At 35.0% G+C, this 144179-nt stretch overlaps 1 protein-coding gene across 1 annotated transcript; it reads left to right on the top strand.

The window, feature by feature from the left end:
* Positions 1–75838: 75838 nt before the first annotated feature.
* Positions 75839–133308, top strand: LOC131169366 (uncharacterized). Its single transcript, XM_058128585.1, has 4 exons — positions 75839–76047; positions 129977–130667; positions 132642–132773; positions 133249–133308. Exons 1-4 carry the CDS (start codon positions 75839–75841, stop codon positions 133306–133308), a joined length of 1092 nt encoding a protein of 363 aa, XP_057984568.1.
* The last annotated feature ends 10871 nt before the right edge of the window (positions 133309–144179 follow it).

Below are 144179 nucleotides of genomic sequence, written 5' to 3'. Positions count from 1 at the left end.
GAACAGCTGTAGATGTTTCATCAATGGGTATAGGTTAACTAGATGGATCTATATCCATCTGATCTGTTGGTTGGTCATAATTCTCCAATTCTAACTCTATTTGCCTTCCTTTGCCTCCTTCTTGAACAAACTGTTGTTCAAGAAATGTCACATCTCTACTTATCACAACCTTTTGTGAAGTAGGCAAATAAAAATAATATCCAAAACTATCTTTTGGATATCCAACAAATCGACCTTTTTCTGATCTGGTCTCCAATTTATCAGTGTTCAACTTTTTAATATAAGCTGGATAACCCCAAATTTTAAAATGCTTAAGACTTGGTTTTCTTCCATGCCATATCTCATAAGGTGTGGAAGAAACTGATTTTGATGGAATCCTATTCAGAATATACAAAGCTGATTCTAATGCAAATCCCCAAAAGAAGATTGGCATATCAGTATAGCTCATCATACTACGTACCATATCCAATTGGGTATGATTTCTCCTTTCAGATACACCATTCAGCTGTGGCGTTCCTGGAGGAGTCAGCTGAGAAACAATGCTATGCTCTCTCAAGTATTCATCAAATTCAGTACTCAAATATTCACCTCCACGATCTGATCAAAGAGCTTTAATACTCTTTCCTGTTTAATTTTCTACTTCAGATTTAAATTCTTTAAACTTTTCAAAGGATTCATGTTTGTATTTCATCAAATACAAATACCCAAATCTTGATTTATCATCAGTAAAGGTAATAAAATAATGAAAGCCCCCTCTAGCCATTTCTTTAAATGGACCACATACATCACTATGTATTAGCTCCAAAATATTTTCAGCTCTTTGCCCTTGTCCAACAAAGGGTGATCTAGTCATTTTGCCCTGAAGGCAAGATTCACAAGTTGGAGTAGGCACAGAGCCCAATGAGGATAGAATCCCCATTTTCTCCAGTTTTGCAATCCTATCTTCTGCAACATGACATAACCTTAAGTACCAAATATATTTTGAACTTGAGTTGGTTTTCACCATGGCATTGCATTCTTTTAGATCACTTGCATTCAATTTGTGCTTGTCATTATTATCCAAATAATAGAGACCATCATTCATATAACCTGAACCAACATATTTATTTCCAAAATAAATATTGCAAACATCATATGTGAACTAAAATTCATAGCCATTTCTAGTCAAACTAGATATAGAAATGATGTTCTTAAAAGCATCAGGTACATATAAAATATTATGCAAACACAAACATGTCCAAACATGTAAAAAGATTTAGATCCTATGGCTAAAGCTTCAACAGTTGAGCCATTGCCAATCCGGACTCTAATATCTTGAGAACGCAAGCTGCTACTATTTGCTAGTTCCTGCATATCATTAGAAATGTGAGAACTGGCACTAGTATCTAAAACCCAAGCTGTAGATGAACTATGAGTATCATCAAAATCTAAATAACAAGATATGGACATACCTTCCAAAGGTATATCCTTCTTGTCCTTCAGAGAAGCAAGATACTCTGGGCAGTTCCTTTTCCAGTACCCATCCTTTTGGATCCTTTTGGCAGTGGAAACACTTTCCTTTGCCTCCATCAGCTTTAGTCTTCCTTTTCCATTTAGCTATTTTCTTGGAAGGACCAGGAATCTGAGGTTTCTTTTTCTTATTGCCCTTTTTCTTGTTGGACTTTCCAGCAAAAGAAGATGCAATCAAAGCTACCTCTTTTCCTTTATTGCCCGGCATATTCTTTTGGGCAATAACCAGCATGTTGAGTAAACCAGCTAAGGTGCATTCCTATTTATTCATATGGAAATTTGTCACAAAATTCCCAAAAGACTCAGGAAGGGACTGAAGGATCAAATCCGTCTGTAGTGGGAAATCCATGTTGAAGTTAAGATGTTCCAACTGCTCAATCAGCCGAATCATCTTATGGACATGATCCCCAACATTCTGTCCCTCAGACATCCTCATACAGAATAGCTGTCTAGATATCTCATACCTAGCATTCCTGCTGTGCTCACCATACAACTCTTGTAGGTGAAGGAGGATCTCACTCGCACTCAACTTGTTCTCATGCTGCCTTTGTAACTCATTACTCATGGAAGCAAGCATGTAACACTTAGCTCTCATATCATGCTCCTTCCACTTATCCAAAGTTTCATGTTCCTCTTGTGTGGCCTCTGGAGGTAAGGGACCAGGAACATTTGAATCTAGAACATATCCTATATGTTCAAGGTTCAGGACAAGTTTCAAATTTCTTAGCCAATCAGACAGATTTGGTCTTGTCAACCTATTGCGATCAAGTATGCTTACAAGGATATTAGATGGTGGTGGTTGATCTGTGCTCATTTTTATCAGAAAATTAACTGCAAAAAATAACCAGATTAATTAGTAAATGTATCATGTAATTAACTAAAATGATTATGGTCTTTTAATCAAATTGGTCCTCCCACTAACTTAGCGAATCCTACACTTCCAAAGTCTAGTTGGATGGATTTTCTAGTGGGTGATTGAATTCTTATAATTCTATTGATCATCCTCAGGTACATCCATTATTGGAATTACAATAAACTATAAGTGAGCAACTCCTTGCCCATTACATCTCATGTGAGGTTCAATCCTTTACCTAGCCCCTAATACTCAAAATCTCAGGTACATCCATTATTGACTTATCTTGCATTAGTTAAGTTGATCCCATTGAGCCAGTAATTATTCAAATAATTTTAATGTCCTCAGGTACATCCAATATTGACCACCAAACTGTTTACATATTTACAACATCTCATACTTAACAATTATTCTTAAGAAAATCTCTTAAATTAATTGCATCTTATGCAACTATTTAAAATTTCTTAAAATAATTGCCCCAATGGAGGGCCTATGTTATAATTACTCTAATTATAGCATTTCCAACTTAATCATTTGTTTGGAAGATTTTACGGTCATTCTAATTACTATTAAAGTCTCACTTTGCACATTATCCATTTAGCATGCATATATCATATAATTGCATACATTCCCATACAACTCATGCATTCATGGATAAGCAGTAAATATGGTATGATCATGGACTTTCTAAGGGATTCAATTCTGAGCCACCAAGAATTGAATCAGGGCATTCCTAGGTGCATTTCATTCATTCATTTTACAAGAGTTGCTGAAGGAGTACATAATCAACACTTGATCTTGAATTCCTCCCACTGGTCCCACCAATGCTCTTAACCTCCTTGAACTTCTTGCAATCCAATATTACATAGTAATCCTTGGCATACCAAGGCGAATTTACAAGAACTTAAATAAATGAAATTACAACCCAAAAATTATTACAAACTTAATAATACATGCCCAAAATAAATTAAAATTAATTAATTAATTTACAATCCCAAAGAAACATAAAAGAAATAAATCCAATCACATTGGTCTTTTATAGTCCATGATCATCCATCATGCATATCACTATTTAACAAGTAAATAAAACATACATACTTAAATTAAATTGAATATCTCATATTCAACTTAAAAATCCAGATTTGAATATGATTCAAATAAATTTAAAAATTCAGATTTGAATCTCATTCAAACAAATTTAAAAATTCAGATTTGAATCACATTCAAACAACTTTAAAATTTCAGATTTGAATCACATTCAAACATTTTTTAAAAAATCAGATTTGAATCACATTCAAACATTTTTTAAAAAATCAGATCTGAATTTTATTCAATCAATTTTAAAAAATAAGATTTAAATATGATTCAAACAACTTTAAAAATTCATATTTGAATCACATTCAAACAACTTTTAAAATTCAGATTTGAATCACATTCAAACAATTTTTAAAATTCTGATTTGAATCATAATTTTATTGTGTGATAAAAATTCTAATTAAACAATTTAATTAGACATAAAATGGATCTTAGATCATACAACAATTGCACTTTCACCATCCCTTTACCTTTGCACACCATTGTGGTGCATCAACCATGCGCACCATGGTATTCATCATTTTTGCCGCCACCTTGGCTTTGCAACCAGCAATGAACTTTTGATCTCATGATCAAACACACAATTAAATCATATAAACATCAATCTAAATGGCAAATATAGTGGCTCTGATACCAATTGAAGGAACGGAAGCGTGAAAAACACAAGTTTATATCATTGAATTCAAAAATTTTCACATAGGGTCACATGCATCATGCAAGATTTATTTTTATCTATTTGATTTCAATGATAAACAACATATTAAAACTCTTTTAATATGTTTTTGGTTCTGTATTTGCCATTTAAGATTTTAAAATTAATCAGATTAATTTTAGAACCCTAGATTAAATAAAAAACGATTACACTAACCTCTTGATGCACTGTAGCGTATCTGCACCTTTGAGATTTGTCTTCAGGATACCAGATGTTGTCCCTCTGGTTTGTCCACACCAAGAACACCTATGGCAGCCCTTGAACAGCTTCTAAAGCTTTTTCTATTAATTAGAAATTCAAGTTTTGCCTTTTAAGAGATTAAAGATGTAAACAAGACACTAGAAACAATTTCTAGTGTTCTTAATTCAAGAGATTGATGGCTAATCTCTTTGAATTGATGATAAATGAAGAAGAATATATAGAGAGCCTCAAAATGGCGTGACAAAGGAGAGGAGTGGCTGCTGGTTGTTTTTCTTTTTCATAACAACACTTATATAGCTAGGTTAACACATTAAACCCTTGCCACATGTCACCCTTTGATTAGCTCTAGGTTTAAGTGACCCAATCACTTTGTGTCAAGTGTCAAACCTATATTTAATCTTGATTTCAATCATCTTACATGATTAAAAAACATTTGGCAAGCTTATATGTAATCCCATGTGTCACCATCTCATGGTGCCACGTGTCACACTGTGAAATGACCAAAATGCCCCTGTGTCTTAATTTTGAGTTCTTAACCCAAAATAATTATTTTTCTTCTTCTAATTTATATCAAATATAAATTAATTAATTAATCTCTATTAATTAATTTCTCATTAATTAAATTCATATTTAAACACTTTAAATATAAATTTAACTTATACTATACATCCAATAATCTAGATTTGGTTTCAAGTAATGCTAGGGACTTTGCAATTTAATTACAAACCAAACCTATTTAATTAATCAATTAAACTCTTTAATTAATTAATTAAATCATATTTAAATAGGTGATAACTTGTTTATGTGTGTGACTTACTAGGCTCATCACTAATTGCAATGAGTCATGATATCAACTCTTAATATCATCAGAACTCTTTCTTACTATAAATGATTTCTCTAAATCATTTTATGAACCTCATAGACCATGGTTAACACCTAGCATAGCATGCCATGGCCACCCAATTAATAATAAGGTTTACCTTAAATAAACCTATAATCATATGTTACCATGCACTAGAATCTCTCTGTTACAAAATCCCAACTCAAGCTGGAGTCATGGTTTATGTCAAACTCCATTTGCTATGAATATTATGTTCTCTTTTAATTCCAGTTCTTGATTAAAAGAATTTTCTCATCAGAAACTCTTTTTTGAATAAATCTATCTGTCCTAGCCAGGAACTTAAAACATCAAGAACAATTAAATGAACATAGGATTTTATCTCTATTTACTTAGAGGAACGGATTCCATCTTGATCAACACCTACCTCCATATATAACTAGTAGGAGCCAACAGATGCCCATATACCCATACACAGTACAAGTATGAAAGCAGTATCAAACTCAAACTACCTATATACAAGATAACTGTGCTATCTCAGGTCTAAAGATTATATGCACTGATATGATTTATAACAAAACATTGACAAGAGTAAACTCCATGTGCTTGTCATAAGTGTCACTGGTTCGGCCTACTTATCATTTATAAGTGCCTATCATGTTTGTCATATGGCATGGGACTCACCATTCCATCTTATTTATATCTCATATAAATAACTTGGTAACAAACATGAATACAATCTTTCTGGATAAGTCATGTCCTTATTATGAAGTATCCTTGATTGTGAACCTATTTATGATACTTTGTGCTAGAAATATTGTCACTCATATTCTTAACAACTTAAGAATAATATTTCTAACAAAATATCAATGGACCTTTTCTATTACACATAAATATACTATGTAAACGGAATAGTGAAAATGCCTTTTATTAATAAAAATATGTACAAGATACATACTAAATGATATGCTCTAGGGCATACTACTAACAGTATCATGTCATTCGAAACATATTCATCTCAATAGCCGAAGGCTTATGAGAAATCACAAGGCTAGCTAGCTCAAACTATGGGTACCCATTCAATTTCTTCCTTTACTGGCACACACCTCAACACTTCAGCCAGAGAGGGAATCAAAATTCGAAACTATTTCTTCCCACTAGTCATGCTAGTAAGGTATTCAAATATATGGTTATGCACTGTGATTTCAAAACTATCTTAACAATTTACTAAATATTTATTGCCATTTCAAATACATACAAGTAAACTTTCAACAATTTAAGTCAAAACTATAATACACATTTTGCAATATAAGTAATTCATTTCATGCACTTTGCAAATGAATTTTAAAGAATATTAATGTTGTGCACAAACCTTAAGCGAGTCGCCTCTTGGCCTTTACTCAATGCTTCGGGTTCTTTTTCAGTATTCTTTTCAACTAAAACACACAATTTTATAGTGTTTCAGTACCATAAATTATCATAAGTCCAAAAATAATTTCAAATTTATTTATATCTAACTTTAATATGCTTAACTTGATGTTCTTTAAAATTTGTATTTCGGGGTTACTATTCATGATGCTATTTAAGTCAATTTGTTGACTTTCTAATGCTTAATAGGTGTGGGAATTATAATTTCACCCACATACTATATTTTGGTTACCTAATTTGTTGGTTTTGGTTATTTTCTCAAACTTCAAGTCTCTTAGGCACAAATTTCAAATTTTCAGTTTTGGGGTTCAGTTTTGCACTGTTCCATTGGTCATGTTCCTGTCGAAATTTGACTATGTTTCCTTCATAGAAGTTGTTCCTTATTGTTTTAAATTTATTTCCCTTTTTGAATCACTCCATTTGGAGTTTTTTAGCCCTAGTTATGGCCATTTGAACATGGCTGGCCAGATTTGGTGTTACCCAGAATTCTGGGCATTTACTGGTTAATGGCAGTTTTTGTAAGTTGATTGCAGGTGAGCTTTTGGATAGATTATGGTCAAATTTTGGGATTTTTGTCTTCATGAAAGTTATAGGGATATGTCTCAGCTTTCTACTGGTAAAAATTTAGGTCATTTGGACCTTCCTAGACCAAGTTATGGTCATTTACGTAACTACTATTTATTTAGTCATTTTTGTACAGGTCAGTTTGCCAATTTCGGATTTGGCCTAATTGTTCACTAAGTTATGGTCACTTTCTGGGCATGATTCCTAAATGAAAAATGTGTCATTTTGTGTCTAGTTTCATTCTCAATTAGCCTCACACCAATTGGGTTGGTAAATTTTCAGTTTTGATCCCTGAAAGGGACCTAGGTCAAGCTGCCTGCAGATTGACCCTCACCAATCCGAATTGGAACTTGGTTCCAACAATTCATACACACTACAAATGGTCACAATTGACCATTTATCAACTCAAATAAGGTCAATAACATCATTTGGCCAATTCTTATATTTTTCTTTAATTTTTTACATGTTCAAAACCCTAGCTACATCTAAAGTTCCATCTAATGCATTTCAAAGTGTACATGCATGATCTACACACCTAATTCACCTCAAATAGCCATTCAACACCATCAAAATCATTCACATCAAACCCTAACCCTAGCTGGATGAATTTCATGTTTGGTCCTCCAACAAATATTTTCTTTTGATTTTAAGTTAAACACTAAGTTACTTAAACTAGAACATAAACATTTAACCACAATTTCCAAGTTTAGATGACTAACCTCAACTTTGATGTTCAATCTTCAATTTTTTTTCTTCTTTTCTTCTTTCTTTCTTGATCAATCTTCTTCTCAAGTCACCAAAGTAAGGTTTAGTAGCTAATTTGAGGGAAAATTGATAGAAATTTGGGGGTTTAAAAGCTTAGACTTAAGTTTTAATGGAGGTTTTTTTCACAGAGTGGGAGAGAGAGATGGTGGCTCTTGGGAAGATGAGGTCTAATTTCTTTTTTTTTTCCTTAATTTTTATGTCTTTTAGGTCTTATCTTGTGTATTTGAATTGGTCAAAAAATGTGGAAAATTAAAAATAAATTTTAACATCATAATTGATGTCATTAACATGATGTAATAAAACTTTTTCTTTTCTCTTTTTTTTTATTTATTTTTCCATTAGTTCTTTAATTTAATTCCCAATTCCAAAATTTTCTTTTCTCCAATTTTATTGGACAGTTAGGTCAGGTGTCAGGTCTAGGGGCGAATTGACCAAATTGCCCCTCGCTGGTTCAATCAGGTTTGCAAGTTATTCAATATTTCTTCCAATTTCCTGACCTAATTATTTGACCTGCTTAACAATTATTGTCTATGTTTTTCTCTTTTCCACTGCATTCGCAATTGTCCTAAGGACCGCAGCGTCACATTTTATGATTTGAAATTTGAGTTTAGATTGACCTCGCAGGAATTCCCGAGAAGGTCACCCATCGCTGTGACTCCCGGCTCATTTAATTTCTTGTATTCTGTTTTTATTATTTATATTTAACTATTTGGCAATTTCTAATTATTTGTATTCATGGCTTAACTAGGTGTCTTAGATGTGGTTCTACTTCTCTTACTTGTCCGGACTGACACCGATCACCAGAATAGTAAAATGTACCAGGCTATGCAAATAGGGGTGTTACAATTCTCCCCCCCTTAAAATAAATTTCATCTCGAAATTTTACCTAGTATCAATCTCTAAACAGCTATAGGTACTGTCTCCTCATGTCCTTCTCTCGTTGCCAAGTAGCCTCCTCGCCTGAATGATGGTTTCACAGCACTTTCACTAACGGTATCTGCTTGTTCCGTAGCTACTTCACCTCATAAGCCAAAATCTCTATGGGTTCTTCCTTATATGTGAGGTTTGGATTCACTTTAATCTCTTCTACTGGTAGTACATGAGATGGGTCTGATCTGTATGTCCTCAACATAGACACATGGAAGACGTTATGTATCTTCTCCAACTCTGGAGGTAGTGCCAAACAATATGCCAAAGGACCCACTCTCTCCAGTACCTCATATGGCCCAATGAAACGAGGACTCAGTTTCCCCTTTCTGCCGAATCTCATAATTCTCTTCCAAGGGGAAACCTTGAGGAATACATTCTCACCCACTGCATACTCAATATCCCTTCTCTTCATATCAATATAGGACTTCTGACGGTCCGATGCAGTCTTAAGTCGATCTCTTATCAATTTGATTTTCTCTTCAGTTTGCTGAACAATTTATGGCCCAATCATCTTTCTTTTGCCTACCTCATCCCAACATAATAGGGTTCTGCACTTCCTGCCATACAAAGCTTCATATGGAGGCATTCCAATGCTTAATTGGTAGCTGTTGTTATAAGCAAACTCAATCAAAGGTAAGTGTGTATCCCAAATGCCCTCAAACTCAATCACACAAGCCCGTAGCATGTCTTCCAAGATCTGAATTACTCTCTTAGACTGGCCATCTGTCTGTGGGTGGAATGTCGTGCTAAAGTTCAATCTAGTTCCTAGGGCTCCCTGAAGACTACCTCAGAATCTAGAAGTGAACCTAGGATCTCTGTCAGATACGATGGACGCTGGCACTCCATGCAGTCTTACTATCTCATCAAAGTACAACTTGGCCAATCTTTCTAAACTGTAGTCCATCTGGACTGGCAAAAAATGAGCAGACTTGGTTAGTTTGTCAACTATGACCCATACTGCATCATGGCTCTTTTGTATTCTCAAAAGTCCCATCACAAAATCCATAGTTATTCTCTCCCATTTCCATTTCGGAACTAGTAGTGGATGTAATAAACCAGTTGGTACTTGATGCTTTGCCTTCACTTGTTGACAAGTTAGGCATTTGAAAACAAATTCTGCTATATTTCTTTTCATACCCATCCACTAGTAATGTTCTTTCAACGCTCTATACATTTTTGTGCCACCAGGGTGCATAGTAAAAGGAGACTCATGTGCTTCCTTCAAAATGATCTGCCTCAAATCAACGTCATTAGGAACACACATTCTACCCTGGTGTAGCAATAGGCAGTCATCTCTCACTGAGAACTTAGGTTTCTTGCCCTGTCTGACTTCTTCTAACAGCTTCTGATACTTCTAATCATTCTGAGCATCCATTCTGATATGATCAATTAACATTAGCTGTACATGCCATGCAACTGATGTCTGCCCCTCATCATTAATCTCTAAGCTGGCATGCAATACTCTCAACTCATGTACCATAAACAAAGGAGAAACCCATAGACTTGCCATAGTTTTGTGACTTAAGGCGTCAGCCACCATATTAGCTTTTCCTGGCTGGTAGTCTATTAGACAATCATAGTCTTTTATCAACTCTAACCATCTCCTTTGTCTCAAATTCAACTCCTTCTGAGTACCCAGATACTTCAAACTCTTATGATCTGTGTAAATGTAGCATTTCTCCCCATACAAATAGTGTCTCCAGATCTTAAGAGCGAACACAATAGCTACTAGCTCCAAGTCATGTGTCGGATAATTCCTCTCATGCATTTTCAGCTGGAGTGATGCATAGGCAATGACATTCCGTTCTTGCATTAGTACATAGCCTAACCCATTGTGAGAAGCATCGCTATAAACTGTGTATTCTTTACCTGGTGTAGGTAAAGTCAGGATTGGCCTCAGTCAAACACCTCTTCAATTCATCAAAATTCTATTGGCATTTATCCGTCTATTGAAATTTCACATCTTTTTGGAGTAGCTTAGTTAATGGAGATGCCAACATGGAAAGCCCTTTCACAAATCGACGGTAGTATAAAGCTAAACCCAGAAAACTACGAATTTCAATGATATTTCTGGGTGGTCTCCAATTAAGGACAACTTCTATCTTACTTGGATCTACCTTGATGCTCTATGCAGATACTATGTGCCCCAAGAAGGATATTTCCTTCAGCTAAAATTCACACTTTGACAATTTAGCATATAGTTGTTTCTCCCTCAAAGTCTGCAGTACAATCTGCAGATGTCTATCATGCTCTTCTACACTCTTCGAATAGACTAATATATCATCTATGAATACCACAACAAACTGATCGAGGTATGATCTGAAGATAGTGTTCATCAGATCCATAAAAGCAGTCGAAGCATTAGTTAACCCGAATGGCATGACCAAGAACTCATAATGGCCATAGCGGGTTCTAAAGGCAGTTTTAGGAATACTCTGCTCTTGTACTTTCAGCTGATAATAACCTGATCCCAGGTCAATTTTGGAGAACACAGCTGCACCCCTCAACTGATCAAACAAATCATCAATGCGGGGCAATGGGTATCTATTCTTTATTGTCACCTTATTCAACTGCCGGTAATCAATACATAAGTGGAGAGTGCCATCCTTCTTCTTAACAAACAACACTGACACTCCCCAAGGTGACACACTAGGGCAGATAAAGCCTTTATCAAGCAGCTATTGCAATTGCACTTTCAACTCTTTCAATTCTACTAGTGCCATTCTATATGGTGTTATGAAGATTGGGTCCACACCAGGCATAACATCAATTTCAAACTGCACTTCTCTTTCTGGAGGTAATCCTAGAAATTCATCAGGAAACACATCTGGAAAGTCACATACAGTAGGGATGTCCCTCAGTGTTGGACTCCCCACTTGGGTGTCTATCACACGTGCCAAGTGTGCTTTACATCGCTTTCTGATCATCCTTCTAGCTAGTGCAGCCGAAATGATGTTTGATGATAGTAACTACCTCTCCCCATGTATTACCACATCACCGTACAGAGGGAGACCAAAAGTGACTGTCTTTAGTCTACAGTCAATCATGGCGTGATGCCTGGTTATCCAATCCATGCCCAAGATGATATCATAATCTCTGAAGGGCATTTCAATCAAATCTGACAGAAAAGTGTGTCTTTGGATTACCAAAGGACAATCTCTATAGATTCTATTGACCCGGACCTCTTGTCCTAATGAACTAGTTACTAGCACTTCAAAATCCATTTTGGCACACGGAATCGCAAGGGAACTAACTATGCTAGCACTAACATATGAGTAGGTAAAACTTGGATCAAGCAGTACAAATACATCTTGATCAGAGATAGAGAATATACCAGCTACAACATCGAAAGTCTCAGCCTCTTCCCGCTGTCTCATCGTGTAAACCCTAGCTAGAGCACTCCCTTGTGCTGACTGGCCAATAGTACCCTAACTGCCATAAGCATTACCTCTACCTCTGCCTTTTCCTTTGCTAACCGGTTGTGAACCTTTAATAGCAGGACTCTGAATGTATCCTTCTGTAGTAGTAGGAGCTGGCCCAAATCTAGGGGCACTGGTGCAGTCCTTAGCAAGATGGCCCTTGCTTCCATAGTTAAAGCAAGCTCCTATTGCCTAATATCATTCTCCTCTATGAATCTTGCCACATGTCTCATAGGGGCGGGGAGGATATGAACCCCTGGTCGACTGCTGACCAGATCTAGGGGGTCTCTGTCCAGAGAATCTGCCCCTTCCAAACCTTCCACCTCTACCTCTGCTTGGTCCCCCAAATTTCTTCTTCTTTCCAGATGTACCACTGGGACTTTGCTCTACTAATTTTTCCCCTTTATCTTTCTCTAATTTTTCAATCTTCTCAGATTTTTCTTTCGCTGGGGTTGCTTCTAATTCAATCCTTTCGAACTCAAGTGCCTAAGAGATGAGCTCAGAGAAGTTACTATGTCTGAATCCCACTACTTGCATCCTCAAACTGGGCTTCAAATAGGTCTTAAATCTCTTGCACCTTTCTTTGCTGATAGACAGGAGACTCCTAGCATAGTGGCTTAAGCGGAAGAACTCCCTCTCATACTCTGCCACTGATTTATTCCCTTACTTCAAACTCAGAAATTCTTGCAGTTTTTTATCAACATATGCATCTGGGACATATTTCTGTTTGAACTCTCTAATGAAGTCGTCCCAGGTCAATACTGGCAGTTCAGCCAAGCTATGGGGGAAGGCCTTCCACCAATCATACGCATCCCCTTGCAACAAGGTCACTAAGTATTCAAATTTTATTTCATCTGGGCAGTGCAGCTTCTTAAACATTTTATCCATTCTCTCCAACCACTGCTCTACCTCTAAAGGGTCCACTGTATCCTTAAACTCTGTAGCCCCATACTTAAGTAGCTTGTCATACTGCTTATTCCATTAGTCATGTTGATGTGGAAATTTGACTAAGTTTTCTTCATAGAAGTTGTTCCTTATTGTCTTAACTTTATTTCCCTTTTTGAATCACTCCATTTGGAGTTTTGTAGCCCTACTTATGGCCATTTGAACATGGCTGGCCGGATTTGGTGTTACCCAAAATTCTGGGCATTTACTGGTTAATGGCAGTTTTTGTAGGTTGACTACAGGTGAGTTTTTGGATAGCTTATGGTCAAATTTTGAGTTTGTTGTCTTCATGAAAGTTGTAGGGCTATGTCTCAGATTTCTACTGGTAAAAATTTAGGTAATTTGGACCTTCCTATGCCAAGTTATGGTCATTTATGTAACTATTGTTCATTTGGTCATTTTTATACAGGTCAGTTTGCCAATTCCAGATTTGGCCTGATTGTTTACTAAGTTATGGTCACTTTCTGGGCATGGATCCTGAATGAAAAATGTGCCATTTTGTGTCTAGTTTCATTCCCAATTAGCCTCACACCAATTGGGTTGGTAAATTTTCAATTTTGGTCCCTGAAAGGGACCTAGGTCAAGCTACCTACAGATTGACCCTCACCAATCCGAATTGGAACTTGGTTCCAACAATTCATACACACTACAAATGGTCACAATTGACCATCTCTCAACTCAAATAATTCTCAAATTATTCTTCAATTTTTCACATGTTCAAAACCCTAGCTACATCTAAAGTTCCATCTAATGCATTTCAAAGTGTACATGCGTGATCTACACACCTAATTCACCTCAAATAACCATTCAACACCATCAAACTCATTCATATCAAACCCTAACCCTAGCTGGACGAATTTAATGTTTGGTCCTCCAACAAATATTTTCTTTTGATTTTAAGTTAAACTCTAAGTTAATTAAACTAGAATATAAACATTTAACCACAATTTCCAAGTTTAGATGACTAACCTCAACTTTGATGTTCAATCTTCAATTTTTTTTTTCTTCTTTTCTTCTTTCTTTCTTGATGAATCTTCTTCTCAAGTCACCAAAGTAAGGTTTAGTAGCTAATTTGATGGAAAATTGATAGAAATTTGGGGGTTTAAAAGCTTAGACTTAAGCTTTAATGGAGGTTTTTTTCATGGAGTGGGATAGAGAGATGGTGGCTGAACCACTTGGGAAGATGAGGTCTAATTTCTTTTTTTTTTTCTTAATTTTTATGTATTTTAGGTCTTATCTTGTGTATTTGAATTGGTCAAAAATTGTGGGAAATTAAAAATAAATTTTGACATCATAATTGATGTCATCAACATGATGTAATAAAACTTTTTCTTTTCTCTTTTTTTTTCATTTATTTTTTCATTATTTCTTTAATTTAATTCCCGATTCCAAAATTTTCTTTTCTCCAATTTTATTAGACAGTTAGGTCAGGTGTCAGCTCTAGGGGTGAATTGACCAGATTGCCCCTCGTTGGTTCAATTCGGTTTGTAAGTTATTCGATATTTCTTCTGGATCCCTGACCTAATTATTTGACCTGCTTAACAATTCTTTTTGGTGTTTTTCTCTTGTTCACTGTATTAGCAATATTCCTAAGGACCGCAGTGTCACATTTTATAGTTTGAAATTTGAGTTTAGACTGACCTCACAGTCATTCCCGAGAATGTCACCCATCGCTGTGACTCCCGGCTCATTTAACTTCTTGTGTTCTGTTTTTCTTATTTATACTTAACTATTTGGCAATTACTAATTATTTGAGTTTAGGGCTTAACTAGGTGTCTTAGACGTGGTTCTACTTCTCTTACTTGTCCGGACAGACACCGATCACCGGAATAGTAAAATGTTCCAGGCTATGCAAATAGGGGTGTTAGAGTGACCATATGGCAGCCAAAAATATGAAACCCATATTTTGTTCATGTGAACAGTAATGTGAACAGTAAATCACAATCTCAAGCATCAAGATTGTCAAGTATGCCTAATTCTCTCTTAATGAAATTAAACCTATCTTCACACAAAGGTTTTGTAAAGATATCAGCTAATTCGTGATGTGTATCAATAAACTCAAGAACAACATCACCGTTCAATACATGATCACGTATAAAATGATATCCAATGTCTATATGATTGGTTCTAGAATGATGTATAGGGTTCTTAGTCAAATTGATTACACTTGTGTTGTCACATTTAATAGGAATGTGATCAAGAGATACTTTGAAGTCTCTCAATTGTTGCTTAATCCAAAGTATTTGGCTACAACAAAAACTCGCAGCCACATATTCGGCTTCGTCCGTAGAAAATGCAATTGTGTTTTGTTTCTTGCTACGCCAAGAAACTAAAGAATGTCCTAGGAGTTGACAAGTAACTAATGTACTCTTCCTATCAAGGATGCTTCTAGCAAAGTCGGCATCCGTGTAGGAACATAAATCAAAGGATACATTTCTAAGATACCATAAACCTAAATGCAATGTACCATTCAAGTATTTGAGAATACGTTTAACAACATGCAAATGAGACTCTTTAGGACATGATTGAAAATGTGCACATAAACATACGAAAAACACAATATCTAGTCTACTAGCTGTGAGATACAAAAGACTACCAATCATACCTCTATAGAGCTTTTTATCAACCGATTTTCCTTTTTCATCCTTGTCAAGTTTGGTATTTATGCTCATTGGAGTTCTACTTGGCTTGTTATTCAGCATTCCAAACCTCTTGATCAATTCTTTGGCGTACTTGGCTTGGTTGATGAAGATGCCATCCTTAGCTTGTTTGATTTGAAGCCCAAGAAAGAACTTGAGTTCTCCCACCATGCTCATCTCAAACTCATTCTTCATTGTATTAGCAAACTCTTCACATAAACACTCATTAGTAGCACCAAATATAATATCATCAACATATATTTGTACTATAAGGATGTCATTTACATGATTTTTAACAAAAAGAGTTGTATCAACTTTTCCTTTTGAAAAACCATTTTGCAAAAGAAAGTTACTAAGCCTTTCATACCAAGCTCTAAGAGCTTGTTTCAAACCATATAAGGCTTAAGTCAATTTAAAAACATGGTTTGGAAACTCATGATTTTCAAAACCAAGATGTTTCTCAACATATACCTCCTCATCAATAAAATCATTTAGAAAAGCACTTTTGACATCAATTTGGAAAAGCTTAAAATTCATGTATGATGCATATGCAAGCAAGATTCTAATGGCTTCAAATCTAGCTACAGGTGCAAAGGTTTCATCATAGTCAATGCCCTCCTCTTGGTTATAGCCTTTGACTAACCTAGTTTATTCCTAGTTACGTTTCCATCCTCATCTAATTTTTTTCTAAACTCCCATTTGGTTCCTATGGATGGATGGTCCTTTGGCCTAGGAACTAAGGTCCAAACCATATTCCTTTCAAACTGATTGAGCTCCTCTTGCATTGCCATTACCTAACTCTCATCATTAATGGCCTCATCTATGCTTCTAGGTTCTATTTGAGAAATGAATGCAAGGTTATTACATATATTTCTAAGAGAGGATCTAGTTGTTACCCCTCTTGATGTATCACCAATGATTAGGTCTTTAGGATGATCCTTCTTGAATGTCCAATTTTTAGGTAGATCTTGTTGAACTTCTTGATATGGAACTGGTTGACCTTGTTGCTCTTGAGGCTCAACTTGATCATTTCCCAAGTCCTTTAAGGGATCTTCCATGTGTTTGTAACATCCTCACTGTAGCTACTCCATACATTCTACTGTTCCGGTGACCAGTGTCGGTCTGGACTGCTAGAACATCCGGAAAAATATTAAAACTAAAGTGAGAAACCATAATTAACTCAAATATTAATAAAAAAAATTTAGAAAAAATTTTAGAAATAAAATACAACCAAGTTAAATGAGCCGATGCCTTAGCAATGGGTAACCTAGTGAGAAGTTGCTGTTCTCGCAACTAGGAGCCTTAGACCCAGGGAAAAAATTATAAAATAATTATTGAGACTCCAGAGAGGGGTCATTGAGGTTCCTATGGCATTAGAATTTCAAGAAAATGCTTATAAAAATTTTTCAATTAGTATAGATAATTTTAGTCTGTTAAGCCAAACGGAGGGCATTTTGGTCATTTCGCCTTTAGAGGTGATTTTTGGCCGACTTGTCTAGTTAATTAAATAATTATTATGACACAAAATATGAATAAATATTGCTAAAAATTAAATTGAAATTTGATAGAAAAGAAAAGAAAGAAAAAGGAGTTAAATTGGGAATTATAATGTCATGCTTATGTAATTAGGAGTTTCCACCCAATCACCACTTAACAAAATGACTAAAGAGATAAAAGGGACACAAAATAAGATAAAAACAAAGAAGAAAATTCCAGCAGCCATTTTCTTTCCAAAACCAATGGGAATATTAGAGAAAGAGAAAGAGAAGAGAAACTCCATGGAAGCTTAGAAAAGCTTGAAATCACCCACTAAATTATCTTGAAACTCAACTTCGTCTTCACAAAAAATTGTTCATACATCTTAGGCAAGCTAAAGACAGAAAAAAAAATAGAAAAGAGGAGCTTTGATAAGCTTGGAATTTACTTCATTAAAGGTTAGTGACTAAACTCACTCATTCTCTTTTGATTCATGTTAAAGGAGTGGAGTGGAATGTAAATTTGCATGAAAATTAAAAATATACCATGTGTAAACTTTTCTTAAAATTCCAGCAGCCTTGGGCTTGGTAGGGTTTTGAAGATTTTCTTGAACAAAAATGGTACCCTAGCTACCCTTAACGCTAACCTAGTGTTTAGGATGATGAAATGCAAGTTAAATGCATGATTTGAGATGTTAGGGTTAGGGTTTGGGTATTAAATGGAGACTTTGATCATGTAATGATGAAATTAAGTTTTAATGGTCAATTAGTGACCATTTGGTTATGTGTAAACAAAAAATGAGGTGGTTTGATTAGTGGGAATTGCAGTTAGTGTTGCTGCCTTGGCTGACCTACAGAATTGGACATGAGTCCAGCAGGTTTGGGCAGCCATAACTTAAATTGTAGAGGCTCAATTGGTGCAAGGTCAATTAGACCTGAAACTAGACACATAATGGCACAACTTTGATGAAGAAACTATGCCCATAAAACCAAACCAAGTGGACCAAAAGCTTGCCCTAATCCGGGTGACCTGCAGTCTGCCTGGGCAAAATGACCAAATGAACAGTGTTTGGTCATTTGGCCATAAATTAGTGTAGAAAGGTCCAATTGACCTGAAAGTTTATCAGCAATAAGCTGAGATATATACCAACAACTTTCATGAAGAAACCTAACCCAATTTATGACCAGAACATATTCAACAAGTAAGTTGGAATCACTATTCATTACACTGTAGATATGGTCAGTCCAGAAATTCTGGACAAAATTTCAATTCGGCCAGTTGTGATTTTTGGACCATAACTTGAGCTACAAAACTCCAAATGGAGTGATTCGAAAAAGGAAATGCAACTAGACAAAAGAAGGAACAACTTTCATGTTGATCAATTTGCCAAACACCCACTGCAAAATTGACCAATGAAACAGTAAAAACAAAGCATAAAAACTGAAAATTCTGCCCAACTAACATTATGTTTAGAAATGGTATTGGCAACCAATACCAACAAATTTTGAATGTAAAATGTGGTATGTTGATGATATTAGAACCAATGTACCTATTGCCTATGCAAAATTCAACATTTTTGTTGACTTGGGAATGGAATAATAACACTAAAACTTGAATTGCAAAAATTGTGAAATTTAAAAGTGTAATATGCCCTAGTATACCTAACAAGATTGGTTTGGATAGCTTGGCATGCCAATAGGGTTCTGCTAGCGGTACTGCATATGGCTTCATGCCATTCTGTGTTTCGTGGCTTCTCATGCCATTCTGTGACATAATAGCCTTTGGCTATGTTATTTGAGTTGTTATACTCGGGTTGTAACCTTGATGATTATCACAGCTTATTAGCTGTTCTGTTGCACACCGGGAGACACAATGTGACCGATAGTGTGATGGTCCGAGGTACTTAGTACCCAGTGCCATTTTACCCATTTATCTAATCCAGTTAACTAGTATGGTTTACCTGGGCAATGATAATAAATTTTTACCAAATTTTAATCGAATAATACTACAATAAATACCAGAAATTAAGTCTACCCAAAAATGAAATCATACATTTTGCATAATTATTTTATTCTATTTTATTTTATTTTATATTGTCACCACTAAGTAGAATTGCTTAGCGCGTCACTTTTGCCACGCTTAGGTACTGGAGACCTAGCTGGGGAGCCCAGCAGACATCAGACGGGGTGAGCCTTCAGAGCTGCATCCGGGGTCCAGAGTCACCTCACATCTGCACTGCATAAGGTAGGACATTAGGACTATGGGTGGCCCTTTTGTGTTTGGCATTTTGTATTAGTTTGGATTGTAACTATAAACTCCTGTAATTATGTATTAATATAAATATATGAAATTTCATATTATTGAAATTTTCTGCATAATGTATGTTGATAACTGAAATGTTGAGAATTATTTATGAATATGCTTCAAGTGATGAAGTGAACAGAAATGTTTTGAAAATAGTATTGTGATTTGAGATTGAGATTTTGAGTTTGACTTGAAATGTGTATAATGGAGTTTGGATCTATAAATTATATTGGAAGTGTTTTTAAACAGGTTCTGAAGAACTGTTTTTCTAATTTGCAGCCGGCACTCTACTAGATTTTCTATAAAATTTGTGGAAAAATTCAGATTTATCAAAATTGAAAATAAATGAATAAAAAGAGATAAATTATAATAGAAACATAAATTGGTGCTCTGGCACACTGAGTGGCATAACTTGCTCAGCTACACTGTAGACGGGTAAGGGGTGTCACATTTAGTGGTATCAGAGCATCGGTTTAGGCGTTTCTGGGCCTAGATAGAGTGCATACCATTGCATTGCATTTGTAAGCGTTGAGGTGACACTGATGTAGATCTGTTTGTTTTCCTATTTTGAATAGGATATGGATCCTGCTTCACAAAGAGCAGTTGTAGAAGAGGTGGAGAGTCATGCTGCACCTAGGGCTGAATCTGGGGGCAAGGGGGAAACTGCTCCACCAGCAGCTGAGGCACCTGCCCAACCTCAGTTTGCTCTGTTTTAGCAAATGACTGAATTCTACCGCCAAATGATGGGGACAATTCCACCACCACAACCACAACCACAACCTCCACCAGTACCACAGAAATCTCATTTGGAGAAATTGAGGAAGCATAGGGTTGTGGACTTCTTTGGGAAGAGGGAGGATGATCCCATGGCCGCAGAAAATTGGTTGGATAGAACCATCAGAGTGCTGAAATAGCTAAATTGCACCCCTGAGCAGAACCTGGTGGGTGCTGTGTCCCTACTTCAGGATGATGCATATCAGTGGTGGGACACAGTAACCAGTGAGGTGCAACCTGAACGGATCACATGGGAATTCTTCCTCACAGAGTTCAGGAAGAAATATGTTAGCAAAGTGTATTTAGAAGAGCGAAGAAGGAAATTTATCAGTTTGAGACAGAGATAGTTATCAGTGGCTGAGTATGAGCGTGAGTTTGTCACACTAAGCCGATATGGGAGGGAGATAGTCCCTACAGAGGCAGAGAGGTGCAGACGGTTTGAAGAAGGGCTCAATGACAACATAAAAGTCATGATCACAGCACTGGAGATCACAGATTTTTCTAAACTGGTAGATGCAGCATCAAAAGTGGAAAGGGTCAGAATCAATGAACAAAATAGAAGGCAAAGACAGTAGAAGAGGGGTCCGAGTTAGTCCAGTACATTTTCTGCTCCTAGCAAGAAGAGTAAGGGTCCTCCTGCTCAGAGTTCAGGACCACCATAGGTCGTGGCCGGGCCTCGTGGGGCTCGCACCACGTTCACACCTAGGAGAGGCCAGTCCACACCATCAATGGGCAGCTCTCCAGGGACGGTGTTTAGGGGACCAGCCCCTGCATCTTCTGCTAGTCAGTACTGTCAGAAGTGGCATAAGGGGGAATGTTGGCGAGTGATCGGTGCATGCTTACGGTGTGGATCGACAGAAAATCAGATCAAGAATTGTCCGAAGAGGATTACTACTGTTGCTCCAACACAAACTGACAGACCTACTCCTGCACCACAAAGGGGTAGGAAGCCTGGTAAACCTGAGGCAGCTGGTCCATCACTGAGGCCTGCATCCGAGTTAGCTGAGAGGCCAGACACTAGAATACCTGCTAGGGCCTATACCATCAGAGCTCAGGAGGAGCAAGATGCCTCGGATGTCATCAAGGGTACGTTTTCCCTTTACAACACTTCTGTACATGCATTGGTGGATCCAAGATCCACTTATTCCTACATTTGCATCAAACTACCCATAGAGAGGGGAGTTCCAGTAGAGGAGAGTGATCAAGATATTCTGGTCACAAATCCACTAGGCCACAGTGTGGTAGTGAATAAAGTGTATAAAGGTTGCCCGTTGAGGATTCAGGGGTATGAATTGTCGGCAGACCTAATTGAATTGCCCTTCCACGAGTTTGATGTGATTTTGGGTATGGACTGGTTGTCACCTCATCAAGCAATAGTTGATTGCAAATTGAAGAGGATTTCTCTGAAAACTTCTGAGGGTAATGAGATTACTATTGTGGGTGAAAGGACAGATTTCTTGTCCAATGTTATCTCAGCCACGGTTGCAAAAAGATTGATGAGAAAAGGCTGTGAAGCTTACCTAGCACACGTGGTTGATACTAATCAAGCTAAGCCAAACCTGAGTGATATACCCACAGTGAGAGACTTCCCAGATGTATTTCCTGAAGAGTTGCCTGATTTACCACCAGAAAGGGAAGTCGAGTTTGCTATTGAGGTAATGCTGGGTACAACACCTATTTTTATTGCTCCTTATAGGATGGCACCCACTGAATTGAGGGAGTTGAAAACTCAGTTGCAAGAGTTGCTTGATAAGGGTTTCATCGCCCCAGTGTGTCAACATGGGCAGCTCCAGTGCTGTTTGTGAAGAAGAAGGATGGAACCTTGAGATTGTGTATTGATTACCGGCAGTTGAACAAAGTAACTGTGAAGAATAAATATCCATTGCCCAGAATTGACGATCTGTTTGATCAGTTGAAGGGAGCTGGTGTATTTTCAAAAATTGATCTCAGATCAGGGTATCATCAGTTGAGGGTAAAGGATGCAGATGTGTCAAAAACTGCATTCAGAACCCGGTATGGGCACTATGAGTTTCAAGTGATGCCGTTTGGGTTAACAAATGCACCAGCAGTATTTATGAACCTTATGAACTGTATCTTCCATCCATACTTAGATCGGTTTGTAGTGGTCTTTATTGATGATATTCTGGTGTATTCCAAGACCAGGGAAGAACATGATGAACATTTGAGGATTGTTCTGCAAACCCTGTGAGAAAAGAAGCTGTATACTAAGTTGTCCAAGTGTAACTTCTGGATGAGTGAGATCTCTTTTCTTGGACACATAGTATCAACTGAGGGGATTAGAGTGGATCCCAAAAAGATAGAAGCAGTGATGGAATGGAAGCCTCCCAGAAATACAACTGAGGTCAGAATTTTCTTAGGGCTAGCTGGGTATTACAGAAGATTTGTGAAGGGGTTCTCTCTTATAGCTGCTCCAATGACCAAGTTGTTGCACAAAAATGTGAAATTTGGCTGGAACGACAAGTGCCAAGCCAGTTTTGAGAGGCTGAAGGCTATGTTGTGAAGCACCAGCAGTTAACATAGCTGTGGTCGAAAAGACTTTGTGGTCTACAGTGATGCCTCACATAATTGGCTTGGGTGTGTATTGATGCAAGAGGCGAAAGTGGTCGCCTATGCTTCTAGGCAGTTAAGGCCACATGAATAGAACTACCCTACTCATGACCAGGAGTTAGCAGCAATTATCTTTGCACTGAAGATAAGGAGGCATTATTTATACAGTGAAAAATGCTACATCTATACAGACCACAAGAGTATAAAATATTTGCCAACCCAGAAGGAGCTCAATCTTAGACAGAGGTGATGGATTGAGTTCCTAAAGGACTATGATTGTGTGATAGATTATCATCCTGGGAAGGCAAATGTAGTTATTGATGCCTTGAGCAAAAAATCCATCACAGCTTTAAGATCACTCAATGCCTGTCTGTCCTTAGCTCAAGATGGAGCTATTTTGGCTGAGTTGCAAGTGAGGCCAACCCTGCTACAGCAGATACAAGATGGGCAGAGGGCAGATGAAAAATTAATGGCCATTGTGGGCAAAATTCTAGAGGGAAAGGAAATGATTATGAGGTGAAAGCAAATGGGTGTCTGTACTATAGAGGAAGAGTGTGTGTACCAGATGATGGGGAACTGAAGACTAGTATTCTGAAAGAAGCACACACTAGTGTTTATGCTATGCACTCGGGAAGCACGAAAATGTATAATGATTTGAAGCCTCATTATTAGTGGCCTGGTATGAAGAGGGATATAGCTGACCATGTGACTAAGTGTTTGACATGTCAGCAAGTTAAAGCAGAACATCAAGTTCCATCAGGATTGCTACAGCCTATAAGCATACCTGAATGGAAATGGGACTGGGTCACTATGGATTTTGTTAGTGGTCTACCTCTCACCCAAAGGAAGCATGATGCAGTATGGGTGATAGTGGATAGATTGACGAAGTCAGCACATTTTCTGCCAGTTAGGACTGACTACTCACTGGAGAAGCTAGCAGAATTGTATATCAGTGAGATAGTTAGACTGCATGGAATCCCACTTTCTATCATATCTGATCGAGACCCAAGGTTTACATCGAGATTCTAGAAAAAGTTACAAGAAGCCTTGGGCACACAACTCTGTTTTAGCATGGCTTTTCATCCCCAGATGGATGGACAGTCAGAACGAGTAATCCAGGTAAACCTAAGAATAAATTGAATTTTTGCAATTAATAAATTGAAATGATAGTAACAATGTGAATTATGTGATAGATCCTGGAGGATATGCTAAATAGTTGTGTTATTGAGTTTGAGGAGAGTTGGGATAGATACCTCCCACTGGTAGAATTTGCATATAATAATAGCTACCAAGCTAGCATTCAAATGGCCCCGTATGAAGCACTGTATGGGAGGAAATGTAGAACCCCAGTGTGTTGGACTGAATTGGGTGAAGATAAGCTGGTAGGACCAGACATGGCGAAACAGATTGAGGAGAAAGTGAAGATAATCAAAGCTAATTTGAAGGTTGCCTCAGATAGACAGAAATCTTATGTCGACTTGAAGAGAAAAGAGATAGAGTATGCAGTTGGCGATAAAGTGTTTCTCAAAGTCTCACCGTGGAAGAAAGTACTGCGGTTTGGGAGAAAGGTTAAGTTAAGCTCTAGGTTCATTGGCCCATATGAAGTCATTGAACGTGTGGGACCAGTGGCCTATCGGCTAGCTTTACCACCAGAACTGGATAAAATTCACAATGTGTTTGATGTTTCTATGCTGAGAAGATATCACTCAGACCCTTCACATGTCATTTCCATCGAAGAGATTGAAATCCAACCGGACTTGACATATACAGAAGAACCTGTACAGATCCTAGCTCAGGAAGTGAAGGAACTAAGAAATAAACAAATTCCACTGGTGAAAGTGCTTTGGAGGCACTACAACACTGAAGAGGTAACTTGGGAAAGTGAAGAGATAATGAGGTAACAGTTCCCTCAACTGTTTGCATCAGGTAAATTTCGAGGACGAAATTTTTATTAAAGCGGAAGAGTTGTAACATCCTCACTTTAGCTACTCCGTACATTCTACTGTTCCGGTAACCAGTGTCGGTCCGGACAGCTAGAACATCCGAAAAAATATTTAAGCTAAAGTGAGGAACCATAATTAACTGAAATATTAATAAGAAAAATTTAGGAAAAATTTTAGAAATAAAATACAACCAAGTTAAATGAGCCAGTGCCCTAGCGATGGGTAACCTAGTGAGAAGTTACTGTTCTCGTAACTAGGAGCCCTAGACCCGGGGAAAAATTATAAAATAATTATTGAGACTCCAGAGAAGGGTCATTGAGGTTCCTATGGCATTTGAATGCCAAGAAATGCTTATAAAAATTTTTCAATTGGTACAGACAATTTTAGTCTGTTAAGCCAAACGGAGGGCATTTTGATCATTTTGCCTTCAGAGGTGATTTTTGACCGACTTGTCCAGTTAAGTAAACGATTATTATGACACAAAATATGAATAAATATTGCTAAAAATTAAATTGAAATTTGGTAGAAAAGAAAAGAAAGAAAAAGGAGTTAAATTGGAAATTATGATGTCATGCTTATGTAATTAGGAGTTTCCACCCAATCACCACTTAACAAAATGACTAAAGAGATAAAAGGGACACAAAATAAGATAAAAACAAAGAAGAAAATTCCAGCAGCCATTTTCTTTCCAAAACCAATGGGAATATTAGAGAAAGAGAAAGAGAAGAGAAACTCCATGGAAGCTTAGGAAAGCTTGAAATCACCCACTAAATTACCTTGAAACTCAACTTTGTCTTCACAAAAAATTATTCATACATCTTGGGCAAGCTAAAGACAACAAAAAGAAATAGAAAGGAGGAGCTTTGACAAGCTTGGAATTTACTTCGTTAAAGGTTAGTGACTAAACTCACTCATTCTCTTTTGATTCATGTTAAAGGAGTGGAGTGGAATGTAAATTTGCATGAAAATTAAAAATATACCATGTGTAAACTTTTCTTAAAATTCCACCAGCCTTGGGCTTGGTAGGGTTTTGAAGATTTTCTTGAATTAAAATGGTACCCTAGCTACCCTTAACACTAACCTATTGTTTAGGATGATGAAATGCAAGTTAAATGCATGATTTGAGATGTTAGGGTTAGGGTTAGGGTTTGGGTATAAAATGGAGACTTTGATCATGTAATGATGAAATTAAGTTTTAATGGTCAATTAGTGACCATTTGGTTATGTGTAAACAAAAACTGAGGTGGTTTGATTAGTGGGAATTGCAGTTAGTGTTGCTGCCTTGGCTAACCTGCAGAATTAGACATGAGTCCAGCAGGTTTGGGCAGCCATAACTTAAATTGTAGAGGTTTAATTGGTGCAAGGTCAATTTTACATGAAACTAGATACATAATGGCACAACTTTGGTGAAGAAACCATGCCCATAAAACCAAACCAAGTGTACCAAAAGCTTGCCCTAATCCCGGTGACCTGCAGTCTGCCTGGGCAAAATGACCAAATGAGCAGTGTTTGGTCATTTGGCCATAAATCAGTGTAGAAAGGTCCAATTGACCTGAAATTTTACAAGCAACAAGCTGAGATATAGACCAACATCTTTCATGAAGAAACCTAACCCAAATTATGAACATAACATATTCAACAAGTGAGTTGCAATCACTATTTATTACACTGTAGATATGGTCAGTCCAGAAATTCTGGACAAAATTTCAATCCAGCCAGTTGTGGTTTTTGGACCATAACTTGAGTTACAAAACTCCAAATAGAGTAATTCAAAAAAAGAAATGCAACTAGACAAAATAAGGAACAACTTTCATGTTGGTCAGTTTGCCAAATTCCCACTGTAAAATTGATTAATGGAACAGTAAAAACAAAGCATAAAAACTGAAAATTCTGCCCAACTAACATTAAGCTTAGAAATGGTATTGGTAACCAATACCAATAAATTTTGAAAGTAAAATATAGTATGTTGATGAAATTAGAACCAATGTACCTATTGCCTATGCAAAAGTCAATATTTTTGTTGACTTGGGAATGGAATAGTAACACTAAAACTTGAATTGCAAAAATTGTGAAATTTAAAATTGCAATATGCCCTAGTATACCTAACAAGATTGGTTTGGATAGCTTGGCATGCTAATAGGGTTCTGTTAGCAGTATTGTATATGGCTTCATGTCATTCTATGTTTCGTGGCTTCCCATGCCATTCTGTGATATAATAGCCTTTGGCTATGTTATTTGAGTTGTTATAATCGAGTTGCAACCCTGATGATTATCACAGCTTATTAGCTGTTCTGTTGCATACCGGGAGACACAATGTGACCGATGGTGTGATGGTCCGAGGTACTTAGTACCTAGTGCCAGTTTACCTATTTATCCAATCCAGTCAACTAGTATGGTTTACTCGGGCAATGATAATAAATTTTTATCAAATTTTAATCGAATAATACTGCCATAAATACCAAAAATTAAGTCTACCCAAAAATGAAATCATACATTCTACATAATTATTTTATTCTATTTTATTTTATTTTATATTGTCACCACTAAGCAGAATTGCTTAGCGCATCGCTTTTGCCACTTGCAGGTACTAGAGACCTAGCTGGGGAGCCCAGCAGACATCAGACGGGGTGAGCCTTCAGAGCTGCATCCGGGGTCCAGAGTCACCTCACTTCTGCACTGCATATGGTAGGATATTAGGACTATGGGTGGCCCTTTTGTATTTTGCATTTTGTATTAGTTTGGATTGTAACTGTAAACTCCTGTAATTATGTATTAATGTAAATATATGAAATTTCATATTATTGAAATTTTTTGCATAATGTATGTTGATAACTGAAATGTTGAGAATTATTTATGAATATACTTCAAGTGATAAAGTGAACAGAAAAGTTTTGAAAATAGTATTATGATTTGATATTGAGATTTTTAGTTTGACTTGAAATGTGTATAGTGGAGTTTGGATCTAGAAATTATATTGGAAGTGTTTTTAAACAGGTTCAGAAGAACTGTTTTTCCAATTTACAGTCGGCACTCTGCCGGATTTTCTATAAAACTTGCGGAAAAATTCAGATTTATCAAAATTGAAAATAAATGAATAAAAAGAGATAAATTATAATAGAAACATAAATTGGTGCTCCGGCAGACTGAGTGGCATAACTTGCTCGGCTACACTGTAGACGGGTAAGGGGTGTCACAGTGTTGTTCTTGAATTCCACTAGATTGAGGATCTTTAAGAGTCAACTCATCAAAATTACCTACAACATCATCATCACAAGAAATATCATTTCCAGGACCAAAGGGGTTAGCTTCATCAAATATAACATGCATTGACTCCTCAACAACTAAGATTCTCTTATTAAAGACTCTATATGCTTTACTAGATGTAGAGTACCCCAAGAAGATACCTTCATCAGTTTTAGAGCTAAATTTATCTAAATTATCTTTGGTATTCAAAATGAAGCATTTACAACCAAAAACTCTAAAATAACCTATTTTAGGTTTCTTGCTATTCCATAGCTCATAAGGGGTTTTCTTTAAAATAGGTCTAATCAAAACTCTATTTGAAACATAACAAGCCGTATTAATGGCTTCCGCCCAGAAATAAGTAGGCAAATTATATTCGTTTAACATGGTCCTCTCCATGTCTAAAAGAGTTTTATTTTTTCTTTCAACAACACCATTTTGTTGGGGAGTCCTAGGAGAAGAAAAATTATGAGTGATCCCTAGTGAGTTACAAAACTTATCAAATTTCTCATTTTCAAATTCTCTATCATGATCACTCCTTATAGAAGATATTTGAAAACCCTTTTCATTTTGAACCCTTTTTGAAAATCTCTCAAAAATATCAAAACATTCATCCTTATGAGCAAAGAATGCAACCCAAGTATACCTAGAGTAGTCATCAACAATTGCCAAGGCATAATATGCACCACCCAAGCTAGCTACTCTAGTAGGACCAAAAAAATCCATATGCAACAATTGAAGGAGTCTAGAAGTAGATAGCTTATGAATAGATTTAAAAGAGCTCTTGACTTGCTTACCCATTTGGCATGCATAACACACCTTATCCTTTTGAAACTTGATCTTTGGTAGCCCATCAACTAGCTCATCCTTGTTCAAGTTTGCAAGAAGGTCCATGCTAGCATGTGCAAGCCTTCTATGCCAAGTCCAAGAGTCATTACTAATAAAAATAAAACACTTGACATCTTTGTTAGACAAAGCATGCAAATCATTAACATAAATATTTTCAATTCTTTCACCAATAAACAATATTTTGTTATCACTCATCCTAGACACAAAACAAGATTTAGACCAAAAAATAACTCTATAGCCCTTATCACATAATTGACTAACACTAAGCAAATTATGTTTTAAACCATCAACCAAAAGCACTTTGTCAAGAATAGGGGAGTTTTCCTTACCAACCTTACCTATTCTCACAATTTTACCTTTACCATTATCACCAAAAGTCACTTGCCCACCTCCATCTTTCTTTTCAAGTGAAAGGAAGAGATTAGCATTTCCAGTCATGTGTCTTGAACATCCACTATCCAAGTACCACTTGCTTTCAAGCTTTAAGGATTTCAAGCACACCTACACAAGATAATTCAATTTACTTTAGTTACCCAAATGTACTTGGGTCCTTGGGGGTTAGTAGTTCCATCATTAAAATCAAATATTCTACCATATCCAAGATGGATTTTCCTAAGGGGTTAGTAGTTCCATCATTAAAATCAAATATTCTACCATATCCAAGATGGATTTTCCTAAGGGCACACCTATGGTTGGTGTGACCAATCTTACCACAATAGTGACAATGTCCATTGAACCTTCTATGTGTATGAGGATGAGCAAATAGTCTCATATGACCAATCTTTTTATGTTCATTATGTGAATGTGAGCATGAGGCATGGTGAGTGTGATAATAGTTATGAGGCCTAGTAGCATGTCCTCTATAAAGGTTTGGCCTAGATGCAACTCTCTTAGATGTATATGTCCTATTTACATTTTGTTTAGGAGCATGTTGATGAAATGAAGTCTTTCTAGTTTCATTACCACAAGATTTCTTTGGCTTTTGTCCTTTAGGATTGGACACCTTTGGACTAGGCACTTGGGGACTAGGGTTATTAGAATTGGATGTTTTAACAAAGATGGTCTTGGAAGGAGGTGCTTGGGTAAATTTACTATATCTAAGTCCATACTTTATGTTAGGAGACCTTTGAGAGTCCAAAATTCCATCAAGTTTGTCCTTTCCTTTAGCAAATTTGGAAAGAGAAGTTTTTAGCTCAACAATTTCATTTTTCAACTTCTCATTTTCTAATGAAAGCTCATCTAAGGATTTTTGCACATTACTATCCAAAGGTTTATCAACCTTAAATGAGGTCTCATTCTCCTTCCTAGCAAGCTCACTTTTCAAAAGTTTATTTCCTTATGAATTAATTCTAGTTCATCATTCATAACTTTAAGAGCGTTAACTAGTTCATCATAAGAAAATTCAACAACATCATCATTTAAAGTTACCTCAATGGAGCTTTCCTCCATTGCCATGAAGCATATTTGGGCAACTTGATCACCAATCTCCTCATCTTTGGGGTCACTTGATTCATCCTATGTTGCTTTAAGTGCCTTCTTCTTGAACTTCTTGAAAGGCTTCTTCAATTTGGGACAATCCATTCTAATGTGACCTGGCTTGTTGCATTCAAAGCATATGGGAGGATCCCTCTTGCTACTTTCTCCCTTGTCCTTCTTGAAGTTTCTCTTTGAGATGAACTTCTCGTTTTGGAAGAGCATCTTCCTTATTCTCCTTGTCATTAGAGCCAATTCTTCCTCATCAAACTCATCATCTTCATCACTTGATTTTTCGGAAGATACTTTGAAGGCAATGGTCTTTTTGGCTTTGTTAGGTTTCTCCACTTGCTCTCTTTTGAGGGTCATCTAATAGTCAATGAGATTTCCTATGAGCTCATCAAGTTGTACCTTGCTTAAGTCCTTGGAATCCTTGAGTAAAGTTACTTTAGGTAGCCACTCCTTAGGAAGACTTCTTAAAATCTTCTTTACTAGCTCCTCATTTGTGAATGTCTTCCCAAGAGATTTAATTCCTTCTATAATCTCCACAAATCTATCATACATTTCACTTATGGTTTCATCTGACTTCATCTTGAACGATTCATATTGGTAAATAAGGGAATCCATCTTATTCTCCTTTACTTGACTAGTACCCTCATGATTAACTACTAAAGCATCCCAAATTTCTTTTGCAGTAGACTTCATACACACTTTATTATATTCACTTCTACTCAATGCACAAAATAGAACATGAAAAGCCTTATCATTTAAACCCACTCTTCTTTTCTCTTGCTCACTCCATTCACCCTTAGGCTTAGTTACATGCACACCATCAACAATTTTATTTAAGGTGAATGGCCCATTTTCTACTGAAGGAGCGGAAGCATGGTAATTGGTGCATTGGAGAATTGAATTTCAAAATTTTTCTTCTAAGGATTCATGCATCATGCATCATGCCACATCTCTTATGCACCTAATTAATTTCAATGATCAATTGCATAATAAAACACTTTTAATATGTATTTGGATCTTCATTTGCCATTTAAGATTGTGAATTAACAAATTAGTTTAATTAAACCCCAATTTGAAAAAGGAATTTGGACACTAACCTCTTTGATGCACTATGGATACAATTGACACCTTTAGGAAGCTCCTAGAACCCCAAGTGTTCTCCCTCTAGCTTGTCCACACCAAGATCATTAATGGTAGCCCTCAATTTTGCTTCTCAAGCCTTTGCCAACCAATTATAATTTGGGATTTTTCTTTTAGAGACGTTATATGTGTGTATAGGACATTAGAAACAATTTCTAGCAATTTTAATTCAAAGGGAATGAATGATTTCTCTTTGAATTGTTGAAGAAAGCAAGAAGAGGGAGAGGGAGAGTGGCTGCCGCACCTTTTAGAGAATGAAGAATAATAATCTTATGTTTCTTCTTTCTTTCCCTTTTATAATTAGGTCATTAAGTCACTTAATCCCTTTGCCACATGTCACCACCACATTGCATCTTATTTTTAATTGACTTAATCTCATTAAGCCAAGTGTCAAAGCTAGACTTAATCTTGACTTTCATCATCTTACATGGTAGGAAGACAAATGGAAAAATTAAATGGTGCCATGTGTCACCATCTCATGCTGCCACATGTCACCATGTGAAATGACCAAATTATCCTTCTGTTTTAATTTTGAGTTCTCAACTCAAAATCATTATTTCTCCTCTTCTAATCAATTTATATCAAATATAAATTAATTAATTAATCTCCATTAATTAATTTTTCACAATTAAATTCACTTTTAAACACTTTAAATATAACTTTAACTTATACTATACATCCAATAACCTAGATTTGGTTTCAAGCTATGCTAGGGACTTTGCAATCTCATTGCAAACCAAACCTATTTAATTAATCAATTAAACTCTTTAATTAATCAATTAAATCACATTTTACTTAGTGGTTAACTTGTGTATGTGTTTGACTCACTAAGCGCATCACTAATTGGCAATGAAATATGATATTGACTCTTAATATCATCAGAACTCTTTCTTACCATAAATGATTTCTCTAAATCATTTTAGGCATCTCATAGACCATGGTTGACACCTAGAATAGCCATGGCCACCCAATCAGTAACAAGGAATACCTTAAATGAACCTTTAATCATATGTTACCATGCACTAGAATCTGTCCGTTATAAAATCCCAATTCAAGCTGGAGTTATGGTTAATGTCAAACCGCATTTGCTATGAACATTATGTTTTTTTTTTAATTCCAGTTCTTGATTAATTAGATTTTCTTATCAGAAACTCTTTTCTGACTAAACCTGTCTGTCCTGGCTAGGAACTTGAAACATTAAGAACAATTAAATGAACATAGGATTTTGTCCCTATTTACTTAGGGTAACAGATTCCATCTTGATCAACACCTATCTCCATATATAACTAGTAGGAGCCAACACATGCCCATATACCCATACACAGTATCAGTATGAAAGTAGTATCAAACTCAAACCACCTATATACAAGATAACTATGTTATCTCAGGTCTAAAGATTATATGCACTAATATGATATATGAAAATGCATTGACAAGAGTAAACTCCATGTGCCTGTCATATGCATCACTGGTTCGGCCTACTTATCATGTATAAGTACCTATCATGTTTGTTATGTGGCATGAGACTCACCACTCCATCTTATTTATATCTCATATAAATACCTTGGGAACAAACATGATTACAATCTTTCTGGATAAGTCATATCCTTTGTGAAGTATCCACGATTGTGAACCAATTTATGATACTTTGTGCTAAAAATATTGTCACTCATATTCTTAACAACTTAAGAATAGAATTTCTAACAAAATATCATTGGACCTTTTCTATTACACATAAATATATTATGTAAATGAAAAAGTGAAATTGCCTTTTAATAATAAAATATGTACAAGATACTTACAAAATGATATGCTCTAGGGCATACTACTAACATCTACAACATCTCACAAGTCAACCCCTTCTAATTTAAGGAAATAATACATCCTATTTTTCCAATACAAGAAGTCATTACCATCAAAGAAAAGAGGTCTTACCACCGATTGACCTTCTTGTTCATTGAGGGTTGCCATTGATCTTTACTCCAAGATGATTAAATCTTATAGATTGGAGACTTGCTCTGATACCACTTATTGTCTCTTCTAACAAAATATTAATGGACCTTTTCTATTACACATAAATATATTATGTAAACGGAAAAGTAAAATTGCCTTTTAATAATAAAATATGTACAAGATACATATAAAATGATATGCTCTAGGGCATACTACTAACAATCTCCTCTAGCACTAGAGCCATTCATTATAATATCTTAGACCCATCTTCTCAAGATGTCAGTCTAACTGAGTTTGTGACATAGGCTTTGTGAATGGATTAGCTGAATTTTCAGCTGATGCTATTTTCTACATGGCTACATCGCCTGGCCCAACTATCTCTCTAATAATGTGGTAGCACCTTTCTATATGTTTGGATTTTTGGTGACACCGGGGTTCCTTAGCCTGTATGACCATCCATTGTTGTCACAGTAGAGAGGCACTACTGACTCAATGGAAGGAACTATTGCAAGTTCTATCAAAAACTTCTTTATCCAAACAGCTTCTTTTACATCATCTGATGCAACAATGTACTTGGCCTCTGTAGTGGAATCAACAGTCGTACTCTGTTTGAAACTCTTCCAACTGACTGCACCTCCATTATAAATGAACACAAACCCAGAGGTAGACTTTCTATCATCGATATCTGATTAAAAATCAGAATCAGTATAACCATCCAATTGCAAGTCATCACTTCCATAAATTAAGAATAAATACTTAGTTCTTCTCAAGTACTTAAGGATATTCTTGACAGCTATCCAGTGTTCCAAACCTGGATTGGATTGAAACCTGCTAGTCAAACTAACAGCATTTACGATATCCAGCCTAGTACACAACATTGCATACATCAAACTTCCAATATCCGAAGCATATGGAATCCTAGCCATTTTATCTCTTTCTTCAGGTGTCTTTGGAGACATCTCTTTAGAAAGGCGGATATCATGTCTCACTGGTAACAATCCTTTCTTGGAATCAAGCATGTTAAACCTCTTTAACACCTTTTCCAAGTATAGACTTTGGGATAAACCAATTATTCTTTTCGCTTTATCTCTATAGATGCGAATTCTAAGAATATAGGTTGCCTCCCCAAAGTCTTTCATGGAGAATGTATTTGACAATCATATCTTAACAGTTGTCAACATACATATGTCATTACCCATCAACAGAATGTCATCCACATATAAGATAAGGAAAGTGATAGCACTATCACTAACTTTCTTATATACACATGGTTCATCCACATTTTTTATAAACCAAATGACTTAATGGCTTCATCAAAATGAATGTTCCAACTCCTCGAAGCTTATTTTAACCCATAAATGGATCGCTTTAGCTTGCATACCTTGGAACCGTCTTGGGATTCAAAACCCCTAGGCTATTCTATGAAAATTTTTTCATCAATGTATCCATTGAGAAAAGCTGTTTTGACATCCATCTGCCAAATCTCATAATCATAGTATGCAGCTATTGCTAATAGAATCCTAATTGACTTAAGCATGGCAACAAGCAAGAAAGTCTCCTCATAGTCGATTCCTTGCCTTTGGCGAAACCCTTTCGCTACTAGCCTTGCTTTATAGGTCTCTACCTTTCTATCAGAACCAATTTTTTTCTTGAAAACCCATTTATTCCCTATAGGTACAATACCTTCAGGTGGGTCAACAAGGTCCCAAACTTGATTCTTATGCATGGAATCAATTTCAGATTTCATAGCTTAAATCCATTTTGAAGAATCTATATCTGATATAGCTTCTTCATAGGTAAGAGGATCATCTCTATGATCTACTTCTTCATGAGCAAACAACTCTTGTTCATCTTTATGAAGAAAATCATATCTCATTGATGGGTGAGATATCTTAGTTGATCTGTGAGGAATTACTGTCGATGTTTCATCAATAGTGTAGGTTAACTAGATGGATCTATAGCCATTTGATATGTTGGTTAGTCAAAATTCTCTATTTCTAACTCTATTTGCCTTCCTTTGCCTCCTTCTTAAATAAACTATTGTTTAAGAAATTTGGCATCTCTGCTTACCATAACCTTTTGTGATGTAGGCAAATAAAAATAATATTCAAAAGAAAAAGGTCGATTTGTTGGATATTCAAAACTTTCTTTTGAATATCCAACAAATCGACCTTTTTCTGATATGGTTTCCAATTTATTAGTGTTCAGCTTTTTAATGTAACCTGGACAACCCCAAATCTTAACATACTTAAGACTCAGTTTTCTTCCATGCCATATCTCATAAGGTGTGGAAGAAACTGATTTTGAGGGAATCCTATTCATAATATGCAAAGGTGATTCTAATGCAAATCCCCAAAAGGAGATTAGCATATCAGTATAGCTCATCATACTGTGTACCATATCTAATAGGGTACGATTTCTCCTTTCAGATACACCATTTAGTTATGGTATTCCTGGAGGAGTCAGTTGGGAGACAATGCCATGCTCTTTCAAGTATTTGTCAAATTCAGTACTTAAGTATTCACCTCCACGATCTGATCGAAGAGTTTTAATACTTTTTCCTATTTGATTTTCTACTTCACATTTAAATTCTTTGAACTTTTCAAAGGTGTCACACCTTACCCCTCTCCAAGGCATAACATGATCCCGTAGAATACCTAATGAACTTCCGAACTTCACCTACCGATAACTCATTAAGTACCCTACAAGGGATTTTAAAATAATTTTCTTACTTTTATAAGTGGTGAGCATTTTCTAATAGGTATTAAAACATTTAATTAGAGTTGAAAACTAGTTAAGATTTTTGTCCCATTTTATTTTTTCGTAAATTTTATAAAAATTTCGGTAGAGTGCTGTATGTATTCTAAGAAAAAAGTTCTTCAAATACCTGTAAAAAGCACTTCTAAAGATTTATCTCAATAACTTCATCAATTTCACAACCATCCCAACCAATTTCAATATCATTTCTCCATTTCCAAAATTCAACAATCATCAAAATATTACCAATTAATTTCATTCAAATTAAAACAAAATATTTCCATTCATATTTCATTTAAGATAAAACAGTTTATATATATCACTCTAAATATTTACATTAGGAAAAATCCAAACCAAAATTTATTACAAGATTTATACAACTGCTCATAACTAATTTTACATGTCCATACAATTACATACATTTACATACATCAAAATAGCTTTTACAATCAGGGTATAAAATATACCTGATAGAAGTTCAGGTAGGTCACTCCACAATCCTCAGCAGCTTACTCTGCTGCTCCTCTAGTCTTTATATCTGCGACAGCAATAACAGCCATCGCTAAATACTAAGACTTAGTGGTGCACAACATACTAAAATAATCTTTATGCAGAATTAAAACATAATTATTCAAAAATTTAACTAAACATGAGATATAAAATTCAAAACATGATTTTAATCCAAACAATTTCATTTCAAAAGTCTCAAAATAAATTTCATAAAAACACACAGTTATATCATGCCATTCGAAACAAATATCATCTCAATAGCCAGAGGCTAAGGAGAAGTCACAACGCAAGGCTAGCTAGCTCAAATATATGGGAACCCATTCTTTTTCTTCTTCTACTGGCACACACCTCAACACTTCAGCCAGAGAAGGAATCAAAATTCGAAACTGATTTCCCCCACTAGTCATGCTAGTGAGATATTCAAATATATGGTCATGACACTGTGGTTTCAAAACTATCTTAACAATTTACTAAACATTTGATGCCATTTCAAATATATGCAATTAAACTTTCAATAATTTAAATTAAAAGCATAATAAACATTTCAAGACAATGATATCACAATTTAATATTTCAATTCATTCAAAACGATATGCAAGAGAAAATTTACAGAAATTATGTGTTGTACACAAACCTTATACGAGTCGCCTCTTGGCCTTGACTCGATCCCTCGGGTTCTTTCCCGGTATTCTTTTTCACTGAAACACATAGTTTCACAGTGTTTTAATATTATAACTTATCATAAATCCAAAAATAAATTCAAATTCACTTTTATCTAGCTTTCATATGCTAAACTTGACATTCTTTAAAATTTGTATTTCGGGATTACTATTCATGACACTATTCAAGTCAATTTGCTGACTTTCTAAGGCTTAATAGGTATTGGAATTCCAATTTCACCCACATACCACATTTTGGTTGCTTAATTTGTTGGTTTCGGTTGTTTACTCAAAACTTAAGTCTTTTAGGCAAAATTTCACATTTTCAGTTTTGGTGTCTTATGTTGCACTGTTCCATTGGTCATGTTGCTGTTAGAATTTGGCTAAGTTTTCTTCATAGAAATTGTTTCCTATTGTTTTAACTTTATTCTACTTTTTGAATCACTCTAATTGGTGTTTTGTAGTTCAAGTTATATCCATTTGAATCATGGCTGCCGGATTAGACTTACCCAGATTTCTGGGCAAATTTCTGGGTTCTGGCAGTTTTAGGTCACCAAATTTGGGTGGCTAAATGACTTGGTTAAAGGCATAATTTGGGTTTGTGTTCTTCATGAAAGTTTTAGGTCTATATCTCAGCTTTATATTGGTAAAATTTCAAGTCATTTAGACCTGCCTAGCTCAAGTTATGGCTAAATGAACAAACACTATTCATTTGGTCATTTTTGTACAGGTTAGATTGCCTAATTCGGATTTGGTCAATTTGTTCACTAGGTTTTAATCACTTTTTGGGCATGATTCCTAAATGAAAAATGTGTCATTTTGTGTCTAATTTCATTCCCAATTGGCCTCACACCAATTGGGTTGGTAAATTTTTAGTTTTGGTCCCTGAAAGGGACCTTGGTCATGCTGCCTGCTTACTGCCCACATTCAATCCGAATCTAAACCTAATTCTAACACTTCCAACATACCTCAATTGGTCACAAATGACCATTTCTCAACTCCAACAAGGTCAAACACATTATTTAACAAAATTTCACATTTTTGTCTTCCAAACCCTAGGTGCCAAAGCCCTAACTACACTAATTGTTACATTTAATTAATTCTAAGTATACTAACATCACTCCATCACTTAATTAAGCTTCCTAACATAATTAATTCAATCAAAATACAAGCATTTCCATCACAAACCCTAGTTGGCCAAATTTATTTCTAGTCCTCCAAGGATGTTTTCATTTCATTTTAAGCATATTTATAAGTTCTTTATTTTATAAATACATTGATTAAACTAAAAATGTCAAGTTTGCTTACTAAACTTATGCATAATTTTCTTTCTCTTCCAATCTCTTCCTTTCTTTTTTTTTTTCTTCTTCAAGCTCCTCTTCTAGTTGCCAAAATAAGTTTTAACTATGGTGAGTAATTTTTCTATGATGGAATTTTGTAATATTCAAGCTCACAAAAGAGCTCTAAAGGAGGTTTTATGGAGAGGGAGAGGTGAGAGAGATGGGAGACGGCTTGGAGAAGATGAAGTCTTTTTTTTTTTCTTTCTTTTCTTTTTCTTTTATGAATTTATCCTTTAGGAAGACCATAAATTAAATTAATTAAATTTTAATTATAATATTTATTGCATCATGCATGATGTCATGCATGATGTCATCACTTTTCACTTTTCCTTTTTCTTTTTTTATTTATTTTTTCATTAGTTCTTTAATTTAATTTCTAATTTTAAAATTTTCTTTTCTCTGATTTTATTTGACAGTTAGGTCAGGAGTCAGCTCTCTGGGTCAATTGACCAAATTGCCCCTCGCCAGTTCGACCCGGTTTGCAGATAATTTAATATTTATTTTGGATCCCTGACCTAATTATTTGACTGGCTTAACAATTCTTTTTTGTGATTTTCTCTTTTCCACTATGTTCACAATAGTCCTAAGGATCGCAGCGTCACATTTTACAGTTCGAAATTTGAGTTTAAATTGACCTCGCAGTCCTTCCCGAGAAGGTCACCCATCGCTGTGACTCTCAGCTCATTTAACTTCTTGTGTTCTATTTTTCTTATTTATACTTAACTAATTGACAATTACTAAGTATTTGTGTTTAGGGCTTATCTAGTTGTCTTAAGTGTGGTTCTAATCCCCTTAATTGTCAGGACCGACACCGGTCACCGGAACAGTAAAATATACCAGGCTATGCAAATAGGGGCGTTACAAAAGGATTCATGTTTGTATTTCATCAAATACAAATACCCAAACCTTGATTTATCATGAGTAAAGGTAATAAAGTAATGAAAACCGCCTCTAGCCATTTCCTTAAATGGACCACATACATCACTATGTATCAATTCCAAAATATTTTCAGCTCTTAGCCCTTGTCCAATAAAAGGTGATCTAGTCATTTTGCCTTGAAGGTATAATTCATAAGTAGGAGTAGGTTCAGAACCCAATGAGGATAAAATCCCCATTTTCTCCAGCTTTGCAATCCTATCTTCTGCAACATGACCTAATCTTAAGTGCCAAATATATTTTAAACTTGAGTTGATTTTCATCATGGCATTACATTCATTTAGATTGCTTGCATTCAATTTGTGTTTATCATTATTATCCAAATAATAAAGACCATCATGCATATAACTTGAGCCAACATATTTATTTCGAAAATAAATATTGCAAACATCATTTGTGAACTGAAATTCATAACCGTTTCTAGTCAAACTAGATATAGAAATGATGTTCTTAAAAGCATCAGGTACATACAAAATATTATTTAAACACAAAACATGTCCACACATGTAAAAGGATTTAGATCCTATGGCTAAAGCTTCAACAGTTGAGCCATCGCCAATCCAAAGTCTAATATCTCGAGCATGCAAGCTGTTACTGTTTGCTAGTTCCTGCATATCATAAGAAATGTGAAAACTGGCACCAGTATCTAAAACCCAAGCTGTAAATGAATTATGAGCATCATCAGTATCTAAATAATAAGATATAGACATACCTTCTGAAGGTGTATCCTTCTTGTCCTTCAGAGAAGCAAGATACTCTGGGTAGTTCCTTTTCCAGTGCCTATCCTTCTGGCAGGAAAAACACTTTCCTTTGCCTCCAGCAACTTGGGTCTTCACTTTCTATTTGGCTATCTTCTTGGAAGGTCCAAGAACCTTTTCCTTTTCTTATTGCCCTTCTTATTGTTGGACTTTCCAGCAGAAGAAGATGCAATCAAAGTTACCTCTTTTCCTTTATTGCTCAGCATATTCTTTTGGGCAATAACCAGCATGTTAAGTAAACTAGCCAAGGTATATTCCTGCTTAGTCATATAGAAATTTGTCACAAAATTCCCAAATGACTCAGGTAGGGACTGAAGGATCTAATCTATCTGCAGTTGGAAATCCATGTTAAAGTTAAGATGTTTCAGCTGCTCTATAAGTTGAATCATCTTATGGACATGATCCCCAACATTCTGTCCCTTAGACATCCTCATTCGAAATAGCTACCTAGATATCTCATACTTAGCATTCCTGCTATGCTCACCATATAACTCTTGTAGGTGAAGGAGGATCTCACTTGCACTCTGCATGTTTTCATGTTGCTTCTGTAACTCATTACTCATAGAAGCAAGCATGTAACATTTGGCTCTCATATCATGCTCCTTCCACTTGTCCAAAGTGTTATGTTCCTCTTGAGTGGCCTCTAGAGGTAAGGGACCAGGAACCTTTGAGTCTAAAACATATCCAATACATTTTAGGTTCAGGATAAGTTTTAAATTTCTTAGCTAATTAGAAAGATTAAGTCCCGTCAACCTATATGATCAAGTATGCTTACAAGGATATTAGATGGTGGTAGTTGTTGTGTGCTCAGTATTATTAGAAAATTAACTACAAAAAATAACTAGATTAATTAGTAAATGTATCAAGTAATTAAACAAAATGATTATGGTCTTTTAATCAAATTGGTCCTCCCACTAACTTGGCGAATCCTACACTTCCAAAGTAGGAAATAGAAATCCTAGTTGGATGGATTTCTAGTTTGTGATTGAATTCTTATAGTCTTATTAATCATCCTCAAGCACATTCATTATTGGAATTACAATAAACTATAAATGAGTAACTCCTTGCCCATCACATCTCATGTGAGGTTCAATCATTTACTTAACCCTTAATGCTCAAAATCTTAGGCACATCCATGTTAGTAGTATGCCCTAGAGCATATCATTTAGTATGTATCTTGTACATGTTTTATTAATAAAATGCACTTTCACTTTTTCGTTTACATAATATATTTATGTGTAACAGAAAAGGTCCATTGATATTTTGTTAGAAATATTATTCTTAAGTTGTTAAGAATATGAGTGACAGTATTTCTAACACAAAGTATCATAAATTGGTTCACAATCGAGGATACTTCATAATAAGGACGTGACTTTTCCAGAAAGATAGTAATAATGTTTGTTCCCAAGTTATTTATATGAGATGTAAATAAGATGGAATGGTGAGTCTCATGCCATATAACAAACATGATAGGCACTTATACATGATAAGTAGGCCGAACCAGTGACATTTATGACAAGCACATGGAGTTTACTCTTGTCAATGTATTGTCATAAATCATATCAATGCATATAATCTTTAGACCTGAGATAGCATAGTTATCTTATATATAGGTGGTTTGAGTTTGATACTGCTTTCATACTTGTACTGTGTATGGGTACATGGGCATGTGTTGGCTCCTACTAGTTATATATGGAGGTAGATGTTGATCAAGATGGAATCTGTTACCCTAAGTAAATAGGGATAAAATCCTATGTTCATTTAATTGTTCATGATGTTTCAAGTTCCTGGCCAAGACAAATAGATTTAATCAGAAAAAAGTTTTTAATGAGAAAATCTTTTTAATCAAGAACTGGAATTAAAAGAGAACATAAAATTCATAGCAAATGGGGTTTGACATAAACCATGACTCCAGCTCGAATTGGGATTTTGTAACAAAGAGATTCTAGTGCATGGTAACATATGATTATAGGTTCATTTAAGGTAAACCTTATTACTAATTGGGTGGCTATGGCATGCTATGCTAGGTGTTAACCATGGTCTATGAGGTGCATAAAATGATTTAGAGAAATTATCTATGGTAAGAAAGAGTTCTGATGATATTAAGAGTTGATATCATGTCTCATTGCCAATTAGTGATGAGCCTAGTAAGTCACACACATATACAAGTAATCACCAAATTAAATATGATTTAATTAATTAATTAAAGAGTTTAATTGATTAATTAAATAGGTTTGGTTTGTAATTAGATTGCAAAGTCCCTAGCATGGCTTGAAACCAAATCTAGGTTATTGGATGTATAGTATAAGTTAAATTTATATGTAACGTGTTTAAATATGAATTTAATTAATGAGAAATTAATTAATAGAGATTAATTAATTAATTTATATTTGATATAAATTGATTAGAAGAAGAGAAATAATTATTTTGGGTTGAGAACTCAAAATTAAGACACAAGGGTATTTTGGTCATTTCACAGGGTGACATGTGGCACTACACATAAGCTTGCCATATGTCTTTTAATCATGTAAGATGACCAAAGTCAAGATTAAATATAGGTTTGACACTTGGCACAATGTGATTGGGTTAATGAAACCTAGAGCCAATTAGAAGGTGACATGTGGCAAGGGTTTTAAGTGGTGACCTAGCTATATAAGGGAAAGGATGAAATAACAAAACACAATCTGCTCATTCATCCAAAGGTGCCACCACCCTAGCCTTGCTCTCCCTCTCATCTTCTTCATCTCTCATCAATTCAAAGAGATTTGCCAACAATCTCTTGAATTAAAAATACTAGAAATTGTTTCTAGTGTCCTGTTTACATCTGTAATCTCTTAAAAGGAAAAACCTGATTTTCTAATTGATTAGAAACGCTTTAGAAGCTGTTCAAGGGGCTGCCATAAGTGATCTTGGTGTGGACAAGCTAGAGGGACAACATCTAGTGTCCTAGGCGCATCCCAAAGTTGCCAAACACACTGTAGTGCATCAAAAAGGTTAGTGCACTTGTTCTTGATCTAATCTAGGGTTCTAATGAATTAATCTGTTAATTCTAAAATCTTAAATGGCAAATGTAGATCCAAAAATATATTAAAAGAGTTTTAATATGTTGTTTATCATTGAAATCAAATAGATAAAAATGAATCTTGCATGATGCATGTGACCCTAGATGAAAAATTTTTCAATTCAACGATCTAAACTTATGTTCTTCATGCTTTCACTCCTTCAATTGGTATTAGGGCCATTATATTTGCCATTTAGATTGTTGATTATATGATTTAATTGTGTGATTTGATCATGAGATGATTGTTTCATTACTGGTTGGACCAACAAAGGTGGCGGCTTGAGGAAGAACACCATGGTGCGCATGGTTTGATCCATTCAACCATGCGCATGGCTGTTTAGGTTTGTTTGTGGGCTTGGTTCTAAGGCCCATAATGAGGCCCATGACTAATTAAAGTGTTTAATTAGGATTTTAATCACATAATTAAATTTTGATTCAAATCTAAATTTTTAAATTTGTTTGAATGTGATTCAAATATGAATTTTTAAATTTGTTTGAATGTGATTCAAATATGAATTTTTTAAATTTATTTGAATTATATTCAAGTCTAGATTTTTAAGTTGAATATAAGATATTCAATTTAGTTTTAGTATGTATGTTTTATTTAATTGTTAAATAGTGATATGCATGATGGATGATCATGGACTATAAAAGACCAATGTGATTGGATTTATTTCTTTTATGTCTCTTTGGGTTGTAAATTAATTAATTTATTTTCATTTATTTTGGGCATGTATTATAAAGGTTGTAATACTTTTGGGTTGTAATTTCATTTATTTATTTCTTGTAAATTCGCTTTGGTATGCCAAGGATTACTATGTAATTGCATTGCAAAAAGATCAAGGAGGTCAAGAGCATTGGTGGGACCAGTGGAAGGAATTCTAGATCAAGTGTTGATTATATACTCCTTCAGCAACTCTTGTAATATGAATGAATGAAATGCACCTAGGAATGCCCTGATTCAATTCTTGGTGGCCCAGAACTGAATCCCTTAGAAAGTCCATGATCATACCATATTTATTATCCGTGAATGCATGAAATGCATGGGAATGTATGCAAGTATATGATATATACATGCTAATTGGATAATGTGCAAAGTGAGACCTTAATAGTAATTAGGACGACCACAAAATCTTCCAAACAAATGATTAAGTTGGAAATGGTATAATTAAAGTAATTATAACATGGGCCCTCCATTAGGGAAATTGTTTTAAGAAATTTTAAATAGTTGCATATGATGCAATTAATTTCAGAGATTTTCTTAAGAATAATTGTTAAGCATGAGATGTTGTAAATATGTAAATGGTTTGGTGGCCAATAATGGACGTGCCTGAGGACATTAAAATTATTTGCATGTTTACTAGCTCAATGGGATCAACTTAACTAATGCAAGATAAGTCAATAATGGATGTGCTTGAGATTTTGAGCATTAGGGGCTAGGTAAAAGATTGAACCTCACATGAGATGTGATGGGCAAGGAGTTGCTCAATTATAGTTTATTGTAATTCTAATAATGGATGTGCCTGAGGATGATCAATAGGATTATAAGAATTCAATTACCCACTAGAAATCCATCCAACTAGGATTTCCATTTTCTACTTTGGAAGTGTAAGATTGGCTAAGTTAGTGGGAGGACCAATTTGATTAAAAGACCATAATCATTTTGGTTAATTACATGATACATTTACTAATTAATCTAGTTATTTTCTACATTTAATTTTCTGATGATAATGAGCACAGAACAACCACCACCATCTAATATCCTTGCAAGCATACTTGATCGCAATAGGTTGACAGGACCTAATCTATCTGATTGGCTAAGAAATTTGAAACTTGTCCTGAACCTTGAACATATAGGATATGTTCTAAACTCAAATGTTCCTGGTCCCTTACCTCCAGAGGCCACTCAAGAGGAATATGAAACTTTGGATAAGTGGAAGAAACATGATATGAAAGCCAAGTGTTACATGCTTGCTTCAATGAGTAATGAATTGTATGGTGAGCACAGCAAGAATGCTAGGTATGAAATATCTAGACAGCTATTCCACATGAGGATGTCTAAGGGACAGAATATTGGGGATCATGTCCACAAGATGATTTGGCTGATTGAGCAGCTGGAATATCTTGACTTTAACATGGATTTCCAACTGCAAATGGATTTGATGTTTTAGTCCCTTCCTGAGTCATTTGGGAATTTTATGACAAATTTCCATATGACTAAGCAGGAATGCACCTTGGCTGGTTTACTCAACATGCTGGTTATTGCCCAAAAGAATATGCCGGGCAATAAAGGAAAAGAGGTAGCTTTGATTGCATCTTCTTCTGCTGGAAAGTCCAACAAGAAGAAGGGTAATAAGAAAAAGAAATCTCAGATTCCTGGTCCTTCCAAGAAAATAGCTAAATAGAAAGGGAAGACTAAAGCTGGTGGAGGCAAAGGAAAGTGTTTCTACTGCTAGCAGGATGGGCGCTAAAAAAGGAACTGCCCAGGGTATCTTGCTTCTCTGAAGGACATGAAGGATACACCTTCGGAAGGTATGTCCATATCTTGTTATTTAGATTCTGATGATACTCATAGTTCATCTACAGCTTGGGTTTTAGATACTGGTGCCGGTTCTCACATTTCTTATGATATGCAGGAACTAGCAAATAGTAGCAGCTTGCATTCTCGAGATGTTAGACTTTGGATTGGCATGGCTCAACTGTTGAAGCTTTAGCCATAGAATCTAAATCTTTTTACATGTCAGGACATGTTTTGTGTTTGGATAATATTTTATATGTACCTGATGCTTTTAAGAACATCATTTCTATATCTAGTTTGACTAGAAATGGCTATGAATTTTAGTTCACAGATGATGTTTGCAATATTTATTTTGGAAATAAATATGTTGGTTCGGGTTATATGAATAATGGTCTTTATTATTGGATAATAATGATAAACACAAAATGAATGCAAGTGATCTAAATGAATGCAATGCCATTGTGAAAATCAACTCAAGTTCAAAATATATTTGGCACTTAAGGTTAAGTCATATTGCAGGAGATAGGATTGCAAAACTGGAGAAAATGGGGATTCTATCCTCATTGGGTTTTGAACCTACTCCAACCTGTGAATTCTGCCTTCAAAGGCAAAATGACTAGATCACCCTTTATAGGACAAGGGCTAAAAGCTGAAAATATTTTGGAGCTAATACATAGTGATGTATGTGGTCCATTTAAAGAAATGGCTAGAGGTGGTTTTCATTACTTTATTACCTTTACTGATGATAAATCAAAGTTTGGATATTTGTATTTGATGAGATACAAACATGAATCCTTTGAAAAGTTCAAAGAATTTAAATCTAAAGTAGAAAATCAAACAGGAAAGAGTATTAAAGCTCTTCTATCAGATCATGGAGGTGAATACTTGAGTACTGAATTTGATGAATACTTGAGAGAGCATGGCATTTTTTCCCAACTGAATCCTCCAGGAACACCATAGCTGAATGGTGTATCTGAAAGGAAAAATCATACACTATTGGATATGGTACGTAGTATTATGAGCTATATTGATATGCCAATCTCCTTTTGGGGATTTGCATTAGAATCGGCTTTGCATATTCTGAATAGGATTCCATCAAAATTAGTATCTTCCACACCTTATGAGATATGGCATGGAAGAAGACCATGTCTTAAGCATGTTAAGATTTGGAGTTGTCCAGCTAATATCAAAAAAGCTGAACACTGATAAATTAGAAACCAGATCAGAAAAGGATCGATTTGTTAGATATCCAAAAGATAGTTTTGGATATTATTTTTATTTGCCTACATCACAAAGGTTGTGGTAAGTAGAGATGCCATATTTCTTGAACAACAGTTTGTTCAAGAAGGAGGCAAAGGAAGGCAAATAGAGTTAGAATTGGAGAATTCTGATCAACCAACAGATCAGATGGATATAGATCCATCTAGTCAACCTACACCTATTGATGAAACATCTACAACTATTCCTCATAGAACAACCAGGGTATCTCACCCACCAGTGAGATATGGTTTCCTTCATGAAGAAGAACAAGAGTTGTCTACTCATGAAGAAGTAGATCATGGAGATGATCCACTTACTTATGAAGAAGCTATATCAGATATAAACTCTTCAAAATGGATTGATGCTATGAAATCCAAAATTGATTCCATGTATAAGAATCAAGTTTGGGATCTTGTTGTCCCACCTGAAGGTATTGTACCTATAGGGAACAAATGCATTTTCAAGAAGAAAATTGATTCTGATGGAAAGGTAGAGACCTATAAAGCAAGGCTAGTAGCGAAAGGGTTCACCAAAGGCAAGGAATCGACTATGAGGAGACTTTCTCACCTGTTGCCATGCTTAAATCAATTAGAATTCTATTAGCAATAGCTGCATACTATGATTATGAGATTTGGCAGATGGATGTCAAAACAGCTTTTCTCAATGGATATATTGAAGAAAACATTTTCATGGAACAACCAAGGGGTTTCGAATCCCAAAATGGTTCCAAAGTATGCAAGCTAAAGCGATCCATTTATGGGTTGAGGCAAGCATCGAGGAGTTGGAACATCCGTTTTGATGAAGCCATTAAGTCATTTGGTTTTATCAAAAATGAAGATGAGCCATGTGTATATAAGAAGGTTAGTGACAGTGCTATCACTTTCCTTGTCTTATATGTGGATGATATTCTGTTGATGGGTAATGACACAGGTATGTTAACAACTGTAAAGGTATGGTTGTCAAATACATTCTCCATGAAAGACTTAGGGGAAGCAACCTATATTCTTGGGATTCGCATCTATAGAGATGGAGCGAAAAGAATAATTGGTGTCACACCTTACCCTTCCGTAAGATGTAACATGATCCCGTAGTACACCTAATGAATTACTGTACTTCGCCTACTGGTAAGCCATTAAATATACTACAAGGGATTTTAAAACTTGTCTTATTTCTTTTTACAGTAGTGAGCACTTTTGACAGGTGTTAAAACTTTTTAATCGAAGTTAAATTACATATTAGGTCTGAAGTATTAATAATTTCTGTATAAATTTCGGTAGAGTGCCGTCTGTATTTGGAGCAAAACAATTCTACAAAAACCTACAAAAAGCACTTCCAATATATTTGTTTAATTCCAAACTCCAATATGGCTCAACACAATTCAATGTCCTCAACACAATTCAAACTCAGTTTAATATCATTTTTAGCAATTTCAAAGATAAAGGGCAAAATAAATGAGTATTTCAAAAGCTAAAATAAGAGAATTGTAATACAACATTTTGATAGGCTAAAATAATTTACAACTTTATTTTACAACTGCTCAAGACCAAGTACAATATATACATACAGTGTACATACATTACAATAAAATTTCAAAAATATGGTATACTCAATATACCCAGCGAATTCTCAAAATGTAGCACAAGCAGCCTACTCTGCTGCTCTGTCTGTTTATCTACCTGCGACAGCAATGAAAAAGCTATCGCTGAATAAAATTTACTTAGTGGTGCACAATAACAATTTCAAATGCGGTATATAAAACTTTTATTGACAATTTACAATTCAAACAATTCACAATTTTTCAAAGCTCACATAACACAAATTTGATCAAATAATTGAATAACACAGTGTTGCCAATCAATAACACAACTTAGGTCATGACATAAACTTTTTCGAACATACCGTGTTGTACACCACGACAAGACATATTCACCCCAATAATCAAAATCAATGAGGGAGGTGGCTAGCTAGTTAACGAGAACTCATCCATACTCACCTTAGATTGACAAGTCAAAGAGGGAGGAATATACTCATACTTACCCCATAAATGGAGGAGGAGCATAGTAATATTGTCATGCCAAGTGTGAATCAAAACAATTTCAAATCATAATATTTAATATTTCATACAAACCACAAATCACATTTTATATCAAAATTTCCATTTGCAAAGTAGGCAACACAATAATTTCCAAATAATATTCCCAAAGCCAAAACAATAAAAAAAACTATTCATAACTCATTTCTCCAAATAAATTTTTTAGTAAAAGCAGTGAATATAAAAAGTGTTGTGCACAGACCTGATTTGAGTCGCCCCTAGGCCGTGACTCAATGTTCCTTATGCTTTTCAATATCATTTTCAACTAAAACACACAATTTAAAGTGTTTCAGTACTCAGTTAAATTGTTTCTAATAATAAAATCTAATATCTAAATTTTTCTTAGTACTATTCCTTCAATTCATTTCATTAGTCAACCTATAATGTTGACCATTAATACACACTAGGTGAGTAAATTTTAATGTTACCAATATGTCACATTTAGCATTTCAATAAGCTACCAATGTAGCGCAATTTATCATTTTTATAAGTTGGCATTCATTGCCAAATTATTTCAAGCATCATTGTATGTAAATGTCAAGTTCTCAATTTTTGTGTGCTAAATTGGTCTAGCTCAAAGTCTTATTTCTCTTGGTTTTTAGCTTTGGGTCAAAGAAGCAAAATTGTAACTCTATGTCTTATTGTACTTGGAGCAAAATTTTAGGTCATTCTGAGTTGTATATACCAAGAAATGGTCAATTTACTAAAGCTGGACAGATTGCACCTTTAGTGCAAAATTTGGTCAATTTTAGGTCACATTTAGTTCTGGCAGTTTTGGTACCCGAACTTGTGCAAGTTATTTGACTTGGTTCTGGCCATTTCTGGCTTTGGTGTCCATAAGAATTGTAGCTCTATGTCTAAGCTATCCATGGTAAAAATTTCAGGTCAATTGGACCTGTTTTGAGTGAGTTATGGTCATCCTAATAACTACTGTTCATATGGTCAAAAATCTGGGTTTGCAAGTTTGTCATTCCAGATTTGGTCATTTTTAAGGTTAGTTTCTAGGTAGAATTTTAGCAATATTTCTGCATAAAAGTTGGCCTATTTGGTGTCTAGTTTCACCTCCCATTGGCCTCATACCAATTGGGTTCACAGTTTTGCACTTATGACCAAATTTAGGTGCTGCCAACGTACACAACCTGCATTTGAACATCACACTTCTAATTTTGACAATCCTCCTCCTTCCAATACTTTAATATTCAATCAATGGCACTTCTATATATATTGTACACAATTCCAACAAACATTTTGGGCAAAACACTCAAGTGCTCAATGCTCATAATACACCATTCAAGTTCAACATTCACTTCCACCAAAATTCAACATATCTCAATATCAATATTACACATACACTTCCATATACTCATACCTCACTATCAATTACACATGCTGCCTACAATTTAACACTATCATATTTTATTAATAAACTTCATATTCACACACACAAATTCATGATGTTATGGGCTGCCAAACATAGCAGTTTGCCAAAGCATCAAGGTCCCATTTCAAACCCTTAATTCAAGTACTAACATGCACATACTTGAACATTAACCTACTACAACTTCCATTTGAGTTAATCAACCTTAATTCTCATCCATTAAATATAGAATAAGTCACTAACTATGCATTTTCATGGCTACCAAAACTAAGGTTCACCAATACTCAATCATTTCCTCAATTTTTCTTAGCAATTCAACTTACCCAAAGCTCAACACGAGGATTAGCGAAGGAAATTGGAAAGATTAAGCACTAACCTCAACTTGAGCTTCAAAAATCCATGGAATTCCCTCTCTTTTTTGCTATCTATATGTTGCCCATGGTGTGTAGACTAACTTTAGTGAAGAGAGTTTGAAGAAACATGGCTTGAACTAAGGTGCATGGAGGTTTGTTCAAGCTTTGGCTATGGAGTTTCAATGGTGAAGTGGTACGGCTGGCTTGAGAGGAGGTTGAAGATGAGTTTATTTTCTATCCTAATGGCTTTATATAGGTCCCTTAATACTTAGTTAGTGGAGCACTAAGATAGTTTAATGAATTAACTAATTAAAGTTCCTAATTTGCACTTATGCCACAATTCTTCCATTATTTATATTATGTACTCATTTCTTATTTTTCATGACATTTTCAAAGTATAATACCACTTATTTTTAATGGAAATTTAGGTCAATAGACAACTCGGGGTGTCAATTTACTAAAATGCCCCTATTCAGGTTGTATTCCCGATTTTTTTGTAACACCGTTTTTTGTCAGTTTCTCGATCTCTTGTTTTTCTTTGTACTAATTACTTAATTTGTCTTTCATATTTCTAATGTCATTTATACTTCAATAGATATTTATTTAAGTCTTAAAAATATTTTTCAGGGTTTCCTGCGGTCCAGGGCTAGTCAACTGTGACACCCCTTACCCGTCTACAGTGTAGTCGAGCAAGTTATACCACTCAGTGTGCTGGAGCATCAATTTATATTTATATTACAATTTATCCCTTTTAATTCATTTATTTTCAATTTTGATAAATCTGAATTTATGTACAAATTTTATAGAAAATCCGGAAAAGTGCCGGCTATAAATTGGAAAAACAGTTCTTCTGAACCTGTTTAAAAACACTTCCAAAATAATTTCCAAATCCAAACTCGATTATACACATTCAAGTCAATCTCAAAATCTCAATCTCAAATCAAAATACTAATTTCAAAAACCTTTCTGTTGACTTCATCACTTAAAGCATATTCACAAATAATTCTCAACATTTCATTTATCAACATACATTATGCAGAAAATCTCAATAATATGAAATTTCATATATTTACATTAATACATAATTACAGGAGTTTATAGTTATAATCCAAACTAATACAAAATACAAAAATACAAAAGGACCACCTATAGTCCTAATGTCCTACCATATGCAGTGCAGATGTGAGGTGACTCTGGACCCCGGATGCAGCTCTGAAGGCTCACCCCGTCTGATGTCTGCTAGGCTCCCCAGCTAAGTCTCCAGTACCTGCGCGTGGCAAAAGCGACGCGCTAAGCAATTGTGCTTAGTGGTGACAATATAAAATAAAATAAAATAGAATAAAATAATTATGCAGAATGTATGATTTTATTTTTGGATAGACTTAATTTCTGGTATTATTTGCAGTATTATTCACTTAAAATTTGGTAAGGTTTATTATCATTGCCCGAGTAACCCGTACTAGTTGACTGGACTGGATAAACGGGTAAACTGGCACTAGGTACTAAGTACCTCGGACCATCACACCATCGGTCACATTGTGTCTCCCGGTGTGCTACAAAATAGCTAATAAGCTGTAACAATTATCAGGGTTAAAACCCAAGTATATTAACTCAAATAACATAGCCAAAGGCTATTATGTCACAGAATGGCATGGGAGCCATGAAACACAGAATAGCATGAAGCCATATGTAGTACTGCTAACAGAACCCTATTGGCATGCCAAGCTATCCAAACCAATCTTGTTAGGTATACTAGGGCATTTCACACTTTTAAGTTTCATAATTTTTGGAATTTAAGTTTTAGTGTTACTATTCCATTCATTGGTCAACAAAAATATTGACTTTTGCATAGGCAATAGGTACATTGGTTTTAATATCATCAACATACCACATTTTGCATTCAAAATTTGTTGGTATTGATTGCTAATACCATTTCTAAGCTTAATGTTAGTTGGGCAGAATTTTCACTTTTTATGCCTTGAATTTACTGTTCCATTGGTTAATTTTATGGTGGGAATTTGGCAAACTAATCAACATGAAAGTTGTTCCTTATTTTGTCTAGTTGCATTTTCTTTTTTGAATCACTCCATTTGGAGTTTTGTAGCTCAAGTTATGGTCCAAAAACCACAACTGGCCGGATTGAAATTCTGTCCAGAATTTCTGGACTGACCATATCTATAGTGCAATGAATAGTGATTGCAACTCACCTTTTGAATATGTTCTGATCATAATTTGGGTAAGCTTTCTTCATGAAAGTTGTTGGTCTATATCTCAGTTTGTTGCTGGTAAAATTTCAGGTCAATTGGACCTTTCTACACTGAGTTATGGCCAAATGACCAAATACTGTTCATTTGGTCATTTTGCCCAGGCAGACTGCAGATCACCCGGATTAGGGCAAGCTTTTGGTCCACATGGTTTGGTTTTATGGGCATAGTTTCTTCACCAAAGTTGTGCCATTATGTGTCTAGTTTCATGTCCAATTGGCTTTGCACCAATTGAACCTTTACAATTCAAGTTATGGCTGCCCAAACCTGCTAGACTCAAGTCCAATTCTGCAGGTCACTCCAATTCTGCAGGTCACTCTAATGACAGCCACACCAAACCCAAATCCCATCACTCAACACACTTCATTTTTTATTTAAACAGAACTAAATGGTCACTAATTGACCATTAAAACCTATTTTCATCATCACATGGTCAAAATCCCATTTTTTCACCCCAAACCCTAACTCACACATTACCATTCATGCATTTTCATTGCATTTCTTCAATCCACTTACAAGATGCACATTAAGGGCAGCCAAATAACCTTTTAACTTCATTAAACTCATCACAAACAAACCCTAACCATGGCTGCTGAAAATCTAGGGTTTACATACAAATGGCATTCAGCAATTTTTCTTTGTAATTTACACTCATTCAAAGTCCTTAACATGAATTTAAAGTAAAATTCATGATTAGGTCACTAACCTCTATGGAGTGAGATTTTCCCACTTGCTAAAGCTCTTGTTTTCCTCTTCTTTTTGCTCCCAAAAGAATCACCAAGGTGTAGGAGCAAGTTTTTATGTTGACAATTAGGGTTTTTGGTGGAAGAAAGCTAGGGAAAATCAAGCTTGAAAAAGCTTGTTCATGGTGGCCATGGAGGAGGGGTTGATGTCAAGAAGAAGAAGAGAAGAAGGTGTTCTGATTTTTTTTTTTCATTTTCAGCCCATTTAGTCTCTTTTATATAAAGTTATGCCATGTGTCAAGATTGGATTGGTTGGGAGATTTTTAATGACATCATTATGATGTCAGAAGTCCATTTTCCTTCATTTACTTTTCATTTCTTGTCTATTTAATTGCAATTAAATTTTTAACAACATTTAATAATATTTTATTTTATATAAATTATTTATTTAACTGGACAAGTTAGCCAAAAATCATTTTTGAAGACGAAATGATCAAAATACCCTCCGTTTGGCTTAACGCGCCAAAATTGTCTGTGCTGATTGAAAATTTTTTTTTAAGTATTTTCTTGGCATTCTAATGGCATAAGAACCTCTATGACCCTTCTCTGGAGTCCCAAAAATTATTTTATAATTTTTCTCCCTGTTCTAGGGCTCCTGGTTGCGAGAACCGCAACTTCTCAGTAGGTTACCCATCGCTAGGGCACCGGCTCATTTACCTTGGTTGTATTTTATTTCTAAAATTTTTTTCTAAATTTTTCTTATTAATATTTGAGTTAATTATGGTTCCTCACTTTAGTTTAAATATTTTTCCGAACGTTCTAGCTGTCCGAACTGACACTGGTCACCGGAACAGTAGACTGTATGGACTAGCTAAAGTGAGGATGTTACATCAACGGTCTATGCCGCAACTTCCCAGTGCGGTCACCAATCGCTACGGTTTTCTGCTCGTTTAACTTGGTTACATTTCCTTGCTATTATTTTTCCTTTGTTTTTCTTGTATTTTCATTTTTTCTATTTCATTATTTTATGTCTCCTCACTAACATTTAAATGTGGTTCTAGGCATCCTAGCTGTCCGGACAGACACTGGTCACCGGAACAGTAGAACATACTACCAAACATAGGGGTGTTACAATTCTCCCCCCCTTAAAATAAATCTCGTCCGCAAAATTTTACCCAATAGCTGTCTTACAATAGTCATACGTTTATTTTCTCCTTTCTATATGATCGTATTATCTTCTTTCCTTTGAATTTGTATAAGACTTTTACCAATCTAATACAACATTTAATTTGTTTGTATAACATCAATCTTCTCTTATTATTGTTCTGTCTAATATTTCAGTTCGTATTTCCTCATTAAATGACCATTGAGGTCATGTTAAAATTATTTATCTAATCATTGGTCCTCTGACCATTCTAGTTACCAATCTTACTTATATTCGTAACATTTCTTTGTTATATCTGAACCAACTGTTCAAATTTTTACTTTCACAACTCTTTTTATCTATTAATATTTTATAACTTACTTTTTTTTGTACTAAACTATAACCTTTCGATATTCTAACTTTTGACTTTTAAATCCCAAAGTAGGATTTTCAAACTTATTTCCAACAATAAAATTCTATCCTAGCATAACTATACCAAAACATATGCAGTTGGCAACTATTCTCATCTTGGTGTACTATCGAGTAGTACGTAGCTCTACACAATAATCTCAAGTCGATCTTTGTGTCTGACTACGGTACAAACATTAAGAACATTGCATAGTTACTACGATACATTCCAAGAGATCAAACTTTCTTATATTTTATCCTTCTCGAATTCACTAATATCCAAAACTTATTCTGATTACAATATCCATTGACAATTACTAACTATAACATCTTTGCCCTCATCTAGAGTAATTCCATTACTGTAACTTACTTTTAGGTAACTGACAAAAATTTTTTTAAAAAATTAATGTCAATCATACTTATTATCGTAATTTTGATCCTAAAGGACTAGTCACTAACTTATCAAAATTTATTTATTTATTTATTTATTTATTTATACGAGGGACAGCAGGAAGGCAAACAATGCTGGCACTAACGTAAAAGTATGTAGACCCTAGGTCAAACAATACATATATATATCTTAGTTAAAAATTGAAAAAGTACCAGTAAAAATGTCAGAAGTTTCAGCCTCTTCCCTCTGCTGTATAGTGTATATCCTAGCTGAAGCATCACCCTGTTCTGGCTGATTCACAGTACTCTGACTTCTAGGTGTACTACCCCTACCTCTACCTCTGCCTCTACTAACTGGTGGTGAACTCTTTGGGGTAGAAACTTGGGCTGATCCCTTTAGTGTAGTAAATAATCTAGAATGGCGTGCATTTAAACAATCCTTAGCAAAATGACCAGTCTCTCCACAATTAAAACATGCTCCTATGGCTCTATAACATATCCCACTATGTGGTTTACAACAAGTTTCACAAAGTCGATCCAACAGCGCATTTCTGGGTTTTTGCTAAGTTTGCTGATCGGATTGGGGTGGTTTCTGTCCAAAAAATCTATCTCTACCTGATTCGCGTGAGCTAGATCCTCCAAAGTGCTTTTATTTTTCCTGACCCACTATCAGGAACTTGATCAGTAGTCTTTCTAATTTTCTCTTTTTCTTTTGTACCCTTTTTAACTGTTTCTTCATTCTCAATTCTTTCCAGTTCCAGGGCTTGCAATATTAGCTCTGAGAAATTCTGGTGTCGGAACCCCACAACTTGCATTCTTAGACTAGGCCTTAACCCGGCCTCAAAATGTTTACATCTGTCTTTAGAAGTGGTAAGCAAGCTTCCTGCATAATGACTCAATCGAGAGAAGTTTCTCTCATATTCTGCCACTGTTCTGTTCCTTTGCTTGAGGCTTAAGAACTCCTGTAGCTTCTGGTCCACATAGGCTTCTGGGACATATTTTTGTCTGAACTCTCTGAGAAAGTTGTCCCATGTCAGCACTGGGGGTTCCACCAAACTATGGGGAATGGTTTTCCACTAGTCATATGCATCTCCCTGTAGAAGTGAGACTGAGTATTCAAACTTCAGCTCATAAGTGCAGTGCAGCTTCCTAAAAACCCTTTCCATCCTTTCCAACCATTGTTCTGCCTCTAGCGGATCCACTGTCCCTTTGAACTTAGTGGTCCCATACTTAATCAGCTTATCGTACTGCCTAGCTGAAGGCTATGGTTAGCTGTGGTTGTACTACTGGTGTCTGCAATGGGGCTTGAGTAGGCATGTTACCAGCCATCTGTTGGAACATCGCACCCATCTGTTGAGCAAATTAAGTAGGGAACTGTGGTATTGAGGGGATTGGTGCAGCTGATCCACTTACATTTTGAAGGGCTGGGGCTTCCCCTTGTACCTCAACCTCTACTGATTGATCGACAGAATGGTCCCCTTGTTCCATAGTCAATTAGAGGATATTATACCTCCTGAACAAATAACACAAGGAGATTTCCTCCTGTTAGTGCATATTTATAATGTAATGTACTGTACGTATAAAACAATGACATTGAGCAGTTGTACTATGAAGAAAGAATATTCAAATTATAGGTCAAAGCAGAATTTAAAAACTAGCTCTGATACCACTTAAACATGTCACACCTTACCCTTCCGTAAGATGTAACATGATCCCGTAGTACATCTAATGAATTACCGTACTTTGCCTACCGATAAGCCATTAAATATACTACAAAGGATTTTAAAACTTTTCTTATTTCTTTTTACAGTGGTGAGCACTTTTGACAGGTGTTAAAACTTTTTAATCGAAGTTAAATCACATATTAAGTCTGAAATATTAATAATTTATGTATAAATTTTGACAGAGTGCCGTCTGTATTTGGAGCAAAACAGTTCTTCAAAAACCTGTAAAAGGCACTTCCAATATATTTGTTCATTTCCAAACTCCAATATGGCTCAACACAATTTAATGTCCTCAACACAATTCAAACTCAGTTTAATATCATTTTCAGCAATTTCAAAGATAAAGGGCAAAATAAATGAATATTTCAAAAGCTAAAATAAGAGAATTGTAATACAACATTTTGATAGGCCAAAATAATTTACAACTTTATTTTATAACTGCTCAAGACCAAGTACAATATATACATATAATGCACATACATTACAACAAAATTTCAAAAATATGGTATACCCAATATACCCGGCGAATTCTCAAAATGTAGCACAAGCAGCCTACTCTACTGCTCTGTCTGTCTGTTTACCTGCGACAGCAATGAAAAAGCTATCGTTGAGTAAAATTTACTTAGTGGTGCACAATAACAATTTAAAATGCGGTATATAAAACTTTTATTGACAATTTACAATTCAAACAATTCACAATTTTTCAAAGCTCACATAACACAAATTTGATCAAACAATTGAATAACACAGTGTTGCCAATCAATAACACAACTTAGGTCATGACACAAACTTTTTCGAACATGCCGTGTTGTACACCACGACAAGACATACTCACCCCAATAATCGAAATCAATGAGGGAGGTGGCTAGCTAGCTAACGAGAACTCATCCATACTCACCTCAGACTGACAAGCCAAAGAGGGAGGAATATAGTCATACTCACCCCATAAATAAAGGAGGAATATAGTAATATTGTCATGCCAAGTGTGAATCAAAACAATTCCAAATCACAATATTTAATATTTCATACAAACTAGAAATCACATTTTATCTCAAAATTTTCATTTGCAAAGTAGGCAACACAATAATTTCCAAATAATATTCCCAAAGCCAAAACAATAAAAAAAATTATTCATAACTCATTTCTCCAAATAAATTTTCTAGTAAAAGCAGTGAATATAAAAAATATTATGCACAGACCTGATTTGAGTCGCCCCTAGGCCTTGACTCAATGTTCCTTATGCTATTTAATATCCTTTTCAACTAAAACACACAATTTAAAGTGTTTCAGTACTCAGTTAAATTGTTTCTAACAATAAAATCCAATATCTAAATTTTTCTTAGTACTTTCCTTCAATTCATTTTATTAGTCAACCTATAATGTTGACCATTAATACATACTAGGTGAATAAATTTTAATGTTACCAATATGTCACATTTTTCATTTCAATATGCTACCAATATAGTGCAATTTACCATTTTTATAAGTTGGCATTCATTGCCAAATTATTTCAAGCATCATTGTATATAAATGTCAAGTTCTCAATTTTTGTGTTCTAAATTGGTCTAGCTTAAAGTCTTATTTCTCTTGGTTTTTAGCTTCGGGTCAAAGAAGCAAAATTGCAGCTCTATGTCTTATTGCACTCGGAGCAAAATTTCAGGTCATTCTGAGTTGTATAGACCAAGAAATGGTCAATTTACTAAAGCTGGACAGATTGCACCTTTAGTGCAAAATTTGGTCAATTTTAGGTCACATTTAGTTCTGGCAGTTTTGGTACCTGAACTTGTGCAAGCTATTTGACTTGGTTCTGGCCATTTCTGGGCTTTAGTGTCTTCATAAGAATTGTAGCTCTATGTCCAAGCTATCCATGGTAAAAATTTCAGGTCAATTGGACCTATTTTGATTGAGTTATGGTCATCCTAATGACTACTATTCATATGGTCAAAAATCTGGGTTTGCAAGGTTGCCATTCCGGATTTGGTCATTTTTAAGGTTAGTTTCTAGGCAGAATTTTAGCAACATTTCGGCATGAAAGTTGGCCTATTTGGTGTCTAGTTTCACCCCTCATTGGCCTCATACCAATTGGGTTCACAGTTTTGCACTTATGACCAAATTTAGGTGCTACCAACATACACAACCTGCATTTGAACATCACACTTCCAATTTTGACAATCCTCCTCCTTCCAATATTTCAATATTCAATCAATGGCACTTCTATATATATTGTACATAATTCCAGAAAATATTTTGGGCAAAACAATCAAGTGCTCAATGCACACAATACACCATTTAAGTTCAACATTCACTTCCACCAAAATTCAACATATTTCAATATCAATATTACACATACACTTCCATATACTCATACCTCAATATCAATTACACATGCTACCCACAATTTAACACTATCATATTTCATTAATAAACTTTATATTCACACACACAAATTCATGATATTATGGGCTGCTAAACATAGCAGTTTGCCAAAGCATTAAAGTCCCATTTCAAACCCTTAATTCAAGCACTAACATGCACATACTTGAACATTAACCTACTACAACTTCCATTTGAGTTAATCAACCTTAATTCCCATCCATTAAATATAGAATAAGTCACTAACCATGCAGTTTCATGGCTGCCAAAACTAAGGTTCACCAATACTCAATCATTTCCTCAATTTTTCTTAGCAATTCAACTTACCCAAAGCTCAACATAAGGATTAGTGAAGGAAATTGGAAAGATTAAGCACTAACCTCAACTTGAGCTTCACAAATCCATGGAATTCCCTCTCTTTTTTGCTGTCTATATGTTGCCTATGGTGTATAGACCAACTTTAGTGAAGAGAGTTTGAAGAAACATGGCTTGAACTAAGGTGCATGGAGGTTTGTTCAAGCTTTGGCTATAGAGTTTCAATGGCGGAGTGGTACGGCTGGCTTGAGAGGAGGTTGAAGATGAGTTTATTTTCTGTCCTAATGTCTTTATATAGTTCCCTTAATACTTAGTTAGTGGAGCACTAAGATAGTTTAATGAAATAATTAATTAAAGTTCCTAATTTGCACTTATGCCACAATTCTTCCACTATTTATATTATGTACTCATTTCTTATTTTTCATGACATTTTCAAAGTATAATACCACTTATTTTTCATAGACATTTAGGTTAAAAGACAACTTGGGTATCAATTTACCAAAATGACCCTATTCGGGTTGTATTCCCGATTTTTCGGTAACACCGTTTTTTGTCAGTTTCTCGATTTCTCCATTTTCTTTGTACTAATTACTTAATTTTTCTTTGACATTTCTAATGTCATTTATACTTCAATAGATGTTTATTTAAGTCTTAAAAATATTTTCTTGCATTCCCCGCGGTCCAGGGCTAGTCAACTGTCCATGCCGCAACTTCCCGGTGCAGTCACCCATCGCTATAATTTTCAGCTCGTTTGACTTGGTTACATTTCTTTGCTATTATTTTTCCTTTATTTTTCTTGTATTTTCCTTTCTTGTATTTCATTATTTTAGGTCTCCTCACTAACATTTAAATGTAGTTCTAGGCATCCTAGCTGTCCGGACAGACACTAGTTGCCAGAACAATAGAACGCACTACCGAACATAGGGGTGTTACAATTGGTTTATCCCAAAGTTTATATTTGGAAAAAGTGTTAAAGAGGTTTAACATGCTTGATTCCAAGAGAGGATTGTTACCAGTGAGATATGGTATCCACCTTTCTAAAGAGATGTCTCCAAAGACATCTGAAGAAAGAGATAAAATGGCCAGGATTCCATATGCTTCGGTTATTGGAAGTTTGATGTATGCAATATTGTGTACTAGGCCGGATATCGCATATGCTGTTAGTTTGACTAGTAGGTATCAATCCAATCCAGGTTTAAAATACTAGATAGCTATCAAGAATATCCTTAAGTACTTGGGAAGAACTAAGGATTTATTCTTGATATATGGAGGTGGAGACTTGCAATTGGATGGTTATACTGATTCTGATTTCCAATCAGATATCGATGATAGAAAGTCTACCTCTGGGTATGTGTTCATTTGTAATAGAGGTACAGTCAGTGGAAGAGTTCCAAACAGAGTACAACTGTAGACTCCACTACCGAAGCTGAGTATATTGCTGCATCAGATGCTGCAAAGGAAGCTATTTGGATAAAGAAGTTCATGACAGAACTTGTAGTAGTTCCTTCCATTGAGTCAGCAGTTCCACTTCACTGTGACAACAATGGAGCAGTCGTACAGGCTAAGCAACCCCGGTCTCACCAAAAATCCAAACACATAAAAAGGCACTACCACATTATCAGAGAAATAGTTGAGTGAGGCAATATAGCCATGCAGAAAATAGCATCAGCTAAAAATCCAGCTAATCCATTCACTAAGCCTATGTCACAAACTCAGCTAAACCAACATCTTGAGAAGATGGGTCTAAGATATTATAATGAATGGCTCTAGTGCTAGTGGGAGATTGTTAATAGTATGCCCTAAAGCATATCATTTAGTATGTATCTTGTACATGTTTTATTAATAAAAGGTATTTTCACTTTTCTGTTTACATAATATATTTATGTGTAATAGAAAAGGTCCATTGATATTTTGTTAGAAATATTATTTTTAAGTTGTTAAGAATATGAGTGACAGTATTTCTAGCACAAAGTATCATAAATTGGTTCGCAATCGAGGATACTTCACAATAAGGACATGACTTATCCAGAAAGATTGTAATCATGTTTGTTCCCAAGTTATTTATATGAGATGTAAATAAGATGGAATGGTGAGTCTCATGCCATATAGCAAACATAATAGGCACTTATACATGATAAGTAGGTCGAACCAGAGACATTTATGACAAGCACATGGAGTTTACTCTTGTCAATGTATTGTCATAAATCATATCAATGCATATAATCTTTAGACCATAGATAGCACAGTTATCTTGTGTATAGGTGGTTTGAGTTTGATACTACTTTCATACTTGTACTGTGTATGGGTATATGAGCATGTGTTGGCTCCTACTAGTTATATATGGAGGTAGGTGTTGATCAAGATAGAATCTGTTACTCTAAGTAAATAGGAATAAAATCCTATGTTCATTTAATTGTTCTTGATGTTTCAAGTTCCTGGCCAGGATAGATAGATTTAATCAGAAAAGAGTTTCTGATGAGAAAATCTTTTTAATCAAGAACTAGAATTAAAAGAGAACATAATATTCATAGCAAATGGAGTTTGACATAAACCATGACTCCAGCTCAAATTGGGATTTTGTAACAGAGAGATTCTAGTGCATGGTAACATATGATTATAAGTTCATTTAAGGTAATCCTTATTACTAATTAGGTGGCCATGGCATGCTATGCTAGGTGTTAACCATGGTCTATGAGGTGTATAAAATGATTTAGAGAAATCATTTATGGTAAGAAAGAGTTCTGATGATATTAAGAGTTGATATCATGTCTCATTGCCAATTAGTGATGAGCCTAGTAAGTCACACACATATACAAGTAATCACCAAATTAAATATGATTTAATTAATTTAAAGAGTTTAATTGATTAATTAAATAGGTTTGGTTTGCAATTAGATTGCAAAGTCCCTAGCATGGCTTGAAACCAAATCTAGGTTATTGGATGTATAGTATAAGTTAAATTTATATTTAAAGTATTTAAATATGAATTTAATTAATGAGAAATTAATTAAAAGAGATTAATTAATTAATTTATATTTGATATAAATTGATTAGAAGAAGAGAAATAATTATTTTGGGTTGAGAACTCACTTGTTCACTACAGTGCATCAAAAAGGTTAATGCACTTGTTTTTGATATAATATAGGTTCTAATGAATTAATCTGATTAATTCTAAAATCTTAAGTGGCAAATGTAGATCCAAAAATATATTAAAAGAGTTTTACTATGCTGTTTATCATTGAAATCAAATAGATAAAAATGAATCTTGCATGATGCATGTGACCCTAGATGAAAAATTTTTGAATTCAATGTTCTAAACTTATGTTTTTCATGCTTCCGCTCCTTCAATCCATTATTGATTTATCTTGCATTATTTAAGTTGATCACATTGAGCCAGTAAACATGCAAATAATTTTAACGTCCTCAGGCACATCCATTATTGGCCATAAACTATTTACATATTTACAACATCTCATGCTTAACAATTATTCTTAAGAAAATCTCTTAAATAAATGCATCACATGCAAATATTTAAAATTTTTTAAAATAATTACCTCAATGGAGGGCCCATGAAATAATTACTTTAATTATATCATTTCCAACTTAATCATTTGTTTGGAAGATTTAGTGGTCGGCTTAATTACTAGTATGGTCTCACTTTGTACATTATCCAATTGGCATGCATATATCATATACTTGCATACATTCCCATACATCTCATACATACATGGATAAACAAATAATATGGTATGATTATGAACTTTCTAAGGGATTCAATTCTGAGCCACTAAGAATTGAATCAGGGCATTCCTTAGTGTATTTCATTCAATCATTTTATAAGAGTTATTGAAGGAGTACACATCAACACTTGATCTTGATTTCCTCCCACTGGTCCCACCAATGCTCTTGATCTCCTTGATCTTCTTGCAATACAATTACATTGTAATCTTTGGCATACCAAGGTGAATTTACAAGAATATGGACTTTAAAGTCCTCAAATAAATGAAATTACAACCCAAATTATTACAATATTTATAATACATGCCACTAAAATAAAATTAATTATTTTACAATCCAAAGAAAAATAAAAGAAATAAATCCAATCACATTGGTCTTTTATTATCCATGATCATCCATCATGCATATTAAAATTTAACAAATAAATAAAATATACATACTAAAAAAAAAATTAAATTGAATATCACATATTCAACCAAAAAATTCAGATTTGAATCTCATTCAAACAAATTTAAATTTAGAAATCCTTTCCAAATTTAATACCTTGAAAACATTTTTCAATAATTAATTGTGTGATTAAAATTCCTAATTAAACAATTTAATTAGGTTTGGGCCTAATTATGGGCCTTAAGATATACAACAATTGCATAAAGAAGCCCAAAACCCAAGCCTAAACATCAAACACACCCTTAGGGTGTTAATCACATTCAAGCCACCACACATATGACACCATCGCATCTATGCTGCCACACATGAGCACCCAAACAGCTTTAGATCTATCTAAATTTGATCTAATCACACAATTAAACATCATATACAATCTTAAAATCAAATATAGTGGCTCTGATACCAATTGAAGGAGTAGAAGCATGGTAATTAGTGTATTGGAGCATTGAATTTCAAAATTTTTCTTCTAGGGTTTCATGTATCATGCCACATCTCTTATGTGTCTAATTAATTTCAATGCTCAATTGCATATTAAAACACTTTTAATATGTATTTGGATATTCATTTGCCATTTAAGATTGTGAATTAACAAATTAATTCAATTAAACCCTAATTTGAAAGAGGAATTTGGGCACTAACACCTTTGGTGCACTATGGATGCAATTGACACCTTTAGAAAGCTCCTAGGACCCCAAGTGTTGTCCCTCTAGCTTATCCACACCAAGATCACCAATGGCAGCCCCCAATTTTGCTTCTCAAGCCTTTACCAACCAATTATAATTTGGGGTTTTACTTTTAGAGAGGTTATATGTGTGTATAGGACACTAGAAACAATTCCTAGCAATTTTAATTCAAAGGGAATGAATGATTTCTCTTTGAATTGTTGAAGAAAGCAAGGCTACCACACTTTTAAGAGAATAAAGAATAATAATCTTATGTTTCTTCTTTTTTTCCCTTTTATAATTAGGTTATTAAGTCACTTAATCCCTTTGCCACATGTCACCACCACATTGCATCTTATTTTTAATTGACTTAATCTCATTAAGCCAAGTGTCAAAGCTTGACTTGTAACACTCTCACTATAGCAATTCTGTTCATTCTACTGTTTCGGTGATTGGTGTCGGTCCGAACAGCTAGAACATTTGGAAAAATATTTAGACTAGAGTGAGGAGTCATAAATAACTCAAATAATAATAAGAAAAATTAAGGAAAAATTTTAGAAATAAAATACAATCAAGTTAAATGAGCTGGTGCCCTAGCAATGGGTAACCTAGTGGGAAGTTGCGGTCTTCACAGCTATGAGGCCTAAACCCAGGGGAAAAGCATGAAATAATTTTGGGGACTCCAATGAATAGTCATTGAGGTTTCTATGGCATTATAATGCCAAGAAAAGTGTCACGACCCAACCTATGGGCCAAACCGGCACTAGGACCTGGGCCAGCCTAAAGCCCCCGAGGCCCGTAGTAAGCCTAACTATTCCTCAACCCAAATCTAAGGCCCATTTGGGCCCAATTTCAAGAATTCAACCGGACAGAGTCCGGCCATAAAATGAACCTTTTAACGGGGAGTTTTTAACTCACTCGACCTATAAACACAATATATAATCAATTGGGGAGCTCAGCTTATCCTCCACATACTCATAATAACATAAAGTCAAATGGGAGCTCAGCTCCCTCATCCAGTCCAACATACATGCATATAATAAGTTTACAGGTCCAACATGGCAAATTATATTACAGACCCAAATCAAATAAATATTTCTAACACATGCCAAAATTCTAGGAGTTAATAGAATTACACAAATATAAATGAATGACCTGTGAAGAAGAAAAGCAGTTTAACCACAATAATAATCCTCCTGTAGCCTGGAAAAATAATGAACAGGAGTGAGCATTCGACTCAGAGAGTAAAATATCAATTTTAACCATAATCTCTATAACTATCTAAAGCTAATGCACCATGTAGAGTGAAATGCAACATCGTCAATATTTTCACATTATAACAGCAAAAATTTAATTTGGAGCACTCACACACCCGATAAGATCAAACAATACATATATGGGAGCTGATCCCCTATACAGCTCTCTTAATCCAACCTGTGCCAGCAAAGAACTAAAGCTGGACTTTCGATTAATAAACCAAATCGGGGTCCCAACGAATAACTCAAGCCGTGTCTACCCCGAAGGACCGGGTCACAGCGAAGATCTCAAGCTGTGTCTACCCGTCCTGTCCATAGCCAACACCATACCACACGCACGCCAACTCACACACACTGCTCCAAATTACCACAATAACATCCATGGCACTTTAATAGTTGTGAATGCAACATAAAATGTGCCTAGAGTTTAACTACATAGATACATATTTATAAGTGATGCATGGGCAAGCTTGAACATATAATAATATCGAAATTACAATTAAAATTAATATTTTATTCACAGACTAAACCGAAGTCACTGTAGCGGCTGGGCGGAGGAGGAAGGCTGTCCCGGCTCACCTGACAATTTTTATTATAATCATTTAATAAATTTGACTTAATACAAACTAAGAAAAAGACCAAATATATCCTAAGTCATGCCGAAAATTTGACAGAGTCTCCCCTATACCTAGGACCTACCCAACCTGCAAAAGGGCTTAAAACGCACTTCTATATTCACAAGCCATACACCCACAACTCAATCACATCACACAGCCCCTCATGGGTCCATCCAAACAGTCATCAATCACAACATGTAAAATTACAGTTTAGTCCTCATAATTTAACCCTCTTACAAAAACTACCCAAATGAGTTCTAAAAATTCTAAAATTTTGCCCCACGGTCCTTAGCAATATTACTAAGCTAATGCAAAAAGAATCATAATTTTCTGAGCTACCACGAATATTTGATGGATTTTTAATCCCATTCAAGCACTAGAAAATTAAAAAAAAGTAAGTTTCGGGTTTACCTATGCTGATTTCGATCTGGGAACGCGTTTGGAAAGTCTGACAATGGTGGGGTGGCCAAAATCTCGACCCAATTCCGAGACTTTTTCGGTAGCCTGTCTGTCTGGCCGGAAATTCACAGATCGAGGCAATTGTCAAATTTTCGCAAATTGAATGTACCTACATGAAGCCCACAACACGGGGGTTAGTATATAATTTTTATGAAATTTTCTAAGCTCATTTAATGCTTGAAAAAACACTACGAAGTTTCACGGGATCCACTGAAAAACAGTGTCGAAAAATTTTGAAATTTATATTGCTGCGAAGCTCTCGACGAGTGAAGCTCTCTGGTACTCTCAGTTTTCTCGTGAGTTTCACGGTTTGCGAGAAATCTAGCCTAAAAGTAAAAATGGGCTAAAACTTTCCAAACAAAAATTGGACAAACCGCTTGATGGATTTTAGTGTTCTTGGTGTCTATGAAAAGCTCTCTAGGTGTAGATAGTGTTTGACACAAGACCCGGCCCAATCAGTGGCCGGATTGACCGGATTTCAGCTGGGAAGGTGAGGCATCACGCTGCACGTCGCATGGCTTTGCGCGCGTTTTCCCGGCATTTCAAGAGGCGGCCGGCGAGGAAGGAAGGGCAAGGCGGTGCGCTGGCGAGCTAAGGAGGCTGGGGCAGTGGCTGGCCGGCGTGGGGAGGAGGGAGGAGAGAGAAAATGAGAGAGAGAGGAAGAAGGGTTGGGACGTGCAGGGAAGAGAAGAAAAGAAGGAAGGAGGCCGATCCAATTCAACTGGTCCGATCTGGTCCGATTCGATTCGATCGGTTCGATTCAAGATACAAAATTTTAAATTTTTACTCTCCCTTAGGACCGAAAACGAGGCCCAAAAATTCTGAAAAAATTGTAGAAAACTCAAAAAAATTCGTAGAATCCAAATATATTTTTAGTTTTGCCACGTGGTCTTTAAATTAATTTTTAAAAATCATCAAAGTTTTATATTTCTAGGGTATCAAACCCGATTTTTAAAATTCAAAAAATTTTAAATAATTTCCTAAAATTCAAATAAAATATTAATATTTACTCAAAATAATAAATTTAAAATTAGGGGTGTTACATTCTTCTCCCCTCACAAAAAATTTGTCCTCGAATTTTTTACACAAGGCAGAATAAAGTACAGAATTACACATTGAATAGATAAGGATACTTGCTACACATGTCCTGCTCTGACTCCCAGGTGCACTCTTCCACTGATTGACTCCTCAACAAAACCTTAACCATAGGGATCTGTTTTGATCTTAGCTGCCTCACTTGGTAGTCCACTATAGCTACAGGTTGCTCCTCAAACGTCAGGTTTTCTTTCAGCTCTACTACATCCAGCTATAACACATGAGAAGGATTAGGTATATATTTCCTAAGCATGGAAATGTGAAATACAGGATGAACGTGAGAAAGGTTGGGTGGTAACTCCAATTGGTAGGCAACTGCTCCAAACCTATCAGTAATCTCAAAAGGTCTAATATACCGAGGTGCCAACTTGCCCTTTCTTTTCAAATCCCATGACTCCCTTCATCGGAGAAACCTTCAGGAATATGTAGTCGCCTACTGCAAACTCCACATCCCTCTGTCTGGGGTCTGCATAACTCTTCTGCCTACTAAAAGCTATTTTCAATTGTTCCCTGATTAAAGGAACTATCTCTAAAGTGTACTGCATTAGGTCTACATCATGTACCTTTGCTTCTCCCATCTCCGTCTAACATAAAAGAGACCTACACTTTCTGCCATATAGTGCCTCATAGGGTGACATCCCTATGCTGGAATGATAACTACTGTTGTAGGCAAACTCCACTAAAGGTAGCTGATCATCCCATTGACCTCCAAAATCTGAAACACACATGCGGAGCATATCTTCTAGTGTTTGGATTATCCTTTTGGACTGTCTGTCTGTCTGAGGGTGGAAAGCGGTACAAAAGTTCAACTGCGTGCTAAGTGCCTCCTGCAACTTTCTCCAAAATCGAGAATTGAACTGGGGACCTCTGTCAGATATTATGGAAGCAGGAACTCTATGCAATCTGACGATTTCTTGAATATAGAGTCAGGTGTACTGTGCCACAGAATATGTAGTCCTCACAGGTAAGAAATGAGCTAATTTAGTTAGGCAGTCTATAATTACCCATATCGAATCATACCTCCGTGTGGTACAAGGCAACCCAGTCACAAAATCCATAGTAATCATTTCCCACTTCCATTCTGGGATAGGGAGCTCTTGCAACTTCCCTGACGGCCTCTGATGTTCAAATTTCACCTTCTGACAAGTCAAGCACTTGGACACAAAGTCTGCTATGTCTCTGTTCATGCCATTCCACCAATAGTTATCTTTCATATCATGGTATATCTTGGGGGAGCCTGGGTGGACATTGTACAGTGTATAGTGTGCCTCTCGCATGATTTCATTTCTGAGATTGTTCACGTCAGGCACAGATATCCTGGAACCTTGCATAAGGGCGCCATCACTGGCAAATCTCACCACCTTCACCTTGCTGTACTCTTTCTAATGATCTTCATCAATTACTAGTCTCTGTGCTGGGAAACTCTAACTCTGTCTCGTAGGTCTGGTCTCACTAAAAAATGATCCAACAAGATCCCCTTATCTGAAATATCTAAGATCAGACCTTGATCCATCAACTCATGTACTTCCTGAATCAACGGTCTCTTCTTCGCTGATATGTGCACCAAGCTACCAGAAGATTTTTTGCTCAAAGCATCTGCTACTACATTGGCCTTTCCAGGGTGGTACTAGATGGTACAATCATAGTCCTTCAGAAGCTCCATCCATCTCCTTTGTCTCAAGTTTAAATCCCTCCGTTGGAAGATGTACTTCAAACTCTTGTGGTCGGTGTATATCTTGCACACTTCATCATACAGGTAGTGTCTCCAAATATTTAGTGCAAATACTACAACTGCCGTTTCCAAATCATGGGTGGGGTAGTTCTGCTCATGCCTCTTTAGCTGACTTGGAGCATAAGCCACTACTTTTCCATTCTGCATCAAAACACACCCTAAGCCAACTCTGGAGGCGTCATAGTACGCGGTATATCCTTCACCACTCGTCGATAGTGTCAACACAGGGGCAGTGTTTAGACACTCCTTAAGCTTCTAGAAACTTTCTTTACAGTCATCTGTCCAAATGAATGGAACATTCTTCCAAGTTAACTTAGTTAGGGGAGCTGCTATCCTGGAAAAATCTTGCACAAAACGCCTATAATAGCCAGCTACGCCCAGAAAACTTCACACCTCAGTGACTGTTGTAGACTTAAGCCAATCAGTTGCAGCCTCAATTTTCTTGGGATCCACTTGAATGCCTTCATTAGAAACCACGAGTCCCAAGAATGAGATGCTTTCTAGCCAAAATTCACATTTTAAAATTTTGGCATATAGCTGGTGCTCCCTTAAAGTCTGCAACACCATCCTCAAGTGCCACACGTGTTCTTCCTCGGTCTGCGAGTATACCAAAATGTCATCTATGAATACGATGACAAAACGGTCTAAGAATGGCCTAAACACCCTGTTCATCAAGTCCATAAAGGCTGCTGGTGCATTAGTGAGTCCAAAAGACATCACCAAGAACTCATAATGACCATATCTTGTCCTGAATGTTGTTTTGGACACATCCTGATTCCTGATTCTCAATTGATGGTAGCCTGATCGCAGGTCTATCTTGGAAAAGAATCTAGCTCCTTGGAGCTGATCAAACAGATCATCGATCCGAGGAAGTAGATACTTGTTCTACACAGTCACCCTGTTCAGCTGTCTATAATCAATACACAACCTCAAGGATTCATCTTTCTTTCTCACGAATAGAATAGGAGCACCCTAGGGTGAAGTGCTCGGACGTATGAAACCCTTTTCCAAAAGCTACTGTAGTTGCTCCTTTAACTTTTTTAATTCTGATGGTGCCATCCTATAAGGCGGCATTGATATGGGGTTTGTACCCGGCACAACATCAATGCAAAACTCTATTTCCCTTCCTGGTGGCAACCCTGGAAGCTCCTCAGGGAAGACATCCATGAATTCTCTGATAACAGGAACATTTCCCATGTTGACACCTTCTACAAATGTATCTCTCACCAATGCCAAATACCCATGACATCCACACCTCAACATTTTTCTAGCACTAATTACTGATACCAAATTATATGGAGCCACGCTCCTGTCACCATCAAAGCTAAACTCTTCCGCACCAGGTATGTGGAAATACACCTTTTTGTTCCTGCAGTCTAAAGTGGCATAATGAGTTGCCAACCAATCCATTCCCAAGATTACATCAAAATCCATTACTGGTAGAGGAATCAAGTCTGCTGGGAGGATCTTTCCATCCACTACTACTGGGCTACCCGGAAAAACTATATCTACATCTATGTTGTAGCTAAGCGGGCTAGCTATAGACAAAGGACATTCTAAAGTTGTAAGGTTCTTACCCAATCTCATGGCAAACACTAGGGAGACAAAGGAGTGCGTAGCACCTGGATCTATCAAAACACGAGCCTCATAGGAACAGACTAGAAGAATACTTACCACAACTGCATTAGAAGCCTGAGCATCCTGGTGGGTCAGGGTGAAAACCCGAGCTTGACCCCTACCCTGGGTTGCAAAACCTTGATACTGACTTTTACCTCCTGATCTGCTTCCAAATCCACGTCCTCCTTGTCCTCGGCCCTGTTGGCCACTAAACTGACAGCCTGCCATACTGGAAGCACCAGGATAAAACTGACGAGGAACATTTACAATAGAACCCTGTGACCCCATCTGTGGCTCGCTGAACACGGGGCATTCCCTAGCAAAGTGACCTGGTTGGCCACACTTGAAACATACTCCTGAACCCATCAAACAAGGTCCTAAATATCCTTTTCCACACTGTGTGCAAGGTGGCAAGGAGGATCCTGAACTAGACCCAGAACTGCTGTATCCCGAACTGTGACCACTGCTGGATCCGTACCCTAGTCTGAATCCTCGAGATTTCTATCTAAAACCACTCGTATTGTTCATACTTTTTCCTCTGTAATTACTTTGGCCTCTGCTATCCGGAGCACCCATGTGGGGAACACCCCTCTGCTCTATTTTTCTTTGCTCTTCCATTGTCATCTCTGGTATAGCTAATCTTAATCTGTCAGGCTCGATCAACTACCACATCAAAAGACTGATCAGACATTATGGCCAAGTTTGCATACCTTCTGTCCAGCCCCTTTAGGAACTTTTTCACCTTCATACTTTCAGTAGCCACTGCTGTAGGGGCATATATGCTCAATTCTAGAAATTTCCGGCCGAGTTTCAAGGATGCGTAGGACTTATCATTGATTCACGTCTTTGCGAGGAGAGGTCGGAAATGTGACCGCCTACCAAAGAGGGATCGGAAACGTGATTAGCTACTCCGAGGAAACTTAGCACCGGGGATCGGTTTCAAAGTATTTTGGGGATCGGCCAAAATATGGTGTCGACAGGCCCCATAACATGCTGCACACACTATATAAGTCTCCTATCAGTCAACTATAACTCCATCCCTGCCTGTTTGTAAGAATCCAAAAACCGATAGGTATCATCTGACACATCATAAGTACCAAGCACCAATTTCTTGAAATTAATTATTTATTTATAAGGTTCCCCTCTTGGTGTGGTGGACTGCTGCTGTTGGGGAGGGTGGACCATATACTGTGCCATCATATCGATGGTTCTCTACAAACCAGCTAGAGCAGCTGCCATTGGGTCCATGGGACCCGAGGCCACAAAAGACTATTCCTGAAATGGTGGTGGCTACTCCTCTACTTGAGCAGCTCTAGGCCTCCTACCCTACCTCCTTGGGGCAAGCGCCTCATCCTGTGCTGACACCTCGTTAGGCACATCTAGTTCTGGTGCAGTGGCAGCTCTCCTGCTTTTATGCATTTTCTTGAAATTCAACAATATTAGCCCACAAAATTTCAAAACTGCATATTAGACAGCTCTATAGACTCATATTTACACACAATATATGAAGCAGAAACTAGAAGCAAAGATGATAATGCAAGACGAATTTGGACCCTATTTTCTGCATGTGACTCCTATTAGACTCTTCCCAACACTTTAGACAAATATTCCCTATGAATCTGGAGCCTAGGCTCTGATACCACATTTGTCATGACCCAACCTATGGGCCGGACCGGCACTAGGACCTGGGCCATCCTAAAGCCCCCGAGGCCCGTAGTAAGCCTAACTATTCCTCAACCCAAATCTAAGGCCCATTTGGGCCTAATTTCAAGAATTCAACCAGACGGAGTCCGGACATAAAATGGACCTTTTAACGGGGAGTTTTTGACTCACCCGACCTATAAACACAATATATAATCAATTGGGGAGCTTAGCTCAACCTTCACATACTCATAATAACATAAGTCAAATGGGAGCTTAGCTCCCTCATCCAGTCCAACATACATGCATATAATAAGTTTACAGGTCTAACATAGCAAATTATATTACAAACACAAATCAAATAAAAATTTCTAACACATGCAGAAATTCTAGGAGTTATCAGAATTACACAAATATAAATGAACAACCTGTGAAGAAGAAAAGCAGGTTAACCACAACAATAATCCTCCTGTAGCCTGGAAAAATAATGAACAGGAGTGAGCGTTCGACTCAGAGAGTAAAATATCAATTTTAACTATAATCTCTATAACTATCTAAAGCTAATGCACCATGTAGAGTGAAATGCAACATCGTTAATATTTTCACATCATAACAGCAAAAAGGTAATTTGGAGCACTCACACACCCGATAAGGTCAAACAATACATATATGGGAGCTGATCCCTTATATAGCCCTTTTAATCCAACCTGTGCCAGCGAAGAACTCAAGCCGGACTTTTGCTTAATAAACCAAATCGGGGTCCCAGCGAAGATCTCAAGCTGTGTCTACCCATCCTGTCCATAGCCAACACCATACCACACGCACGCTAACTCACATACACTGCTCCAAATTACCACAATAACATCCATGGCACCTTAACAGTTGTGAATGCAACATAAAACATGCCTAGAGTTTAACTACATAGATACATATTTATAAGTGATGCATGGGCATGCTTGAACATATAATAATATCGAAATTACAATTAAAATTAATATTTTACTGAGACTCAACCGAAGTCACTATGGCAGTTGGGCGGAGGAGGAAGGCTGTCCCGGCTCACCTGACAATTTTTATTATAATCATTTAATAAATTTGACTTAATACAAACTAAAAAAAAAGACCAAATATATCCTAAGTCGTACTGAAAATCCGACAGAGTCTCCCCTATACCTAGGACCTACCCAACCTGTAAAAGGGCTTAAAACGCACTTCTATATTCACAAGCCATATACCCACAACTCAATCACATCACACAGCCCCTCCTGGGCCCATCCAAACAGTTATCATTCACAATATGTAAAATTACTGTTTAGTCCTCATAATTTAACCCTCTTGCAAAAACTACCCAAATGAGTTCTAAAAATTCTAAAATTTTGCCCTGCAGTCCTTAGCAATATTACTAAGCTAATGTAAAAAGAACCATAATTTTCTGAGCTACCACGAATATTTGATGGATTTTTAATCCCATTTAAGCACTAGAAAATTAAGAAAAAGTAAGGTTCGGGTTTACCTATGCCGATTCTAATCTGAGGAATGCGTTCGGAAAGTCTGACAACGGTGGGGTAGACAAAATTTTGACCCAATTCTGAGATTTTTTGGTTGCCTGTCTGTCTGGCAGGAAATTCACAGACCGGGGCAACTGTCGAATTTCCGCAAATTGAAGGTACCTACACGAAGCCCACAACACGGGGGTTAGTATATAATTTTTATGAAATTTTCTAAGCTCATTTAATGCTTGAAAAAACACTACGAAGTTTCGTGAGACCCACTGAAAAACGGTGTCAAAAAATTTTGAAATTTATATTGCCGTGAAGCTCTCGATGAGTAAAGTGCTCTGGTACTCTCGGTTTTCTCGTGGGGTTAACGGTTTGCGAGAAATCTAGCCCAAAATTGGAAATGGGCTAAAACTTCCCGGACAAAAATTGGACAAACCGCTCGATGGATTTTGGTGTTCTTGGTGTTTATGGAAAGCTCTCGAGGTGTAGATGGTGTTTGACACAAGACCAGACCCAATCAATGGCTGAATTGGCTGGATTTCGGCCGGGAAAGCGAGGCATCGCTCTACGCATCGCGTGGCTTCGGGTGCGTTTTCTCGGAGTTCCAGGCAGCGGCCGGCGAGGAGGGAAGGGCGAGGCGGCACGCCGGCGAGCTAGGGAGGCTGAGGCGGTGGCTGGCCAGCGTGGGGAGGAGGGAGGAGAGAGAAAATGGGAGAGAGAGGAAGAAGGGTCGGGACGCGCAGGGAAGAGAAGAAAAGAAGGAGGGAGGTCGGTCCGATCCGGTCCGATTCAGAATACAAAATTTTGATTTTTTACTCTTCCTTGGGACCGAAAATGAGACCTAAAAATTTCGAAAAAATTATAGAAAACTTAGAAAAATTCGTAGAATCCAAATATATTTTTAGTTTTACCATGTGATCTTTAAATTAATTTTTAAAAATTATCAAAGTTTTATATTTTCGGGGAATCAAACCCGATTTCTAAAACCCGAAAAATTTCAAATAATTTCCTAAAATTCAAATAAAATAAAATATTGATATTTACTCATAAAATAATAAATTTAAAATTACGGGTGTTACAAAAAGGCTTAGAAAAATTTTTCAATCGGTACAAACGATTTTGGCTCAATAAGCCAAATGGAGGGCATTTTGGTCATTTCGTTTTCAGAGATGATTTTTGACCAACTTGTCTATTTAAGTAAATAAATTATATGACATAAAATATAAATAAATATTGAAGAAAAATTAATTAAAAATGAATAAAAAGGAAAGAAAATAAAATGATATTAAATAACATTTATGGCATCATGCACATGTAAAGATGATGCAAAAAAAGCTTCCTAACCAATTACCATAAGACACACACATTTAAAGAGATAAAAACAAAGCAAATAAAGGAAGAAAAATGGTCATCTTCTTCATTTGATCTTCTTGGCTGAACCATGAGTTTCCCTCTTCCTCCATTTTCTTCTTTAATTCAAGCTTGAATTTCCTTCAATTTCCACCATAAAAACCTTAACCCCCAAAATAAAAACTTAATTTTAGATCTTGTCTAAGAGATTAGGAGCAAAAGGGAGTGGAGAAAGTGATGTTAGCAAGCTTGGGAATTTCATCAATTGAGGTTACTGCTATATCTCTCCATTTTTCTCTTTAAATTTGAAGTTAGGTGTATGGATTTAGTTAGAAATTCATGAAATTAAAAGAACATATCCATATATGGACCAATTAAAATTTTTGGCAGCCTTAGTGATGGAAGTGTTGATGACGTTTGAATGAATTTAAGTTGTATATAGGTGGTCTTGAACATGAGTATGAGACTTAAACATTATTAAGTATGTTGAATTGATGTATGTGCATGAATGGATATTTGAGAATTAGGGTTTGAGGCATGAAGTTAGGGTTTTGCTCATATGTTGGTGAATAGAAGTCATAATGGTCAATTAGTGACCATGTGGCTATGTTTGATGAGGAATTGAAGTGAATTATGGCTTTGGATTTGAGGTTGGGTAAGCGGCCTTAGGTGACCTGTAGGACTGGATGTGAGTCCAGTAAGTTTGGGCAGGTTTAACTTGAGTTGTTTAGGTTCAATTGGTGCAAGGCCAATTGAAAATGAAACTAGACACATAATGGCACAACTTTGATGAAGAAACCTGCCCAAAAAAAAAAACTTAGGATGACTTAAAAATTGGCCAAATCTGAGTAACCAATTCTAGACCTGGTAAAAGTGACCAAATGAACAGTGTTTGTTCATTTGGCCATAACTTAGATTAGAAATATCTAATTGACCTAAATTTTATATCAATATAAAGCTTAGATAATTTAGAACAACTTTCATGAGGAATATAAACTCAAATTCTGAACCTAACCAATTCAAATTGCTAGTCTAATTTAGGACACCAAATATAGCAAAACCAAATTGCCCAGAAATTCTAGGTACAGGTTAATTCGGCCAGTTATGGTAAAATGGCCTTAACTTGAGCTACAAAACTCCAAATGGAGTGATTCAAAAAGGAAATTAAAGAAGACACATAAAGGAACAACTTTGATGAAGAAAAGTTTGCCAAATTCTCACTGTAGCTTAGACCAATGGAACATTAAACTTAAGGTATGAAATCTGAAAATTTTGAATAACATAAAATAAGCTTTGAAATGGTATTGGAAATCAATGCCAACAAAAGTAAAATGTAAAATGTGGTATATTGGTGAACTTAGGCTTAACAAATCTATTATAAATCAAAAGGTCAACCTTTGAATGGAAATGGTCAAATGAATATATAAATAAGACTTTAGTTTCCATTATTGGAGAAAGGAAAAGAAAAAAAAGTATTTTGAGTACAATGGTGCATGAGAACCATTGTTTTGAATTATGATCATTATGGATAACATAATGAATATATAAATTACGATGAGTGCATAAATTATGTAAATATTAGACTTAGAGATTTATGTTTCTATTATGAAAAAGATTAAAATGCTAGAAATTATAATTAGAACCTATAATGAAATAATGAAACTTATGAACATTTAATGGTATTATGTGCCCTTGTGTTGCCTATACATGTGTGTCAGATAGGATAGATTGGTATGCCAATAGGGTATTGTTTTAGCAGTACTGCGAAAGGCTTTATGCCTGCACTCATGGCTTTATGCCCGTACTCATGGCTTTTATACCCGATTATGTGTTATCATAGCTTTTTAGCCATTTTGACTGCATAAGTGATTGACGTTCCGCGTCCCATGGTATGACGGCTCGAGGCACAGCGGTGTCCAGTGCCAACGACCTGTTATCCAGTTTAGTCAGCCTGTTATAGGTTACTTAGGCAGTGAAATTTGTTAAGAATAATGTGAATTAAATGAATGAATAAGAAAGAAACTAGAATTAGTTTTAAGATTTTATTTACTATGAAATGATCCAAACACCTAGGAAATATTGAGTGAAATGATAAAAAGATTAGCAAAATAGATATCATTTAAATAAATAATTACAACTGCATCTTCTGAAATAACATGAATAGAAATGTAATATACTAATATATTTCATATTTTGTATATCACTACAGTAAATTTAGGAAACAAGCGATTCCAAAGAACAATATAATATGACAAAAGATAATTAATATTAGGAATTCCATATGGAATGAAAATAATTCTTGATTACGCAAATTAGGTTTTATTTCCATCTGTATTTTGTATATATTATTTTCTTATTATATTATTGCACTACTAAGCAGTAATGCTTAGCGCGATGGATTTGTTTCCTGGCGCAGGTACTGAAGGTAAAGCCCAGCGAATATTAAACAGAGATTTTGAAGTCCAAATCTGCAGAAGTGTCAGAAGGCATCAAGGTTGTCACCTCTTCAGCAATGCATGTAGATAGGGCCCATATAGATCATCTTTTGTATTTTGTATAAAATGCTTAGTTATTGTATTGTAATGTAGATAATGAAAAGGTAATTAATAGGAATGTGATGTAAACTAATAAATTAGCTTTTTCATATGTAATTAATTTATATATCATGTAAATTACGAAATTATGTAATTTGAGCATGAATGAGATTGCATGGGTTTGAAGATAGAATTGAAACATATATGTATATATATATATATATGATGCATGAAATGATGAGATAATTATGAGAATTATAAATGAAATTTTTATTGTAAAATATTATTGAAAATTTTTTAAGCAAATGAATAGTGAAATACGCCAAAATACTAATAAAACAGGGAAAACTCCACTGATTTCTCAATAGAAAAATAATTGATATTAAAATATAATGAGTTTAAAATTATTAAAGCAGCAAAGTAAGATAAGTTAGAGTGCTCCGGCACCGAGTGTGATATGCCTTGCTCAGCTACACTATAGACGGGTAAGGGGTGTCACAAGACTTAATATCATCTTACATGATAGGAAGACAAATGGCAAACTTATATGGTGCCATGTGTCACCATCTCATGGAGCCACATGTCACCATGTGAAATGACCAAATTACCCTTATGTTTTAATTTTGAGTTCTCAACCCAAAATCATTATTTCTCCTCTTCTAATGAATTTATATCAAATATAAATTAATTAATTAATCTCCATTAATTAATTTTTCATAATTAAATTCATATTTAAACACTTTAAATATAAATTTAACTTACACTGTACATCTAATAACCTAGATTTGGTTTCAAGCCATGCTAGGGACTCTGCAATCTCATTGCAAACCAAACTTATTTAATTAATCAATTAAATCACATTTTACTTAGTAATTAACTTGTGTATGTATGTGACTCACTAGGCTCATCACTAATTGGCAATGAGATATGATATTAACTCTTAATATCATCAGAACTCTTTCTTACCATAAATGATTTCTTTAAATCATTTTAGGCATCTCATAGACCATGGTTGACACCTTGTAACACCCTCATTGTAGCGATTCTGTATATTTTACTATTCTAGTGACCGGTGTCAGTCTGGATAGCTAGAATGTCTGAAAAAAATATTTAAACTAAAGTGAAAAACCATAATTAACTCAAATATTAATAAAAAAAATTTAGGAAAAATTTTAGAAATAAAATACAACCAAGTTAAATGAGCCCGTGCCCTAGCGATGGGTAACCTAGTGGGAAGTTGCTGTTCTCACAACTAGGAGCCTTAGACCCTAGAGAAAATTCATAAAATAATTTTTGGGACTCCAGAGAAGAGTCATTGATGTTTCTATGGCATTAGAATGCCAAGAAAATGCTTAGAAAAAATTTTCAATTGGTACAGACAATTTTAGTCTGTTAAGCTAAACGGAGGGCATTTTGGTCATTTCATCTTCAGAGATGATTTTTGGCCGACTTGTCCAGTTAAGTAAATAATTATTATGATTTAAAATATGAATAAATATTGCTGAAAATTGAATTGAAAATGGGTAGTAAAGAAAAGAAAAGAAAATGAAAGAAAATAGGAAATATGACATCACATGATGTCATTAGTTAGGTCTTCACAAATCACAACTCAACATGCCAATTAAAAGGAGATAAATTAGACAAAAATTGACAAACAATCTGCATCTTCTCACCTTGCGTAGCCGAACCAAAGAGAAAAAAGAGAGGAAGACCACCATTAAAACTCCAAATGAGATTGATTCCCTATCCAACTACACCATAAAATCTCACCCTCTCTTCACAAAAAATTTCCCTTACCACTAGAGCAAGACTTGGGCAGCAATTAGAAGAAGAGAAAGTGGAAGAAACTGAGGTGTGAACAGGCTTAGAAAATCACCAAAGAGGTTAGTGCCATATTCTTTGCTTTTACATCTTTCTAACATGAATTTGAGCTAAGTTAAGTTGAAAATTTGATAAAAATTAAATTAATGAGGCATGATTATGTTCCATGAAATTTTGGCAGCCTTGACATGAGTTAGGGTTAGGAGAATTCTTTGATTTAAAGTGATATATTAGCTGCCCCTAGTATAAATTATATGATTAGTATAGCAAATTAGGAGTAAGATGCATGAATTGGAGGCTTGGTCAATTAGTGTTAGGGTTTTAAAATTTAATTTTGGTGGTGGATGAAAATGGACATAAACTAAAGTTGTAATGGTCAATTAGTGACCATTTGGCTATGTTTGATTAGGAAATGAAGTGATTTGTGCCATGGGAATTGAGGTTATGCATGCTATCCAGTGTGCATTGCAGGTTTGGATGTGAGTCCAGCATGTTTGGGCAGCTGTAATTTGAGTTGTGTAGGTTTAATTGGTGCAAGGCCAATTGGACATGAAATTAGACACATAATGGTACAACTTTGATGAAGGAAACCTGTCCAGAAAATAAACTTAAGATGCCCTAAAAATTGACCAAATCTGGGTGACTTACATTCTACCTGGGCAAAATGACAAAATGAATAGTGTTTATTCATTTGGTCATAACTCAGTGTAGAAAGGTCCAATTGACCTGAAATTTTACTAGCAGAAAGCTGAGACATAGACCTACAATTTCATGAAGAACAAAAATCCAAATTCTGACCATAACCTAGTCAAATTGCTAACCAAACTTAGGTCACCAAATCTAGCAGAACCAAATTGCCCAGAAATTCTGGGTGCAGGTCAATCCGGCCAGTTATGGTAAAATGACCATAACTTGAGCTACAAAACTCTAAATGGAGTGATTCAAAAAAACAAATGTAACTAGACACAATAAGGAATATGTAACTTCCCCACTATACATATTCTGTATGTTCTGTTGCTCCAGTTGCCTAATATCAGTCCAGGCAAGTCAGGATGTCTGGAACTACACTTCGGTGATAGTGAACAGACATATAATGATGAAATAAATAAATAAAAAATACAAAAAAAAGAAGATTTTGTGAAGTTTAAGGGAAGCTCTCAAGTGGTAAGTGTCCAAATCCTCTCCCTTGCTTTAGTAAACTTTATGTTTAGGTTGAGGTGAGTAATTTGGTGAAGAGAAAGGAAGAAAATATTGAGATATGTGTTAGTAGTATGCCCTAGAGCATATCATTTAGTATGTGTCTTGTACATGTTTTTATTAATAAAAGGCATTTCCACTTTTCCGTTTACATAAGATATTTATGTGTAATAGAAAAGGTCCATTGATATTTTGTTAGAAATTCTACTCTTAAGTTGTTAAGAATATAAGTGACAATATTTCTAGTACAAAGTATCATAAATAGGTTTACAATCGAGGATACTTCATAATAAGAACATGACTTATCCAGAAAGATTGTATTCATGTTTGTTCTCAAGTTATTTATATGAGATATAAATAAGATGGAATGGTGAGTCTCATGCCATATGAAAAACATGATAGGCAATTATAAAAGATAAGTAGGCCAAACCAGTGACACTTATGACAAGCACATGAAGTTTACTCTTGTCAATGTTTTGTCATAAATCATATCAGTGCATGTAATCTTTAGATCTGAGATAGCACAGTTATCTTGTATATAGGTAGTTTGAGTTTGATATTGCTTTCATACTTGTACTGTTTATGGGTATATGGGCATGTGTTGGCCCCTACTAGTTATATATGGAGGTGGGTGTTGAACAAGATGGAATCTGTTCCTCTAAGTAAATAGAGATAAAATCCTATGTTCATTTAATTATTCTTGATGTTTCAAGTTTCTGGCCAGGACAGATAGATTTAATCAGAAAAGTGTTTCTGATGAGAAAATCTTTTTAATCAAGAACTGGAATTAAAAGAGAACATAATATTCATTGCAAATGGAGTTTGACATAAACCATGACTCCAGCTTTAGTTGGGATTTTATAACAGAGAGATTCTAGTGCATGATAACATATGATTATAGGTTCATTTAAGGTAAACCTTATTACTAATTGGGTGGCCATGGCATGCTATGCTAGGTGTTAACCATGGTCTATGAGATGCATAAAATGATTTAGAAAAATCATTTACAGTAAGAAAGAGTTCTGATGATATTAAGAGTTGATATCATATCTCATCGCCAATTAGTGATGAGCCTAGTAAGTCACACACATACACAAGTTATCACCTAATTAAATATGATTTAATTAATTAATTAAAGAGTTTAATTGATTAATTAAATAGGTTTGGTTTGCAATTAGATTGCAAAGTCCCTAGCATGACTTGAAACCAAATCTAGATTATTGGATGTAAAGTATAAGTTAAATTTATATTTAAAGTGCTTAAATATGAATTTAATTAGTGAGAAATTAATTAAAAAAGATTAATTAATTAATTTATATTTGATATAAATTGATTATAAAAAGAGAAATAATTATTTTGGGTTAAGAACTCAAAATTAAGACACAGGGGCGTTTTGGTCATTTCACAGGGTGACATGTGGCACCATGAGATGGCGACACATGGCATTACACATAAGCTTGCCAAATGTCTTTTAATCATGAAAGATGATTAAAATTAAGATTAAATATAGGTTTGACACTTGGCACAATGTAATTGGGTCAATTAAACCTAGAACCAACCAAAGGGTGACATGTGGCAAGGGTTTAAGTGGTGACCTAGCTATATAATTGTTGTTATGAAAAAAAAAAAACACAAAAGCTACTACTTCCAAAGGTGCCGCCACCCCCTTGGCTGCCTCTTCCTTCTTTTCTTCTTCATCTCTCATTCGTTCCAAGAGATTAGCAAACAATCTCTTGAATTAAAAATCCTAGAAATTGTTTCTAGTGTCCTGTTTACATCTTTAATCTCTTAAAAGGCAGAACTAGATTTTCTAAGTAATAGAAAAAGCTTTAGAAGCTGTTCAAGGGCTTCCATAGGTGTTCTTAGTGTGGACAAGCTAGAGGAACAATATCTGGTGTCCTGAAGACGCATCTCAAAGGCGCAAATACACTGCTGTGCATCAAGTGGTTAGTGTGTTTATTCTTGATTTAATCTAAGGTTCTAAGATTAATCTGATTAATTTTAAAATCTTAAATGACAAATACAGATCCAAAAACATATTAAAAGTGTTTTAATATGTTGTTTATCATTGAAATCAAATAGATAAAAATAAATCTTGCATGATGCATGTGACCCTAGGTGAAAATTTTTGAATTCAATGGTATAAACATGTGTTTTTCACGCTTCCGTTCATTCAATTGGTATCAGAGCCACTATATTTGTCATTTAGATTGTTGATTATATGATTTAATTGTGTGTTTTGATCATGAGATGATTTATCCATTGCTAGCTGCAATGGATGTGTGGCGGCATGCAAGAGAACACCTAATGGTGCGCAAGGTTTGTGGCTTCATGGGTGGATCAAGGTTTGGCTTTTTAATTTGCAATTGTTGTATGATCTAAAAGCTCATCCTATGTCTAATTAAATTTTTTAATTAGAATTTCAATCACACAATTAAATTTTATTTCAAATTAGAATTTTAAAAATTGTTTGAAAGTGATTCAAATCTGAATTTTAAAAGTTATTTGAATGTAATTCAAATCTGAATTTTTAAAATTGTTTGAATCATATTTAAATCTGATTTTTTAAAGTTGTTTGAATAATATTTAGATCTGAATTTTTAAAATTGTTTGAATATGATTCAAATATGATTTTTTTTAAAATTGTTTGAATGTGATTCAAATCTGAATTTTTAAATTTGTTTGAATAAGATTCAAATCTGAATTTTAAATTTATTTGAATCATATTCAAATCTGGATTTTTAAGTTGAATATGAGATATTCAATTTAATTTAAGTATGTATGTTTTATTTAATTGTTAAATAGTGATATGCATGATGGATGATCATGGACTATAAAAGACCAATGTGATTGGATTTATTTCTTTTATGTGTCTTTGGGATTGTAAATTAATTAATTAATTTTATTTTAATTTATTTTGGGCTTGTATTATTAAGTTTGTAATAATTTTTGGGTTGTAATTTCATTTATTTAAGTTCTTGTAAATTCGCCTTGGTATGCCAAGGATTACTATGTAATATTGGATTGCAAGAATTTTAAGGAGGTCAAGAGCATTGGTGGGATCAGTGGGAGGAATTCAAGATCAAGTGTTGATTATGTACTCCTTCAGCAACTCTTATAAAATGAATGAATAAAATACACCTAGGAATGCCCTGATTCAATTCTTGGTGGCTCAGAATTGAATCCCTTAGAAAGTCCATGATCATACCATATTTACTGCTTGTCCATGAATGCATGAGATGTATGGCAATGTATGCAATTATATGATATATGCATGCTAAATGGATAATGTGCAAAGTGAGACCTTAATAGTAATTAGGATGACCATAAAATCTTCCAAACAAATGATTAAGTTGGAAATGTTATAATTAAAGTAATTATATAACATGGGCCCTCCATTGGGGCAATTATTTTAAGAAATTTTAAATAGTTGCATAAGATGCAATTAATTTAAGACATTTTTTTAAGAATAATTGTTAAGCATGAGATGTTGTAAATATGTAAATGGTTTGGTGGCCAAATTGGATGTACCTAAGGACATTAAAATTATTTGCATAATTACTGGCTCAATGGGATCAACTTAACTAATGCAAGATAAGTTAATAATGGATGTACTTGAGATTTTGAGCATTAGGGGCTAGGTAAAGGATTAAACCTCACATGAGATGTGATGGGTAAGGAGTTGCTCACTTATAGTTTATTTTAATTCCAATAACGGATGTACCTAAGGATGATCAATAGAATTATAAGAATTCAATCACCCACTAGAAATCCATCCAACAAGGATTTCCGTTTTCTACTTTGGAAGTGTAGGATTCACTAAGTTAGTGGGAGGACCAATTTGATTAAAAGACCATAATCATTTTGGTTAATTACTTGATACATTTACTAATTAATCTGGTTATTTTCTGTAGTTAATTTTCTGATAATAATGAGCACAGAACAACCACCACCATCCAATATTCTTGCAAGCATACTTGATCGCAATAGGTTGACAGGACCTAATCTCTCTGATTGGCTAAGAAATTTGAAACTTGTCCTGAACCTTGAACATATAGGATATGTTCTAGATTCAAATGTTTCTGGTCCCTTACCTCCAGAGGCCACTCAAGAGGAACATGAAACTTTGGACAAGTGGAAGGAGCATAATATGAGAGCTAAGTGTTACATGCTTGCTTCCATGAGTAATGAGTTACAGAAGTAGCATGAGAACATGCAGAGTTCGAGTGAGATCCTCCTTCACCTACAAGAGTTGTATGGTGAGCACAGCAGAAATGCTAGGTATGAGATATCCAGGCAGCTATTCCACATGAGGATGTCTGAGGGACAGAATGTTGGGGATCATGTCCACAAGATGATTCGGCTGATTGAGCAGTTGGAACATCTTGACTTCAACATGGATTTCCAACTATAGATGGATTTGATCCTTCAGTCCCTTCCTGAGTCTTTTGGGAATTTTATGATAAATTTCCATATGACTAAACAGGAATGCACCTTAGCTGGTGTAACACCCCTAAGTTCGGTAGTGCGTTCTGCTGTTCCGGTGACCAGTGCTGTCCGGACAGCTAGGATGCCTAGAACTACACTTCAATATGAGTGAGGAGACATAAAATAATGAAATACAAGAAAAGAAAATACAAGAAAAACAAAGGAAAAATAATAGCAAAGAAATGTGATCAAGTTAAGCGAGCCGGGAAACCTAGCGATGGGTGACCGCACCGGGAAGTCACGGCGTGGACCGTTGACTAGCCCTGGACTGCGGAGAACCCTGGAAAACATTTTTAGGACTTAAATAGACCCTTATTGAAGAATAAATATCATTAGAAAGATCAAAGAAAAATTAAATAATTAGTACAAAGAAAAGTGAGAAATCGAAAAACAGACAAAATCCGGTGTTACCGAAAAATCGGGGATGCAACCCGAACAGGGGCATTATGGTCATTTGACATCCCGAATTTTCTTTTGACCTAAATGTCCACTAAAAATAAATAATATTACACTTAGAAAATAAAAAGAAAAATTAAATTGGGGGTACCTAATACAAATAGCCAAGAATGGAGTGAGAAATGTGTAAATAACACATTTAAGCTTATTATATGATTTATTTGGAGTTAGTGGACCATTAAGGGATTAATTAAACACTAAATGGGACTGATGTAAGTCCACTAACCAGCTGAACTTCATCTTCCTCAAGGTTCTCTCAACATTGCCAAAATGGAAGATTTGGGAAGCCACCATTGACGTTTCATGCAAGCTCTCTTAACTCTCCATTTTCAACTCCAATCTCTTAGGTTCCTTCATGAAAGTTTGTCTACTCATCACAAGGAAGAGTTTGATACTAAATTTGAGAAGTTTAAGCAAGGTTTAACAAGCTAACATAAGGTAAGTTCATATTTTTGAAGATAGCTTTGTTAAGTTTTGTGTGCATGTTATGGGTATTGGATTTGTGAAGAAAATTTTTGAGTTTGAAGAGTTATTGTTGTGTTCATTTTGGACAGCCATGTAGTCATGTATTTGATGAGATAATTGTGCATATATTTGATGGGAAATGATGTTGGTTATGATGATTTAATAACCTAGTGAATTACTTCATATTTATATGGTGATTTTTGACACTTGGATGGGAATTGATGAATTGTAGGACAATTTGGTGTTGAAGAAGATTTTCGGCAGCTTGGGGACACTTGAATAAATGTATGTATTCATGGAAATGTTGGCAGAATGTTGACATACAAGGAGTGATGGATATGTGTATGAAATTAATTTGTAAAGTGTATGTGAGAATTAGTGATGTTTAGGTGTGTATGTGATTGTATTTAGACTTTGTAAATGTGAACTTTAATTGGTGTATTGAAGATAATTGTAATCTGCCCAAAGTGAGGATAATGTAAAGTGGGATGTGGTTTTGGTAATGTACCAAAACAGATTTGGTAGGGAAGTAAACATATTGCAAGGTAAATGTGTGTAATTGATGTATGTTAAGCAAAGTAACCAAGGGCAGTGTACATTTTAGCCAATAAGTTTAAATGTGTAACCTCAATTGGTATGAGACCAATTGGAGGTGGAACTAGGCACAAAATGTGCCAACTTTCATTGAGAAAACATACCAAAATTCTGCTTGCAAGGTGACCTAAGAAAATGACCAATTCGGATTAGGTACAATTAGGACCTGAAAAATGACCAATTGGGCAGCAGTGAGTGTTTAGGTCATAACTCACTCAAAACAGGTCTAATTGACCTGAAATTTTAACCATGAATAGTTAAGACCCATACCTACAAGTCTTATGAAGACACCAAAACCCAGAAATGACCAGAAGCAAGTCAAAAAGCTTTCACAAGTTCGGGTCCAAAAACTGGCCGAACCAAAGTTGACCAAATTGACCTAAAATTGACCTAATTTGATGCCATTTGACCAGCAATAGTGTAATGACCATAACTTGGTCTGCTTAACTCGGATTGACCTGAAATTTTGCCCCGCGTGCAATAAGACATAGATCTACAAGTTTGTAGTTTTGACCGAAACTCGAAAACAGAGGGAACTAGGTCGTCCGGTTAGGTCAAACTAGTATCCCGAAATCCAGCAATTTGCAATGAAATGCAAGAAAACGCAATATACATAGAATTGAGTTTGGTAACACGTACCAACCCTAAAATCCTATCAAATGTGACATGTAAAGGACACTAAAACCTAATTTACCTAGAAAACATCGAGGGTCGGTATATTAGGTGATTAAGCAAATAAAGGTATTCAGTGAATTGTTTATCGAACATTATCGTTAGAGGCAAATTAATTTAGCACTGAAACACTTCAAATTGTGTTTCTCAGTTAACAAGGACTCAGCAAAAGGGAAAGAAATACTGAGTCAAGACCAGGAGACAAATATCAGAGGTTTGTGCACAACGGCTATTTCTTTTGAATTTTTCAATTGCAATGAATTATGACTATTGTACATTATTGTTTTAAATTGTGTTTGTGCACAACTAGTTTTCAACTGATTTTGTTCTGAATAATATTTCATATGATAAATTGTATGTTATTATTTTAAATTGTGTTTGTGCACAATATTTATTTCTTTTGAATTATTTTCAATTGAAATAAATTATGACTACTTGTATGTTATTGTTTTAAATTGTGGAAATGTACTTGAATGAATATTTATTGCTTGAAAAGCATTATAAATGATTTGAAACTGTGAGAAACTGTTTGAATGGTATCTAATGGATACTTATTGATTGAAAAGCACTGTAAATGGTTTTTGTGGAATTTGAAGTGAATTACGAATTGTGTTGCCATTTTGTGAATGAAATTATAACTTTGGAAATTTATTGGATTCTTCGGATCATTTGAATAAAATGTTTGGAATTGTTTTGATTCACAATTGGCATGAAACTGTTACTATGTTCCTCCTCCATTAATGGGTGAGTGTGATTATTCCTCCCTCTTTGACTTATCAGTCTGGGGTGAGTATGATTATGTTCCTCCCTCTTTGACTTCCCAGTCTGAGGTGAGTATGGATGAGTACTCATTATATAGCTAGCTCCCTCCCTCATTGATTTCGATTATTGGGGTGAGTATGTCTTGTCGTGGTGTACAACACGGCATGTGTTAAAAGAAAATTGTGTCATGGCCTAAATTGTGTTATCGATTGGCAACATTGCATTATTCAGTTATTTGATCGAATTGTGTTATTGATTTACAAAATGATATTATTCAGTTATTTGATCGAATTGCGTTATTGATTTACAAAACGATATTATTCAGTTATTTGATCGAATTGTGTTATTGAATTGCAAAACGATATTATTCAGTTATTTGATCAAATTGTGATATTGATCGGCAACACTGTGTTATTCAGTAATTTGATCAAATTGTGTATGAATTGGCAATACGGTATTCTTAAACTATTTGACTAAATTGTGTTATTATGAATTTTGATAAGTTGTGAATTGGAGTTTAAATTCCTTATGACATCCATTGTCTTGAATTTAACTATGGTTTTACGTATCCACTATTTATATGGTTTATGAGTTGTGATTTAAAGTTGTATTTGGTTAATGTTGTGCACCACTGAGACATTGTCTCAGCGATAGCTTTTTATTGTTGTCGCAGGTAGACAGACAGATAGGGACAATGAGACTAGGCTAGTACAGTCATCGAGAGATTTTTGGGTATAGTGAGTATACCGCATTTTGTATTTTGTAATGTAATGTATATTCACTGTATGTATATTTTGTTTTTGGTTTTGAGCAGTTGCAAATTCAAATTGTACCTTGAAGTTGTAAATTAATTATGAACTATTTGACTTGTAAAAACTGTATTATATTTCCTTATCTCAGACTTTGAAAAATTTCTATGGAATTGAGTTGATAAATTGTTGTGTTGAGAAATGTATTGGAGTTGAGATTTGGAAAATTATTGAAGTGTCTTTTTACAGGTTTTCTGAAGAACTGTTTTATTCAAAATACAGATGGCACTCTGCCAAAATTTTTACAGAAATTCCAAATAAATCAAATGAGTTAATTGTTTCACTTCAGTTCACAAAAGTTTTTAACACCTGTAAATAGTGCTCACCACTGTAAAAGAAGTAAGAAAAGTTTTTAAAATCCCTTGTAGTGTACTTAATGGGTTATCAGTAGACGGAGTTGGTAATTCATTAGGTATACTACGGGATCATGTTATGCCTTACAGAGGGGTAGGGTGTGACAGCTGGTTTACTCAACATGCTAGTTATTGTCCAAAAGAATATGTCGGGTAATAAAGGAAAAGAGGTAGCTTTGATTGCATCTTCTTCTGCTGGAAAGTCTAATAAGAAGAAGGGTAATAAGAAAAAGAAACCTCAGATTCCTGGTCCTTCCAAGAAAATAGCTAAACAAAAAGGGAAAACTAAAGCTGATGGAGGCAAAGGAAAGTGTTTCCACTGCCAGAAGGATGAGCACTGGAAAAGGAACTGCCCAGAGTATCTTGCTTCTTTGAAGGACAAGAAGGATAAACCTTCGGAAGGTATGTCCATATCTTGTTATTTAGATTCTGATGATACTCATAGTTCATCTACAGCTTGGATTTTAGATACTGGTGCCAGTTCTCACATTTCTAATGATATGCAGGAACTACCAAATTGTAGCAGCTTGCGTTCTCAAGATGTTAGAGTTCAGATTGGCAATGGTTCAACTGTTGAAGCTTTTGCCATAGGATCTAAATCTTTTTACATGTTTGGACATGTTTTGTATTTGGATAATATTTTATATGTACCTGATGCTTTTAAGAACATCATTTCTATATCTAGTTTGACTAGAAATGGCTATGAATTTCAATTCGCAGATGATGTTTGCAATATTTATTTTGGAAATAAATATGTTGGTTCGGGTTATATGAATAAAGGTCTTTATTATTTAGATAATAATGACAAACACAAAATGAATGCAAGTGATCTAAATGAATGCAATGCCATGGTGAAAACCAACTCAAGTTCAAAACATATTTGGCACTTAAGGTTATGTCATGCTGCAGAAGATAGGATTGCAAAACTGGAGAAAATGGGGATTCTATCCTCATTGGCCTCTCAACCAACTCCAACTTATGAATCTTGCCTTCATGGTAAAATGACTAGATCACTCTTTGTTGGACAAGGACTAAGGGCTAAAAATATTTTGGAGCTAATACATAGTGATGTATGTGGTCTATTTAAGGAAATGGCTAGAGGCGGTTTTCATTACTTTATTACCTTTACTGATGATAAATCAAGGTTTGGGTATTTGTATTTGATGAAATACAAACATGAATCTTTTGAAAAGTTCAAAGAATTTAAATCTGAAGTAGAAAATCAAGCAGAAAAGAGTATTAAAGCTCTTCGATCAGATCGTGGAGGTGAATATTTGAGTACTAAATTTGATGAATACTTGAAAGAGCATGGCATTATTTTCCAGCTGACTTCTCTAGGAATGCCACAACTGAATGGTGTATTTGAAAGGAGAAATCGTACCCTATTGGATATGTTACGTAGTATGATGAGCTATACGGATATGCCAATCTCCTTTTGGGGATTTGCATTAGACTCAGCTTTGTATATTCTGAATATGATTCCATCAAAATCAGTTTCTTCCACACCTTATGAGATATAGCATGGAAGAAAACCAAGTCTTAAGCATGTTAAGATTTGGGGTTGTCCAGCTTATATCAAAAAGTTGAACACTGATAAATTGGAAACCAGATTAGAAAAGGGTCGATTTGTTGGATATCCAAAAGATAGTTTTGGATATTATTTTTATTTGCCTATATCACAAAAGGTTGTGGTGAGTAGAGATGCCACATTTCTTGAACAATAGTTTGTTCAAGAAGGAGGCAAAGGAAGGCAAATAGAGTTGGAATTAGAGAATTCTGACCAACCAACAGATCAGATGGATATAGATCCATCTAGTCAACCTACACCCGTTGATGAAACATCTACAGCTGTTCCTCGTAGAACAATTAGGGTATCTCACCACCAGTGAGATATGGTTTCCTTCATGAAGAAGAACAAGAGTTGTCTACTCATGAAGAAGTAGATCATGGAGATGATCCACTTACCTATGAAGAAGCTATATCATATATAGATTCTTTAAAATGGATTGATGCTATAAAATTTGAAATTGATTCCATTTATAAGAATCAAGTTTGGGATCTTGTTGACCCACCTGAAGGTAGTATACCTATAGGGAGCAAATGGGTTTTCAAGAAGAAAATTAGTTATAATAGAAAGGTAGAGACCTATAAGGCAAGGCTAGTAGCGAAAGGGTTTCGCCAAAGGCAAGGAATCGACTATGAGGAGACTTTCTCGCCTGTTGCCATGCTTAAATCAATTAGGATTCTATTAGCAATAGCTGCATACTATGATTATGAGATTTGGCAGATGGATGTCAAAACAGCTTTTCTCAATGTATACATTAAAGAAAACATTTTCATGGAACAACCTAGGGGTTTTGAATCCCAAGATGGTTCCAAGGTATGTAAGCTAAAGCGATCCATTTATGGGTTAAAGCAAGCTTCGAGGAGTTGGAACATCCATTTTGATGAAGCCATTAAATCCTTTGGTTTTATCAAAAATGAGGATGAGCCATGTGTATATAAGAAGGTTAGTGACAGTGCTATCACTTTCCTTGTCTTATATGTGGATGACATACTGTTGATGGGTAATGACACAGGTATGTTGACAATTGTAAAGGTATGGCTATCAAATACATTCTCCATGAAAGATTTAGGGGAGGCAAACTATATTCTTGGGATTCGCATCTATAGAGATAGAGTGAAAAGAATAATTGGTTTATCCCAAAGTCTATACTTGGAAAAGGTGTTAAAGAGGTTTAACATGCTTGATTCCAAGAGGAGATTGTTACCGGTGAGACATGGTATCCACCTTTCTAAAGAGATGTCTCCAAAGACACCTGAAGAAAGAGATAAGATGGCCAGGATTCCATATGCTTCGGCTATTGGAAGTTTAATATATGCAATGTTGTGTACTAGGTCGGATATCATATATGCTTTTAGTTTGACTAGCAGGTATCAATCCAATCCAGGATTGGAACACTGGATAGCTGTCAAAAATATCCTTAAGTACTTGAAAAGAACTAAGGATTTATTTTTAATTTATGGAGGTGGAGACTTGCAATTGGATGGTTATACTGATTCTGATTTCCAATCAGATATCGATGATAGAAAGTCTACCTCTGGATATGTGTTCATTTGTAATGGAGGTGCAGTTAGTTGGAAGAGTTCCAAACAGAGCACGACTGCAGATTCCACTACCGAGGCTGCGTATATTGCTGCATTAGATGCTGCAAAGGAAGCTGTTTGGATAAAGAAGTTTGTGACAGAACTTACAGTAGTTACTTCCATTGAGTCTGCAGTTCCAGTACATTGTGATAACAATGGAGCAGTCATACAGGCTAAGGAACCAAGGTCTCACCAGAAATCCAAACACATAGAAAGGCGCTACCACATTATCAGAGAAATAGTTGGACGAGGCGATGTAGCCATGCAGAAAATAGCATCAGCTGAAAATCCAGCTGATCCATTCACTAAGCCTATGTCACAGACTCAGCTAGACTGACATCTTGAGAAGACGGGTCTAAGATATTGTAATGAATGGCTCTAGTACTAGTGGGAGATTGTTAGTAGTACGCCCTAGAGCATATCATTTAGTATGTATCTTGCACATGTTTTTATTAATAAAAGGCATTTCCACTTTTCCATTTACATAAGATATTTATGTGTAATAGAAAAGGTCCATTGATATTTTGTTAGAAATTCTATTCTTTTGTTGTTAAGAATATGAGTGACAGTATTTCTAGTACAAAGTATCATAAATAGGTTCACAATCGAGGATACTTCATAATAAGGACATGACTTATCCAGAAAGATTGTATTCATGTTTGTTCCCAAGTTATTTATATGAGATATAAATAAGATGGAATAGTGAGTCTCATGCCATATGACAAACATGATAGGCACTTATAAAAGATAAGTAGGCCGAACCAGTGACACTTATGACAAGCACATGGAGTTTACTTTTATCAATGTTTTATCATAAATCATATCAGTGCATATAATCTTTAGACCTGAGATAGCACAATCGTCTTGTACATAGGTAGTTTGAGTTTGATACTGCTTTCATACTTGTACTGTGTATGGGTATATGGGCATGTGTTGGCTCCTACTAGTTGTATATAGAGGTAGGTGTTGATCAAGATGGAATCTGTTCTTCTAAGTAAATAGAGATAAAATCCTATGTTCATTTAATTATTTTTGATGTTTCAAGTTTCTGGCCAGGACAAATAGATTTAATTAGAAAAGTGTTTCTGATGAGAAGATCTTTTTAATCAAGAACTGGAATTAAAAGAGAACATAATATTCATAGCAAATGGAGTTTGACATAAACCATGACTCCAGCTTGAGTTGGGATTTTATAACAGAGAGATTCTAGTGCATGCTAACATATGATTATAGGTTCATTTAAGGTAAACCTTATTACTAATTGGGTGGCCATGGCATGCTATGCTAGGTGTTAACCATGGTCTATGAGGTGCATAAAATGATTTAGAGAAATCATTTATGGTAAGAAAGAGTTCTGATGATATTAAGAGTTGATATCATATCTCATTGCCAATTAGTGATGAGCCTAGTAAGTCACACACATACACAAGTTATCACCTAATTAAATATGATTTAATTAATTAATTAAAGAGTTTAATTGATTAATTAAATAGGTTTGGTTTGCAATTATATTGCAAAGTCCCTAGCATGACTTGAAACCAAATCTAGATTATTGGATGTAAAGTATAAGTTAAATTTATATTTAAAGTGTTTAAATATGAATTTAATTAATGAGAAATTAATTAATAAAGATTAATTAATTAATTTATATTTGATATAAATTGATTAGAAAAAGAGAAATAATTATTTTGGGTTAAGAACTCAAAATTAAGACGCAGGGGCGTTTTGGTCATTTCACAGGGTGACAGGTGGCACCATGAGATGGCGACACATGGCATTACACATAAGCTTGCCAAATGTCTTTTAATCATGTAAGATGATTAAAATTAAGATTAAATATAGGTTTGACACTTGGCACAATGTGATTGGATCAATTAAACCTAGAACCAATCAAAGGGTGACAAGTGGCAAGGGTTTAAGTGGTGACCTAGCTATATAAGTGTTGTTATGAAAAAATAAAACACACAAGCTGCTGCTCCCAAAGTTGCTGCCACCCCTTGGCTGCCTCTTCCTTTTTTCCTTCTTCATCTCTCATTCATTCCAAGAGATTAGCAAACAATCTCTTGAATTCAAAATACTAGAAATTGTTTCTAGTGTCCTGTTTACATCTTTAATCTCTTAAAAGGCAGAACTTGATTTTCTAAGTAATAAAAAAAGCTTTAGAAGCTGATCAAGGGCTGCCATAGGTGTTCTTGGTGTGGACAAGCTAGAGGGACAGCATCTGGTGTCCTAAAGACGAATCTCAAAGGCGCAAATACACTGCAGTGCATCAAGAGGTTAGTGTGTTTATTCTTGATTTAATCTAGGGTCCTAAAATTAATCTGATTAATTTTAAAATCTTAAATGGCAAATACAGATCCAAAAACATATTAAAAGAGTTTTAATATGTTGTTTATCATTGAAATCAAATAGATAAAAATAAATCTTGCATGATGCATGTGACCCTAGGTGAAAATTTTTGAATTCAATGGTATAAACTTGTGTTTTTCACGCTTCTGTTCCTTCAATATGATCTTGTCCATTTTCGGAAGCCATGAAAGTTTGTTGTTTTTGAGTTTTTGTTACCTCTAATGGATGGGAATTAAGGTTGATTAACTTAAATGGAAGTTGTAGTAGGTTAATGTCCAAGTATGTGCATGTTAGCGCTTTAACTAAGTGTTTGAAAATGGGATTTTGATACTTTGTTAAACTGTCATGTTTGGCAGCCTATAATGTTATGAAATTGTATGTGAGTTTATGTAATTTATTGATGAGATGTGATGGTGTTAAATTGTGGGCAGCATGTGTAGTTGCCATGGAAGTGTATGTGTAATATTGATATTGAGGTATGTTAAATTTCGGTGGAAGTAAATGTTGAACTTGAATGGTGTATTGTGTGCATTGAGCACTTGAGTGTTCTATTCAAAATGCTTTACTAGAATTGTGTACAATATACATAGAAGTGCCATGATTGAATATTGAATTATTGGGAGGAGGAGGATTGCCAAAATTGAAAGTGTAATTTTCAAATGCAGGTTGTGTGTGTTGGCAGTACCTAAATTAGGTTATAAGTGCAAAATTATGAACCCAATTGGTATGAGGCTAAAGGGGGGTGAAACTAGACACCAAATAGGTCAAGTTTCGTGTAGAAATATTGCCAAAATTATGCCTAGAAACTGACTTTAAAAATGACCAAATCCGGAATTGCAACCTTGCAAACCCAGATTTTTTACCATATAAACAGTAGTCATTAAGATGACCATAACTCACTCAAAACAGGTCCAAATAACCTGAAATTTTTACCATGGATAGCTTAGACATAGAGCCACAATTCTTATGAGGACATCAAAGCTCAGAAATGGTTAGAACCAAGTCAAATTGCTTGCACAAGTTCTAGTACCAAAACTGCCATAACTGAATTTGACCTAAAATTGACCAAATCTTGCACTAAAGATGCAATCTGTCCAACTTTAGTAAATTGACCATATCTTGGTCTATACAACTCAGAATGACCTGAAATTTGTGTCAACAGTTCAATAAGATATAGAGCTATAATTTTGCTTCTTTGACCAGAAGCGAAAAACTAAGAGAAATAGGACATTAAGCTAGACCAATCTAGCACACTAAAGCTGAAAATTTGACATTTACATACAATGATGCTTGAAGTAATTTGGCAATGAATGCCAACTTGTAAAAATGGTAAATTGCACTATATTGGCAGCATATTGAATTACAAATTGTGACATGTTGATGCTAGAATCAACTTATCCATAGTACCTAAAAAGGTCAACATTTACATTGACTTGTGAATTACATGATAATTAGCAAACTAAAAAAAATGAAGAATTAAACAATTAATTTGTAATGTGCCCTAGTTTACCTAGTTGACTAGTTTGGATAGTTTGGCATGCCAATAGGATTCTGACAGCTATTTTGTAAATGGCTTTATGCCATACTATGTTTTTACGGCATATTATGCTGCACTACGGCTATACGTATTGTGTTATTATACTTGGGTTATCGCTGGATTGATTATATGGCTTTTTAGCCACACTATTTGCACACCGGGAGACACTTTATGACCGATAGTGTGATGGCCTGAGGTACTAGGTACCCAGTACCAGTATATCCATTTATCTAGTCTGGTCAGTATATAGGCTACACGGGCAGTTAATTTAAGCATTATTGAATTCAAATAGCCAAATTCATTTTATTGACATACAGCACCACCAATATTAGCAAAAATGAAATGTTAGGAAATAAAAGTAGAATCAACAACTGTAAAGAATATGATGTCATAAATTCATAAACAATTCATTTACTTTATTTTAGTGTATATTTCTTTATATTTGGCACCACTAAACAGAATTGCTTAGTGCGTTGCTTTTGCTACACATAGGTATTGGAAACACAGCTGTGGAGCCCAGCAGACCTTCGACCGGGTGAGACATCAGATCTGCACAGGAGTCCAGAGTTATCTACACTACACTGCATACATGGTAGGACTTAGGATCTTGTGTAATGACTATCAGTTGTATTTTGACATTTTGTTATGTTTTATGTATATCATAAAACTTTAAGGTTTGTAATAATTGTGCATATTAACTTTATGTGGAGAATATCTAGATTTATTTAAGTTATAATGGACTGTATTTTGAAACTATTTAAATATTGTAAAAATCAATAGACTATATTGAAATATTGAGACTGTGAAATAGTTGAGATTTTGAGATTATCATATTGAACTATTTTTAATAGGTTTAGAAGGACAATTTGTTCGAAATACAGACTGCACCTTGTCAGATTTTTATTACCATTTTTGAAACAATGATTTTATTAAAATATGAAAAAAGAACCTGTATGTTATGAATATCACATAAAGACTTATTAAATCAAATTGAGGTCAGAAAATGAGATAATCACAGACTGGCTGCTCTGGCACACCGCATAGCATGCCTTGCTCTGCTACACTGTAGACGGGTGAGGGGTGTTACATTTAGTGGTATTAGAGCACGGTTTAGGTGTTTCTGGACCTAGATAGTTTGTATATCATGCATTGCATTGTAAGTGTTAAGATGACTCTAATGCAGATCCTTTGATTTGTTATTTTGATCAGAATATGGACTCCACATCGCAGAGAGCGGTCGATGAGGAGGTGGAGAGTCATGCTCCATCTATGACTGAGCCAGGAGACAGGAGGGAACCTACTCCATCAGAACCAGATGCAACAACCACATTTCAGCAAATGGCTGAGTTCTTTAGAGAGATGGCAGGAGTTATGCCACCACCACCACATCCATATCAAAAATCTCATATGGAGAAACTTAGAAAGTTCGGAGCAGTGGATTTTCTGGGCAAAAGGGAAGATGATTCTGTCATAGCTGAAAACTAGTTGGACAGAATTGGAAGGGTTTTGAAATAACTTCACTGTACTCCAGAGTAGAATTTTGAAGCTGCTGTTGTATCACTGCCAATGGTGGGATACAGTAACTAGTGAGGTGCCACCAGAACAAATAACTTGGGATTTCTTTCTCATTGAGTTCAGAAAGAAGTATGTGGGCAGTGTATACCTGGAAGAGAAGAGAAGGGAATTTATTACCCTACACCAGAGACAGCTGACAGTAGCTGAATATGAAAGAGAATTTGTCAGACTGAGCCACTATGGGCGGGAAATAGTCCCTAATAAAGCCGAGAGATGCAAGAGATTTGAGGAAGGACTTAATGATAACATTAAAGTAATGATTATAGCCTTGGGGATTATAGAGTTTGCCAAGTTAGTGGAAGCTGCACTGAAGGTTGAAAAAGTTAGAATAAATGAGCATAATAGAAGGGACAGACAGCAGAAAAGAGGTCAGGGTCAGACGAGTACATCTTCTGCCCCTAGTAAGAAATTCAGAGGTTCGCCTACTTAGAGTTTCAGTAGAGCACCAAGTCAGGGTCAGTCACAGAGGCCCAAATCTCAGTTTGCACTGAGGAGAGGCTAATCCACACCTTCAGTGGCTAGCACTCCAGAGACAGGGTTCAGGGGACCAGCCCCAATAGTATTTGTTACTTGCCCACATTACCAAAAATTGCATAAGGGGGAATGTTGGAGAATGAAAGGTGCTTGTTTACGGTGTGGATCTACAGACCACCTAATCTGGGATTGCCCGCACAGAACTGCTACATCTACTCCGGTATCAACTGATATGCCTGCCCCTCCAGCTCCAAGGGGTAGAAAGTCGGGTAAGGCTAAGGTAGCCGGTACTTCATAGAAACCTGTATCAGAGTCTGTGGAGAGAGCAAAAGGTAGAAAACCAGCCAGAGCCTATGCTATAAGGGCACAGAAGGAGCAGGATGCTCCCGATATCATTAAGGGCATGTTCCTCCTCTATAATACTTCAGTGCATGCATTAGTAGATCTAGGTTCTACTCATTCATATATTTGTATCAAGCTGCCCGTAGAAAAGGGAATACCAGTAGAGGAAAGTGACCAAGACATCGTGGTCACAAATCTGCTAGGCCACAGTGTGGTAGTAAACAAGGTATATAAGGGCTGTCTATTGAAGATTCAAGGGAAAGAGTTCTTAGCAGACTTAATCGAACTACCTTTCCATGAGTTTGATGTGATTTTGGGAATGGACTGGTTATCCCATCATCATGCAATGGTAGATTGTAAATTGAAGAGAATCTCTTTGAAAACTGCTGAAAATGAAGAAATAATAGTTGTGGGTGAAAGGACAGATTTCTTGTCCAATTTCATCTCAGTTACAGTTGCAAGAAGATGGATGAGAAAAGGGTGTGAAACCTATTTGGCACATGTAGTTGACACTAGGCAGGGTAAACTTGACTTGTCTGACACACCCACAGTAAGAGATTTCTGTGAGGTATTTCCTAAAGAATTGCCTAGTTTGCCACCAGAAAGGGAAGTTGAATTTGCTATTAAGATTATACTATGTACAGCTCCAATTTCAATTGCTCCGTAAAAGATGACACTTGCGGAATTGAAAGAGTTAAAAATCCAGTTGCAAGAATTACTAGACAAGGGGTTCATACGTCCTAATGTATCACCGTGGGGAGCTCCAGTACTATTTGTAAAGAAGAAATATGGGACAATGAGGTTATGTGTTGACTACCGGCAGTTAAACAAAGTAACAGTGAAGAACAAGTATCCGTTGCCTAGAATTGACGATCTGTTTGATCAGTTGAAGGGAGCCTGTGTGTTTTCTAAGATTGATCTCAGATCAGGGTATCATCAGCTAAGGGTTAGGGATGCAGATGTGCCTAAGACTACATTCAGAACCTAGTATGGGCATTATGAATTCCTGGTGATGCCATTGGGTTAACAAATGCTCTAGTAGCATTCATGGACCTTATGAACTGTATCTTCCATCCATACTTAGGTAAGTTTATAGTGGTCTTCATTGATGACATCCTGGTGTATTCCAAGGATAAAGCATAACATGATGAGCATTTGAGAATTGTTCTGCAGTTTCTAAAAGAGAAGAAACTGTATGCTAAATTGTCCAAGTGTGAGTTCTAGTTGAATGAAATTGCATTCCTTAGACATGTAGTATCAGCTGAAGGGATTAGAGTGGATCCCAAGAAGATTGAAGCAGTGATGAAATGGAAGCCTCCTAGAAATACAATTAAGATCAAAAGTTTCTTGGGGTTAGCTAGATTTTATAGAAGATTGGTAAAGGGATTTTCCCTTATAGCTGCTCCAATGACCAAATTACTACACAAGAATATGAAATATGACTGGAATGACAAGTATCAAGTTAGTTTTGAGAGGCTGAAGGCTATGTTGACAGAGGCACCAATGTTAACACAGCCAATATCGAGAAAAGACTTCGTAGTCTATAGTGATGCCTCACATAATGGGTTAGGGTGTGTACTCATGCAAGAAGGGAAAGTGGTCGCATATGCTTCCAGGCAGTTAAGGCCACATGAAAAGAATTACCCTACTCATGATTTGGAGTTAGTAGTATTTATCTTCGCATTGAAGATATGGAGGCATTACTTGTATGGAGAAAAATGCTACATATACACAGACCATAAGAGTCTGAAGTATCTGCCAACCTAGAAGGAACTTAATTTGAGATAGAGGCGATGGATTGAATTCCTGAAAGATTATGATTGTATGATTGACTACCACCTTGGAAAGACAAATGTAGTCGCTGATGCCTTAAGCAGAAAATCTATTGGAGCATTAAGATCTCTGAATGCCCAACTGCCCTTAACTCATGACGGAGTTATTTTGGCTGAGTTGCAAGTGAAGCCGAATCTGTTACAACAGATACAGGATGGGCAAAAGACAGATGAGAAATTAATGGCTGTTATGGGCAAAATCACTAAGGGAAAGGAAACTGAATATGAAGTTAAAGAAAATGGGTGCCTCTACTATAAAAAAAGAGTGTGTGTACCAAATGATAAAGAGTTAAAAACCAGTATTCTGAGAGAAGCACATAACAGTGCGTATGCTATGCACCTAGGAAGCACAAAAATGTACCATGACCTAAAACTTCGATACTGGTGGCCAGGTATGAAGAAGGACATAGCTAACTATGTAACTAGATGCCTGACATGTCAGCAAGTCAAAGAAGAATATCAAGTTCCATCAGGTTTGTTACAGCCCATAAACATACCTGAATGGAAATGGGACCGAATCACTATGGACTTTGTCAGTGGTCTACCTCTTACTCAGAAGAAGGATGATGCAGTATGGGTGATTATGGATAGGTTGACCAAATCAGCACATTTTCTGCCAATTAGAACTGATTACTGAAGGAACGGAAGCGTGAAAAACACAAGTTTATACCATTGAATTTAAAAATTTTCATCTAGGGTCACATGCATCATGTAAGATTTACTTTTATCTATTTGATTTCAATGATAAACAACATATTAAAACTCTTTTAATATGTTTTTGGATCTATATTTGCCGTTTAAGATTTTAAAATTAATCAGATTAATTTTAGAACCCTAGATTAAATCTAGAACGATTACACTAACCTCTTGATGCACTGCAGCGTGTCTGCGCCTTTGACATCGGTCTTCAGGACACCAGATGTTGTCCCTCTAGCTTGTCCACACCAAGAAAACCTATGGCAGCCCTTGAACAGTTTCTAAAGCTTTTGCTATTAATTAGAAATTCAAGTTCTGCCTTTTAAGAGATTAGAGATGTAAACAGGACACTAGAAACAATTTCTAGTATTCTTAATTCAAGAGATTGATGGCTAATCTCTTTGAATTGATGAGAGATGAAGAAGAATAGATGAAAAGCCTAAAAGTGGCGTCACAAAGGAGAGGAGTGGCTGCTGGTTATTTTTTCTTTTCATAACCTCACTTAAATAGCTAGGTTAACACATTAAACCCTTGCCACATGTCACCTTTTGATTAGCTCTAGGTTTAAGTGACCCAATCACATTGTGCCATGTGTCAAACCTATATTTAATCTTGATTTTAATCATCTTACATGATTAAAAAACATTTGGCAAGCTTATTTGTAATCCCATGTGTCACCATCTCATGGTGTCACGTGTCACACTGTGAAATAACCAAAATGCCCCTGTGTCTTAATTTTGAGTTCTTAACCCAAAATAATTATTTTTCTTCTTCTAATTAATTTATATCAAATATAAATTAATTAATAAATCTCTATTAATTAATTTCTCATTAATTAAATTCATATTTAAACACTTTAAATATAAATTTAATTTATACTACACATCCAATAATCTAGATTTGGTTTCAAGTCATGCTAGGAACTTTGCAATTTAATTGCAAACCAAACCTATTTAATTAATCAATTAAACTATTTAATTAATTAATTAAATCATATTTAAATAGGTGATAACTTGTGTTTGTGTGTGACTTACTAGGCTCATCACTAATTGGCAATAAGACATGATATCAACTCTTAATATCATCAGAACTCTTTCTTATCATAAATGATTTCTCTAAATCATTTTATGAACCTCATAGACCATGGTTAACACCTAGCATAGCATGCCATGGCCACCCAATTAGTAATAAGATTAACCTTAAATGAACCTATAATCATATGTTACCATGCACTAGAATCTCTCTGTTACAAAATCCCAACTCAAGCTGGAGTCATGGTTTATGTCAAACTCCATTTGCTATGAATATTATGTTCTCTTTTAATTCCAGTTCTTGATTAAAAAGATTTTCTCATCAGAAACTCTTTTCTGAATAAAACTATCTGTCCTGGCTAGGAACTTGAAACATCAAGAACAATTAAATGAACATAGGATTTTATCTCTATTTACTTAGAGGAACAGATTCCATCTTGATCAACACCTACCTCCATATATAACTAGTAAGAGCCAACACATGCCCATATACCCATACAGAGTACAAGTATGAAAGCAGTATCAAACTCAAACTACCTATATACAAGATAACTGTGCTATCTCAGTTCTAAAGATTATATGCACTGATATGATTTATGATAAAACATTGACAAAAGTAAACTCCATGTGCTTATCATAAGTGTCACTGGTTCGGCCTACTTATCTTTCTATTACACATATCCTGGCCATCTTATCTCTTTCTTCAGGTGTCTTTGGAGAAATCTCTTTAGAAAGGTGGATACCATGTCTCACCGGTAACAATCCTCTCTTGGAATCAAGCATGTTAAACCTCTTTAACACCTTTTCAAAGTATAGACTTTGAGATAAACTAATTATTCTTTTCGCTCTATCTCTATAAATGCGAATCCCAAGAATATAGGTTGCCTCCCCTAAGTCTTTCATGGAGAATGTATTTGACAACCATACCTTTATAGTCGTCAACATACCTGTGTCATTACCCATCAACAGTATGTCATCCACATATAAGACAAGGAAAGTGATAGCACTATCACTAACCTTCTTATATACACATGGTTCATCCTCATTTTTGATAAAACCAAAGGATTTAATGGCTTCATCAAAACGGATGTTCCAACTCCTCGAAGCTTGTTTCAACCCATAAATGGATCGCTTTAGCTTGCATACCTTGGAACCATCTTTGGATTCAAAACCCCTAGGTTGTTCCATGAAAATGTTTTCTTCAATGTATCCATTGAGAAAAACTGTTTTGACATCCATCTGCCAAATCTCATAATCATAGTATGCAGCTATTGCTAATAAAATCCTAATTGATTTAAGCATGGCAACAGGCGAGAAAGTCTCCTCATAGTCGATTCCTTGCCTTTGGCGAAACCCTTTCGCTACTATCCTTGCCTTATAGGTCTCTACCTTTCCATCAGAACTAATTTTCTTCTTGAAAACCCATTTGTTCCCTATAGGTACAATACCTTCAGGTGGGTCAACAAGATCCCAAACTTGATTCTTATACATGGAATCAATCTCGGATTTCATAGCATCAATCCATTTTGAAGAGTCTATATCTAATATAGCTTCTTCATAAGTGGATCATCTCCATGATCTACTTCTTTATGAGTAGACAACTCTTGTTCTTCTTCATGAAGAAAACCATATCTCACTGGTGGGTGAGATACCCTGGTTGTTCTATGAGGAACAGCTATAGATGTTTCATCAACGGGTATAGGTTGACTAGATGGATCTATATCCATCTGATCTATTGGTTGGTCAGAATTCTCCAATTCTAACTCTATTTGCCTTCCTTTGCCTCCTTCTTGAACAAACTGTTGTTTAAGAAATGTGGCATATCTACTTATCACAACTTTTTGTGAAGTAGGCAAATAAAAATAATATCCAAAACTATCTTTTGGATATCCAACAAATCGACCTTTTTTTGATCTGGTCTCCAATTTATCAGTGTTCAGCTTTATGATATAAGCTGGACAACCCCAAATCTGAACATACTTAAGACTTGGTTTTCTTCCATGCCATATCTCATAAGGTGTGGAAGAAACTGATTTTGATGGAATCCTATTCAGAATATACAAAGCTGATTCTAATGCAAATCCCCAAAAGAAGATTGGCATATCAGTATAGCTCATCATACTACGTACCATATCCAATAGGGTACGATTTCTTCTTTCAGGTACACCATTCAGTTGTAGCGTTCCTGGAGGAGTCAGCTGAGAAACAATGCTATGCTCTCTCAAGTATTCATCAAATTTAATACTCAAATATTCACCTCCACGATCTGATCGAAGAGCTTTAATACTCTTTCCTATTTGATTTTCTACTTCAAACTTACATTCTTTGAACTTTTCAAAAGAGTCATGTTTGTATTTCATCAAATACAAATACCGAAACCTTGATTTATCATCAGTAAAGGTAATAAAATAATGAAAACCCCCTCTAGCCATTTCTTTAAATGGACCACATACATCACTATGTATTAGCTCCAAAATATTTTCAACTCTTAGCCCTTGTCCAACAAAGGGTGATCTAGTCATTTTGCCCTGAAGGCAAGATTCACAAGTTGGAGTAGGCTCAGAGCCCAATGAGGATAGAATCACCATTTTCTCCAGTTTTGCAATCCTATCTTCTGCAACATGACATAACCTTAAGTGCCAAATATATTTTGAACTTGAGTTGGTTTTCACCATGGCATTGCATTCTTTTAGATTACTTGCATTCAATTTGTGTTTGTCATTATTATCCAAATAATAAAGACCATCATTCATATAACCCGAACCAACATATTTATTTCCAAAATAAATATTGCAAACATCATCTATGAACTAAAATTCATAGCCATTTCTAGTCAAACTAGATATAAAAATGATGTTCTTAAAAGCATCAGGTACATATAAAATATTATCCAAACACAAAACATGTCCAAACATGTAAAAAGATTTAGATCCTATGGCTAAAGCTTCAACAGTTGAGCCATTGCCAATCCGGACTCTAATATCTTGAGAACGCAGGCTGCTACTATTTGTTAGTTCCTGCATATCATTAGAAATGTGAGAACTGGCACCAGCATCTAAAACCCAAGCTGTAGATGAACTATGAGTATCATCAGAATCTAAATAACAAGATATGGACATACCTTCCGAAGGTGTATCCTTCTTGTCCTTCAGAGAAGCAAGATACTCTGGGCAGTTCCTTTTTCAGTGCCCATCCTTTTGGCAGTGGAAACACTTTCCTTTGCCTCCATCAGCTTTAGTCTTCCTTTTCTGTTTAGCTATTTTCTTGGAAGGACTAGGAATCTGAGGTTTCTTTTTCTTATTGCCATTCTTCTTGTTGGACTTTCCAGTGGAAGAAGATGCAACCAAAGCTACCTCTTTTCCTTTATCACTTGGCATATTCTTTTGGGCAATAACTAGCATGTTGAGTAAACTAGCTACGGTGCATTCTTGTTTAGTCATATGGAAATTTATCACAAAATTCCCAAAAGACTCAGGAAGGGACTGAAGGATCAAATCCGTTTGTAGTTGGAAATCCATGTTGAAGTCAAGATGTTCCAACTGCTCAATCAGCCGAATCATCTTGTGGACATGATCCCCAACATTCTGTCCCTCAGACATCCTCATACGGAATAGCTGTCTAGATATCTCATACCTAGCATTCCTGCTATACTCACCATACAACTCTTGTAGGTGAAGGAGGATCTCACTCGCACTTTGCATGTTCTCATGTTGCTTCTGTAACTCATTACTCATGGAAGCAAGTATATAACACTTAGCTCTAATATCATGCTCCTTCCACTTGTCCAAAGTTTCATGTTCCTCTTGTGTGCCCTCTGGAGGTAAGGGACCAGGAACATTTGAATCTAGAACATATCCTATATGTTTAAGGTTCAAGACTGGTTTCAAATTTCTTAGCCAATCAGACAGATTAGCTCCTGTCAACCTATTGTGATCAAGTATGCTTGTAAGGATATTGGATGGTGGTGGTTGTTTTGTGCTCATTTTTATCAGAAAATTAACTACAGAAAATAACCAGATTAATTAGTAAATATATCATGTAATTAACCAAAATGATTATGGTCTTTTAATCAAATTGGTCCTCCCACTAACTTAGCGAATCCTACACTTCCAAAGTAGAAAACGGAAATCCTAGTTAGATAGATTTCTAGTGGGTGATTGAATTCTTATAATTCTATTGATCATCCTCAGGTACATCCATTATTGGAATTACAATAAACTATAAGTGAGCAACTCCTTGCCCGTCACATCTCATGTGAGGTTCAATCCTTTACCTGGCCCCTAATGCTCAAAATCTCAGGTACATCCATTATTGACTTATCTTGCATTAGTTAAGTTGATCCCATTGAGCCAGTAATTATGCAAATAATTTTAATGTCCTTAGGTACATCTAATATTGGCCACCAAACCATTTACATATTTACAACATCTCATGCTTAACAATTATTCTTAAGAAAATCTCTTAAATTAATTGCATCTCATGCAACTATTTAAAATTTCTTAAAATAATTGCCCCAATGGAGGGCCTATGTTATAATTACTTTAATTATAGCATTTCCAACTTAATTATTTGTTTGGAAGATTTTATAGTCATTCTAATTACTATTAAGGTCTCACTTTGCACATTATCCATTTAGCATGCATATATCATATAATTGCATACATTCCCATACATCTCATGCATTCATGGATAAGTAGTAAATATGGTATGATCATGGACTTTCTAAGGGATTCAATTCTGAGCCACCAAGAATTGAATCAGGGCATTCCTAGGTGCATTTCATTCATTCATTTTACAAGAGTTATTGAAGGAGTACATAATCAATACTTGATCTTGAATTCTTCCCACTGGTCCCACCAATGCTCTTGACCTCCTTGAACTTCTTGCAATCCAATATTACATAGTAATCCTTGACATACCAAGGCGAATTTACAAGAACTTAAATAAATGAAATTGCATCCAAAAATTATTACAAACTTAATAATATATGCCCAAAATAAATTAAAATAAATAAATTAATTTACAATCACAAAGAAACATAAAAGAAATAAATCCAATCACATTGGTCTTTTATAGTCCATGATCATCCATCATGCATATCACTATTTAATAATTAAATAAAACATACATACTTAAATTAAATTGAATATCTCATATTCAACTTAAAAATCCAGATTTGAATATGATTCAAATAAATTTAAAAATTCAGTTTTGAATCTCATTCAAACAAATTTAAAAATTCAGATTTGAATCACATTCAAACAACTTTAAAAATTCAGATTTGAATCACATTCAAACATTTTTTTAAAAAATCAGATTTGAATCACTATCAAATATTTTTTAAAAAATCAGATCTGAATTTTATTCAATCAATTTTAAAAAATCAGATTTAAATATGATTCAAACAACTTTAAAAATTCAGATTTGAATCACATTCAAACAACTTTTAAAATTCAGATTTGAATCACATTCAAACAATTTTTAAAATTCTGATTTGAATCATAATTTAATTGTGTGATTAAAATTCTAATTTAACAATTTAATTAGACATAGGATGAGCTTTTAGATCATACAACAATTGTAAATTAAAAAGCAAACCTTGCACCACCTTGAAGAACCAATGTTGCCACCACCAATGGTGGCTTCACCTTGTGTGCCGCCACACATCCATTGCAACCAGCAATGGATCAATCATCTCATGATCAAATCACACAATTAAATCATATAATCAACAATCTAAATGGCAAATATAATGGCTCTGATACCAATTGAAGGAACGAAAGCGTGAAAAACACAAGTTTATACCATTGAATTCAAAAATTTTCATCTAGGGTCACATGCATCATGCAAGATTTATTTTTATCTATTTGATTTCAATGATAAACAACATATTAAAACTCTTTTAATATGTTTTTGGATATGTATTTGCCTTTTAAGATTTTAAAATTAATCAGATTCGTTCTAGATTTAATATAGGGTTCTAAAATTAATCAGATTAATTTTAGAACCCTAGATTAAATCTAGAACGATTACACTAACCTCTTGATGCAATGCAGTGTGTCTGCGCCTTTGACATTGGTCTTCAGGACACCAGATGTTGTTCCTCTAGCTTGTCCACACCAAGAACACCTATGGCAGCCCTTGAACAGCTTCTAAAGCTTTTTCTATTAATTAGAAATTCAAGTTCTGCCTTTTAAGAGATTAGAGATGTAAACAAGACACTAGAAATAATTTCTAGTGTTCTTAATTCAAGAGATTGATGGCTAATCTCTTTGAATTGATGAGAGATGAAGAAGAATAGATGAAAAGCCTCAAAGTGGCGTGACAAAGGAGAGGAGTGGCTGCTGGTTACTTTTTCTTTTCATAACCACACTTAAATAGCTAGGTTAACACATTAAACCCTTGCCACATGTCACCCTTTGATTAGCTCTAGGTTTAAATGACCCAATCACATTGTGCCAAGTGTCAAACCTATATTTAATCTTGATTTCAATCATCTTACATGATTAAAAAACATTTGGCAAGCTTATGTGTAATCCCACGTGTCACCATCTCATGGTGCCACGTGTCACACTGTGAAATGACCAAAATGCCCCTGTGTCTTAATTTTGAGTTCTTAACCCAAAATAATTATTTTTCTTCTTCTAATTAATTTATATCAAATATAAATTAATTAATTAATCTCTATTAATTAATTTCTCATTAATTAAATTCATATTTAAACACTTTAAATATAAATTTAATTTATATTACACATCCAATAATCTAGATTTGGTTTCAAGTCATGCTAGGGACTATGCAATTTAATTACAAACCAAACCTATTTAATTAATCAATTAAACTCTTTAATTAATTAATTAAATCATATTTAAATAGGTGATAACTTGTGTATGTGTGTGGCTTACTAGGCTCATCACTAATTGGCAATGAGACATGATATCAACTCTTAATATCATCAGAACTCTTTCTTACCATAAATGATTTCTCTAAATCATTTTATGAACCTCATAGACCATGGTTAACACCTAGCATAGCATGCCATGGCCACCCAATTAGTAATAAAGTTTACCTTAAATGAACCTATAATCATATGTTACCATGCACTAGAATCTCTCTGTTACAAAATCCCAACTCAAGCTGGAGTCATGGTTTATGTCAAACTCCATTTGCTATGAATATTATGTTCTCTTTTATTTCCAGTTCTTGATTAAAAAGATTTTCTCATCAGAAACTCTTTTCTGAATAAATCTATCTGTCCTGGCTAGGAACTTGAAACATCAAGAACAATTAAATGAACATAGGATTTTATCTCTATTTACTTAGAGGAACAGATTCCATCTTGATCAACACCTACCTCCATATATAACTAGTAGGAGCCAACACATGCCCATATACCCATACATAGTACAAGTATGAAAGTAGTATCAAACTTAAACTACCTATATACAAGATAACTGTGCTATCTCAGGTCTAAAGATTATATGCACTGATATGATTTATGACAAAACATTGACAAGAGTAAACTCCATGTGCTTGTCATAAGTGTCACTGGTTCAGCCTACTTATCATTTATAAGTGCCTATCATGTTTGTTATATGGCATGAGACTCACCATTCCATCTTATTTATATCCCATATAAATAACTTGGGAACAAACATGAATACAATCTTTCTGGATAAGTCATGTCCTTATTATGAAGTATCCTTGATTGTGAACCTATTTATGATACTTTGTGCTAGAAATATTGTCACTCATATTCTTAACAACTTAAGAATAATATTTCTAACAAAATATCAATGGACCTTTTCTATTACACATAAATATATTATGTAAACGGAAAAGTGGAAATGACTTTTATTAATAAAATATGTACAAGATACATACTAAATGATATGCTCTAGGGCAAACTACTAATAATTACTCACTGGAAAGGCTAGCAGAATTGTACATCAGTGAGATAGTTTGAGTACATGGAATTCCACTTTCCATTATATGTGATAGAGACCTGAGATTTACATCTAGATTTTGGAAGAAATTACAAGAATCCTTGGGCACACAACTACATTTTAGTATGGCTTTTCATCCTCAGACGGATGGACAGTCAGAAAGAATAATTCAGGTAAATTTTGAAACTCATTGAGTTATTGCAAATAATAAATTGAACTGATAATGATAATAATAAACGAACATATGTGATAGGTCCTAGAGGATATACTGAAGAGTTGTGTTATTGAGTTTGAGAGTGTTAGTAGTATGCCCTAGAGCATATCATTTAGTATGTATCTTGTATATATTTTTATTAATAAAAGGCATTTCCACTTTTCTGTTTACATAATATATTTATGTGTAATGGAAAAGGTCCATTGATATTTTGTTAGAAATATTATTCTTAAGTTGTTAAGAATATGAGTGACAATATTTCTAGCACGAAGTATCATAAATAGGTTCACAATCGAGGATACTTCATAATAAGGACATGACTTATCCAGAAAGATTGTATTCATGTTTGTTCCCAAGTTATTTATATGAGATATAAATAAGATGGAATGGTGAGTCTCATGCCATATGACAAACATGATAGGCACTTATAAATGATAAGTAGGCCGAACCAGTGACACTTATGACAAGCACATGGAGTTTACTCTTGTCAATGTTTTGTCATAAATCATATCAGTGCATATAATCTTTAGACTGAGATAGCACAGCTTATCTTGTATATAGGTAGTTTGAGTTTGATCTCGCTTTCATACTTGTACTGTGTATGGGTATATGGGCATGTGTTGGCTCCTACTAGTTATATATGGAGGTAGGTGTTCATCAAGATGGAATCTGTTCCTCTAAGTAAATAGAGATAAAATCCTATGTTCATTTAATTATTCTTGATGTTTCAAGTTCCTGGCCAAGACAGATAGATTTATTCAGAAAAGAGTTTCTGATGAGAAAATCTTTTTAATCAAGAACTGGAATTAAAAGAGAACATAATATTCATAGCAAATGGAGTTTGACATAAACCATGACTCAAATTGAGTTGGGATTTTGTAATGTAGAGATTCTAGTGCATGGTAACATATGATTATAGGTTCATTTAAGGTAAACCTTATTACTAATTGGGTGGCCATGGCATGCTATGCTAGGTGTTAACCATGGTCTATGAGGTTCATAAAATGATTTAGAGAAATCATTTATGGTAAGAAAGAGTTCTGATGATATTAAGAGTTGATATCATGTCTCATTGCCAATTAGTGATGAGCCTAGTAAGTCACACACATACACAAGTTATCACCTAATTAAATATGATTTAATTAATTAATTAAAGAGTTTAATTGATTAATTAAATAGGTTTGGTTTGCAATTAGTTTGCAAAGTCCCTAGCATGACTTGAAACCAAATCTAGATTATTGGATGTATAATATAAGTTAAATTTATATTTAAAGTGTTTAAATATAAATTTAATTAATGAGAAATTAATTAATAGAGATTAATTAATTAATTTATATTTGATATAAATTAATTAGAAGAAGAAAAATAATTATTTTGGATTGAGAACTCAAAATTAAGACACAGGGGCATTTTGGTCATTTTGCAGTGTGACACGTGGCATCATGAGATGGTGACACATGACATAACACATAAGCTTGCCAAATGTTTTTTATTCATGTAAGATGATTAAAATCAAGATTAAATATAGGTTTGACACTTGGCACAATGTGATTGGGTCACTTAAACCTAGAGCTAATCAAAGGGTGACATGTGACAAGGGTTTAATGTGTTAACCTAGCTATTTAAGTGTTGTTATGAGAAAATAAAACACAACCAGCAGCCTCTCCTCTCTTTTGTCACGCCACTTTGAGCCTCTCCAGCTATTTCTCTTCATCTCTCATCAATTCAAAGAGATTAGCCATCAATCTCTTGAATTAAGAACACTAGAAATTTTTTCTAGTGTCCTGTTTACATCTCTAATCTCTTAAAAGGAAGAACTTGAATTTCTAATTAATAGAAAAGGCTTTAGAAGCTGTTCAAGGGCTGCCATAGGTGTTCTTGGTGTGGACAAGCTAGAGAGACAATATCTGGTGTCCTGAAGACGAATCTCAAAGGCGCAGACACGCTGCAGCACATCAAGAGGTTAGTGTAATCGTTCTTGATTTAATCTAGGGTTCTAAAATTAATCTGATTAATTTTAAAATCTTAAATGGCAAATACAGATCCAAAAACATATTAAAAGAGTTTTAATATGTTGTTTATCATTAAAATCAAATAGATAAAAAATAAATCTTGCATGATGCATGTGACCCTAGGTGAAAATTTTTGTATTCAATGGTATAAACTTGTGTTTTTCACGCTTCTGTTCCTTCAATTGCTATCTGAATTTTTAAGTTGAATATGAGATATTCAATTTAATTTAAGTATGTATGTTTTATTTAATTGTTAAATAGTGATATGCATGATGGATGATCATGGACTATAAAAGACCAATGTGATTGGATTTATTTCTTTTATGTTTCTTTGGGATTGTAAATTAATTAATTTATTTTAATTTATTTTGGGCATGTATTATTAAGTTTGTAATAATTTTTGGGTTGTAATTTCATTTATTTAAGTTCTTGTAAATTCGCCTTGGTATGCCAAGGATTACTATGTAATATTGGATTGCAAGAAGTTCAAGGAGGTCAAGAGCATTGGTGGGACCAGTGGGAGGAATTCAAGATCAAGTGTTGATTATGTACTCCTTCAGCAACTCTTGTAAAATGAATGAATGAAATGCACCTAGGAATGCCCTGACTCAATTCTTGGTGGCTCAGAATTGAATCCCTTAGAAAGTCCATGATCATACCATATTTACTGCTTATCTATGAATGCATGAGATGTATGGGAATGTATGCAATTATATGATATATGCATGCTAAATGGATAATGTGCAAAGTGAGACCTTAATAGTAAATAGAATGACCATAAAATCTTCCAAACAAATGATTAAGTTGGAAATGCTATAATTAAAGTAATTATAACATAGGCCCTCCATTGGGGCAATTATTTTAAGAAATTTTAAATAGTTGCATAAGATGCAATTTATTTAAGACATTTTCTTAAGAATAATTGTTAAGCATGAGATGTTGTAAATATGTAAATGGTTTAGTGGCCAATATTGGATGTACCTGAGGACATTAAAATTATTTGCATAATTACTGGCTCAATGGGATCAACTTAACTAATGCAAGATAAGTCAATAATGGATGTACCTGAGATTTTGAGCATTAGGGGCTAGGTAAAGGATTGAACCTCACAAGAGATGTGATGGGCAAAGAGTTGCTCACTTATAGTTTATTGTAATTCCAATAATGGATGTACCTGAGGATGATCAATAGAATTATAAGAATTCAATCACCCACTAGAAATCCATCCAACTAGGATTTCCGTTTTCTACTTTGGAAGTGTAGGATTCGCTAAGTTAGTGGGAGGACCAATTTGATTAAAAGACCATAATCATTTTGGTTAATTACATGATACATTTACTAATTAATCTGGTTATTTTCTACAGTTAATTTTCTGATAAAAATGAGCACAAAACAACCACCACCATCCAATATCCTTGCAAGCATACTTGATCACAATAGGTTGACAGGACCAAATCTGTCTGATTGGCTAAGAAATTTGAAACTTGTCCTGAAACTTGAACATATAGGATATGTTCTAGATTTAAATGTTCCTGGTCCCTTACCTCCAGAGGCCACACAAGAGGAACATGAAACTTTGGACAAGTGGAAGGAGCATGATATGAGAGCTAAGTGTTACATGCTTGCTTCCATGAGTAATGAGTTACAGAAGCAACATGAGAACATGCAGAGTGCGAGTGAGATCCTCCTTCACCTACAAGAGTTGTATGGTGAGCACAGCAGGAATGCTAGGTATGAGATATCTAGACAGCTATTCTGTATGAGGAAGTCTGAGGGACAGAATGTTGGGGATCATGTCCACAAGATGATTCGGCTGGTTGAGCAGTTAGAACATCTTGACTTCAACATGGATTTCCAACTACAGACGGATTTGATCCTTCAGTCCCTTCCTGAGTCTTTTGGGAATTTTGTCATATGACTAAACAGGAATGCACCTTAGCTGGTTTACTCAACATGCTGGTTATTGCCCAAAAGAATATGCTAGGCAATAAAGGAAAAGAGGTAGCTTTGGTTGCATCTTCTTCTGCTGGAAAGTCCAACAAGAAGAAGGGCAATAAGAAAAAGAAACTTCAGATTCCTGGTCCTTCCAAGAAAATAGCTAAACAGAAAGGGAAGACCAAAGCTGACAAAGGCAAAGGAAAGTGTTTCCATTGCCAGTAAGAAAGTGTGTCCACTGGCTAGAGGATAGCAATCTAAAAGAATGCAATGCCATGGTGAAAACCAACTCAAGTTTAAAATATATTTGGCACTTAAGGTTATGTCATGTTGCAGAAGATAGGATTGCAAAACTGGAGAAGATGGGGATTCTATCCTCATTGGGCTCTGAGCCTACTCCAACTTGTGAATCTTGCCTTCAGGGCAAAATGACTAGATCACCCTTTGTTGGACAGGGGCTAAGAGCTGAAAATATTTTGGAGCTAATACATAGTGATGTATGTGGTCCATTTAAAGAAATGGCTAGAGGGGGTTTTCATTATTTTATTACCTTTACTGATGATAAATCAAGGTTTGGGTATTTGTATTTGATGAAATACAAACATGAATCTTTTGAAAAGTTCAAAGAATTTAAATCTGAAGTAGAAAATCAAATAGGAAAGAATATTAAAGTTCTTCGATCAGATCGTGGAGGTGAATATTTGAGTACTGAATTTGATGAATACTTGAGAGAGCATGGTATTGTTTCTCAGCTGACTCCTCCAGGAATGCCACAGCTGAATGGTGTATCTGAAAGGAGAAATCGTACCCTATTGGATATGGTACGTAGTATGATGAGCTATACTGATATGCCAATCTCCTTTTGGGGATTTGCATTAGAATCAGCTTTGTATATTCTGAATAGGATTCCATCAAAATCAGTTTCTTCCACACCTTATGAGATATGGCATGGAAGAAAACCAAGTCTTAAGCATGTTAAGATTTGGGGTTGTCCAGCTTATATCAAAAAGCTGAACACTGATAAATTGGAGACCAGATCAGAAAAAGGTCGATTTGTTGGATATCCAAAAGATAGTTTTGGATATTATTTTTATTTGCCTACTTCACAAAAGGTTGTGATAAGTAGAGATGCCACATTTCTTGAACAACAGTTTGTTCAAGAAGGAGGCAAAGGAAGGCAAATAGAGTTAGAATTGGAGAATTCTGACCAACCAATAGATCAGATGGATATAGATCCATCTAGTCAACCAATACCCATTGATGAAACATCTACAGCTGTTCCTCGTAGAACAACCAGGGTATCTCACCCACCAGTGAGATATGGTTTTCTTCATGAAGAAGAACAAGAGTTGTCTACTCATGAAGAAGTAGATCATGGAGATGATCCACTTACCTCTGAAGAAGCTATATCAGATATAGACTCTTCAAAATGGATTGATGCTATGAAATCTCATATTGATTCCATGTATAAGAATCAAGTTTGGGATCTTGTTGACCCACCTGAAGGTGTTGTACCTATAGGGAACAAATGGGTTTTCAAGAAGAAAATTAGTTCTGATGGAAAGGTAGAGACCTATAAGGCAAGGCTAGTAGCGAAAGGGTTTCGCCAAAGGCAAGGAATCGACTATGAGAAGACTTTCTCGCCTGTTGCCATGCTTAAATCAATTAGGATTTTACTAGCAATAGCTGCATACTATGATTATGATATTTGGCAGATGGATGTCAAAACAGCTTTTCTCAGTGGATACATTGAAGAAAACATTTTCATGGAACAACCTAGGGGATTTGAATCCCAAGATGGTTCCAAGGTATGCAAGCTAAAGCGATCCATTTATGGGTTGAAACAAGCTTCGAGGAGTTGGAACATCCGTTTTGATGAAGCCATTAAATCCTTTGGTTTTATCAAAAATGAGGATGAGCCATGTGTATATAAGAAGGTTAGTGATAGTGCTATCACTTTCCTTGTCTTATATGTGGATGACATACTGTTGATGGGTAATGATACAGGTATGTTAACGACTATAAAGGTATGGTTGTCAAATACATTCTCCATGAAAGACTTAGGGGAGGCAACCTATATTCTTGGGATTCGCATCTATAGAGATAGAGCGAAAAGAATAATTGGTTTATCCCAAAGTCTATACTTGGAAAAGGTGTTAAAGAGGTTTAACATGCTTGATTCCAAGAGAGGATTGTTACCAGTGAGACATGGTATCCATCTTTCTAAAGAGATGTCTCCAAAGACACCTGAAGAAAGAGATAAGATGGCCAGGATTCCATATGCTTCGGCTATTGGAAGTTTAATGTATGCAATGTTGTGTACTAGGCCGGATATCGCATATGCTGTTAGTTTGACTAGCAGGTATCAATCCAATCCAGGTTTGGAACACTGGATAGCTATCAAGAATATCCTTAAGTACTTGAGAAGAACTAAGGATTTATTCTTGATTTATGGAGGTGGAGACTTGCAATTGGATGGTTATACTGATTCTGATTTCCAATCAGATATCGATGATAGAAAGTCTACCTATGGATATGTGTTCATTTGTAATGGAGGTGCAGTCAGTTGGAAGAGTTCCAAACAGAGCACGACTGTAGATTCCACTATAGAAACTGAGTATATTGCTACATCAGATGCTGCAAAGGAAGCTGTTTGGATAAAGAAGTTCGTAACAGAACTTACAGAGAGAAGCTGGGACAGATACCTTCCACTGGCAAAATTTGCATACAATAATAGCTATCAAGCTAGCATACAAATGGCACCCTATGAAGCACTGTATGGGAGAAAACGCAGAACACCTGTATGTTGGACTGAATTGGGTGAAGATAAGTTAGTGGGGCCAGACCTGGTAAAACAGACAGAGGAAAAGGTAAAACTGATAAAGGCCAATTTGAAAGTTGCCTCAGACCGACAAAAATCTTATGCTGACTTGAAAAGAAAGGACATTGAGTATCAAGTTGGCGAGAAGGTATTTCTCAAAGTATTACTGTGGAAGAAAGTGTTGAGATTTGGGAAAAAGGAAAAATCAAGCCCTAGGTTTATTGGCCCATATGAAGTTATTGAACGTGTAGGACCAGTAGCCTATAGATTAGCCTTACCACCTGAGCTAGACAAGATACATAACGTATTCCATGTCTCAATGCTCAGAAGATACAGATCAGATCCTTCACATGTCATCTCAGCAGAAGAAATTGTTGTACAACCTGACCTAACATATGAAGAAGAACCAATTAAAATCTTGGCACGAGACGTAAAAGAGCTCTGAAACAAGACAATTCCACTAGTGAAAATCCTATGGAGGCACCACAACACGGAAGAGGCAACATGGGAGAGCGAGGAGACAATGAGGCAACAGTTCCCTCAGCTCTTCACATCAGGTAAATTTCGAGGACAAAATTTTTATTTAGAGGGGAAGAGTTGTAACATCCCCACTGTACGTATTCTGTATGTTCTGTTGCTCCAGTGGCCTAATATCAGTTCAGGCAAGTCAGGATGTCTGGAATTACACTTCGGTGATAGTGAACAGACATACAATGATGAAATAAATAAAAAGAAAATACAAGAAAAAGAAGATTTGGTGAAGTTTAGGGGAAGCTCTCAAGTGGTAAGTGTCCAAATCGTCTCCCTTGCTTTAATAAACTTTGTGTTTAGGATGAGGTGAGTAATTTGGTGAAGAGAAAGGAAAAAAATATTGAGATATGAACTTGTCCATTTTTAGCAACCATGAAAGTTTGTTGTGCTTGAGTTTTTGTTACCTCTAATGGATGGGATTAAGGTTGATTAACTCAAATGGAAGTTGTAGTAGGTTAATGTCCAAGTATGTGCATGTTAGTGCTTGAATTAAGGGTTTGAAAATGGGATTTTGATACTTTGGTAAACTGCCATGTTAGGCAGCCTATAATGTTATGAAATTATATGTGAGTTTATTTAATTTATTGATGAGATGTGATGGTATTAAATTGTGGGTAGCATGCGTAGTTGCCATGGAAGTGTATGTGTAATATTGATATTGAGGTATGTTGAATTTCAGTTGAAGTAGATGTTGAACTTGAATGGTGTATTGTGTGCATTGAGCACTTGAGTGTTCTACTCAAAATGCTTTGCTGGAATTTTGTACAATATACATAGAAGTGCTATGATTGAATATTGAAGTATTGGGAAGAGGAGGATTGTCAAAATTGAAAGTGTAATTTTCAAATGCAGGTTTTATGTGTTGGCAGTACCTAAATTAGGTTATAAGTGCAAAATTGTGAACCCAATTGGTATAAGACCAATGGGGGGGGGGGGGGGTGAAACTAGACACCAAATAGGTTTCATGTAGAAATGTTGCCAAAATTCTGCCTAGAAACTGACCTTAAAAATGACCAAATCCGGAATTGCAACCTTGCAAACCTAGATTTTTGACCATATGAATAGTAGTCATTAAGATGACCATAACTCACTCAAAACAGGTCCAAATGACCTGAAATTTTTACCATGAATAGCTTAGACATAGAGTACAATTCATATGAAGACACCAAAGCACAGAAATGGCCAGAACCAAGTCAAATTGCTTACCCAAGTTCGGGTACCAAAACTGCCAGAACTGAATTTGACCTAAAATTGACCAAATCTTGCACTAAAGATGCAATTTGTCCAACTTTAGTAAATTGACCATATCTTGGTCTATACAACTCAGAATGACCTAAAATTTGTGTCAAAAGTTCAATAAGACATAGAGCTATAATTCTGCTTCTTTGACCAGAAGCTAAAAACCAAGAGAAATAGGACATTAAGCTAGACCAATCTAGCACACTAAAACTGAAAATTTGACATTTACATACAATAATGCTTGAATCAATTTGGCGATGAATGCCAACTTGTAAAAATGGTAAATTGCACTATATTGGCAGCATATTGAATTACAAATTGTGACATGTTAATGCTAGAATCAACTTATCCATAGTACCTAAAGATGTCAACATCTACATTGACTTGTGAATTACATGATAACTAGCAAACTCAAAAAAAAAAATGAAGAATTAAACAATTAATTTGTAATGTGCCCTAGTTTGCCTAGTTGACTAGTTTAGATAGTTTGGCATGCCAATAGGATTCTGACAGCTGTTCTGTAAATGGCTTTATACCATACTGTGTTTTTACGGCATATTATACCGTACTGTGACTTTAATAGCCTACAGCTATATGTATTGTGTTATTATACTTGGCTTATCGCTGGATTGATTATATGGCTTTTTAGCTACACTGTCTGCACACCGGGAGACACTTTGTGACCGATGGTGTGATGGCCTGAGTTACTAGGTACCCAGTGCTAGTATATCCGTTTATCTAGTCTGGTCAGTATATAGGTTACACGGGCAGTTGATTTAAGCATTATTAAATTCAAATAGCTAAATTCAGTTTATTGACATACATCACCACCAAAATTAGCAAAAATGAAAGGTTAGCAAATAAAAGTAGAATCAACAACTGTAAAGAATATCGATGTCATAAATTCAGAAACAATTCATTTACTTTATTTTAGTGTATATTTCTTTATATTTGGCACCACTAAGCAGAATTGCTTAGCGCGTTGCTTTTGCTACGTGTAGGTATTGGAGACACAGCTGGGGAGCCCAGCAGACCTTCGACCAGGTGAGACATCAGATCTGCACAGGAGTCCAGAGTCATCTGCACTACACTGCATACATGGTAGGACTTAGAATCTTGAGTAATGACTATTAGTTGTATTTTGACATTTTGTTATGTTTTATGTATATCATAAAACTTTAAGATTTGTAATAATTGTACATATTAACTTTATGTGGAGAATATCTGGATGTATTTAAGTTATAATGGGCTGTATTTTGAAACTATTTAAATATTATAAAAATCAATAGACTGTTTTGAAATATTGAGACTGTGAAATAGTTGAGATTTTGAGATTGTCATATTGAACTGTTTTTAACAGGTTTAGAAGGACAATTTGTTCGAAATATAAACGAAGACTCTTCAAAATGGATTGATGCTATGAAATCTGAGATTGATTCCATGTATAAGAATCAAGTTTGGGATCTTGTTGACCCACCTGAAGTTATTGTACTTATGGGGAACAAATGGGTTTTCAAGAAGAAAATTAGTTCTGATGGAAAGGTAGAGACCTATAAAGCAAGGCTAGTAGTGAAAGGGTTTCGCCAAAGGCAAGGAATCGACTATGAGGGGACTTTCTCGCCTGTTGCCATGCTTAAATCAATTAAGATTCTATTAGCAATAACTGCATACTGTGATTATGAGATTTGGCAGATGGATGTCAAAACAGCTTTTCTCAATGGATACATTGAAGAAAACATTTTCATGGAACAACCTAGGGGTTTTGAATCCCAAGATGGTTCCAAAGTATGCAAGCTAAAGCAATCTTTAAGGAGTTGGAACATCCATTTCGATAAAGCCATTAAGTCATTTGGTTTTATAAAAAATAAGGATGAGCCATGTGTATATAAGAAGGTTAGTGATAATGCTATCACTTTCCTTGTCTTATATGTGGATGATATTCTATTGATGGGTAATGACACAAGTATGTTGACAACTGTAAAGGTATGGTTGTCAAATACATTCTCCATGAAATACTTAGGGGAGGCAACCTATATTCTTGGGATTCACATCTATAGAGATAGAGCAAAAAGAATAATTCATTTATCCCAAAGTCTATACTTGGAAAAGGTGTTAAAGAGGTTTAACATGCTTGATTCCAAGAGAGCATTGTTACCAGTGGGACATGGTATCCACCTTTCTAAAGAGATGTCTCCAAAGACACCTGAAGAAAAAGATAAAATGGCCAAGATTCCATATGCTTCAGCTATTGGAAGTTTGATGTATGCAATGTTGTGTACTAGGCCGGATATCGCATATGCTGTTAGTTTGACTAACAGATATCAATCCAATCTAGGTTTGGAACACTGTATAGCTGTCAAGAATATCCTTAAGTACTTGAAAAGAACTAAGGATTTATTCTTGATATATGGAGGTGGTGACTTACAATTGGATGGGTTATATTGATTCTGATTTCCAATCAGATATCGATGATAGAAAGTCTACCTCTGGGTATGTGTTCATTTGTAATGGATGTGCAGTCAGTTGGAAGAGTTCCAAACAGAGTATGACTGCAAATTCCCCTATAGAGGTTGAGTATATTGCTGCATCAGATGCTGCAAAGGAAGCTGTTTGGATAAAGAAGTTCGTGACAGAACTTGCAGTAGTTCCTTCCATTGAGTCAGCAGTTCCACTCCACTGTGACAATAATGAAGCAGTCATACAGGCTAAGGAACCCCAGTCTTACCAGAAATCCAAACACATAGAAAGGCGCTACCACATTATCAGAGAAATAGTTGAGCGAGGCGATGTAGCCATGCAGAAAATAGCATCAGCTGAAAATCCAGCTGATCCATTCACTAAGCCTATGTCACAAACTCAACTAGACCGACATCTTGAGAAGATGGGTCTAAGATATTGTAATGAATGGCTCTAGTGCTAGTAGGAGATTGTTATTAGTATGCCCTAGAGCATATCATTTAATATGTATCTTGTACATGTTTTTATTAATAAAAGACATTTTCACTTTTCCATTTACATAATATAATTTATGTGTAATAGAAAAAGTTCATTGATATTTTGTTAGAAATTCTATTCTTAAGTTGTTAAGAATATGAGTGACAGTATTTCTAGCATAAAGTATCATAAATTGGTTCACAATCGAGAATACTTGCGACACCTCTTACCCATCTACAGTGTAACAGAGCAAGATATGCCACTCAGTGTGCCGGAGCACCAATTCATATTTGCATTACCATTTATCCCTTTTAATTCATTTATTTACAATTTTTGATAAATCTGAATTTTTCCATAATTTTTATAGAAAATCCGGTAGAGTGCCAGCTGTAAATTAGAAAAATAGTTCTTCTGAACCTGTTTAAAAACACTTCCAATATAATTTTCCAAATCCAGAACTCCATTGCACACATTTCAAATCAATCTCAAAATCTCAATACTATTTTCAGAACTTTTCTATTCACTTCATCACTTGAAGCACATTTATACATATTTCTTAACATTTCATTTTTCCACATACATTATACAGAAAATTTCAATAACATGAAATTTCATATATTTACATCATCAAATAATTTCAAGAGTTTATAGTTATAATCCAAAACTAATACAAAATGCAAAATACAAAATGCTACCCCAAAGGTCTAATGTCCTGCTATATGCACTGCAGATGTGAGGTGACTCTGGACTCCGGATGCAGATTTGAAGGCTCACCCAGTCTGATGTCTACTGGGCTCCCCACTAGGCCTCCAGTACCTGCGCGTGGCAAAAGCGACGCCCTAAGCAATTCTGCTTAGTGGTGACAAAATAAAATAAAATAAAATAAAATAAATATGCAGAATGTATGATTACATTTTTTTGGTAGACTTAATTTCTTATTTTTATTGCAGTATTATTCAATTAAAATTTGGTAAAATTTATTATCATTGCCCGAGTAACCCATACTAGTTGACTAGACTAGATAAACAGGTAAATTGGCACTGGGTACTAAGTACCTCAGACCATCATACCATCGGTCACATTGTGTCTCGGCAGCAAATGTAGCGGCTAATAAGCTGTAATAATCATCAGGGATAAAACCCAAGTGTAACAACTCAAATAACATAGCCAAAGGCTATTACGTCACAGAATGGCATGGGAAGCCATGAAACACAGAATGGCATGGAGCCATATGTAGTACTGCTAACAGAACCCTATTGGCATACCAATCTATCCAAACCAATCTTGCTAGGTATACTAGGGCATTTTACACTTTTAAATTTTACAATTTTTGAAATTTTAAGTTTAGGTATTACTATTCATTTCATTAGTCAACTATAATATAGAATTTTGCATAGGCAATAGGTACATTGGTTCTAGTACTCCCAACATACCACATTTTGCATTCTAAATTTGTTGGTATTGGTTACCAATACCATTTCTAAGCTTAATGTTAATTGGGCAGAATTTTCAGTTTTCAAGCTTTGTGCTTACTGTTCCATTAGTCATTTTTACAGTGGGAATTTGGTAAAATAATCAACATGAAAGTTGTTCCTTATTTTGTTTAGTTGCATTTCCTTTTTTGAATCACTCCATTTGGAGTTTTGTAGCTCAAGTTATGGCCCAAAAACCACAACTGGCCGGATTATGATTTTTCCAGAATTTCTGGACTGACCAAATCTACAGTATTAGGAACAGTGATTTCAGGTCACTTTTTGAATATGTTATGATCATAATTTGGGTTAGGTTTCTTCATTAAAGTTGTTAGTCTATATCTCAGCTTGTTGCTGGTAAAATTTCAGGTCAATTGGACCTTTCTACACTGAGTTATGGCCAAATGACTAAACACTGTTCATTTGGTCATTTTGCCCAGGTAGAATGCAGGTCACACGGATTAGGGCAATCTTTTGGTCAAGTTGGTTTGGTTTTCTGGGCATGGTTTCTTCACCAAAGTTGTGCCATTATGTGTCTAGCTTCATGTACAATTGGCCTTGCACCAATTGAACCTATATAATTCTAGTTATTACTGCCCAAACCTGCTGGACTCATGCCTAGTTCTGCAGGTCACCAAGTGCAGCCACACCAAACTCAAATCCCAATACACAATTCACTTCATTTTTTATTCAAACAAAACCAAATGGTCACTAATTGACCATTAAAACCTACTTTCATCATCACATGACCAAAGTCTCATTTTCATCCCAAACCCTAACTCAAACATCATCAACCATGCATTATCATTTGCATTTCATCACTTCACTCAAGAGATGCATATTAAGGGCAGCCATACTAGCATGTTAGCTCCATAAAAATCATCACAATCATACCCTAACCAAGGCTGCTGAAATTATGGGATGGCATACAAATGGTATTTCATAAATTTCTTTGTAATTTGTACTCATTCATAGTCCTTAAACATGAATTTAAAGTGAAAACCAAGGTTAGGTCACAAACGTCTAATGGAGTGAGATTTCCCACTTGCTAGGGTTCCTCTTTTCCTTTTCTTTTTTCTCCCAAAAGACTCTTCAAGATGTAAGAACACTTTTTTATGTTGGAAATATAGGGTTTAGTTGGGTAAAAGCTAGTGAAATCAAGCTTTGAAAAGCTTGCTCAAGGTTGGCTGTAGAGGTATGGGTGATGGCAAGAAGAAGGTGAGGGAGAGAGTTTTGATTTTTATTTCATTTTTCATCCCATTAAGTCTCTTTTAAATAAGCATATGCCATGTGTCACCATTGGATTGGTTGGGAGAATTTTAATGACATTATTATGATGTCATAATTCCATTTTTCTTTCATTTTCTCTCCATTTCTTATTTATTTAATTTCAATTAAATTTTTAACAACATTTATTCATATTTTAGGTTATGTAAATTATTTATTTAACTGGACAAGTTGGCCAAAAATCATCTCTGAAGACAAAATGACCAAAATGCCCTCTGTTTAGCTTAACGAGCCAAAATTGTGCGTACCGATAGAAAAATTTGTCTAAGTATTTCCTTGGCATTCTAATGCCATAAGAATCTCAATGACCCTTCTCTGAAGTCCAAAAAATTATTTTATAATTTTTCCCTCGGGTATAAGGTTGCTAACGGCCTTCACCGTCACTTCCCCTTCGGGTTACTCATCCTTGGTATTTCGGCTCGTTTAACCTTAGTGTATTTCATTTCTAAAAATTTTTCCTTGATTTTTATGAGCATTATTAGTTTCTTTATAACTCCTCACTCTAGTCTATTTAAAATTTCAAACATTCTAGCTGCCCGGATCGACATTGATCACCGGAACAGTAAACTGTACAGACTAGCTAAAGTGAGGATGTTACAATACTTCACAATAAGGACATCACTTATCCAGAAAGATTGTATTCATATTTGTTTCCAATGTATTTATATGAGATATAAATAAGATAGAATGGTGAGTCTCATGCCATATAACAAACATGATAAGCACTTATGCATGATAAATAGGCCAAACTAGTAACATTTATGACAAGCACATGGAGTTTACTCTTCTTAATGCATTGTCATAAATCATATATGTGCATATAATCTTTAGACCTGAGATAACACAGTTATCTTGTATATAGGTGATTTGAGTTTAATACTGCTTTCATACTTACACTATGTATGGGTATATGGGCATGTGTTGGCTCTTACTAGTTATATATGGAGGCAGGTGTTGATCAAGATGGAATCTGTTACCCTAAGTAAATAGGGATAAAATCCTATGTTCATTTAATTGTTCTTGATGTTTCAAGTTCCTGCCCAAGATAGATAGATTTAATCAGAAAAAAATTTCTGATGAGAAAATCTTTTTATCAAGAATTGAAATTAAAAGAGAACATAATATTCATAGCGAATGGGGTTTGACATAAACCATGACTCCAGCTCGAATTGGGATTTTGTAACAGAGAGATTCTAGTGCATGGTAACATATGATTATAGATTCATTTAAGGTAAATCTTATTACTAGTTGGGTGGCTATGGCATGCTATGCTAGGTGTTAACCATAGTCTATGAGGTGCCTAAAATGATTTAGAGAAATCATTTATGGTAAGAAAGAGTTCTGATGATATTAAAAGTTGATATCATATCTCATTGCCAATTAGTGATGAGCCTAGTAAGTCACATATATATACAAGTAATCACCAAGTTAAATATGATTTAATTAATTAGTTAAAGAGTTTAATTGATTAATTAAATAGGTTTGGTTTGCAATTAGATTGCAAAGCCCCTAGCATGGCTTGAAACCAAATCTAGGTTATTGGATGTATAGTATAAGTTAAATTTATATTTAAAGTGTTTAAATATGAATTTAATTATGAGAAATTAATTAATAGAGATTAATTAATTAATTTATATTTGATATAAATTGATTAGAAGAAGAGAAATAATTATTTTGGGTTGAAAACTCAAAATTAAGACACAAGGGTATTTTGGTCATTTCACAGGGTGACATGTGGCACCATGAGATGGTGACAAATGGCATTACACATAAGCTTGCCATTTGTCTTTTAATCATGTAAGATGATCAAAATCAAGATTAAATCTAAGTTTGACACTTGGCACAATGTGATTGGGTCAATTAAACTAAGAGCCAATCAGATGGTGACATGTGGCAAGGGTTTTAAGTGATGACCTAACTATATAATGTGTTGTTATGAAAGAGTAAAATAATAAGTTGCTGTTCTTCATAGGTGCCATCGCCCTTGGAGTGCTCTTCTTCTCTTCTTCTTCATCTCTCATCAATTCAAAGAGAATTGCCAACATTCTCTTGAATTAAAAATACTAGAAATCGTTTTTAGTGTCCTGTATACATCTGTAATCTCTCTAAAGGCAAAACCTAATTTTCTAATTAATTGGAAAGGCTTGAGAAGCTGTTCAAGGGGCAGCCATTGGTGACCTTAGTGTGGACAAGCTAGAGGGACAACGTCTGGTGTCCCAGGTGCATCCCAAAGGTGCCAAACACAACTGCAGTGCATCCAAAGGTTAGTGCACTTGTTCTTGATCTAATCTAGGGTTTTAATGAATTAATCTGTTAATTCTAAAATCTTAAATGGCAAATGTAGATCCAAAAACATATTAAAAGAGTTTTAATATGCTGTTTAACATTGAAATCAAATAGATAAATAATGAATCTTGTATGATGCATGAGATCCTAGAAGAAAAGTTTTGAATTCAATGATTTAAACTTATGCTTTTCATGCTTTCGCTCCTTCAGTACTTTCTCAATCTTTAACCAAGATGTGTATGTATTGTTTGACCATGGGTCTACACACTCTTATGTTAGTGCCAGCATTGCTTGCTTTACTGTTGTTCCTTATATGGAAATGGATTTTGAGGTGCTAGTAATTAGTCTACTAGGACAAGAGATTAGGGTTAACAAAATGTATAAGGATTGTCCTTTGGTAATCCAAGGACATAGTTTTCTATCTAACTTGATTGAAATGCCCTTTAGAGATTATGATATCATCTTGGGCATGGATTGGCTAGGCAGGCATCATGCTATGATTGACTGTAGACTGAAAATAGTTACCTTTTGGTCTCTCTCAGTATGGTGATGTAGTAATACATGGGGAGAGGCAATTATTGACATCAAATCTCATTTCGACTGCACTGGCTAGAAAAATGATCAGAAAGGGGTGTGAAGCTTACTTAGCTTATGTGATAGACACCTAAGTAGGGAGTCCAACATTGAGGGATATTCCTACTGTATGTGACTTCCCGGATGTCTTTCCTGATGAGTTGCCAGGGTTACCTCTGAAAAGGGAGGTGCAGTTCGAAATAGAGGTTATGCCTAATGTGGATCCAATCTCCATTACTCCATATAGAATGGCAACTGCTGAATTGAAGGAGTTGAAGGTGCAGTTGTAAGAATTGCTTGACAAGGGCTTTATTCACCCTAGTGTGTCACTTTGGGGAGCGCCATTACTGTTTGTTAAGAAGAAAGATGGTACTCTCCGTCTATGCATCGACTACAAACAACTGAATAAGGTGATAATAAAGAATAGATATCCGTTGCCTCACATAGATGACTTGTTTGATCAATTACAGGGTGCAGCTGTGTTCTCCAAATGGAGTGATTCAAAAAGAGAATTAGAGAAGACACATAAAGGAACAACTTTCATGAAGACAATATTGCTAAATTCTTACTAAAAAATTGACCAATGGAACAGTAAACCAAGTACTTGAAATCTGAAAATTTTAAATAACCAACCCTAAGCTTTGAAATAGAATTGGCAACCATTGCTAACAACTTTAAAATGCAAAATGTGGTATGTTGGTGATATTAGAACCAATATAACTATTGTATATGAAAAAGTCAACATTTTAGTTGACTAATGAAATGAATAGTAGCCATAAAAAAATTTCAATTTCAAAGAATTACATAATTAAAAAGTGTAATTGCCCTAGTAAGCCTAATGTGATTGGTTTGAATAGGTTGGCATGCCAATAGGGTTTTGATAGCAATACTGTGTATGGCTTCATGCCATTCTATGATATGAAGGTATTATAAGACAGAAAATGGTGAATCATCCAATAGAAAAACTCCAAAAAAGAAAACAAAATCTTCTAAAAAGAAGAAAAAAGAGTCTAAAGTAGTCTGTTATAAATGCGGAAAACCAGGACACTACGCTAATAGGTGTAGAGTAAAACAGCAAATACAAGCTCTATCAATTGATGAAAATCTTAAAGAATCACTGATAAAAATATTCTTAAATGATAGTGAACCTGAAGACTTAGAAGTTAAAGCCGTAGACTATACTTCTGAAAAATCTTCTAGTGAATCTGATAAACAATCAGAGTGTGATGGGAACTGTGACTATCACAAGTCACTATGTACCTTAAATGGTCTATGTGTCTTAATTAAAGAAGAAGATTTAATCTTAGGTCTTATAGACAAGATTGAAGACCAGGAAGAAAGACGAAATAAGTTAAAAGAATATTTAACTTTGTATAAGGATAAAAGTCCTTTAGAAAAGAAAATAGAAGAGAAGAAAAATCCATATGATCTTAAAGAAATTATGGAAAAAATTAAAGAGGCTAAAATTCCTAGAGAACCTACAATAAAAGAATTAAGACAAGAAATTAATTCGGTAAAAACTGAATTACATCACTTAAAAGAAAGAGTAGTTTTACTCAAAGTAAAAAATGAATCTCCGCTAATAGCTGAGCAAGAAGAAGAAGAAGAAGATAAGGTTGAAGATAATACTAATAGTATTAATAACCTTCAGTATGTTAATAGAATAGATCGAGTTGTCACTCACAAATGGCATACAAGAATTACCATAGTTGTTCAAAAGGAGTACTTATTTAGTACAATAGCCTAAATAGATTCAGGCCCTGATTTATGCTGTATAAATGAAGAATTAGTACCCTCAAAGTATTTCTCTAAAACTATAGAGGAGTTACATACAGCAGATAGTAGCAAAAAGAGTGTTAGGTTTAAATTATCTGACATTGTTGTTTGTAACCAAGGAATATGTTTTGAAATACCCTTTATTTTAGTAAAAGGATTATCTCATCCAGTAATATTAGGAAACCCATTTTTACACATGCTGTACCTAATTAAATCAATAACAGAAAAGGGAATTGTTTCTGAAATAGAGGGAAAAGAGATTATTTTTGAATTTATCTCCTTACCAATAGAAAGAGAAATTGAAGTGCTTAAAAGTAATATCAAGAATAAAGAAAAATTTATAAATTCTCTAAAAAGAGAAGTAGAATACAAAACCATAGAAGAAAAGGTTAATGAACCTATAATACAAAGAAAAATCAAAAGTTTACATGATGAAATGCTTAATAGCATTTGTGCTGACATTCCTAATGCCTTCTGGGCTAGAAAAAAACATGTGGTTAATCTATCATATGAGCCCAACTTTGATGAAAAAATAATACCAACAAAGGCCCGGCCCATTGCAATGGGTCCAAGACACCTATAAATCTGTAAATAGGAAATTGCTAAGCTCGAGGCAAAAGGGCTTATTAGAAAAAGTCAAAGCCCATGGAGCTGTCTAGCTTTTTATGTTGAAAATGCTGCTGAATTAGAAAGAGGAGTTCCTATACTAGTAATCAATTATAAGCCTTTAAATAAGGCCCTTAGATGGATCAGATATCCATTGCCTAATAAAAGAGATCAGTTAAACAGACTCTATGAGGCCCAAATATTTTCAAAGTTCGATATGAAATCTGGCTATTGGCAAATCCAAATAGCTGAAGAAGATATGTATAAAACTACCTTTACTGTACCATTTGGGCATTACAAATGGAATGTGATGCCATTTGGGCTTAAAAATGTCCCATCATAATTTCAAAAAATTATGAATGAAATATTTAATGTTTATTCAGCATTTACAATAGTATACATTGATGATGTTTTTACTTTCTCCAGAACAATAGATCAAAATTTTAAGCACTTAAATGTGTTTATCAAAGCTGTAAAAATAAATGGTTTAGTAGTCTCAGCCAAGAAGATAAAACTCTTCCAGACTAAAGTAAGATTTTTAGGACATAACATAAAAAAAGGATCTATTATTCCCATAGATCGAGCTATTGAGTTTGTCGACAAATTTCTGGATGAAATAAAAGACAAGACCCAATTATAGAGATTTTTAGGTAGCTTCAATTATGTTGCTGACTTTTATAAAAGTTTAGCACAAGATGCCAAACCACTTTTCCAAAGATTGAAAAAGAATCTAATACCCTGGACCCAAGAACACACCTTATCTGTCAGAAAAATAAAATAAAGAGTCAAATCATTACCCTGTCTGGCTATTCCTCATCCTAAAGCCTTTAAGATAGTGGAAACAGACACATCTGACAAAGGATACGGAGGCATTCTAAAACTAGAATTGCCGGCAAAGAAACCCTGGTTAGATTTACCAGCGGTATATGGATAGGACCAAGAGTTATTTACTCTACTGTTAAAGAGATCTTATCTATAGTTCTGTGTATACAAAAGTTTGAATTTGATTTATTAAATCAGAAATTCCTTATAAGGGTTGATTGTAAGAGTGCTAAAGAGATACTCTTAAAAGATGTTAAAAACATTGCTTCAAAACAAATCTTCGCTAGATGGCAAGCCATCTTATCTGCATTTGACTTTGATATAGAATTCATCAAGGGAGAAAATAATTCTTTGCCTGATTTTTTAACTTGTGAATTTATTACAGGACATGAGTTCAAAGGCACCAATGACTCCCTCAAAGCGAACCCATGAGGTATCGCCTCCTCCGCCTAAAATGGTGGATAAACTCAGAGAAGATGCTTATGCTGTCAGCATCGAAGCTAATAATGCAAAAGATGTTAATTACCCCTACATCCCTATAAGCTACTGTTTCCTTATGCCAATGGATAGAAAACATAAGGACCTAAAACCTTATAAGGTTGCCAATTTTTACACTGAGCACCATACAGTGAATCTTTATTTACCCAAGGACTACACTTATTACAAAGCCATCTTAGCCGAAACTAATTCGGTTGTCTTTTCTCCAATAGAAAGGTCCGCTAATGAGTGGGCATTCAACAAATTCATAATTAAAAGGATAATATCCTATGATGAATGGGGAGATTCTCTGTTCAAGCAAAAGGAATTAAATTTTGGAAAACCCAGGTACTTTAATTATTTTGATTATATGCAAGCCTAGACTGGAGCCTTAATATATGAAAATAGGCAAAGAAAGTTTAGCTGGTTCATACAGTTCCAGTTAGACAAAGATTCTTGGGAATTTCCCTCTTGGTTCTATGAATGGTTTTTCAATTGGGGATTTTTTCTTATAGCTCTACCTAATAAGGTCAGAGAAGTTTATGAGCAGTTTGCTGACTCGAATAAATCCTTAAAGGATCCAAAACTATTATTCACTATCCTATATAAAGTTTCCTGGATAGTTAGATGGGATTATATTATCTCAAAAAAGAAATATAAAAAATTTTCCAAGTTCTCTACAGAGCATGTTCCATGGTTAACTCGAAGAGTCCTAATTAAGTAGTGGGATAAATGTGAGTTCTTTGAACCGCCTTCAATCTATTCCTCCAAAGGACTAATTCATCTAGCTAAAAAGCCATCAGTATCTAGTCCATCAGTCTCTTCCAATCTTACTGGCCTATTCAAAGATCTACTCAAGTCAGTATCAAAAGATGAGCTTAACCGATAGTTGTTCAATGCATTATCAGAAGATGACAAAGAAGCCAGCTCAAAAGTTGCCAGCTCAAAAGCAAAAGATTCGGCTGAGTGTTTAAAAGCCCATGATAAAGAAGAAAGTGACAGTGACACTGATATGGAAGGACAATAATTTGAAGATAGCCAAGACCCTTATGGACTGTAAAGGGTACAAAGATTATTATTAGCACTGAAAGTATTTGTGTTAAAGCATCTGTCATGTCTAAAAGACACACTACTGACAGCTATCCACTACTGACGGCCATCCACTACTGCTAGCCATCCACTCATCCTTGTCTGCCACTAAAAGTGACGTCCTCAATGACGCCAGAAGATTCTCTCCAGCTCCTATAAGAAGGACTCCCAACCTGCTCAACAAGCAGAATGTAGTATGCAATAAAAGTCTTTAAGTTTTTCTCTGTAAAAGTTCTTGTTCTAAGTTTCACTATTCCGCCTTCTATTTTGTTCAAAGTGTTCTAAGTGTATACTATTTTATAAATAAAATATATGGTATTTTGTCAATCTCAATCTACTTTCTCTCGAGTAAGTAATGAGATAGATGTTTTAATTAATCAAGCAAAAGAACTTAACCAAGAACTTGAAACACTATCCTTGACCACTGTGGATCTTCTTGGACAACCATCTGGTAACTATGATTACTGGGTTTACTATTCTACTCCACCATCTGCAAACATACCAAGCTCATCCATTACCCCTAATGGTTGGGACGACGACTGTAGCTCTGTAAGTATTACTAGTTAAATATTTAAATTCTTTTTCATAGTACTGTTCATTATACTATGATAAGTATGCTCTGCACTTGCCCTAAATAGGGACCCTGCGCATCAGAAATCTCCTTATTAATTATGTTTACTTATGTCTACTTATATTGAGCGAGTTGTTTTTTATTTATTATGCCTTAATTTAATTGATAGACTAGAAGTAGAACATCTTAGAGAAGAACTAGTAAGAAATGGTACAGATCTATGTAATCAACATCTAGAAACCCACACCATCCATTACGATTATCGAGAACATCAAAGGACTCTAGCTTTGTTCTGTGTAATTATTGGTCTCTTAGATATCTGGTTAAGAAATAATAATTTCTAAATATTTTATTAAATGTTTCCCATCCTTTCCCTTATCTGTTTTCTGCCATCTTCTTTCTCAATAAAGTGGTATATCGACTGGAAACTAGTAAACGCTTGAGCCCTTCATTGGTGGAAGGTAGAGCAACTTCTAGACACAACGCCACATACTACTTTTTAGATCCTTCATTCTCAAGTGGTATAAGAGCCAAGTTAGTGGTAGAAGTGGTCATAAGTTATAGTGAAACTCAAGTCGCGTATCCTACAGCCGAAGAAGCCGAGAGAAAGGCGTGTTAGGCAATTGGAGTAACATCATTGATAGTGATCTAGAACAAATGGACAAACTATTCTCTAGCTTGTCTGGTAGCTCTAGGAGTGTTAGGTTCGAAGAAAAGGAAAAGAAAAAATCAAAAAATAAAGAAATATTATTGTTGTCTAATATAGAAAATAATCTAAGTAATTAGAAGTTGCCTCCCTTCTCTTCTAATCTTATCTATAAATCTAATGCCAGTTTTCGGTTTAAGTCTAATTATGAAGTGAAAACTGTAGAACAAGCCTCTCCTATCCATGAAGGATTACATTCCAGGAGTTTGTTTTCTGAAGATCTTTTAAAAAAGCATCAAAAGGAATATTCCTTCCTCCATATAACAATGATTCAAGTTGCTCTTAAACCTGCAACTAGGCTAGGATTAAATACCTCAGCTTTAATTTGTGTCCGAGACAAGAGACATAATAACTTCAATGATTCCTTATTAGGAATAGTCGAATCATCTTTATGTGATGGCCTGATTTATTTTTTATGCTATCCCAATTTTACTCTGTCTATAGATGATCCTCATATCATGAAAGCTTTATCTTTGGATATTAAAATATCTAGTTATGACATGTTACCAGGATCTGAAAATATAATTCTTATTTATAGAATTCATTACAAGGCAATGAACACCGTAGTTCCTAACTTAAGGGAAGAAGCCACAAAAATAATTTCTCCAAAAGGAAACATAACCTTTTTTGTCACAGACTTAGGAAAAGGAAACTTAATAGTTCCAAAATCCATTGAGTGGGAATAGGTTAAACTACCTGAAAATTGGATATTAGAAGAAGCAATTCCTTCTAAAAAGGAAGAATCAAGTGACTTTGAATCAATAGTAGAAACAAACCAAGGAACTGTAGCAATATCTTTTGATAGGACAAGGTCAAGACATTCATTCTCTGGTAGGTCAGTAATTTCAGAACTAATCCTACCTAGATCTTTGTTATCAGGAATAGAACCTTTGGGAAGAACAAATTCAATGGGAAGAACAAATTCAATAGGAGGAACCCAAAGAACTGAAGAACAAGTGGCCCAGCCCTTGTATGAGGACCTAAGAAGTATCCCTTCGAGCTCAAAAAATACAATAGGCCTAAAAAGGCCTGAAAGCCCAACTCCATTGGATATGGGCTATGACAAAGAAAGTCTGAAACCTCCATATAAAATTATGGCTTTAACCAAAGAAGAAACTCCATTTGAAAAATGGTTTCAAATGAACTTTTCAAAAAACCAACAATACTCTTATTTGCATGAGTATTCTTGGTATCAGCAAATAGGAGGAATTAAAACATTCCCTAATTTTTAAAAATATATGCTTGCTTGCAGAAAAAACCCATTTCCCGATTTTGAAGATAGGACGTTCTTAATGACCCTAGAATCATCTTACAGAAATTTCGTTACCTCAAAAGGAAAACTCCTAAAAGGAATATATCCACCTTTGGCTGAAATATCTTATAGGGTATCAGAAGGTCAAGAAGTTGACTGTACGCCTTTTTCTAAGATAGATAAACAAAGCAATTTTACCAATCTTAGTTTATACACCATAGGCCAACAGCTAAACAGAGTGGAAACATAAATTCAAAATTTTAAATCAAGGGATTATCATCCAGAGAAGGGAGAAACCTCTAAAACCAATATAGAGAAAAGGGTTTTATTTAAACCTATGGAATCTGAAAAATTAAGCTTAAAATTAGCTAAGGAAGATCATTTAGAAATGATAGAAGAATTAACTAAAAGGTTAACTGAACTAGGATTAGATTCTAAAAAGAAATCTGTAGCTCTTTTAACTAAGGATCTTGATATGATTGAAGAATTAACTAAAATATTAAATAATCTTAATCTAGCTCCTTTAATTAAAAAGGAAGAGTCAGAAACTTCTAAATCTGATTCATCTAATGAAGATGATAACACATAAATTAATAAGATCAAATCAATTCTAAAAGAATCAGAACACCCAGTAGAAATAAACAGGATTGTTTACCCTAAACCTAGGGCCACAGTAGAAATTAAGCCTTATTATCCTAGGCCATCGCCAATTAATTTACAATTTGAAGATACAAGTTATAATAACGTACAATATTATTGAACTTCAATTGTAGAATGGAACAGAGATGGACTTTCTAATTATCAAATAAAAGTTATTATCTAGTTTATGACCATGTATGCCATGGCCACAAGAATCAAAGGAAATACTGATCAGGCAATAGCAAAAGCCATTATAGCTGGCTTTACCGGCCAACTAAGAGGTTGGTGGGACTTTTCCTTATCTGAAGAAGGAAAAGCGCAAGTTCTTAACGCTGTCAAAACAGAATTACGAACTGAGGGTGCCACTATGGTTGCACATTCCTTGTCTTATATGTGGATGATATTCTATTGATGGGTAATGACACAGGTATGTTGACAACTGTAAAGGTATGGTTGTCAAATACATTCTCCATGAAAGACTTAGGGGAGGCAACCTATATTCTTGGGATTCGCATCTATAGAGATAGAGTGAAAAGAATAATTAGTTTATCCAAAAGTCTATACTTGGAAAAGGTGTTAAAGAGGTTTAACATGCTTGATTCCAAGAGAGGATTGTTACCAGTGAGACATGATATCCACCTTTCTAAACAGATGTCTCCAAAGATACCTGAAGAAAAAGATAAAATGGCCAAGATTCTATATGCTTTAGCTATTGGAAGTTTGATGTATGCAATGTTGTGTACTAGGCAGGATATCGCATATGCTATTAGTTTGACTAGTAGGTATCAATCCAATCCAGGTTTTGAATACTGGATAGCTATCAAGAATATCCTTAAGTGCTTGAGAAGAACTAAGGATTTATTCTTGATATATGGAGGTGGTGACTTGCAATTAGATGGTTATACTGATTCTGATTTCTAATCAGATATCGATAATAGAAAGTCTACCTATGGGTATGTGTTCATTTGTAATGGATGTGCAATAAGTTGGAAGAGTTCCAAATAGAGTACGACTGCAGATTCCACTACAGAGGCTGAGTATATTGCTGCATCAGATGCTGCAAAGGAAGCTGTTTGGAGAAAGAAGTTCGTGACAGAACTTACAGTAGTTCCTTCCATTGAGTCAGTAGTTTCACTCCACTATGACAATAATGAAGCAGTCATACAGGCTAAGGAGGCCCGGTTTCACCAGAAATCCAAACACATAGAAAGGCGCTACCATATTATCAGAGAAATAGTTGGGCGAGGCGATGTAGCCTTGTAAAAAATAGCATCAGCTGAAAATCCAGTTGATCCATTCACTAAGCCTATGTCACAAACTCAGCTAGACCGACATCTTGAGAAGATGGGTCTAAGATATTGTAATGAATGGCTCTAATGCTAGTAGGAGATTATTAGTAGTATGCCCTAGAGCATATCATTTAGTATATATCTTGTACATATTTTTATTAATAAAAGTCATTTTCACTTTTCCGTTTACATAATATATTTATGTGTAATAAAAAAAGTCCATTTATATTTTATTAAAAATTCTATTTTTAAGTTGTTAAGAATATGAGTGACAGTATTTCTAGCATAAAGTTTCATAAATTGATTCACAATCGAGGATACTTCACAATAAAGACATGACTTATCCAGAAAGATTGTATTCATGTTTGTTCCCAATGTATTTATATGAGATATAAATAAGATGGAATGGTGAGTCTCATGCCATATAACAAACATGATAGGCACTTATGCATGATAAGTAGGCCGAACTAGTGACATTTATGACAAGCACATGGAGTTTACTCTCATCAATGCATTGTCATAAATCATATCAGTGCATATAATCTTTAGATTTGAGATAGCACAGTTATCTTGTATGTAGGTGGTTTGAGTTTGATACTGCTTTCATACTTGTACTGTGTATGGGTATATGGGCATGTGTTGGCTCCTACTAGTTATATATAGAGGTAGGTGTTAATCAAGATAGAATCTATTACCCTAAGCAAATAGGGATAAAATCTTATGTTCATTTAATTGTTCTTGATGTTTCAAGTTCCTGCCCAAGACAGATAGAGTTAATCAGAAAAGAGTTTCTAATGAGAAAATCTTTTTATCAATAATTGAAATTAAAAGAGAACATAATATTCATAGCAAATGGGGTTTGACATAAACTATGACTCCAGCTCGAATTGGGATTTTATAACAGAGAGATTCTAGTGCATGGTAACATATGATTATAGGTTCATTTAAGGTAAACCTTATTACTAGTTGGGTGGCTATGGCATACTATGCTAGGTGTTAGCCATAGTCTATGAGGTGCCTAAAATGATTTAGAGAAATCATTTATGGTAAGAAAGAGTTATGATGATATTAAGAATTGATATCATATCTCATTGCCAATTAGTGATGAGCCTAGTAAGTCACATACATACACAAGTAATCACCAAGTTAAATGTGATTTAATTAATTAGTTAAAGAGTTTAATTCATTAATTAAATAGGTTTGGTTTGCAATTAGATTGCAAAGTCCCTAGCATGGCTTGAAACTAAAACTAGGTTATTGGATGTATAGTATAAGTTAAATTTATATTTAAAGTGTTGAAATATGAATTTAATTATGAAAAATTAATTAATAGAGATTAATTAATTAATTTATATTTGATATAAATTGATTAGAAGAAGAGAAATAATTATTTTGGGTTGAGAACTCAAAATTAAGATACAAGGGTATTTTGGTCATTTCACAGGATGACATGTGGCACCATTTAATGGTGACACTTGACATTACACATAAGCTTGCCATTTGTCTTTTAATCATGTAAGATTATCAAAATCAAGATTAAATCTAAGTTTGACACTTGGCACAATGTGATTGGGTCAATTAAACTAAGAGCCAATCAGAAGGTGACATATGGCAAGGGTTTTAAGTGATGACCTAGCTATATAATGTGTTGTTATGAAAGAGTAAAATAATAAGCTGCTGTTCTTCATAGGTGCCGTCACCCTTGGAGTGCTCTTCCTCTCTTCTTCTTCATCTCTCATCAATTCAAAGAGAATTGCCAACATTCTCTTGAATTAAAAATACTAGAAATCGTTTCTAGTGTCCTGTATACATATTTAATCTCTCTAAAGGTAAAACCTTATTTTTTAATTAATTGGAAAGGCTTGAGAAGCTGTTCAAGGGGCTACCATTGGTGATCTTGGTGTGGACAAGCTAGAGGACAACATGTATTGTCCTAGGTGCATCCCAAAGGTGCCAAACACAACTGCAGTGCATCCAAAGGTTAGTGCACTTATTCTTGATCTAATCTAGGGTTCTAATGAATTAATCTGTTAATTCTAAAATCTTAAATGACAAATGTAGTTCCAAAAACATATTAAAAGAGTTTTAATATGTTGCTTAACATTGAAATCAAATAGATAAATAATGAATCTTACATGATGCATGAGACCCTAGAAGAAAAATTTTAAATTCAATGATTTAAACTTATGCTTTTCATGCTTCTGCTCCTTTAGTACTTTCTTAATCTTTAACCAAGATGTGTATGTATTGTTTGACTCGGGGTCTACACACTCTTATGTTAGTGCCAGGATTGCTTGCTTTACTACTGTTCCTTATATGAAAATGGATTTTGAGGTGCTAGTAACTAGTCCACTAGGACAAAAGGTTAGGGTCAACATAATGTATAAGGATTGTCCTTTGGTAATCCAAGGACATACTTTTCTATCCGACTTGATTGAAATGCCCTTCAGAGATTATGATATCATCTTGGGCATGAATTGGTTAGGCAGGCATCATGCTATGATTGACTGTAGACTGAAGATAATTACTTTTAGTCTCCCTCAGTATGGTGATGTAGTAATACATGGGAAGAGGCAATTATTGACATCAAATCTCATTTCGGCTGCACTAGCTAGAAAAATGATCAGAAAGGGGTGTGAAGCTTATTTAGCTTATGTGATAGACACCTAAGTAGGGAGTCCAACATTGAGGGATATTCCTACTATGTGTGATTTCCCGGATGTCTTTCTTGATGAGTTGCTAGGGTTACCTCTGAAAAGAGAGGTGCAGTTCGAAATAGAGGTTATGCCTAGTGTGGATCCAATCTCCATTACTCCATATAGAATGGCACCTGCTAAATTGAAGGAGTTGAAGGTGCAGTTGCAAGAATTGCTTGACAAGGGCCTTATTCGCCCTAGTGTGTCACTTTGGGGAGCGCCAGTACTGTTTGTTAAGAAGAAAGATGGTACTCTCCATCTATGCATCGATTACAAAAAGCTGAATAAGGTGATAATAAAGAATAGATATCCGTTGCCTTGCATAGATGACTTGTTTGATCAATTAAAGAGTGCAGATGTGTTCTCCAAATAGAGTGATTCAAAAAGAGAATTAAAGAAGACACATAAAGGAACAACTTTCATTAAGACAATATAGCCAAATTCTTACTAAAAAATTGACCAATGGAGCAGTAAACCAAGTATTTGAAATCTGAAAATTTTAAATAACCGACCCTAAGCTTTGAAATGGAATTGGCAACCAAAGGCAACAACTTTAGAATGCAAAATGTGGTATGTTGGTGATATTAGAACCAATATAACTATTGTGTATGAAAAAAGTCAATATTTTAGTTGACTAATGAAATGAATAGTAGCCATAAAAAAATTTCAATTTCAAAGAATTACATAATTAAAAAGTGTAATTGCCCTAGTAAGCCTAATGTGATTGGTTTGAATAGGTTGGTATGCCAATAGAGTTCTGATAGTAGTACTGCGTATGGCTTCATGCCATTCTATGATATGATAGCCTATGGCTATACTGATTATGATGTTATACTTGGCTTTATGTCTTATTGCTTTTATGGCTTATTAGCCATTCTATCTGCACACCGAAAGACACATTATGACCGATGGTGTGACAGCCCGAGGTACCTGGTACCTAGTGCTAGTTTACCCATTTATCCAGTCCGATCAATTTGTATAGGTTACTTGGGCATGTAAAAGTATAAATGTAATTGAATTGATTATTAAAGGAAGTAAGAAAATTAAATATCAAGATAAAGAACAAGAATGATTTCAATAAAATGAAGCTCAAAATCATCAAAGAAAATGATTAATAAAATGCTAGAAAGAATTGAAATGAACTGGACTGATGATAAAAAAAAAAAATATCTATTATTGAATGCACTGGGAACTTTAATTGTTATGAAATAATTTAAAATAATCTAGAAGGTATTGAATTAGGTGATACAAAAAGATTAGTAATAGAAATAAAATTTAAATAAATGTTATAAATGTACCTTTCATAATAATATTAAGTTAAGAATAATGCTATTAGAATATTAGTATATTGTATATTCTTATTGTAACTTTATGAACTAAACACCTCCAAAGAGGACTAAATTAGGAAAATAAAAAAAAAGGATATTAAATTTTAGAAACCTTATTAAAGCATAATTAGATCTAAATTATCTGAACCATGTTTTATTTCCATCTGTATTTTGTATATTATTTTCTTTATTATATTATTGCACTACTAAGTAGAAATGCTTAGCGCGATGGATTTGTTTCCCTCGCACAGGTACTGAAGGTAAAGCCCAGTGAATATTAAACAGAGATTTTGAAGTTCTGATCTGCAAAAGTGTCTGAAGTATTCAAGGTTGTCACCTCTTCAGCAATGTGTAACACCCCTCACCCGACTACAGTGTAGCCGAGCAAAGTGTGCTACATTCGGTGCCGGAGCACCCTATCTTATCTTACTTTATTCCTTTCATAATTTGATCTCATTATATTTTAATATTAATTATTTTTCGACGGAGAAACTAGCGGAGTTTCCCCTATTTTATTACCAGTTGACGTATTTTACTATTTACCTGTTTGAAAGTTTCAATAATATTTTACAAATAAAATCTCATCAATTATTTTCATAACCATCTCATTCATATATCTCAATTTCATATTCATTTCCATGCATTATCTATATATTTCAAATCTGTCTTCGAATCCATACAATCTCATTCATGCTCAAATCACATAAGTAAAATTTTCAAATTTCTTTAATTTACATAATTTCATAATTTACATGATATATAAATTAATTACATATGAAAAAGCTAATTTATTAAATTACATTACATTTTTATTAATTACCTGCTCATAATCTACATTATAATACAATATCTAGCATTTTATACTAAATACAAAATATGATCTATATGAGCCCTATCTACATGCATTGCTGAGGAGGTGACAACCTTGAATACTCCAGCCACTTCTGCAGATCTGGACTCCAAAAATCTTAGTCAAAGTACCTGCGCGATGGAACAAATCCATCGCGCTAAGTATTGCTGCTTAGTGGTGCAACAATATAACAAGAAAATAAAATATACAAATAAAGAAAGAAAGAAGCATAATTTGAATATTTAAGAATCAATTTAATTTAATACAATGTGTCTAATATTAATTATCTTTTGTTCTCATTTGTTTCGCTTTGGAAGCGTTTAATTCCAAAATTCACAGTGATAATGTACAACATACAGAATTAATAAAAATACTCAGATTATATTTATATGGCAATAGAAGGTACATTTAAAATATTTAGTTAAGTTATACCTATTTTTGCAACTCTTTTGTCATTTTACTTAACAATTTTTATGTGGTTTGGATCATTTCATAATTCTAACTAATTCTTTGAAGTCTTATTAACTCATTTATTTGATTTCTAATATTTTTAATTACTAATAGTCTTAATTTATTTCAATAAATTACACTGCCCAAGTAACATACGACAGTCTGACTAAACTTGATAACGGGTCGTTGGCACTGGACACCGCGGTGCCTCGGGCTGTCATACCATGGGACGCAGAACGTCAACCACGTATGCAGTCAGTATGGCTAAAAAGTCATGATATCACATAATCGGGCATAAAAGCCATGAATGTTGGCATAAAGCCATGAATGTGGGCACAAAGCCATGAATACGGGCATAAAGCCATGAATACAGGCATAAAGCCTTTTGCAGTACTGCTAAAACAATACCCTATTGGCATGCAAAACTATCCAATCTGACACACATGTCTAGGTAATACAAAGGCACATAATATCATTAAATATTAATATATTGTGTTTTATGACTTTATTATTTCATGATAAATTTCAATTATAATTCATACATTCATTTGATCATTTATATGATCACAATTCACA

This window comes from Hevea brasiliensis, chromosome 10 (genome assembly GCF_030052815.1).
Source record: "Hevea brasiliensis isolate MT/VB/25A 57/8 chromosome 10, ASM3005281v1, whole genome shotgun sequence".
Lineage (NCBI taxonomy): Eukaryota > Viridiplantae > Streptophyta > Magnoliopsida > Malpighiales > Euphorbiaceae > Hevea > Hevea brasiliensis.
This window is presented reverse-complemented; position numbering and strand designations above follow the sequence as displayed.

What these genes read in the sequence shown, in the direction of transcription:
- LOC131169366 (XM_058128585.1), top strand. Translation starts at nt 75,839, where the DNA reads ATGGCTGAATTGGCTGGATTTCGGCCGGGAAAGCGAGGCATCGCTCTA. An exon ending in TGGGAGAGAGAGGAAGAAGG is followed by an intron (nt 76,048 to 129,976) that starts GTCGGGACGCGC and finishes TATGATATGAAG; the next exon opens with GTATTATAAGACAGAAAATG. An exon ending in AAGCTAATAATGCAAAAGAT is followed by an intron (nt 132,774 to 133,248) that starts GTTAATTACCCC and finishes TTTTTCTTATAG; the next exon opens with CTCTACCTAATAAGGTCAGA.